The sequence below is a fragment of the Macaca thibetana genome, chromosome 17 (assembly GCF_024542745.1).
Source record: "Macaca thibetana thibetana isolate TM-01 chromosome 17, ASM2454274v1, whole genome shotgun sequence".
Lineage (NCBI taxonomy): Eukaryota > Metazoa > Chordata > Mammalia > Primates > Cercopithecidae > Macaca > Macaca thibetana.
The window spans coordinates 60,937,659-61,081,837 of record NC_065594.1 but is presented as its reverse complement, the minus strand read 5'-3'; the positions used below and the strand labels follow the sequence as shown (position 1 = coordinate 61,081,837).

The 144,179-nt window shown below is 35.1% G+C and overlaps 2 long non-coding RNA genes and 1 pseudogene across 3 annotated transcripts; 1 reads left to right on the top strand and 2 right to left on the bottom strand.

Moving 5' to 3' along the window:
* The first annotated feature begins 54,052 nt into the window (after window positions 1-54,052).
* LOC126940272 (60S ribosomal protein L19-like) lies at window positions 54,053-54,733 on the top strand (annotated as a pseudogene). The gene has a single exon (XR_007720690.1). The product of XR_007720690.1 is annotated as a 60S ribosomal protein L19-like (transcript).
* A 1,260-nt stretch (window positions 54,734-55,993) lies between these two features.
* Window positions 55,994-110,413, bottom strand: LOC126940622 (uncharacterized). Its single transcript, XR_007720839.1, has 5 exons — window positions 110,296-110,413; window positions 108,310-108,510; window positions 67,611-67,769; window positions 58,120-58,419; window positions 55,994-56,330 (listed from the first exon to the last, which is right to left on the bottom strand). It is a non-coding gene; the product is annotated as an uncharacterized LOC126940622 (long non-coding RNA).
* Window positions 110,414-119,579: 9,166 nt separating this feature from the next.
* On the bottom strand, window positions 119,580-140,066 carry LOC126940624 (uncharacterized). Its single transcript, XR_007720840.1, has 4 exons — window positions 139,718-140,066; window positions 136,675-136,849; window positions 122,249-122,287; window positions 119,580-121,755 (listed from the first exon to the last, which is right to left on the bottom strand). It is a non-coding gene; the product is annotated as an uncharacterized LOC126940624 (long non-coding RNA).
* Window positions 140,067-144,179: the final 4,113 nt, after the last annotated feature.

Genomic DNA, 144,179 nt, shown 5'->3' with positions numbered 1-144,179 from the left:
TGGAGAAAGACTGGAGGAAGATCTATAATTTATATTTTTGAAGGGACTCTGACAAGTGCTTCAATAAATAAGGTTTCTGTCCACCAAATCCAGAGTTTGTGTTACAAAAATCAAGTAATACTTTAACTGACTGCCATTCTACTCAAACTTAGGATTCTGTTATTAATTAGCATCTGTCAAAGATCCATGGGAGTCACAGAACTCCTGTTATGTCTTTGTTTCTGCTGTTTATTATAGAACGTATTCCCCTTCTTTCTGCTTTAACATATAAATATTTTGTTGGGATCCTTCATCATCATTGTAAAAAGAAAGCCCATCTCAGTGAATGATTCATTTCCATCATCTTCCCCAGCCTACAGAGGACTGCTGCCACAGTGCATTTTAATGATGTGTCTCTCTCCATTCTGGTCATGTATTATCACTGCCTTAGGGAAGGGGATATCCTTTCAGGCCTCTTATACTGTATAATGGGGAAGCAGATGGCACATGATACATCTATTCCAACACTCCTATTTTCCTAAGCTTTTGGATTTTTTCCCTCTACATTATGTTAGAGAATGTCTGATATTTCAGCCTCACTGAATGTTGGCAACCATTAAGCCCAGATTTCAGTCAGCAAAGCTAGCAAATTATTAGAGCAGATTTAACATATTAAATGCAGAGTCTCTGAGAAGTGCAGCTATATCAACACATTTGGCCCTGTCCAATGGTACATTCTGTACTCTTTCAAAAGACATCCTTAGAATTGATTCCCACACATATTCTGCAGGCTGGAATAATATAAATCAAAAAAATCTGAGCCTTTTTGTTCTAGTAACACCATCTCTTTCTTTTATTCTAGTGACATCATCTATTCCTTTATTGTTTCCTCAGCTATACAAATGGTAGCTGCTTCCTACAGTTATTAATCTTTGAATAATTTCATCACCCCTTTCTTGCTATTTCAGATTTTTCAATCTCATCTGTGTAACTCACGTATGTATTAAATTCCCTCTCTTTGACATAGTTGCTATTTATGTTTACTGTCAAGACAGACTAATTGAGTTACAGAAGAATAGATTCAGATAGAAAACACTGAAATGAAAATATTTTGGAATATGCTAAAATAGTTTTAATCTTAGTGATATTGTTTTTAATTTTTACCTCTGGAATTCTCTGTTTTGATAAGCAAATTAACTCAGCAATAGTTACCTATAGAAATGAAAACTGGTATCAACTAATTCAACTTTCCATCGTTTAGAAAGTTTCATAAAATTCTAATTGAAAAAGTTTATTCTCCATTGTTAAAATATTTTTTAAAACATTAGAAGCTTTAAAAATTCTCAAATTCTGCTTATTTATATTAATTTGAAATTTCTAATCATCACTTCTTAACCTATCCTTTGGATTTGAATAAATGATAATTAAATGACAGATATTTCTTTAAATGCTTGAACACAGCTATAGTCTAAGACCTTAATTCATTTCCATTCATAGCTCTCAATATTTTAGTGTCCCTTAATGAAAACTTTTAAAGAATTCAATCCATTGAATTGAAAATAAGTGTGTTATATAATGCTAGAAGTTTCTGATGACCAGCCCTCCCACTTGTCCACCTGTTGAGAAATATTTATTCCACTATCATCTCTCTTTCGGGTGATGAAAACGTTCTAGAACTAGACAATGTGATGGTTGCACAATATTGTGAATGTACCAATGTCAGGAGCTCAGCTGGGGGTGAGACAGAGTAGAGACAAGACTCATCCCCACCATCTTGCACCCCACTGAGGGTATCTACTGCAATTGGTGGGGAGCAGGGCCCCGTGACCATCTGACGCTCACAACTTAAATCTTGCCTAAGGTGACATACGCACTGATTGCTAGACTTTGAGGAAGCTAAAATAAACAGCTCCCAACATAAAATTTACTTAAGAAAGTTATCCCTATCTTCCCCATAGGCACAAGACCAGAAAGATCAACCTTTACCTTAGCTTCATTATAATACCAAGATCACCCCCAGGGTGGAGATTTCACATGCTAATGAGACATGCAATGCCTGAAGAAGCCTGTCACTAAACTGGGCAGGTACCAGTCACTCCCTGCCTCTATATGCTTAAACGTCACTCCTTTCTTGCTTTAACCTCTTCAAAATTACTCTCCATACTATCTTTGGGGAGTCAGCCAGAGAATTCTCTCTGTCTTGTGCTGCCTCCATTATGCCCAGACATCAACTCCAGTAAAGCCTTGTTGGGCAAAACTCTTTTTGCCTCACATTTATTTCTAACACATTGAGGGTCTGAGAACCTGTGGTCAGTACCTGAGAGATCTGACATGTCATGAGTCAAAGTTGTCCTTTTAGATAAGTCAAAATGAAATTAACAGCCGGGTCTGTTAATCCTTTCCTGAAATAGTGCACGGAAGAGGCTAACCCAGGGAAAGTTCCAGTTCTTACACAGTTCCATTTTTCCACATGTAACGGTGTCATAAAAGGGTTAGGTGGATCAGCACAGGCTTGGGGGTCATTTCACTGCCAAGGGAATGTAAACAAAAGGCCCCAGCTGCTTTATGGACTAGAGGCCAGAGGAAGTGGGAGGGGGAAGGGCTAAGAACGATAAATTGCTGAGTCCCCAGGCAGAGTGGGGAACACTGTCTTCAAATCTCCTGCACCCATAGTGAGATCTTAGTAGAGAAAGGCTTTTGTCCAATAAAGACCATAAAGAAAGGCTTTTTGTCCAATAAAGACCACCATCTGAATGGTGGCACCTGGGCTAGAATTGCAGCTATGCCTGAGTACGTGGCTGGCCTGAGGAGCCTGAGTCCTCGAGGAGTACGGCTTTCTTCAGAGACGGCAGTGTGTTGTGCATGCACCAAGTCTGGCGTGGAGAGGGCAGCCTTTCTCCTTGAGGCCTGCCAGGTAAACCCTTCGTACTTGCCTATACTTGTGCCTAAAAAAAATCACAGGTAAGGATTTAGCCTGGAGTAAGGTTTTTAGCTAACTGCCACTGAATTGTGCACTTTAAATAGTATATTTTCAGATATGTGCATTTTACCACAATCGAAAAAGCTTTAAAACATGGATTGCATTGATAATTTTTTAAAAAAAATATGGAGTTAGGTATAGAAAGAAAGAATTTCCCTTGGTAATTCTATTCTATAATAATAGAGAATTATAATACAATTGTATCATAATATATTTTTTCTGCATTATAATACAGAATCATCTAGATTTTCTGAAATCTAAGGTATTATATCTTATTTTGCGTTATTTATTTATTTTTATTTACTTTTTTCTTTTTTGAGATGGAATTTTGCTCTCATTGCCCAGGCTGGAGTGCAATGGCGCTATCTTGGCTCACCGCAACCTCTGCCTCCTGGGTTCAGGCTATTCTCCTGCCTCAGCCTCCCGAGTAGCTGGCGTTACAGGCATGTGCCACCAGGCCCGCCTAATTTTGTATTTTTAGTAGAGACGGGGTTTCTCCATGTTGGTCCGGCTGGTCTCAATCTCCTGACTTCAAGTAATCCACCCGCCTCGGCCTACCCTAGTGCTGGGATTACAGGCGTGAGCCATATAAGATACATTTCACTTGATTAATCATGACGTTGTCAGTGATCCAAACTGAGTACAAAGTTAGCAGTTCTGTTTGCTCATTTTACTTGTTATCAACAAAGCCACTATTGGCATTTTGGTTGCATGATTCATCTATGCTGTGAAGAAATTTTCTGGGTCATGGAAAACAGTTTGCTTTGTTGACCTCCGTGGTTGAAATTTTGTTCCCTCTTTGCAGTCATTATTATAAACTCCAAAATTCACACATTTCCAAACAATTCCTTTCACCCCTCATCCCCAGAGGAGGGGGCGGGGGTATTGCCTTCTTTCACCTGAGTAGCATTTATCTGCTAAAAGAAATCAGGAAGTAAATCCAATGTTTTGATGTGATTTTATAAAAGTATAGCCATTCGACAGAATATTTTTATTATAGCTATTTATTTTCTTGACATAATTTTTTAATAGTGTAAGGAAAATCATATCACCTGTCTGACTAGTTGGCTTACTAAGAATGCTCATGTTACTAACATGTAGACTTTTGTCGAGTCATTTGCACTTTTGACAAATAGCATTACTACATTTACATTTGTTTAAAAATAATTCGAAATTAAAATAAAGTTAATCATAGCTTTTTAAAATATGAAAAAATTTTACACTTATCTAGCTGATTTTAAAGATGACTGGTTTTAAATGGGGATTTATCTAATATTAAATTACATCTATTAAATCCAACCTATGCATTTCAAATCAATCATTTGAATATTGCAAGTACTCTCCATGATTATATATCAGTCTTGTTTGTGTATATCCCCAAAGTATTTTTAACTAATACCTATACTTCCTTGTGAGAAGCACCCTGTATCTACATCATTTTTATTTTTCTATATTAAAACCATGTTTTATACTCCATTTATTTTACAGACCTGTTTCATCTCAGCATTTTTGTTCTTTCTCCTCATATTTCACCTTAAGTTCTTTTTTAACAGTAGAGTTGATATTGCCAATCAATAACTTAAGGTTTTCATAAAAGACACTCTCTTAATACCCAGCGGCTCATTGCTCTGATATCACAAAAACAACATTACACACACACACACACACACACACACACACGCACACAAATCCACTCACCGAGGCAGTGTAACTAGTCATTTCCTATATTATCCTTTATTTTTCAAAGTCATCACCATAAGTTTCTGACAGTATTTTAAAACTGTTTTAAAAGTTCAGTTAGAAGAAAAAATTTACAAAGCATAATATTAATATATATAATTTATATATTATATAGATTATTTATATATATTTTAATTGTATATAATTTAATAGATATAATTTAATAAATATATTATATATAAAAATTATATATAATATAATAAGTATATTATATATATAAATTATATTATATATTATATATAAACATATAAATTATATATACTATATAATATAAAATTTATATATTAATATATTATATATAATTTACATATAATACATATAAATAGACTTTGAACATTTGTAAATGTTTTGGATATAAAAAATACTGAAGATCTAGTCATTTTGGGCAGCTGCATTCCATATTTAGGGAAAGTTATACACCGTTACATGTGGAAAAATGGAACAATGTAGGAGTTGGAACTTTCCCTGGGTTAGCCTCTTTCATGCACTATTTCAACTTTGTAAATTTTTTCTTTTAACTGAACTTTTAAAACAGTTTTAAAATACTGTCAAGAAACTTATGGTGATGACTTTGAAAAATAAAGGATAATATAGGAAATGACTAGTTACACTGCCTTGGTGAGTGGATTTGTGTGTGTGTGTGTGTGTGTGTGTGTAATGTTGTTTTTGTGATATCAGAGCAATGAGCCGCTGGGTATTAAGAGAGTGTCTTTTATGAAAACCTTAAGTTATCAATAGGCAATATCAACTCCACTGTTTAAAAAGAACTTAAGGTAAAATATGAGGAGAAAGAAAAAAAAATGCTGAGATGAAACAGGTCCGTAAAATACAATGGAGTATAAAACATAGTTTTCATATAGAAAAATAAAAATGATGTAGATACAGGGTGCTTCTCAGAAGGAAGTACAGGAACTAGTTAAAAATACTTTGGGGATATACACAAAGAAGACTCATATATAAACATTTATATATATTTATAGATAATATATATAAATAGACTTTGAACATTTTTTTGTTTTACTGCTTTTAGAAAATAATCACATTATATAAATACATCATTACATATCTATTATATCATAAAGTTTTGTAAAAATGCATTTATTAGTGTGGGATATACTAGGAACATGCATAACATATCTCATTTTCTTTCAATATTTTAATAATATTTAACTTTTTTTGAAAAAAAATAGGGTATAACTTTCCCTAAATATGGAACGCAGCTGCCCAAAATGACTAGATCTTCAGTCTTTTTTATATCCAAAGGAGAAAATTCATCCAGTATCTATCTGGCTCTTGTTTAAAAGTTTATGGCTACATAATTGTCAAGATTTTCTTTATCTGATGTCGTCTTTGTCTTATAAGAGTAATATAGGAAATGTATGATACATGAAACATGTTTAAGATTCAGGTTAGTTTCCCTCTTCTTAGAAACATAAAAACATAAGAAGATTTCTTATATTTAGGAAAGAAATAGCTAATTGTATACCGTATGTAAATTTAATCAATATTTAATATTATATAATAAAGTGCATTGGCAAAACTTAGACAAATAATAATAATTTATACTTACAATATTGATGCCACTTTTTTTCCCCAAGAGATGGGGAACTCCCTCTGTTTACCAGGCTGTAGTGTAGTGGCAGGATCATAGCTCACTGCAGCCTGGAACTACTGGACTCAAGGCATGCTACCATCTAGGCAGCCCAAATAGCTAGGATTATAGGTATAAGTCACAGTGCCTGGCTATGGCTCTTTTTAAATTAATGATTTTTCTACAAGTTATACGTCCCATGGAATACAATTTACCATTTTCTTAGTTGAAATGTAAGCATGTAATATTGAGAAGAGCCTGAATAACATTTATTTGTTATACGTAACAAAAAATATAACAAATTACATACAGTAGATGTCAGCAATGCTATAGATATTTTACTTTTTCTCTCTTGTTTTGGTAATATTGTAATTATTATGCAAAAAGACCACAAAGCTAATGCAAGATGGTAACATTTTTTTCTTCTGAGCAAAGACATGTCCAGATTAGCTTCATTTCTTCTGACTGCTGATAAAAGTTTCCTGAGACAACCACTTATTGAACTGATTCCAAGCGGTTAGATGGCTTTAATGAAGAACTTTTTCCTTAGCTGAAGCAAGCTAATAATCCTAATTTAGGTGTGCTCTTGCTGGTCTTTGACTGGTGGCCTTCCACAGAAAGTTCAGTGATACAGAACTTGAATACTGGCCTCTGACTTCGTGTCTTTGAATACTGCACTCATTCACACTGAACCATGAGAAACAGAATTCCTTCTCCTTTTAAGACACTACATTATAGTTTTCTATTAGTAAAGGTGGATTAATCTAACTTAGTTGTATGCGTGTGTATTTCAAATATAAACATATATTTTAAAAACCCAATGTGAGAGCAACATGTTACTCCACAGAATTTCTAAAAAGAAAAAAAAGTAAAATAAATTACTTCAAAGTCTTTCTAATTCCTGATAACCTAACATTTCACTGTCAAAACAAAATGACATAAAAACAGCAAAGTAAAGTTGAAAAAATGTTAGAAAGGAAAATGTTCTTATTTTGGAAAATGTGTGTGATATAGAAAAATATAAAGAAAAGGATCACCTAAAGACTCACCTAAAGACAAATAATTTTAAATATTATTATTTATTAACATTCACTTTTTTCTCAGTGTATTTTACATGAACAAGATTATATTATTATACAACTTTTAATTTTGTTTTCTTATAAGTATCATTTACTTTGAGTCATTTATTATATTTTGGTAGATATTACATAAGCATCTTTTTTGGTATTTCATAATATAATTTACACAGATTTGGCATAATCTACTTTGTATTTCCTTCACTGTAATCTTTTGATTATTTCTAACTCATCATTATAAGTATACAAAAATTTTGCAAATAAGGTTTAATATAAAGTTTCTCAAGATAGAGGCTCAAGTGGTGAAATTGTTTAATACACACGTTATAGCTATTGTTGTATCCTACCAAACTACTTTTCAAAATTGTTGCATCAATGTATATATGAAGTTGTATATGATAGCACCTATTTTACCATTCTTTAGATTTTTATTATTTTTCAGTGTTTAAAAATACAATCAAAGACTTAAAGACACTTACTTTATGTTTTTTATTCACTTCCATATACTCTCATCCCCCATATAATAACAAATACTTGAGTGAATACAATATTATTCTTATTTTATTTTTATTTACTTCATTATTAGTAAGTGTGTAGCTTAGCTAAATTTGTATGTGATTGGTATTTAACGTTTTCTTGAAACATATGCTGGTTTTTGCTCATTCAGATTGCAATACAAAGATGAAAGCACTTTCCTCTCTCCAGATAAGGGAACATGTAACAGTGAAGAAATTCACTCACCAGATTGCTAGGAAAAAAGTTAAAGGGCTTGTATATGCTAAAAAGAAAGGAAGTGACTCATTAAGAACAAAAAGAAAATATTATTCTAACTATGTGAGAATGAGTCCATAGGTCTGTGTCCACCTGGTTAAAGCAAGTACCATTGTTGATTGGTCAAGATTGTGTCTACAGTTAGGTCCAGAAAGAGTTTGGCACACTGAGGTCACAAAAATTCATGGTTCTTTATCAGTTATGTCTGCTAAGAACCAGTTGTGGTAAAATAAATGCTCTGGTTTGGAATCTTTTAAGCTAGTGCTAATGTAATTGGAAGATTTCTTCTATACAAAATAGAGACTTAATTTTTTTTTTTGAAATTGACTTGAGATAGGTATACATAACTAAAGATCTTAATCTCCTATTTATTCATTAAACTTTATTGAAAGACTTGGTTTTTTGTTTCTATTGATATAGAAAAAATTTGTCTGTGTGTTTGTGTGTGTGTTTCATTTTATGAGAAGGCAAAGCTGTTTGTATTCTCCTATAATTTAAGTCTACTTCTTAAAGACTGTCAATGAAGTTCTTTCCCACTCACAAATTAAAAGAGACTAAAATCTCAGAGTTCAACCCATGTATTAAACCATTTTCATGCTGCTGATAAAGACATACCTGAGACTAGGCAATTTACAAAAGAAAGAGGTGCAATGGACTTGTAGTTGCATGTGGCTGGGGAGGCTTCACAATCATGGTGGAAGGTGAAAGGCACGTCTCACATGGCTGCAGACAAGAGAAGAGAGCTTGTGCATGGAAACTCCAGTTTATAAAACCATCAGAACTCATGAGAATCATTCACTATCATGATAACAGCACAGGAAAGACCCAGCACCACGATTCAATTATCTCCCACTGCATGCCTCCCACAACACTGGGGAATTATGGGAGTACAATTCAAGATGAGATTTGGGTGGGGACACAGCCAAATCATATCATTCCACTCATGGCTCCTGACAAATCTCATGTCCTCAGATTTCAAAGCCAATCATGCCTTCTCAATAGTCCCCCAAAGTCTTAACTCATTTCAGCATTAACTCAAAAGTCCACAGTCCAAAGTCTCATCTGAGACAAGGTAAGTCCCTTCCAACTATGAGCCTGTAAAATCAAAAGAAAGTCAGTTACTTTCTAGATACAATAGGGGTAGAGGCAGTGGATAAACACACACATTCTAAATGGGAGAAATTGGCTGTAACAAAGAGGCTACACAGGCCCCATGCAAGTCCAAAATCTAGTGCAGCAGTTAAATCTTAAAGCTCCAAAATGATCTCCTTTGACTCCATGTTTCACTACCAGGTCAAGTTGATGCAAGAGGTAGGTTCCCATGGTCTTTGTCAGCTCTGCCCCTGTGGCTTTGAAGGGTACTGCCTCCCTCCCATCTATTTTCACAGGCTGGCATTGAGTGTCTGCAGCTTTTCCAGATGTGTGGTTCAAGCTGTCAGTACATCTGTCATTCTAGGGTCTGGAGGAGGGTGGCCCTCTTCTCACAATTCCACTAGGTGGTACCCCAGAAGGGACTGTGTGTGGGGGCACCGACCCCACATTTTCTTTCTGCACTGCCCTAGCAGAGTTTCTACATGAGGGCCCCACTCCTGCAGCAAACTTCTGCCTGGGCATTCAGTTGGTTCCATACATCTTCTGAAATCTAGGCAGAAGTTCCCAAACTCCAATTCCTGACTTCTATGCACTCTCAGGCTCAAAATCATGTGGAAGCTGCAATGACTTGGGGCTTGCACTCTCTGAAGCCACACACAAAGCTCTACATTTGCCCCGCTTAGCCACATCTGGAGTGACTGGGAGGCAGGGAACCAAACCTCTAGGCTGCATACTGCATGGGGACCCTGGGCCTGGCCCACAAAACCATTATTTCCTCCTATGCCTCTGGGCCTGTGATGAGTCAGGCTGACGTGAAGGCCTCTGATATATCTTCCCTGGAGATATTTTCTGATTGTCTAGGGGATTCCCATTCAGCTCCTCATTACTTATGTAAATTTCTGCAGCTAGTTTGAATTTCTCCCCAGAAAATGGGATTTTCTTTTCTATCAAATTGTCAGGCTGCAAATTTTCTGAATTTTTGTGCTCTGCTTCCCATATAAAACTGAATGCCTTTAGCAGCAACCAAGTCACCCCTCGAATACTTTGCCTCTTAGAAATTTCTTCTGCCAGATACCCTAAATCATCTCTCAAGTTCAAAGTTCCACAAATCTCTAGGGCAGGTGCAAAATGCCACCAGTCTTTTTGCTAAAACACAACAAGAGTCACCTTTGGTCCTTTTCCCAACAAGTTCCTCATCTCCATCTGAGACCACCTCAGCCTGCATTTCATTGTCCATATCATTATCAGCATTTTAACCAAACTCATTCAACAGGTCTCTAGGGAGTTCCAAACTTTTCCACATCTTTCTGTGTTCTTCTGAGTCCTCCAGACTGTTCCAACCCCTGCCTACTACCCAGTTCCAAAGTCACACATTTTCGGGTATCTTTACAGTAGCACCTCACTCTACTGGTACCAATTTACTGTTTTAGCCCATGTTCACACTGCTGATAACGACACACATGAGACTGGGCAATTTACAAAATAAAGAAGTTAAATGGACTGACAGTTCCACATGGCTGGGGAGGCCTCACAATCACGGTGGAAGATGAAAGGCACATTTCACGTGGCAGTAGACAAGAGAAGAGAGCTTGTGCCAGTAAACTCCCCGTTATAAAACCATCAGATCTCATAAGACTCATTCATTATCATGAGAAGAGCATGTTTCTCTGACCCCCATAATTCAATTATCTCCCACTTGTGTCCTCCTACAACATATGAGAATTATTGTAGTATAATTCAAGATGAGATTTGGGTGCAGACACAGAGCCAAACCATATCAAATTCTAAAAAAACCTGTTGCTTATTAGGATTGAGGTGGACACACATGCATACACACATATACATAATTGTTTGAATTGGGCAAGATTGAAATGAGGGTGGCAAAGACCAATCTGGTTACTGGAAGAATAACTTTTTCCAATAACGGGGAGAGTGCTGGATTGGAGTTGTTTGTGTATCTAACTCCCATGACTATGAGCTATGAGTAGACAATTGGGATGAGGTTTTGATGAAAGTCAGGCCTTCCTTCAAGTAACAGGCCTACTGGTTTATTCACCAATAATATGAAGTTATTTCATGAAAAAATCAAATGAAACTAATAAATAAAGTATATAAAAATCGTATGCAAGTTCTCAGAATAGTGCCTGTATGTAATTGCTCACTTTAGTGTTGTACTTTTATCATTATTCTAGTTCAAAATTGATGCTTGACTAGATCTTGATTTTGTTTGCATTCAATTCCTCTGAGTGTTTCAGTTAGTTGAAATTTCTCAGTCTCTGATATACAGGTCATTTACTTCATTGATCTATATTGTCAGAAATTTTTGTATTGTTTAGTGAATTCCTAAAGCTTTATTTGCAAGTTTGGTTAGAGTACACAAGAGTTCATAAACTCCTGTCATTTTACCAGGAAGTTAAATTTTCTCAATTTAGTTTCTTATTAAAAAGTTATACATGGAAATGTGAGAATTCTGAGACAGTGAAGAAATTGAAAATTAAATAAATAATTCACACCTTTACCACTAGAAAGTAATCCTAAGAACAATTCAATTCACTTTTTAAAATTCTCTATTACAGATATAATTTATATAATGAAGTAATATGTAATATTTTGTAAAATACTTTTTCCACTCAACTTTATCTGAACATTTATTTTTGTTATGAGGAAAAGTTCAGGTTTCTATTAAATGTTAAGATGCCTTAATTTCTCAGAATGTTGAGAACACAATAGATCTTTTGGATACATCAATGACAAAATAAGAAACTTCATTCTTCTTTCTGCTCTTGCCTGTCCATCTTCCACATCTTCTTTACCTTGTTTAATTTTTCCTTCATCTTGATCAACTGCTAACACATGATATAATATACATACTCTGTTTGCTGTTTATGGTTTATCTCTCTCTTTTAAAACATAAGCTTACATTAGAATATTTTATTTTTTCATTGATATATCTTGACTGACAGACACAAGGCTGACACTGAATAGACATTCAATAAATTTTGTTCAATAGTTGAATGAATGGGTGATTTCAAATAATAGTAACCATATTGTATTTTAGTTACTTAAGCAAGAAACTGGAAATCTATTGAGATGATGGAATAGATGGGATACTAGCTAACCAAGTGTGGGAAAAGACAGAAAGCAAGGAAGTTTCTGCAGGCAAGAGGGAGAATGCAGAAAATACAGTATCTCAAAGTGAAGATGGTCTGCTTTGGACTCTGCAGCCACTAACCTTGTTGCCCCAAAGTTGTAACGGTTTGTTTTCAAAGTAGCTCTTGCATTGTTGGCTAAAGAGTCAGAATTCTATTAAAGATTGTTAGGATGGTGTCTTAGTTTGTTTAGTGTTGCTGTATAAAAGTTATGTTGATAATTTTTCTTTGAATCCTGGTAATTTACAACTTATGATATAATATATGTACTGTATGTATTTACTAAGAAAAAAGGTTTATTTAGCTCGCTGTTCTCCTGCCTAGAAGTTTCAAGATTTGGCATAGGTGTGGGCCTCAGGCTGCTTCCGCTTATGGTGGAAGGCAAAGTGATTCATCATGTGAAGAGATTACATGGTGAAAGAGAGACTGGAAAGATGTGCTAAGTGATCTTTCAAAAACAGCTCTCATGGAAACTAAGAGTAATAACTCACTCACACTCCCTGTCCCCCATCCCAGGGCTGGAATCAATCTGTTTATGAGAAATCCACTCACATGACTCAAACACCTTCCATTAGGCCCTACCACCAACACTGGGGATCAAATTTCAACATGATGTTTTGGGGGCAAACATCCAATTACTCAAATTGGATACACTCAGTTTCATTGCCTAAAATCTGATTATGTAAGTGGAAAGGAGAGGTGAAAACTTGATTTCCTTGGCTTCCAATGTGAGAGGCAGTCACCACAAATTGGCCTTAAGAATAAAAATCTGCAGGAGTATGTTCATTCCACTAAAAAAAAGTAACATTAAGAATGGACCAAATCTGGGAAAAGCAAAATAATATAAAATCCAAAATAATACCTACATGTTCATTATAACTATTCACCATTGAAATACAAGATTTAAAAGCTATTTTTGAATATATGCTTTAAGAGAATTAATATTTTCAACAGTAATTTCATTTATTCCTTTCCAATTTCAATGCTTTTTTGCCTAATTGCTCTGGCAAGGACATGCAGTACTTTGCTGAGTAAATGTGGCAAGAGTCGGCAACCTTGTCATCTTTCTGATCTTAAATGAAGAGTGTTTATTTTTTCACTGTTGTGTATGATGTTACGGGTGGACTTGTCATACATGACATTTATTATCTGGAGGTTAATTCTTTCTATACCTTGTTTGTTGAGAGTTTTTATTATGAAATAGTGCTAAATTTTGTCAATTGCTTTTTGGACATCAATTGAGATGATTACATGATTTTTATGCTTCATTCTGTTAATGTGGTGTATCATATTAATTGGCTTGCGTATGCTGAATGATCCTTACTTCCCAGGAATAACTCCCGCTTAGTTATGTCGTAGATGGTCCCTTTAATTTGATGTTAAATTTGTTTAGATAGTGTTTTGTTGAGGGTTTTTGCATCTGTGTTTATCAGGGATATTAGTCTGTAGTTTTCTTTTCTTGCAGTGTCTTTGGCTTTGGTATCAGGGTAATGCTGGCCACATAAAATAACTTTGGAAATATTCCCTTCTCCTCAATTTTGTGGAAGCGTTAATTGACATTAATTCTTTCTTAAACATTTGGTAGAATTTACCAGTGATACCATCTGATTCTGGACTTTACATTGTTAGGACATTGTAATAAATGTAAATTAATCATATATTTATTGTTTCCAGTTAAATCTTTGTACTTATTATGTGTTTGTTCAAATTTTCTATTTCTTCGTGATTCTGTCATTGTAGATTATGTTTCAAGAAATGAATCTATGTCTTCTGGGTTTTTGAATTTGTTGGTGTATAATCATTCACAGTAGTTTCTATAATACTTTTCATTTATGTGTATAGTTTTAATGTCTACTCTTTTATTTCTAAGTATATTTATTTGAGCATTTTCTTCTTAGTATAATGTTCATTAATTTTGCTTATCATTTTAAAAAACCAACCTTAGTTTTGTCAATTTAAAAAATTGCTTTTCTACTCTCTATTTTTTTCTGTTCCAATCTTTATTATTTCCTTTCTTCTGCTAACTTTGTTTGGGTTGAACTGGTTTTTCTTTTAGTGGTTTCTTGAGGTATAAAAGTAGATTTTAAAATGACATGATATTATATGTAGAAATTCCTAATGACTCCACAAGAAAATTCTTAGAACTAGTAAGCCAATTCATTAAAGCTGTAGAATAAAATATCAACATATATCTGGCATTTGAATAAATACCCAGTAGGAATAAGGACTACCCAGTAGTATTACAGCTCATGTCTATGATCTCAGTGCTTTGGGAGGCCAGGGTAGAAGGATTGCTTGAAGCCAGGAGTTCAAAACCAACCAGAGCAACATCGTGGGACCCTGTGTCTACTAAAAATAAAAATAAATATAAATCAACTGGGTGCAGTGGCGCATGCCTATAATCCCAGCTTCCTGGGAGGCTGAGGCTGGAAGATTGCTTCAGCTCAGGAGTTCAAGGCTGGAGTGAGCTAGAATCATGCCACTCCACTCCAACCTGAATGTCTTGTCTCAAAAATCAAAAATTATCAACATAAATCACAACTTGAAATAATATTGTTAAAATTATCATACTTCTCAAAGTGATCAACAGTTTCAGTGTAATTCCTATCACTATAACAATGACATATTTACAGAAATAGAAAAAAAATTCCTAAAATTTTAATTGAACCACAAAAGACCCCAAATGGCAAAAGCAATCCTGAGCAAAAGGTGGAGGCATTGCATTACCTGACTTCAAATTGTACTATAAATCTATAGTAATCAAAATGGGACAGTACTGACATAAGAACAGACACATATAACAATGCAACAGAATAGAAAATCCCAAATAAATCCAGACATTTATAGTCAACTCATTTTTAATAAAGGTTCCAATAATATACATTGGGAAAATGATAGCTTCTTCAATAAATGATGCCGGAAAAACTAGATATTCGTAGGCAGAAAAATGATACCAGACCCCTTCTAGTACCATATACAAAAATGAAGTCACAATGGATAAAGACTTAAATCTAAGACCTAACACTGTGATACTACTAGAAGAAAACTTTGGGGAAACTCTCCAGGACATTTTGTCTGTGCAAAGATTTATTGAGTAAGATCACAAAAGAAAGCATAGGCAACCAAAGCAAAAATGGACAAGTGGGATCTCATCAAGCTAAAAAGCTTTTACACACCAAAGGAAACAACTGAAAAAGTGAAGAGATAACCTACGGCATGGGAGGAAATATTTGCAAACTATTTATTCAACAAGGGATTTTAATATCCTGACTAGACAAGGAACTTAACGGAAAAAAAAAATGTGATTAAAAAATGGGCAAAAGCTCTAAATAGACATTTCTCAAAAGAAGGTACAAAATGGCGAAATATATGAAAAAAATGCTCAGCACCACTAATCATCAGAGAAATGTAGATCAAAAGCACAGTGAGACATCATTTCAGTGCAGTTAGACTGACTTTCATCAAAAACAAAAGAAAATCAAACAAAAACAAGTGCCGGCGAGTATGCAGAGAAAAAGGGAATTCTCATTTATGGTCGGTATGAAGGTTAAATTGCTACTGCCATTATGGAAAACAGTTTAGAAGTTTAACAAAGAACTAAAATAGAGCTATGATATGATCCAGCAATCTCACTACTGGGTATTTATTCAAAGGAAAGAGAGTCAGTATATCAAAAGATACCTGCACTCCCATAATTATTGCAGCACTATTCACAATAGCCAGGATATTAACCTAAATATTGATCACTAGATGAATGGATTTTTAAAATGTGGCATATATATACAATGGCATACTATCCAGCTATAAAAATAATGCAATTTTGTCATTCACAGCAACATAGATGAACCTGGAGGACATTATGTTAACTGAAATAAGTCAAGCACAGAGACATAAACAGTAGAATGTCTCACCCATATGTGGGAGCTAAAAAAATTGAGCTCATAAAAGTAGAGAGTAGAATTGTAATTGTTAGAGTCTGGGAAGGGAAGCAGGGTGGGGGAATAGGGAGAGGTTGGTTAATGCATAGGAGAAATAAGTTTTAGTGTTCTAAAGGACTGTCAGGTGACTACAATTGACAATAATTTATGATATATTTGCAAATAGCTAGAAGAGATGGTTTTGAATGTTCCCAACAATAATAAATAATATAAATATTTGAGATGATGGATATGCTAATTACCCTGATTTGATCATTACACATTATATACATGTATGAAAATATAATTATGTCAATTAAAAATTAAAGTAAATTAAATTTTAAAAATCAACACACAAAAATCAGATCTGTTTGTGTACACTAACCATGAAATATCCAAAAAAGAAATAAATCAATTTTATCTTTCATAAAAGAGATTTAAATACTTAGGAACAAACTTCACCAAGGAAGTGAAGGACTTCATCACTGAAAACTGAAAAAAAATCAATGAAAGAAATTAAAGACACAAATTAATGGAAAGACATTTTGTGTTCATAGGTGGAGGACCTAATATTGATGACATGTACACACTACCTAAAATTATCTATAGATTAAATGCTATTCCCATCAACATCCCAAATGACTATTTTTTTTACAGAAAGAGAACAATTTTAAAATTTATAAGTGACCACAAAAAAAATCAAAGTAGCTAGAACAATCTTGATAAAGAAGAGCAGAGTTGGAGAAATCATAGTTCTTTATTCAAAATATATTACAAGGCTACAGGAATTAAAACAGTATGGTACTGGCATAAACCTAGACACATATAACAATGAAACAGAACAGAAAGCCTAGAAATAAACTCACACATATATGGTCAATTGATCTTTGACAAGAGTGTCAATAGTGTACATTTAGGAAAGGACTGTTTTTATTTAAATATTGGGAAACTGGATGTCTACATGCAAAAGAATGAAATTGGACTCTATCTTACAACAGACAAAAATCTTAGCTCAAAATGGATTAAAGTCTTAAAAAAGTAATACTTCAAATTAAGACTATTAGAAGAAAACATAAAAGTCTCTGGACATTTGGCAATAACGTATTGGATATGACACCGAAAACACAGGTAGCAAAAACAAAAATAGATGTCAGACCATATAAAACTAAAGGCTTCTGCATGACAAGGAAACATTCAACAGGATGAAAGTGCAACCCACATAATGAGAGGAAGTATCTGCAAATCTTATATTTGATCAGGGGTATTCAAAATATGTAAGGAGCTCCTACAACTCAATAGCAAAAAATAAAAATATGAACTTAAAATACTAATAACCCAATCTTAAAAATGGAGAAAGGACTTCAATAGACATTTCTCCAAAGAATATTTACAAATAGCTAACTGGTATGCAAAAAGAGTGCTTAATGTCACTAATCATTAGGGAAATGCAAATCAAAACCACAAAAGGATATCACCTTACTCCTGTTAGGAGGGCCTTTAAAAAAAAAACACACACACACACAAGATAACAAGTGTTGGTGAGGCTGTGAAAAAAAGTGTAACACTTGTACACTATTGTCAGGAATGTAAAATGGTGCAACTGCTATGGAAAACAACAGGGAGGTTCCCCAAAAAATTAGAAATAGAACTACCATATGAACCATCAACCCTACCTGTACATATATAATATAAGTGAAATCAGGATCTTGAAGAAATAGCTTCACTCCATGTTAATTGCAGATTTATTCACAATAACTAAAATATGGAAACAACTCAAATGCTTATCAATGGCTGAATAAAATAATTGTGACATAGTCATACAATGGAATATTATTCAGCCTTAAAATGTAACGTTTTATTTATTGTATTGATCATTGCTTTCCCTAACATGTTAATCCACTCTAAGAAGGAAGTTCACATTGCTATTATATGTAGTCAATTCAATGAAATCAAATATTTATGATGATATCTATTTGAAAATGAAGCATATAGCTTCATATTCATTACTTTTAGCTTTTAATGAAGGAGATCTTGGAGTCTAGGACACTGCATGTAGTAGACCAATTAAATTAGATTATATGTGTGTGTGTGTGTGTTTATTTTTAACGTGTGAGGTTCCTTTTTGTAAAAAATGCAGACTTTGTTCTTTGGCTTTTTTGACCACTTTTTTCAAATTGTTTTTGAAATATTGTCTAATCCTATTTTGGTACCATAAATTTACAATTCATATACATCTATGAATATATTACATAGATATATACAATCATATATATATTGTTTCCTTGGCCCATGTCAAAATATATATATTTCTCTCCCAAACATGTATATATACACATTTTAGAAATAAGTGTATTTATAACTGCAAATAATACATAATATATATGAAAAGTTTTATTTCAAAAAATATATTTATTTCTAAAGATCAGCAGGGTAGGTATAGCACCATTTTAATGTTATTCCCTTTGAAAAATTATTTAAAGAGCCCTGAAAATAATCCTTTCAGCTCTCCAAAAAACCCATTTCATTATCTTATTTTGTAACCAAAATGCATATTCGTAAAAATTTAATGCAGATAATGAAGCATAGCATTATACCCTGTCAATGAGGACACCAATCATGTGCAAAAATATAAAATGAAAAGACTGCAGTTTAATGGACTACACAAAAATAACAGTCTTATCATTTGCACTTAGCCTGGTTTCCCAGGGAAACAAGAACTATAAAACTAGTGCTCTCATACTTTTGATAGAAAATAAAAGTTAAATGATAATTATAACTATTAGGCTATCAGTCATACTGTCAGTCTCTATAATGTTAATAAATTTGGCCTTTGCAGCCAATTTCAGAAAAGTTTGCAATGATCTGAGTCTTGATGCTGGGTAAGAATATAAAACATTAAGAAAATAGAAGCAAATTTAATACTGAGATGTATAAAGAGCAAATGACAAGGAGATGTCAGGAACTTAGCATTTATTCTTATTTTAAGTATAGATGTAAAATTTTGTAACAAATTTTATGCATGCCCTTGTTTTGAAGTGTATGTGGGCCTTTATAAGATTCACAGGGAAAAGAACTTTAATAAAATACATTACTCTTCAACATATCACTTGTTTCCCTATTGAAATACGCCCAGCAGATTCATGGTAACTGCTTGAGTAATAAATGTTCTCTAATATCTCTACTGGAGATCCCTATGTCTTCTTGCCTTATCAGAAATTCTCCTGAAATTCTTGGCTATAGACACCATTCTTTCTCCTATTCATTTATTGTTCCCTTGGCCCACATCAAAACCACTTCCTGTCATGAATTTTCAACTAAGTACATGCCATCAAATAGTACCTTTTCATATCTTTATTGTGAAAAACCATATTTATTCCTGATTTTTAGCATAAGTAGATTAATTTTAAAACTGGCTTGGATTTTTCATCTTCAGAAACTTTTGGTAAGACTTCTCCTATCATCTTGTTAGTAGGCTAACAATTACAATGATGAAAATTCAAAACTATCAGCTTTAAAGTTTTTCATTCTCATCATTCTCTATGCTTTTATTATAATTATATGTATATCCGTAAGAGTGAACCTACAAATTGCATTTTCGTGACAGTATGAGAAAGACTTGTCCAAAAACCTTGAATTCAGCAAGTGTGGTCTTGCTTCACAGAAGCATACATATTCTTCTCTCTCGAAGAGTTTGTATCACAATTGCAGGATTCGTGTATACTGAGATTTTGCTTGTGAAAATTACCTGTGAAAAGTAATTATTTTAACTTTGGAAATTATTATTTCAATTATTATTAAAATAGCCAAATGACAATTTTTAAAATGAAACATATTCTGAGATATGTGTCTCCATTCTGCAATAAGGTAATATTTATCTTATCTCTATTTTGGAAATAATAGTTAATGTGCTTTTGCTTTTTGTATTTTTATTTTCTTAAGCAATTTAACGCAATATTCAAGAGTTGAGCCTGGAGAATGTGGCATTTGCGTGACATGGTTCTCTTTGTTATTTTGGGGCCTTTATATTTGCCCTAACCACTCCTATTGACTCTTCTCATGATATTTAGTTTTCATTTTTATTTCTCTGATTAAATTCCACCTCCCTAGAGAGCCTTCCTCTGAATGCCTCTGCTTAATTACTATCTATCACAGCATAGTTCATGTCATTCATCATGCTATTACAGTTTGCCTGCACTTTCATAAGTCTGCATTGCCCATTAGAATGTGCAGATACGTGAAAAAGATCTGGCCTCTTGGAACCTAGATCGATCCTGTCAAAGCACCATATCAATCTGTCGAGGGTCATTGGAGAACAATGACACCTTCCAGCACATGAAGGACATTCACTCACACATTTACTTAATAATATTTATACAGACTTCACTTTGCCCAAAAACCGACTGCACTATGGTCATGGCACGCAATGTAGACAGGGTGACACATGGTTTTTGAGGGGTAAAACTGAAAAGCCAAAAGGCAAATTTCACTAGAGTGTGACACGTGCTATGGAAGGGCAGGTATAACCCAAAGTGCAATGGGAGCACGTACGGAGGGCCAGGAAAAGCTTCCTGAAGGAAGAGACCTGCAAGCTGAGGTGAGAAATACGGTAGCATTTATCTAGGTAATAAGAAAGAAGAAAGCTTTCTAAGTAGAGAGAAGTACATTTCCATAAACCTAGATGAAATTAACATGAAGTTGTATTTAGGAAATTCACAGTCAAGTATAACTATGGCCTAGTCACAGTTATACTTGAACATGAGCTTGAGTTTGAGGTTGCATGACAAAAGGTGAATTGTAAAGGCACCCCAACATCCAATCATGAAAAGTCCCATTAATCAAGTGGCATATCACATAAGGAGTGGAGATATTGTGTCTTTTATTGTCACCTACAAAAATTGTATGGGAATAATAGAAAATGGATAAAGAAAATGTGGTACATGCACACTATGGAATACAATGCAGCCATAAAAAAGACAAGATTGTGTCCTTTGCAGGGACAATGGATGCAGCTGGTGGCCATTATCCTTAGCAAACTAACACAGGAACAAAAAACCAAATACCACCTGTTCTCACTTATAAAATGGAGCTAAATGATGAGAACACATGGACACACAGAGGGGGATAACACACACTGGGGCCTATTGGAGGGTTGGGGGTGGGAGGAGGGAGAGGATCAGGAAAAATAACTAATGGGTACTAGGCTTAATACCTGGGTGGTGAAATATCTATACAATGAACCCCTGTGACACAATTTTACCTATGTAACAAACCTGCACTTGTACCCCTGAACTTAAAATAAAAGTTAAAAAAAGAAAATGAAAGATGACTTGCGTGTTTTAGACCAAATCATTCAATTTAAAGACTATATCCTGAGAAAGAAAGCTGGATTTCTCATTCTGTTTCTCAGATATATACATTTTACTACTAGCTTTACAAAGAAAAGCTGAGAGCATCTCCAGATCTTAAGACCTAACATGTGAGAAGAGCAAGAAGGAGTTTTGGTATATTTCTTTAGCATTATGTAAAATGAGCTTTCTAAATTTTCTGTAACCTCCTATACATGATGAATAAAGGTCATTCCTACAAGATATTTCCTGATGTAGTTTAATGCAGGTTTACACACTGGCTGCCATATTTTTTCACAATCCTAGCCCATTCATTTCTATCCTTTCTCATGTGTAGTTCTGGGCACACATTAACATTTGACTAGCATCTAGGTGTAAGCCATTTTACAACTTATATAGAGTTTGAAAATGCTACTAGCTCCTGGAACCACCTTCTGATTTGTCAAATGAATATGCTGTTTGGTCGGCATCCACGCCTAGTACAGGCATTGAGCTAGCATCAGAAGCCAGACTTCCTGACGCTCAGTACAGTGTTCCTTTCTTCTGCTCTAATCTCTTTCTCAGCAGCTGGATAATGTATGGGGGATGAGATAATAACCATTACACTTATTTTTCTTTATGTAAAAAGGAGATCGAGAAATTAAAGTAAGTTTTATAAGCGTTAGTGCAATTATCATTTTGGTTGTGATGATAGTAAATTGAGATTAAAATATTGTTTCATCTATCCTGGGATATATACAATTGTCTTTGAAAAATATAACAATTCCTGGATTTGGTTAGCATACTTTTGTGATATTCAAACAGTTACATGATAAAACTACATCTGAAATGAAACAATTTAATGTAGAAATAAGATCAACCTGTTTATTTTCAATAAACATTCTTGCTATCTAAAATTGTCCACACGGTAAAAGCAGAGGAGATTTGTTCAGAATATAGCTTCTAATGAACTGATATAAAAACCATTAGTTTAGTTTGACATGTTTAGCATTGGTATTAGAGCAAAAAAAAAAAAAAAAAAAAAAAAAAAAAGGCTTTCTTTCTTTCTTTGCTTTAGTGTGATTTATTTTCAACTCCTCTTTATTTCGATTTTATATAACAGTAACAGTGTTCACACTTTTTGCTATATTTTATTTCAGAAACAATGGTTTTGCTAATTTAATGTTTAAAATAAAAGGACTAATAGGTATGTATTTATCTACTATATAAATTATAAAAGAATACTTTAAATCACAAATACGCCGGTACAGAGAATACAAGCTAATCTTTTTAGTCTGTGCATAAATCAAATAGGAAAATAGCCCACAGAAGCACATTGGGATTTTTTGAGGAAAATGCAGCCATCACATAAATGATATTAGAGAAGCTGGGATCATGATTGGGTGTTCTTAATTGGTTAATATGAAACTTTGAATTATCTCCAGGTCTTGTTACCTTTCTTTGGTGTTGCCTTTTATTAATGATGTAGGAATCCCTAGGGAATTAAATTTCTCTTTCATGTGCTGTTAGACCGTTTACAACAAAACATTTTTAAATAAATTATTAACTTAATTCTCAATGTTTTTAAAAAACTAAAAAATAATAGCCTTAATGTATAAACAATATTGCATAACTTTTTTAAGACAAGGTCTCATTTTGTCACCCAGGCTGGAGTGCAGTGGCACAATCATAGCTCACTGTAACCTAAACTTCTAGGCTCAAGGGATGCTCCCACCCCAGCGTCCCAAGTAGCCAGGAGTACAAGCACATACCAATGTGTCTGGCTACCTTTTTCTTTTAGTTTTTGTAAAGATAAGGTCTTGCCTTGTTACCCAGATCTTAAACTCCTGTGCTCAAGAAATCCTCCTGACTCAGCCTCCAAAGTGCTGGGATTATAGGCATGATCCACCGTACCCAGCCCAAGGTTTTAACTTAATATATAACATCATTGATTTTTTTTTAAAATTTATTTATTATTATTATACTTTAAGTTGTAGGGTACATGTGCATAACGTGCAGGTTTGTTACATATGTATACTTGTGCCATGTTGGTGTGCTGCACCCATCAACTCGTCATTTACATCAGGTATAACTCCCAATGCAATCTCTCCCCCCTCTCCCCTCCCCATGATAGGCCCCGGTGTGTGATGTTCCCCTTCCTGACTCCAAGTGATCTCATTGTTCAGTTCCCACCTATGAGTGAGAACATGCGGTGTTTGGTTTTCTGTTCTTGTGATAGTTTGCTAAGAATGATGGTTTCCAGCTGCATCTATGTCCCTACAAAGGACACAAACTCATCCTTTTTGATGGCTGCATAGTATTCCATGGTGTATATGTGCCACATTTTCTTAATCCAATCTGTCACTGATGGACATTTGGGTTGATTCCAAGTCTTTGCTATTGTGAATAGTGCTGCAATAAACATACGTGTGCATACGTGTCTTTATAGCAGCATAATTTATAATCCTTTGGGTATATACCCAGTAATGGGATGGCTGGGTCATATGGTACATCTAGTTCTAGATCCTTGAGGAATCGCCATACTGTTTTCCATAATGGTTGAACTAGTTTACAATCCCACCAACAGTGTAAAAGTGTTCCTATTTCTCCACATCCTCTCCAGCATCTGTTGTTTCCTGACTTTTTAATGATCGCCATTCTAACTGGTGTGAGATGGTATCTCATTGTGGTTTTGATTTGCCTAGGAATCCAACTTACAAGGGATGTAAAGGACCTCTTCAAGGAGAACTACAAACCACTGCTCAGTGAAATCAAAGAGGACACAAACAAATGGAAGAACATACCATGCTCATGGATAGGAAGAATCAATATCGTGAAAATGGCCATACTGCCCAAGGTAATTTATAGATTCAATGCCATCCCCATCAAGCTACCAATGAGTTTCTTCACAGAATTGGAAAAAACTGCTTTAAAGTTCATATGGAACCAAAAAAGAGCTCGCATCTCCAAGACAATCCTAAGTCAAAAGAACAAAGCTGGAGGCATCACGCTACCTGACTTCAAACTATACTACAAGGCTACAGTCACCAAAACAGCATGGTACTGGTACCAAAACAGAGATATAGACCAATGGAACAGAACAGAGTCCTCAGAAATAATACCACACATCTACAGCCATCTGATCTTTGACAAACCTGAGAGAAACAAGAAATGGGGAAAGGATTCCCTATTTAATAAATGGTGCTGGGAAAATTGGCTAGCCATAAGTAGAAAGCTGAAACTGGATCCTTTCCTTACTCCTTATACGAAAATTAATTCAAGATGGATTAGAGACTTAAATGTTAGACCTAATACCATAAAAATCCTAGAGGAAAACCTAGGTAGTACCATTCAGGACATAGGCATGGGCAAAGACTTCATGTCTAAAACACCAAAAGCAACGGCAGCAAAAGCCAAAATTGACAAATGGGATCTCATTAAACTAAAGAGCTTCTGCACAGCAAAAGAAACTACCATCAGAGTGAACAGGCAACCTACAGAATGGGAGAAAATTTTTGCAATCTACTCATCTGACAAAGGGCTAATATCCAGAACCTACAAAGAACTCAAACAAATTTACAAGAAAAAAACAAACAACCCCATCAAAAAGTGGGCAAAGGATATGAACAGACATTTCTCAAAAGAAGACATTCATACAGCCAACAGACCCATGAAAAAATGCTCATCATCACTGGCCATCAGAGAAATGCAAAACATCATTGATTTTTAAGGCACAACATGATTTTATATATCACAAGAAATAGTATAATTGTAAGACCTACTGATTGTTACATGCATCTCACTTTTATATATGTTAAAATGTGAAAAAGGTGTTTTTAGGATTGATGACATAGGATATCTGTTTGGTTAATTCAAATAAATAACAAAAGAGACATTTCTTCAGACCGTTTTGCAGTGATAATTTTGCAATGTTGAAGAGTCTCCAGTAAGTATATAAGATTGTAGCCAAGAGGCATGTCACCATTTGTTTGGTGGGATAGAAGGAGCAAAACATAAGCAATGGGCTGCATTTTATACTCTTTAGAGTACTAAACTTTTAACGGCTGAAATAATGTTCGTTTGATAGTCACATCAGCCTTGTACTGTCTCACAAAGCCTTTTGTTATTGCGCACTAAGGAAGAATGAATTTATAATCATTTGTAAATATGGCAAAAGGAATTGCATTATAGCAGTCAGCAATACAGGCATACTTTAGAAATAAAGAATCTGAACTCTACAATATCTGTATTAGTCAGATTAGACGAGTTTTTTTTTTTTTTTTTCTTTCACTGTGATAACATCCCACCAAAGCTCAATGGCTTACCACATCAAAACTTAGTTCCTTGATTATCTAAAGTCCGATGAAACTTCTGGGGATCTACAAGGTAGTTCTTATCAACAAAAAAATAGTTTTCTTCAGGTTTTGTGCTGTGGCCTCTGGAGTTATAGAAATGACACAGAGCTGATAAGCCACATTGGGGCATCAATCCTCTCCACCTACTGTAGCCAGACTATTCATGCGACTCTTGACTAACTACAAGGGCAACTGGTAAATGTTGTGTAGCTCATGGATATTTAGTAATCACTAAATTTTCAGAATATTTCTCTAAAACTCTTTCCTCTAGCATATGCCTATTAGGAACGTCTTAACAAAACATTTCTTTAATTCTAACAATACTGAAATTGAAAGTAAGATGTTCTCTGTCATCATGAAAAAAAATATTTCCTTGGGTCTCTGGTAAAGTGAACTATTTGCTCCCACCATCTTGCTCAATTTAAAACCAGGTCACACTTCTATTATAAGTGTTAGGCAGAATAACATATATTGATTTACATTTTGGTTTTCTCCTGTCAAGACTATGTTCAATTTGAGACCAGGCTAGCTAGCTATAGTGTTGCCACAGCATTTGTGTTGCCTACAGGAACAGTGTGTACTACAATGGACTCAGTATCATATGATAATGTATTTAATATGTGTCTATTCATAACTCTGGTCACATGTCCAGCATTCTTTTTTTGTTTTACTTTTTTAGAAAAATTAAATTTCAGTTCTCTTGATTCTTTGAATTTATATAAATGTATCCCAAATTGAAATAATTGTATTAAAGGGGTTAGACATTAAAAATTATTATTTATATGTACCTGAACAAAATATGAGAAAATAATTGATTGACCAAATTCATCATAAAAGCAAGTAGCTATAATTAAGAAAGTTGCAATTGTGTGGCAATGCAGAGATTCGAGAGTTCAGTATTGATAAAGTTGTGTCAACTTGAAAGCCTGGCATACACATTTTCTGGTTCTCAGTTTTTAATCACTTTTCAGTTCAAATATCACAAGATTTTTCAGGTCTTCTGTTATAGATAATATAGGTGTTTTGTCTGTCAGTGAGACCCATTGGTATTTAATATGATTAATATCAATAAATAGATTGAGCACAGTTTTAATATATACTCAAATGAAATAAATGTGATCCTAATCTTCCATAGAACAAAAGAAATTCACTGTTATTTTGTATCATTAATTATAGCTTTGTACTGTCTATTGTGGACACATCAAAAATTCTGTTTAAAAATAATAAAGATAGACATCTCAATGTTTTACAAATATATTTTACAGAAATATCTCAAATACCTTATATACACGTGTTTTAATGTTGTATGATTTATCACAAATTTGATACCTAAGAACATTAAGCAGTTTGCCTTTGAATTGTTGACTGAATCAGAGTTTCTATTACTGAATCAGTACAGTAGCTGTAGCCAAATCTAAGAAATGGCATGTCCTTTGAATTCAAAACAAAAGCAATACCCTCAAAATTTTAAGCTGCATTTTTAAAGTTTTGCTTTCTCTAATTGTACATACAGTATAACATTATTCATGAATAATAATCAAAACAAACATTTCTAAAGCACTCATATGAGTCAGGCACCATCCGTTTATCTACCAATATTAGCTCAATCTTCACAGCAACTCTGTGGTATAGCTAGGTTTTATTATGGCTGTTTCACAGTGGAGGAAACTAAGGCTGGGAAAACATTGAGAATATTGCCCAACATCTGGGTCTTCATAATGTGAGCTTTTAAAAATTGTATGCATAAGATCTTTAGAGTGAAAATAAGTTGGTGTTTGGGTTTTCAGCCTCTTTCTGAACTATAGAGTTCTCTCCAGGCTACCTTGTAGAAATTTGGGAGTTCAGCATCACTTTCCAATGAGACCCAAAGATTCAGGAGCTTAGAGTTGTGACTAGACCACTGATGGAGACATCAGAAATGTTTAACCCAACCTTGATCCTAGAGTCTTCACAAATGCTCACTGAAAAAAAATTCCCAGGACAATGTAGACCTCTCATAACTTCTGCTTTGAAATGTTAATAAAGAACCTTCCCAACCTGACTCTCAACTCTGGTACCAAATCCCCTACCCCTCTACCAGAAAGTTTACCCAAACAACAGGGGAGAAGAGAAAAGATATTTCAAAACACCAGAGATCACTTGCTTTGCAGAAGGACAGGAGTAATGACATTGTTATTGTTATCTGTAGGGAAACAAAGGATGGTACTTGAGATATCCATTACTCAAGAGATTTTCTTGGTTTGAAAGAAAACTAACACACACTGAGCTTAAGGGTGTTAAGAATGAATGAAGAAGTAGACCATTTAAATGTGGCTGAAGTTCCTGTCTTTATCATGATGAGATTCTTTTGAAAATTCTAGAATAGGGAATTACGCCAAGTCCATTGAAGCATAAACCCTATTCTTGTATGTTTCTTTCTTGCTGGTGATTTTATTCAGCAGGTTGAGAAAGCAGCTCTATGATAGGAGAGGCTGTATACTCATAATTTTAATAACCTATGATGAATGATGTCTTTTTCTTATAGCATCTTTTCCTTCTTATCTTAATAACGGTAATTTATATGGGATCTGTCTAGTTTGAATGTATTTCAGTAACTTCAATACACTTTAGCTCAACTTTTTGATATGACCCAAAGGAGTACCAATAGGTCTCATGTACTCCCATGTGCTTTAGAAGGCGGGCCCAACACCAAGAATTTGAAGCAGGCTGGGCACAGTGGATCAGGCCTTTAATTGCAGCACTTTGGGAGGCCAAGGTGGGATAATTTCTTGAGCTCGGGAGTTCAAGACCAGCCTGGGCAAATAGTGAGACCTTGTCTCTACTAAAAAGAATTACAAAAAGTATCAGCTGGGCATGGTGGCATGTTCCTGTAGTCCCAGCTACTTGGGATGCTGCGGCAGGATCGTTTGGGTCCGGGAGGTTGAGGTTGCAGTGAGCTGTGATCATACCACTTCAGTCCAGCCTGGGTGAGAGATTGAGACCCAGTCTCAACAAGACAACAGACCAGGCGTGGTGGCTCACGCCTATAATCGCAGCACTTCGGGAGGCTGAGGTGGGTGGATCACCTGAGGCCAGGCCAACATGGTGAAACCCTGTCTCTACTAAAAAAATTAGCCAGGCATGGTGGTGTGTGCTATAGTCCCAGCTACTCAGGAAACTGAGGTGAGGTGTTAAAATAGCTTAAACTAAGGAGGCAGAGGTTGCAGTGAGCGGAAATATCACCACTGCACTCTAGCCTGGGTGACAGAGCGAGACTCCTCAAAAACACAAACAGAAACAAAAACAAAACAAAATAAAAATGAAGGAAAGCAACCTGTGGGGAAATAATATAAATAAAACACTGGGTAGTTTAACAAGAGCATAATAATCAATTAGATTTTCTGATTTTCAAAAATTTGAATTGCAATAAAAGAAAATTCTGATGTGTTATGTTTTAACTTTTCAGTCACAAACAAATGTGCAAAATAATAAAGTTGACATCTTTATTTACCTTTACAAACAATGAAGACAAAAGAGTTCTGGTAAAACATTCAGGTAATAAAACCTGCTTATAATTTTGACCACATAACTCAATAGTAATCAGTTTAATATATAACACATAATAGTGGAAGGAAATAAGAAATATAGGCAAAAAAGAGAAGACAGGAAGAAAAACAGTATCAGAATGAAAAGGAGAAACAAGCCACATGAATATGAGGGACCATCATAGATATTCTGCAGAGTAAATTGTGCATACTTATTTACTTTTTTATAATTTTAATATTAAAATTATACATCAATTATTGATAGCAATTATATTAGAAAACACAATGCGACTATATGTTCAATGATAGAAGTTACCCTTTCATTAGGAAATAGGTTAAAAATAGGAAATAGACATAGTTTAAAATAAGGATGGAATACAACATATCATAAAACACTAATCAAAATAAGCTGGAAGACATTATCCATGTTAGGAACACGACAGTTCAGACAAGAAATATTTCCATGGAAAAACAGAACATTACATAACCATAGAGGTAGATACACCATAAAGACATACTAATCCTTAATATGTATGCACCTTACAACCGAGATTCAACATATGTAAAGCAAAAGTAACTGAAAGAAGATTTGTACAAATGTATAACAATGCTGGAAAAACTTAACATTTCTCTTATAGTAATCAAAACACAAATAGACAGGATATCATTAGGTTGTGAAGACCAGAACTTCACTATCAAATGTCAGTTTGTCGGAATTGACGTTTATAGAACACTTCACCAAATGAGATAAAAATATTCATTTTTTAAGTCACATAAAATATTAATAACCAAAACTTATTTTCTAGTACATAAAACAAACCTCAGATGTTGAAAGTATTGAAAACATACAACTTATAGTTCTACTCACATGTTATTACCCCTGAAATCAGTCATAAAAAGTATTTGAAAAATCTACAAATATTTGGAAACTAAACAACATACTTTACTAAGATATTTCTACAAAAATTTATGCATCTATGAGGAGGAAAAATTTTAAAGTACTTTTAATTGAGTGAAATGAAAACAGAATTGTATCACTCAATGTCCAGAGAGCTATGGCAGCATATTAAAATGTGTAGGATGCAGTTAAAACAGTGTGTTTGAAGAGAAACACACAGCATCATATGCTTGCATTAGAGAAGATGAAAGCTTTTATATCAATGATCTAAAATTTGACTTAAAGTGGAAATGCAAAAGCAAAGTAAATCCAAACTAAATAAAAAAATAAATAAAAACAGAGACAATTAAAAAAATTTGAAACTGAAAGACAACAGAAAATTTTTAAAAGACATGTGTTTTTGATACAACCAATAATATTGATAAATTTATAGCCAGAGTGATAACAAAGTGAGAAACAGAAGACACAAATTATCAAGTTAAAAATTATATCAGTATGCCACCACATAGCTGAGATAAGTAAAAGGGTAACAAGTATACATTATAAACAACTTTATGCCAAAAAATTGTAACTGAGATGAAATTGACATATTCCTTGAAAGATACAAATTATCAATATTTACTCAAAAAGAAAGAGGCAATCAGAATAGTACTATACCTATTAGAGAAATTAAACTCATTGTTAAAAAAATTAAACGGTGAAAACTACAAGCCAAGATATGTTAACCAACTATTAAAAATTTAAGAAAAACATACCAATTTTACCATAAAAACAATTTCAGAAAGGAGGAAAGGAGTGAATGCTTTCCAACCCATATTGTGATACTTGGAATATCCTGAAATCAAAACTAGTAAAGACTTACAGGGAAAGAAAACAGTAAACTAACATCCCTGACGAGCACAGATGCAAAATTTCTCAAAATATATGGGGAATTAAATATAATAGTATACAAGAAAGATGATAAAGTGAGATGTACCCAATGCAATCAAGATTGCATCAACATTTGAACTATGAAAATCAATCAAGGTAACTAACAATATCAAAAACAAAAACATAATTTGATTATCTTCAGAAATACGGAAAAAGCAATTGAGAAAACTCAATTTCCATTTATTATAAAAACTCGGAATAAAACATATCTTCCATAACCTGATTAATAGTATTTACAAAATATGTATAGCTAACACCGTAACATAATCGTGAAAGACAATACTTTCACTAGGACCAGAAACGTGGCAAAGATGTTCACTTTCACCACTCCTGTTAAGCATTATATTGGAGATCAATGAAGAAAAAATCATCTTTTCGTGAAACATTGAAGGTGAATCAGCACAGCGGTAGGGGATCATCCCATTGCTGAGGGAGCTCTCAACAAAAGGCTCCTGCAGTTTTTTGGCCCAAAGATCCTGGACTAGGAGAAGGGGAAGTTCTAGGAATTGAAAAGTACTGAGAACTGAGTAGAGTGGAGAAAAGTGTCTTCAAGCTACCTCCCTTTCTTATGATAAGTCCAGAGGTACCTGAGAGAGGGCCTCAATGGAACCCCAATTCCCCATAAAGATACTTCCAGATAGAAGCACCTAAGCTGGGAATGCAGCGGTGCCTGAATCCTTGACTGCCCCTTCCTGAAGAGTCTGAAATCGGTGGGCTATGCCCCAAGTCTGGTGTGGGGAGGGCAACTTTCCCCATGAGGCCTTCGTGGTGAAGACTTTGTAATTGCCTGTGGTTGGGCCTGGAAAATAACCCTAGGTTTTTAGCCACAAGTCGGAATACTTACATTTCATTTAAAAAGTGTTATTTTTCCTATTTCTATTGGAACTTATTGTATTTATAAAGGAAATGAACATCTTCTCATTATTTCATAGACGTGATTCCAGTAATCTGTATAAGCATTATCTGTTTTGAAGAAACCCATCAGAAAAATTGTCAGACATGTGACATCACTGAAGGATCAGTCTTAGATAACTGTTCAACTGACCCCTTGGTTATAATCTATTCAAGTTTTAATGGTCTTCTTAAAAAAATTTAGAAGTTGATATTTTATTAGGGTTTAATGAAGAAAAAAGGAGTCACTTTATATACCTCAAATGTCAGATGCTTTAATGCAGAGAATTAGAGACATGTGAAATATTTGAAAGAAAAGGCTAAGGGAATGAGGTACCTGGATCTGGCACTGACAACCTCAGCTTCTATACCACCAGCACAGATTTCCAAAGCTCACCTAGAAGCAACTGAGAACCACCTGTCTGCCATCCTTGCATGCATCTGACTGTAACTGTCTTCAACAAACATGACTTTAACTGCTTTTCCATTTTCTGTATTTCATACAAGGGCCTCTTCTAGGACATAGATTGGCATAAGGGCAAAGGGCATATGAAAATGTACAACAGACACTGTGAGGTACACAGAAAAGGATCATCCAATGATAAAAGGAAACATGAAAGAAAGGTATGAGGCTTCATCAGAGAACTGGATAGTGGAGACAGTATAATGGGACTGCCCATAATTTTATGATTTTACATTCTTTACCCTTGGGTAGATTCTATGCCTGTGGGACTAATAAGCTTTGATTTAGGCATGACCTAAATGGTAAGAGGTCCAGGAAAAGCTGAAGCAGGAAAGGGAATGAATACACTCAGTTAACTACTACAATAAGAAAAAAAAAAAAATCCAACACTCAAAGCAACATTTTAACAGATGGTTAATCAACAATGTCATCTTCCTACCTGGAGAATAGTATCAGGGTTAATACATTCATAAATACATGAAAAATCAGTGGAGAAATTCAACCAATACCACTGTTACTTAAAAAAAAATGAGCTACTTTAGATACTATTTTGAAGATTAATATGGTACTTTGCCTAAAATTTTCATGCAGAATATAATTTTCAAAGGCATTTTTGTATTAAAAATCACATTGCTGAGTAGAAGAAATAAAGGAATGCGAAACAGTATATTTAATTTACTATAAATATTTAGATGATTCACATTACAGAATGGATTTATTTTTCTTCTCTTGTATTAAAGCATCTATGCAGAGTTTTGGTCATTGTTTTATATGTTTAGTAGATTTTTGCCTTTCATGTAATTCCTCTAAAAATCTATGCCATGACATAGCTCTTTGTTTGTCAGGTCTATCGGGGTAATGCAAGTCAATTAAATTTCAGCAGAACATGTAATTACTGTTGGGAGTCCCTCTGCAAGATTTTCAGTTTCTCTTTAGGGATTTAGAACTGAACAATGAATAATTTTGGTTTAATTAAAATTCAAGTGCCAAATCCCTCAAGGCTCATTTTACAGAGAGATCTGCCAATCAGTCAATTGACAGACTCATAAAACTCTTGCTCACTCTGTGACTATCTTTTCCCTCATGTTATAACCCCCCAGTGAAGGTCTTTTGTTTGCTGATATTTCATCCCACATATCTTGTAATTTGGCAATCTCATAATGAAAGAAGTGACATCCTATTCCAAAGTAATGACTTATGTACAGCAAGTTATACAGTCCCAATCTGCACTAGTCTCTCTTGCATGATGTAAGACGACAATGTGGCGATTTTCTTTCTTCTCTTAGTGTTACTATTACACCATTTACGCAATACTTGAAAACTAAGTGACCTTCTCACTGAAACCAATGGTACACGTTGGAGAGCTTATTTATTCACTTTATCATTTGTTAAATATTTATTGATAAGCTACTATGTCACAGTCAACCTCTATCTGTTAAAAGTACAAAAGAGAGCAATATAAACATGTTTTCTGTTGTAGCAGGCCGAATAGGCAAGTGGGGAAAGCAAAAGATTTAATAAGAAAATACTACAATGTGAGACAGATATATTGACTAGGTAAGTAAAAGGTATGACTGGACAAAACTCAACCAAAAACATCAAAGAAAGTTTAAGTGATTCTGATCTGACACTTGCGTGAGTAGGAGGTAGCAAGGTAAGGAGTCTGTAGATGTGGGAGGATACGCCTTAGGCATGTGTAATCAGGGGCTGGGTCAAATGTGGGAAGAAAATTGTGGATACATTGTGGGGTGTAAAAATTATGAGTATGGAGGTTGGGAAAATTATCCAGGTGAAATAAATAGTGTGTGAGGTAGTGATTAGAGGAGGCACAACACTTTATAGAATTTAGATAAACTTCTTAGAGATTATCCACTACAAGGGGACTAGATTATTACAAATCAATAACTAAAACATTTTGTAAAGTAGAGTTTGTTTTAAGGAAAGGAAAAGGAATTCATAGTTTTTATAGAGAAAAGTGATAAAAATTAATCTGGAAGTCTTAATGATAATTTTTTCATACTCATAGAAAGTGTATTAAATTTTACTTGTGGAGTGACTAGCCAAATTCAGAACTTGAATATTGGCTGGATTGCTTCATCTGTAATTTTTACACTTGGAAAATAGCTTCACAATTTTCCTCCCACATTTGACCCAGCTCATGATTACACACACTACAAATTTAGACACATTAACAAATATTACTGTATCCCAGATGAGGAGTATAGTCCACTTAAGTACCAATCGACATAAACACAAATAAATTCATAGTTATAAAATCCATTGAATATTCAAGTTGGTAAATAATTTACAATATTTCATTTTTAGAGGAATAATCTAGGCTTCAAGTTGGGGGACCCACTTGAGTGCTGCCATCCAAATGGGTAAGTGAGGGGCTCGTTCAAGAGAGTAAAGAATTGTCTATAGAGATTATAAAAAATGACAAAAAAGTGACACGAATGTCATCTGTGGTCAAGTTGTAAAGAGCATGAATATTACACTTGATGAGTCAGAATGGTCTTCAATATCAGCTAAAATTAATAACTACAGTATGTTGTCTTTTATATATAAGGAATAACTCCAATCTTTCTATATAAGTGTTTAGTTTAAGTATTAAAATAATATCCAACAACATCAAAAGAAAAGCTGTAGAGATAAGATTTGGCATAATCATGAGTAGTATCATCAAAGTAAAAACATATACACTCTTACAATAATGCCATATATACGAACAGAACCAGAAAAGAGCATTGTAGCTTCTAATGTGTCCAAGATATATGGCTTCAATAGAATAACAGCAGAAGAGCATAATGATTACAATAACTGAGAGGCACAAAGGCATTCTTCGAAGTGTGTTCTTTATGTGGCTAAAAGCTATTTGTTGATTTCTTTGATATCCGTAGTGCTGTGGGGAAGATTTTACATGGATTATTTAATTTATCTTCACAGCAACCTGAAGAAAGTATATTATAACCCATATTAGATAAATGAGTTTTCTGAGGTATAAAGTGGCTAAAAATCTTTCCCAAATTCTTACCAGTGTTGGAGGCAGGATTCTGAGCATGGTTTGAGCTAACCCACTCCCAGTATTTTATATATAAAACATTCTAAATATTTTACTTTTTAGTAAAATGAGAACGCCAGCTTATACTGGTTACTGAGAATACGTTATTAAATTTCCAAGAATTTTCTAAGTGAATGGCATCATGTTGACAGTTTGAAATAATCCATGGTGGGGATATTTAAATGACAGAAATCTGAAAATATTATAAATCAGGGTCATTTTAAAAAGTTGGTTGTCAAACATTTACCAGTGCACCTATAGATACATTAAGCCAATCAGAAGAGAAGCAAACTGTGGTAAGGTCACAGACTGTGTTAAGATATATGTGTGAGGCAGTGCTCCTTTCACGGGGGCCCTAGCGGCGGGGGGTCTGTTCCTGCAGACCCTTGATTTGGCAATGGATGAATAAAGTACACTAACACAAAGATATTCTGCTTTGCCAGTCCAGTTGAGGGTCCCAGCTGCTTACAGGCTCCCTGCTAGCAGAGTCCTGTAAACAGTTGCGACTGGGCCCTGATGAGCTATTGAGTCTCATATGTATTCAGTAAGACGAATTAACAAAAGTTGTGAGTAAACACCACTAGAGGGTAGAGATTAAAGGCCAGGTTCTGAGGCCTAAAGCAAACACTATTTGCTGGTAATAAACTTCTGCCAACCCCTGAGTAGGAGGCGGTAATGTACCCACAGTAGGACAAAGGTCAGTCTTAAGCCCATGTAAGTAAACAGGTTGGTAATATAAATTTCCCACATTCTTTTGTACTTGGACCCTAATCTTTCTGGCTGCTGCAAATAGACCCTGGCTCTCTTCAGCCAAGCAATCTGAAGCTATGCAAACTTTTAGGCCTTGCAAGAGAGTTTTTGGCTATTACTATAACGATCTTTAATATTTTTCCACCAGTTTGAACCACAACATATGTGTATATTCTGCAGTATGTTGAGAGATTATGTTTTGCTGTAATAAATAAAGCTTGAAAGATGAATTATGTAAACCACATAGAAAGGAAATAATTTAAGATGCAGATGTCTCAATAAGTACATGGTCTGTGTGTGTGTGTGTGTGTGTGTGCACGCACGCACATGCATGTGAGCCCACATATGGTGGGGAAGCAAAGTTAGTTAACTGGAGGCAGAAAAATTTGGTTTGGTAATAAAAACCGTAAAGCAAATACATGCATCAGAGTTTATCAGAGTAAGGTTGTGATTGTGTTACTGGAGTGTCCTGAATATCACCAGAATATTTTTCCCTGCAAAATGTGCACAGAAGTAAAAAGAAAGGATCAAGAACCAAGGAAGGTGCTAAAAACAAAGGTATTGCACTCTTTGAGGCCATAGCGGACCAGAAGGAAAGCTCTGGTCTGAGGAGCAGTTCAAGTATAGGCTTCCAGAAATTCAGCAAAAACTTCTGGCACAAAATCTGAATAGTGCTGGTCCTGAAGTCTGTTTACTGCTCCTTTTATTTTTTCTAACTTTTGGATTGTAGAAATTAAGAGTAAACATTCCATACAAAGTCTCCCTCGTTTCCACTAGCCCTGTAGCATGTTACTCATTTTACCTGTGAAAGAAGGCACCACAAAGTTGTAAGAGAATGAAGAATATTTACTATTATAAGAATCATCTATTTAAAGTAAAGTTTATAAAGCTAAAAGTTTAAAATAATCACTAGAGTTACTTGTTATCCAGATATATTTAGATTCAAAATTTACATGATGATTGTTAGAAAACTTTCAGTCATTTGATTAGAGATAATTAGTTTTAATCTATTAGACTGTCCCATGAAGAGTTGAACATAATTTGATTGTTCATACAGAAGAGTAATTTCTTCTTGCAGTAATTATTGACTCTTGATAATGATCAGTTATTAAAATAATTATTCCTCTTAAAAGACCCTACTGATCCAACCACTGATTACTATGGCATCCCTTTTCAGAGGAGGAGTTATTTAACAAATTACTATTTCTCAATGACTCTGCATCTAGCTATACAACAAAAAAGTATAATAAGTTTTTATTTCAAATTCATGGAGAATATACATAGCATTAAGAACAGGAATGGCTGTCAAAATAGGTAATATTTATTTTCCTTTTCTTCTAAGAGTTAGAACACTTTTTTTAAAATCTGGCACTATATTTGAATAGAATTTTAGAACCTATTAGAAGCTTCCACATTCAGCAACTTGCTTAGTAATCATATCTATCCTATGAGATAGTAATGTAGATATCATAATAGTATATTTACAAATGAAGAAATTAAAAATTAAAAATATTAAGAAACTATTCCCCCAAAATCATTGCTATGGGACTATCAGTAAATATACCCACTTTTATGTAGTCATATGTTCCCTATTGTGTACCTTGAAGACTGGTGGCTTATGTCTGTACTTCCACGTCATGCACTATTTTTTAACATTTAGATATTATAGTTACAAAGAGAAAAAGGAGAACAGAAGGAAATGAGAAAAGAAAGGAAGACAATTAACAAATTAAAAAAAGGAAATAATTAAAATTGGTTTATATAATAGATATTTCTATAACACAATATGCTGTTTGTCAATAGTTAAACGTCTTGTTGGAAAACTTTCTATATACGTTTTTTGGAACAGTTTCTGCATGAGTTTAATCATAATGACTTTTTAAAAAGTTGTCGCAAGGCTAACATTTTGTGAAACAAAATTTGCTGAGTAGCACTTCTGTTTTTTCTGAGAGCATTTCCCCAAGAACTGAGTAAATGAGAATTTACTCTACAACAATAGATAGATACACTTTGATCCAGAGGGAGTAGAAGATATACTGCATTACCCCCATATGCTCTTTGGAAATGATATTATTCATTTCAGTGTTCAAACAAACGGTAATTTGTAAAGGTTGCAGGCTCTGCATAGTCGTTTTGTCAAATTGTCAAAGCTTTCTGATTTCTTTAGGGACTGTTTCAACTGTCACACCATTCAGGACACATCCAGAGGCCAGCTCATTTGACAGTGGTTTGGGGAAACATATTTGTCTGAATATCAATTTCCTGTCACTTTACATGCCATCTTTATAAATTATTGAAGCAATTATAAGAATAGAGAACACAGTGATTTTCAATGTGCCGTATTTGACTATAATAAGAGAGAGACTTTACAAAAGCAGTGATGCATTAAAGCTTGTATTATTTGGTCACTACTTCTTGAGCCATTTTCTTATAAATGTCCATCAGTCTGATTGACTTTTCCTCTACAAGTGAAACATAATATCTGACATATTTTTGGTGGTTTAATGCTTTATAAAAATAAAAAAGGATGATTATTTTGCAGTAGTTTGATGTTACAGAGTAGAAAAATAAACCACCAAGAAGTTAAATGACTCTCCAAAATCCCCTAGAAAATTAGTGGCAAAGACACAGCCATAAGTGGAATTCCTGATTCTTAACGTAAGGCTGCTTTTCGTCAGAACCTGGTAAATCCATTTTCAACTCAATGTTATTCAAAACACTTTAATTCTGATATGTAGTGGTTGAGACTAAGGGCTCTGAAGTGCATTTGCCTGGCGCCACTACTTGGAAGCTCAGACCTGGAGCAGGTGACAGAACTCATCTGCACCTCAGTTTCCTCATTTTCAAAACTGAGTTTTGAATGGAGCCTAACTCAGATCATTAAATAAATTAACATGAATTCTAATTTTAAGTGCATAGAACAATGTCTTGCACATGATATTCAAAGTGTTAGCCATTATTATAATGTTTTGACTAGTGATTATTTATGGAACATAACAAACCACTCCAGAATTTAGTGGTTTAAAGTAATAATTTTTGTTCATGAATCTGCAATTTAAAGAGGTATTGGGGGTTTTTACTTGTCACTGCCTCTCATTGTGTCATCTGAGGAGCCTTGGATAGTGTAATTGTTATGGATTGTATTGCATTGTGCTCAGAGAACTTAGATTCTAATTTATTGATACTTTGTACTTCTTGATATTCCTTTTGTGGTTTAACACATGGTCAACGATTTTTGTTTGACTGTTTTTATGTCTCAAGTGTGGTTTTAAAAAATGTGTTCTCTATTTTTTGCAGAATTCTATGGATGTCTATTACATTAAGTGTTTATTGTATTAGATCTCTGTATCTTAACTACTGTTTGATCTAGAAATTTTGAGAGAGTAAATTTAGAATACTGCACTTTTATACTTTTTTGACATGTTTTTCAGTTTAGATATTTTCACGTACAAAAAGATTCAGATTATATTTTTTTCCTAAATGTATAATTTTCCTACATTTTATCATTAAGGAAAAAATAATTTTATTTGTACATCTTATAATTAACATCATTCTTTGTTAGTGTTTTCCTGATATATATTCTATATTTTTACTTTATTTTTCTGTTTAATTACATGCTTTCTATATATATACTTAAAATTTATGTAACAGCTTTTATAACCATCATAATCTCTGCTTTGAACAGGCAATTTTAATGTTTCAGTTTATTTTAGTTATAAATACAATGGAAAATATTTCTCTCATTTTATTTTGTGTTTTCTACTTGGTATGCTTTCCTTTTATTTTCCTCCTCATTCATTCTTCCATAAAATTTACCAGATTCTGTTGGTTACCTAATTTTCTTCTACAATTTTGAAATGTATTCATTTTTATATTACTTTTGCAGCAAACCCTTTGAAATTTTAACAGATTCGTCACAGTGCAATGTTGTTATCTCTTTTCTACCAAAGAACAAATGCACAAAATAACATTATTCTGGTTTTTTCCATCCTCCATATTTCTTTGTTATTTTAGTTTTAGTTGTTTTTGGTAATCCAGCAACAAATAATTTCTGTAAATTTATAATCAAAGTTTGCAGAATTTTACTTTGACAGATATTTATGAACATCTGCAATCACATACCAAAGTGAAAGAATAGTAAACTGAACCCATGCTCAGCAATCATCAGATTTTTATCAGTATTTTTGGTCCATTCTTCATCCCACCTTTTTCGCTGCAGTATTTTAAAGCGATTTCTACCAATCACATCATTTTACCGCAGACACTCAATTTTGCATAGCAAAGAGATGAAAATATTAGTATCACTCCTTTAAAGTTAATATTCAGAGTTTCTTTAAACAAAAAATTTCATTTAATTTCCTCCTATAATATCTGATTACACATGGTAAATCTGCTTTTACGTTGTGCTACTTCCTAATTTTTTGATGTATGCAATATACCCTTAATAGTCTACTTCTAGGTGGACCAAATGTATATATGATACATATTTGCTCCTTGACCTTGATTGATTTTTTTTTTTTTTTTGGTCTGTGGTTCTCAGGTCTTCCTTTAATAACCGAAAATGTACAGTCATTATCATCACAAATATTATCTTATTCTATCACTCTGTTCAGGATATCTTATCAGACTCTTTAAATCTGTTACCCAACTTTCTTAAACTGCTTCATTACTTTTATCTCTATCTTCATTAATTTTATCTCATAAAATAAAATTTATCACATAAAATTCTCAGCTGTATTCTGTGTTATTCTTTTGGCTCTTTTTTTCATTTCTGTAAAAATCTCCTGAAGTTTATAAATTCATCGGTTCTTTATAAACCTTCACTTATTTTTTTCAGTGCATATTGCATCTTATGACAACATACATTCATAACAAGAAGTTTTCATTATTTTTCATCCAAATTTGTTTTTTTATTCATACTCTTTTTGCTGTTTTATGGTTTCTATTCTTTATCTTTTTATTCATTTAAATACATTTGTGTACCTTCCAAATTGTTGTGTTATCTCCTCACTCATAGGCGTTATTCTTTCATATGCTAAATCTTTCGCCTGCTAAATCTTTCTCGTGGTGGTTTGTTTCAGTGCATGTTTTATAAGTTTTGATACTGAGCTCACCATCTGTAAGCGTTTACTTTCCTGTGGAGTCCAATGTGTGCTCTATAATTGGGGATTCAATAAATTTTTGACTTTTCCAAGGCTCCAGAGTTTTCACTATTGTGGGATCAGCTTTCATGATCAGTCTTCATAATTTAGAATGTAATTAAGACATGAGCATTTTAAAATTTCTGACAGAATAGACAACATTTTAAGCAACGATTTCTTTTCTCAGTCACAAATTTCTTGCCATATCACTGGCCAAAAGAGGATGTTGATCTAATCCCATTTTCATGACTAGCCATCTCATTGATGTTTGGACTTTATGCTAAAGGCTCAGGAGAAGTCTTTCCTGTATTAAAACCTGAATCTAACCCATAGGACCAATATACTGTCTGCTAGTCTTATTAGCTCCCAAATTGTTAGCTCTCACTTTGTGCACCAGTTTCAAGTTACTTCTTTTTCTCTGATGCCCAGCGACTCTGCTGTGTTTCATTCATGTCTGAACATGTATTTTAAACATCATAATGTTAATTTCAGTGTATTACTGTGTATATGTAGCAAGGGTAGGAAATATGTGGCCCAATATTTCGTCTAAAATATCTATAATTGTATAATTTATTAACAGTTCTCTTTTCAGACCAGGCGAGGTGGCTCACGCCTGTAATCTCAGCACTTTTGGGAGGCTGAGGCGGGCAGATCACAAGGTCAGGAGATTGAGACCATCCTGGCTAACACGGTGAAACCCCGTCTCCACTAAAAAATACAAAAAATTAGCGGGACGTGGTGGCGGGAGCCTGTAGTCCCAGCTACTTGGGAAGCTGAGGCAGGAGAATAGTGTGAACCCGGGAGGCAGAGCTTTCAATGGGCCAAGATCGCGCCACTGCACTCCAGCCTGGGCGACAGAGCAAGACTCTGTCTCCAAAAACAAAAACAAACAAACAAAAATCAGTCCTCTTTTCAAAATTAAATGATTCAACAAACTGTCATCTAAGGTGTTTTAAAAATAAAACATATTTATGCAGTTACCTTACTAATCCAAAACAACTCTGTCAGCATTACACATTTTACCTGGAAGTTATTTTTGTTGGATGGTAGAAAAAATATATATTATTAAGTGACTAATGTTATTAACTGGAATGCAATTTTTTATTATTAAAAGAAACATTCAAGGACATGTTCTCTTAATGAAATAAAAGTGAACAAGAATCTAAATTACAAAATACAACAACTACTAGGCTTAGAATCAGGCAAGATCTGAGTTTGAATACCACCTCTGCAAGCAACGGTCTGATTCAGGATGCATAATTTTACTTCTGAAAATCTGCTATCTCGGACGGGCGCAGTGGCTCAAGCCTGTAATCCCAGCACTTTGGGAGGCCGAGACGGGTGGATCACGAGGTCAGGAGATCGAGACCATCCTGGTGAACACAGTGAAACCCCGTCTCTACTAAAACTACAAAAAACTAGCCAGGCGAGGTGGCGGGCGCCTGTAGTCCCAGCTACTCGGGAGGCTGAGGCAGGAGAATGGCGTGAACCCGGGAGGCGGAGCTTGCAGTGAGCTGAGATCAGGCCACTGCACTCCAGCCTGGGGGACAGAGCGAGACTCCGTCTCAAAAAAAAAAAAAAAAAAAAAAAAAAAAAAAGAAAATCTGCTATCTCATAGGGTTTTATGATAGGGTCATTATTAAAAGTATTCTAAAGTCTGTGAAGATCTATAAATATGTTAATCATTTTAACTACTAGATAGTATTTTATTTCACTGTGAATTTGTGGTAAAATAATTATGGCCAGAAATACATATATCAAGAAGTTATGAATGGCTCATTAAGAAAAGAGAAAAAAGGAAAAGTGGAGAGAACAAAACACAATATTATAAAAAGTGGCTAAAATACATTTTATGAATGTATTTTAACTTTCTAGTTTTATTTTAAACACATGATAAGGGAATCTCATTTTGTATTAACATTGCTTGCATAGCACTTTATAAAGTACCTTTACGTGGTTTACTAGTTTCCTACAGCTTCTGTAATAAAGTCCCACAAACTTTTCGGGTTAAAACAACAGAAATTTGTTTCTCTCACAGTTCTGAGTCTAGAAGTCTGAAAACAAGATGCCAGCACCCTCTCTGTGATGGCTCTAGGAGAATTTCTTTCAGGCATTTCCCTTAGCTTCCAGGATTACTGTAAATCTTTGGTGTTCCTTGGCTTGTAAATATATCACTGTAAAATCTATATCTCCATCATCATATGGTGTGTTCCCGTGGATTTCTGTCTCTGTAGCTCTTCTTCTTCTTTTTTTTTTTTTGCAAGGATAGCAGTCGTTTGGAATTGGGGGATCAGCCTATTCCAGTATGACTTCATCTTGACTTTATCACATTTGCAAAGACACTATTTCCAAATAAAGTCACATTCACACGTACAAGAATTTAGGGTTTCAACATATCTTTATCAGGGATACAATTTCACTGACAATACCTAGACATTAGAAAGAAAATAAGCATAAAATATGAACAACTCTATGCCCACAAATTTGGAAAGTTAGGAGTAAGGGAACAATTTATCGAAAGACACAAAATACCAAAACTCACTCAAGAAGAAAGAAATGATTTGAATAGCCTTACATCAGGCGAAGAAATTAAGTTAATACATATCTGAGTGCTGAGACAAGTGCTGACAAGAAGGATTCTTTGATTAATTTTACCAAATATTTAAGGATGAAATGGTTATTCTACATCAACTTTTTTCAAAAAACAGGAGCAACGGAGATTACTTTCCAACTCATCTTATGAGACCGGCTTTGTATTAACAGCAAAAACAGATAAATGTATTATGAGAAAGGAAACTATAGATCAATACTTCTCATGATCACAGACATAAAACAAGGGTAAAAAATGCTAGCAATCTGAATCTGAAAATATGTAAAAGGATAATACACCATACTAAATGGGGTTTAATTAATGAATGCAAGACTGGTTCAACATTTCAGTCAAGAAATGCAATTTATCATATTAACAGACTGGATAAGAAGAAAAAATGAATGACCATATTATTAGACAGAGAAAAGTCATTCAAAAAATACAACACATTCAAAAAACTATAAAGAGGGAATTTCCTTAATCTAATAAAAGACATGTAGGAAAAACTTCCAGCTAATATCATAATTAATGGAGACAGACTGAAGACTTACTCCCCTAAGATCAGAAAGGAAGGATGGCCTCTCCCAAAACTTCTATCCACTATTGTACTGAAAGTCCTTACTAGTGTAGTTGATCATACAAAAATCAAAAATATACAGAGTAGAGAGGAGACCAAGAAATAAAACTCTTTATTCACAGATGACAATATTGTCTATGTGGAGAAACCCCAAAGAATTAACGAAAAAAATGCTGGAACTAAAACGCAAGCATGACAAGATTGCATGATACAAAGATACAATGTGAATATATAAAAGTGAATTGCTATTTTATGAGAAATTGGAATTTGAAGTTAAAAAATCTATTTACAATAGCAATGGAAACCAAAATGCTTAAATTAAAATCTAATAAATATGTACAGTATCTGAATTTGGAAAGCTACAAAATACTGATGAAAAAACTCAGAGAGATATTTCTGTTTATAGATTGAAAGACTCAATATTAAGATGTCAGTTCTTCTCAGCTTAAAATACAGGTTGAAGGCATTGTCAATGACAATTCCAACAATTTGTTTTATAGATACTGAAAAACTGATTCTAAAATATGTATTAAAAGCCAAAGATCTCTAACAACCATAAAAACACTGAAGATAAACTAATTTAGATTAATCATACCACCTGATTTTCAGCCTTACCAAACGGCTACAGTAAGGAGGACAATGTGATATTGTCAAAGGAATAGGAACATGGATCAATGAAACAGAATGGAGTATGCAGAAATAGAATTAAACAAGCACAGTCAACTGAGTGTTTTTTATAAAGTGCAGGGCAATTTAATGGTTAAATTATAGTCTTTCAACACATAGTTCTTCAGTGCTTGGGTGTCCATATTTTAAGGAAAGAATCTAGATACATAACTTACCACTTATAAATACATTAACTTGAATAAATCATAAATGTAAACAAAATCTAAAGGACTGAGTTTGAAAATGAGTGATCAGATATAACCCAAAAGCATACCCATGATTTTTTTTTTTTAAGAAATGATGTTTGACTTTTTTAAAATTAGAAAACATTTTTTCTTTTCCTTTCTTTTTTTTTTTTTTTGAGACGGAGTTTCTCTCTTGTCACCCGGGCTGGAGTGCAATGGCGTGATCTCGGCTCACCCCAACCTATGCCTCCTGGGTTCAAGGATTCTCTTGCCTCAACCTACAGAGTAGCTGGGATTGTAGGCATGCGCCATCACGCCTGGCTAATTTTGTATTTTTAGTAGAGACGGGGTTTCTCTGTGTTGGTCAGGCTGGTCTGGAACTCCTGACCTCAGGTGATTCACCCTCCTCGGCCTCTCAAAGTGCTGGGATTACAGGCATGAGCCACTGCGCAGAAGACACTGTTAAGAGAATCATTCATTAAATCACAGACGGGGAGAAAATATTTGCAAAGTACATAGCAGTTAAAGACTTTTATCCAAATTTACGAAGAACTCTTAAAAGTCAAAACAAAAAACATAACAAAACAAAACAAAAACAATGAATAAAGGACAAAAGATTAAAAGACATCTCACTAAAGAAGATACACAGTTGGCAAATAAGCATATAAAAAGATTTTATTTATTTATTTGTTTATTTAGAGACGGAGTCTCGCTCTGTCGCTCAGGCTGGAGTGCAGTGGCGCGATCTCGGCTTGCTACAAGCTCCGACTCTTGGGTTCACACCATTCTCCTGCCTCAACCTTCGGAGTCGCTGGGACTACAGGCGCCCGCTAACTTTCTATATTTTTAGTAGAGATGAGATTTCACCGTGTTAGCCAGGATGGTCTCGATTTCTTGACCTCGTGATCTGCCCGCCTTGGCCTCCCAAAGTGTTGGGATTACAGGCGTGAGCCACCACACCCAGCTGCATATAAAAAGATTTTTAAAAAATTTTGTCATTAAGAAAATGCAAATTAAAACAAAAATAATGTATTACTCTACATCTATGACGATGGTTAAAATCCAAGAAACTAAAATTATTATCAATTTCTAACAGGAATACAGAAGAACTAGAACCCTTGTTCATTGCTACCAAGCATGCCAAATGACACAGTCACTTCGGAAGATAGTTGGCAATTTCTTGCAAAGGTAAAAATTATCTTACAACATAATCCAGCAATTGCATTTCTAGAAATTTACCCAATCAGAAAATTTATGTTCACACAAAAGTCTGCATTCTAAAGCTTCTATCAAATTTATTCATAAGCTCCAAACCTGGAAGCAACCAACATATTCTTTGATAGGTAACTGGCTAAACAAACTTTAGAATATTATTTAATGATCTAAAAGAATCAGCTATTAAACCACACATTGAAACCTCACACAATTTTATGACATTATGCAGAAACAAAAACAATTGATATAATAAACAAATAAGTGTTTAACAGAGGTTTTTGTATAGGCCAGTTGAGTAGATGACGTACAGTGTATTTTTTAGGGTAGTAAATGTATTGTGTATGAAACTGTAACGGTCAAAATTCACAGAATTTCACAGGACAAAGAGGAAGCGTTCATAGAGTGAAATTAAAAAAAAAATCATTCAAGGGGTTGGAAGGTTCAAGGATGGAATACAGACAATAGTAGAGAATCTAACACTGTAAGAAACACATGAAATAACCTCTTTTAAGGAGGTTGGGGAAGAAGGTTCTGACCAAACTATCTTTGGAAATAAGCGAACATTCAAAGACTAAAAGCAAAAAGATCCATACATAAGTTTTGGTAAAGTTGTCCCAGTGATGATTTCGGTTAACAATCCTGAAACATACATATATAACAGAATTGACGTAAATGCATGATGGATAGTAGGAGCAAGTTTCTCACTTCTGGAATAGGAGATTACAGACAAGAAAGAGAGAAAAGCTGGAATAAACCATGTAATACTGGATCAATTCATCCATAGAAACTATTATTGTAATGTAGATACAGATGATATCCACAGAAATTTTTATGAGTATATGTATATACATGAGTTTTATAAATTTCCTTGCTGTCATTTGGAAAGTCCTAGAATCAATAACACCTCAGTAGCAATTAACACATCCGGAGCCCAGATGCTGGTTTCTAATAACATTTGCTGAGAAAAGGAAGCTGAGCTCCTTAAAGAAGTGGTTCAATCTAGGGCTTCAGCAGGGATACACAAGATGAGCTTAGAGTATCTTGTAGTATCAGAAAGTAGGGAAGTACTCAAAAATTAAAAAATGTAATTACTGGGGTACTTCAAAGAAACAGAGGAGCCAACAGAAACAGTCGCAATGGCTAAATCCAGCCCAGTGAATGAGAGGGAGATACACACACACACACACACACACACACACACACACACACAAAGAGAGAGGGAGAGAGAGAGATTCTACCTTCACAATGAGACACAGCATATCTTTCCATTCCTTAATAGTGGACTGTGTATAACGACTATGCTCCAACATGTACAGCATGGAAGGACAGAGTGAAAGAGAATCTGAATAATTAAGAAAACTAACAAATATACTATCTCAGCTAGGTGATGAAATTTAACTTCAAAAGTGACAAATTAAACTGATGGCATGTATCCTTAATGTGATGTGATGAGATTGACACTTTATTTCAGTGGTTTTCTTCCCTCAAACTCATAATTTCAACCTAATCATCAGGAAACCACCAAACAAATCCCAACTGAGAAACATCAAAATATTCACCAATACTCCTCAAAACTTTCCAGGTCATCAAAAATAAGGAAAGTCTGAGAAAATAGTCATAGTCAGAAAAAGCCAAAGGAGAATGACAAGTGAAGGTAATGTGTATTTTGGATGGGATCCTAGAACAGAAAAGTGATATTTGGAGACATTGAGGTAATCTAAAAAAAGTATGGACTTTTGTTAATAAAATGTATCCATATTTGTTTATTAATAGCGACAATTATACCTTATACTAAGCTTTGGATATATGTCTCTGCTATCTTTGTAACTTATTTCTGAACCTAGAACCATTTTAAATAAAATATAATTGTTTATTAAAATATATGTGTATGTGTATATACACAACCCTACATACACACACACACACGAAGAAAGAGTTCTTTGTATTTATAAAGTGACTAAATGACACTACATTGTGGTTCTTACTCTAAATAATTTTAACCCATGAATACTGATAAAACAATAAAAATTATTGTTCCATATTAATATTTATTGTCTAATATGACAAAACAAGTATGACAGCATCACTTTTCACAGTCTCTTCCATTCCTGTACTGATTAAGGAGAATTATTTTTTGCTTTCTCTATTTGAAATCTTTGATGTGCAAAATCAAGATAATGTTTGAGGAGATAAGTTGAAGATTTCTAAGTCTCACTTAATGGATTCTTTAAGTAGGGCATATTTACTGGCAGGAAAACAAATGAAGAGATCCAGAAGTGATAGTTAAATAGATTGAAATACACACACACAAATACACACACACACACGGAGAAGAGAGAATTCTTTATATTTATGAAGGGACTAGATGACCTATATTGTGGTTCTTGCTCTAGATGATTTTAACCCATTATTATTGGTAAAACAATAAAAATCATTATTCTATATTAATATTTGTTGTTTCTAATATGACAAAACAATATTATTGCAAGACTTCTCAGTATCGTCTATTCCTGTACTGATTAAGGATAATTATTTTTCGCTTTCTCTGTAAACCTTTGATGTGCAAAATCAAGATAATGTTTGAAGAGATGAATTGAAGATTTCTAAGGCTCACTTGGTGAATTTATTTAAGTAGGGAATATTACTGAACAGAAAACAAATGAACAGATCTAGAAGTGTTAGTTGAATAGACTAAAAATTTAAAATTCAGTCCAGGCTGATATAGATGGAAAATTTAGAGGAGATTGAAAAGGAAAGAGAAATTTGGGGACCCTCTAGTATATGTAGTATATATAATATGAAGAAGAATTAAGAAGTTTCTCTGTGTTAAAAGCACATTTTTGGCATTTTGAATTTCTTCAATAGAGATGTAAAACCTTTTTCAATTACTTTTTGGTCTATTGTACTTGCTTTAAGTATATCTATAATGAGAATAGATTCTAAATGTCTTGACATTATATAAGTTATAGCTACTTTCAAACTTGTCTCGGCAAAGACTACTATCATGGGAGCAGAAATTTAGTAAAATTAGCTCATTGTTTCTAGGCTATAAAATTTTCTTAAAGGTCAGTTGTAAAACTGAATATTTTTCCTCTTTACAAGTCTCAGCAGTAATACAGTTATTTCAGTTTTGTGACAATGGCACGTGTCCATTTGTCTACATAGCAAGTAGTATGCACAGATTATCTTCTCAAATTCTGTATGTATTTTGTGATATATTTAATAAACATAATCTTACTGTCTTAATTCTACATGACTTTAATTTATAAGCTTTTAGGTTTAACATTATCTTATGTATTTGAACTGCTCGCTATCCCTAGAAATTAAGCTACAGGCCAATACACTTTACATAAATAATGGTAATTGACAGGATTAAAATAGGAAACTGGCAGGCCACAGTGGCTCACACTGGGAAGTCCAGTGCTTTGAGAAGCAAAGGTAGGAGGATTGCTTGAGCGCAGGAGTTCAAGACCAACTTGAGCAACATAACGAGGTCTTGCTTTTAAAATAAATAAATAAATAAATAAATAGCTGGGTGTGGTGATGTGCATCTGTAGTCCCAGCTACTCATAAGGCTCAGGTGGGAAGATGGCTGAAGCCTGAGATTGAGGCAACAGGGAGCCATTCACACCACTACATTGCAGCCTGAGTGACAGAGTGAGCCCCCATCTCAACAACAACAACAACAAAAGGCAACTATATTGAAGTAACTGAATTAAAGTAAGTGAATTACTGTGTTAGTTTACTGTATCTTCTCTCATAGTAGGAAATAATGCATTCAGAATGATGGTTCAGCAAATGTACCATACAATAACCTTGCAATAATTAAGATAAGTAAAACAAATATTTAAAAACAACTGGAAAGTTGTATAAAGTTTTTATTTTAGTCATTCATTAATTCTCCCATTATAAGACTGTTTGTATTATATTTCTTGGTGAAAAAAAGGAGTAGAACCAGAAACTGTTAATTTATATTAAAATATATTTTTATGAAAGGGTATTAAGTAATTCACAGAACTGGGTTTGATCTAGAACCAAGGGAAAAAGGTAGAGTCAAGATCCTATAACCAGAAAAATGTTCCCAGGGAATAGCTGCTGGCACTTTGGCCACTGGATAACTGGCTCTGAATCTCCACCAAAGTCACCTCAAATAAATCTTAAATGGCCCTGTACCTTTGACTATAACACAAGTGACCAATATTTATTGGTAGAAGTCTAATGATTAGACTCTGAGGATAAGTTGGACTTATGTGGCTGAGTAGAACAAGGTTATTTCAGCTCAATTACATCTATACTGAAAGTTGTACAGAGGTTCATATTTTCATTTGCATCGGTATAGACAAAGACATCATGTGTGTGAATTGTCCCAAAAGACAGACTGACTCCTAGAATATATTTGAGAAACTCATAAACGTCTTTAAGAAGAAAAGACTTAGCTTTGCAACCCACAAATGGATAAACAAGCCCAGTTTATAACTGTACCAACTTAGCACAACTTAGCAAGGCCTTTGCAGCACCTTACAATGCTTCCTTATCTCTTACATAATGAAATATAGCAATATTGGGAAAACACTGGAATTGAAATTGGTGAGTGTAGGTGTATTTATCAGTTTCTCTCTCATTAACTGAGTGACCTTGGTAAAATTATCAGTGAGTTTCAATTTATATATACATATGTATGTGTATATATATGTGTATGTGTGTGTGTGTACATATTGTGTGTGTGTCTGTGTGTGTGTGTGTGTGTGTGTGAAGAGAGAGCATATATTCTTATAAGAATACCCTTCCTAGAGCGTATAAAACTGAACTGTACTCTGACTACCCTGGACACATGCTGTCAGGACTCCTGAGGCTGTGGCATGGGCATATGTCCTTAACCTTGGCAAAATAAACTTTCTAAATATATACTCTCTCTCTCCTCTCTCTTTCTTTTCTGGCAGTGTTTTTCAAAGGATCAAATTAAATGAAATAATGTATCTGAAATGTTTTATGAACCCTAAAGCAATGTAAGTTATGTTTGTTAATTAATCATCACTCAGATCACTCAAAGATCCTTGTGAGATTTTCAAAGCACTGCAATTGATGAACAATAAATGATAATCATGATAAATAAATATAATAAAGAGCACTAAATTTATTACACTGTTCAGATTTCCTACAATGCCTACTTAGAATTATAACATTAAGCAAAAAAATATAGAGCTTCATTATTCTCTGTATATAAAGTATCAAACTTATACTGAAGTAATAACCAGCAAGTAAAACAAATTTACTTCTTACAGAAATATAATTGGGCATTGATGGAGAATTTTTCCTCAAACCCAGGCATTTGTATCAGAGATATTTCTGTAAATTGGAGAAAAACGATTCTCTAAATTTAGCATATGTTAAAGCCTATAAACAGTAAATAAAGAAAAGCTATCTTAGTAGTATGATAAACAACAGAGCATCACCATAACTTTGATGCATGGAACAAAAAGAAAGTAATGGCATGGTGGTTTTAGAGCTATGTGGTCATTGTTCATGCAGGTAAGGTAACCCATTAACAATGCTTTGCATAAGGTAGTTTGCTAGGATCAGACTATTCTAGGACTACAGAGATCTACAGCTGTTAGCTGTAGACAAGAAAAGACAGAATGGAAACAATGCAACTCAAGTCCACACTGACCTGAGCTAGCTTCATTGCTGGGAAAAATGCAGCCAAGAATCAAGGATAAAGACAGACCAGAAAACCGAAATAACAACCAAAACAAAGAGGATAAAAAATAGGATCATAGCAGACGGGAGTGGTGAATTGGGAAATTTATTTCAGAGCTAAAGTTTTGCTTAAGTTTTCTTTTTATATAGTTCCTAATATGTGATAGATAAGATTATTAGTTTGGAATTTTAAATATCCTGTAGAGAATCAGATTCTTGGCTTGAAGTTGGAAAAGCTGTTCACATCAGAATGTGCACTTCATATTCCAATAAGAATATATATATTTTTTATACTTTATGTTCTAGGGTACATGTGCACAACGTGCAGGTTTGTTACATATGTATACATGTGCCATGTTGGTGTGCTGCACCCATTAACTCGTCATTTACATTAGGTATATCTCTAATGTTATCCCTCCCCCCTCCCCCTACCCCACAATAGGCCCCCATGTGTGATGTTCCCCTTCCTGTGTCAAAGTGTTCTCATTGTTCAATTCCCACCTATGAGTGAGAAAATGCAGTGTTTGGTTTTCTGTTCTTGCGATAGTTTGCTGAGAATGATGGTTTCCAGCTGCATCCATGTCCCTACAAAGGACACAAACTCATCCTTTTTTATGGCTGCATAGTATTCCATGGTGTATATGTGCCACATTTTCTTAATCCAGTCTGTCATTGATGGACATTTGGGTTGGTTCCAAGTCTTTGCTATTGTGAATAGTGCCGCAATAAACATACGTGTGCATGTGTCTTCATAGCAGTGTGATTTATAATCCTTTGGGTATATACCCAGTAGTGGGATCCTGGGTCAAATAGTATTTCTAGTTCTAGATCCTTGAGGAATCGCCACACAGTCTTCCACAGTGGTTGAACTAGTTTACAGTCCCACCAACAGTGTAAAAGTGTTCCTATTTCTCCAAATCCTCTCCAGCACCTGTTGTTTCCTGACTTTTTAATGATTGCCATTCTAACTGGTGTGAGATGGCATCTCATTGTGGTTTTGATTTGCATTTCTCTGATGGCCAGTGATGTGAGCATTTTTTCATGTGTCTGTTGGCTACATAAATGTGTTCTTTTGAGAAGTGTCTGTTCATATCCTTTGCCCGCTTTTTGATGGGGTTGTTTGTTTTTTTCTTGTAAATTTGTTTGAGTTCTTTGTAGGTTCTGGATATTAGCCCTTTGTCAGATGGGTAGATTGCAAAAATTTTCTCCCATTCTGTAGGTTGCGTGTTCACTCTGATGGTAGTTTCTTTTGCAGCGCAGAAGCTCTTTAGTTTAATTAGATCCCATTTGTCAGTTTTGGCTTTTGTTGCCATTGCTTTTGGTGATTTAGACATGAAGTCCTTGCCCATGCCTATGTCCTGAATGGTATTGCCTAGGTTTTCTACTAGGGTTTTTATGGTTTTAGGTCTAAGATTTAAGTCTCTAATCCATCCTGAATTAATTTTTGTATAAGGAGTAAGGAAGGGATCCAATTTCAGCTTCTATTTTAAGGCTTGTTTTATTTTAATGGCTGATCTATGTAATCACGGAGGCCAGTATGTACAGACAAAGGGGGAGCTTTTATTTATTGGTCTCTTCCTCCTTGGACAAAGTCTTGATGATCTCCTCCTTCTCGGCCTGGAGGCATTCTTCATGACGTTTGCCTGCTTCCTTGGTCTTAGACCTGCGGGCCTCAGCCTGGTCAGCCAGGAGCTTCTTGAGGGCCTTGTCTGCCTTCAGCTTGTGGATGTGTTCCATGAGAATATGTGGCCACAGCCGTGAGTATGCTCAGGCTTCAGAAGAGGCTCGCCTCTAGTGTCCTCCACTGTGGGAAGAAGAAGGTCTGGTTAGACACCAGTGAGACCAATGAAATAGCCAGTGCCAACTCCCGTCAGCAGATCCAGAAGCTGATCAAAGATGGGCTGATCAACTGCAAGCCTGTGACGGTCCATTCCTGGGCGTGATGCCAGAAAAACACCTTGGCCCGCCTGAAGGGCAGGCACATGGGCATAGGTAAGCGGAAGGGTACAGCCAATGCCCGAATGCCAAAGAAGGTCACGTGGATGAGGAGAATGAGAATTCTGCTCCGGTTGCTCAGAAGACACTGTGAGTCTAAGAAGATTGATCGCCACGTGTATCACAGCCTGTACCTGAAGGTGAAGGGGAATGTGCTCAAGAATAGCTTAAAATAGGAGGACAGAATCACTAATTTATTGGTTATAGCCACTTGGTCAGTTTTGAAAAAATTATCATTTAGACGTGAAATATAGGCCAAATAATGAAATAAAAATAGAATATATTTGTTAGAAGAAACATGGTCAAATGAAGTATGAGAAACATGTCAAAATTATAAACTATGTGAAAGGAAAATAAATCTTGGGGCCCCCAAATCATGAAGCTAAAGAGAAAAGTCAAGGTGGGAACTGCTTAGGGCCAACCTGCCTCCCATTCTATTCAAAGTCACCCCTCTGCCCGCTGACATAAATACATATCTGAGTGCCTCCTTTGGAGGCTAATCAGAAACTCCAAAGAATGCAACCGTTTGTCTCTTATCTACCTGTGACCTGGAAGTCGCCTCCCCATTTCAAGTTTTCCCACCTTTGCTTCAAGTTGCCAGTCTTTCTAGGTCAAGCTGATGTTCATCTTGCATATGTTGATTCCTGTCTTATGTCTCCCTAGAATGTATAAAACCAAACTGTGCTCTGACCACCCTGGGCACATGTTGTCAGAACTCCTGAGGCTATGTCATGGGCACGTGTCCTCAACCTTGGCAAAGTCAACTTTCTCAGTTAACTGAGACCTGTCTCAAATTTTCGAGATTCACAACTAGAAAGTAGTAAAGCAATAATTGGACCAGTCATTTCAGCAGCAAGAAAGAGAACTATCCTTTTCTCAGCAAAATGTAGATCAATAATGTGGTACAGAAGAAATTCACTGGTAGTAAAAATGTTGCAAAAACTATGTAGAGAATTAACTACCAATGATAAAAAAAATGATATATATCATAACACATTCTTTCTTGATATTTATACCTACCTTGAGAGCAAGTATTAATTTCTGCACTTGAAAGGTGAGGAAAATAAGGCTCAAAGAAAATATTTGCTTTCCCCAAAGCCAGATACATTAAAGTCACTCAGGGTTTAAAACTTACATCTCTCATTTTCTTAAATCTTATCTTCTTTTCTTTTTTTTGCCTTTATTTGATTTAACATATTTTTTAAAACATAAATTTTATTGTGTATATTTGGGCTTTATAGCATAATGTTATGGGATACATAGAGATAGTAAAATGGTTATTATTGTGAAGAAATTAACACAGCTGTCATCTTATAGTTACTTTTTTTGTGACAAGAGCAGCAAAATCTAGTTACTTAACAATAATCTCTAACATAATACAGTTGTATTAACCATAGTTACAATGTTGCACATTAGATCTCTAGACTTATCTATGCTACATATCTACTATTTTGACCTCCATCTCCTCATTTTCATGCCCTTCCTCCCAACCTCCACTACTGATAACCACTGTTTTATTGTCTATCTCTGTATATTTGAAATTCTTTGTTTCCCAGATTCCACATATATGTGAGATAATGCATTACCTTTGAGTTTCTGACTTATTTCACCTATAATGTCCTCCAGATTATCCACAGTGTGGCAAATGGCAGTATCTCCTTCATTTTTAAGGCTGAATAATATTTATTGATTATATATAGCACATTTTCTTTATCCGTTGGTCCATCTGTGATCATTTAAGTTGTTTCCATATCTTGGCTATCATGATTAATGCTGCAATGAACATGAAAGTACAGATATCTTTACCATAGTGATTTCATTTCCCTTGCATATATAAGCATAAGAAGGATTGCTGCGTCATATGGCAATTCTATTTTAAACCTCTTTAGGAATCTCCATGGTCTTTTTCATAAGGGCTGTACCAGTCTACCTTCCCAACAACAGCATATGAGGGTTCCCTTTTCTCCACAACCTTGCCAACATTTGTCTTTTCTTGTCTTTTTGATAATAGCCATCCTAATGGTGTGAGGTAATAGCTTATATTGGTTTTAATTTACATGTGCCTTATGATGCATGAGGTTAAATGCCTTCCATAAACCTGCTGGCCATTTTTATGTCTTCTTTGCAGAAATGTCAGTTCATATCCTTAGCCCATTTTTTAACTAGGTTATTTGTTTTCCTGCTATTGAGTTTTAAGAGTTCTTTATAAATTTGTGGTATTAGCCTCTTATTGTATATATGATTTACAAATATTTTTTCTAAATCCATAGGATGCTTTTCATTTTGTGGACGATTTCCTTTGCTGTGGAGAAGCTTTTTAGTTTTATGTAGTCCTATTAATTTAGTTTTGCTTTTGCAGTCTGAGTTTTTTGTGTGACATCCAAAAAATCATTACAAAGCCAATGTAAAGAACTTCCAAAAAGATTGTTCCAAACAGTAATATGTAATTACTAGTAGTATTTTAACCAACTTTTGGGAGAAATTGAGTGTGATGGCCTATCTACAGAAATAAGATTGGGAGAATATATCAGAGAGTAAATCCATTTCAAGATAGTTATTGCTTTATCAAATCCTAGAGATGAAAATAATACAGTCTATAATTATTTCAAGTCTCTGTATATGCCACATATATTATATTTATCTGCTTTTCTTAAGTATCCTGAAAAGTTAATATTCTATGACCCATTTACATGTGAAAAAAAGTGAGTTTCAGAAATTAGGTAATTTTTTTCCCTAAATCACAAGGCAGTGGTAATGGAGGATTCAAGATAGAAGAACCAGATAAAAATTAGCAAGAATGTAGAGGAAATCAATAACACCATCCGTCAACAGTATCTAATTGACATTTACAGAACACTCAGAACACATGTTATAATAACAAAATATATAATCTTTTAAAGCACTAATGAAACATATACTAAAACAGGTCATATTCTTGGCCATAAAACACACTTCAACAAATTTAAAAATTATAGTCCTACAGAGCATGTTCTAACCACCATAAAATCAAACCAGCAATTGAAAAAAAAAAAAAAAGAAACAAAAATCTCTAAACACTTGAAAATAAACAATATGCTTTTAAAAAATTATATGCATCAAATTAAGTAAAATAAACTAAAAATACAATATATCCAAACTGATGAAACACAATTTAAGCAGTGCTGAGAGGAAAATTAATAGTATTAAACGCTTACATTAGAAAATAGAAAATATCTCCAATAAATAATCTAAACTCCTATCTCACAAACCTAGAAAAAGAAGAGCAAAATAAGCCATGAGCAAGCAGAAGGAAGGAAACAATAAAAGAAAGAACAGACATAAATGAAATAAAAAACAGAAAAGTAATACATAAAATCAGTGAAACAAAAATCTGGATTTTTGAAAAGTTCAATAAAATTGGAAATATCTAGCACCGTTCATGAGAAATGAAATAAAAAGCTTACAAATTAGTAATATCAGAAGTAAGGGCTATAACTGCAGACAAGTGCTGACATCAAAAGACGGATAAGAGAAGGTAATGAACAACTATATTACAGTTCAAAGAACTGCAAGCCTCTCATACCTTATTTAAGAAAGAGTCTCGGCTGGGCGCAGCGGTTCACGTCTGTAATTCCAGCACTTTGGGAGGCCAAAGCGGGCAGATCACCTGAGGTCAGGAGTTCGAGACCAGCCTGACCAACATGGAGAAACCCCATCTCTACTAAAAATACAAAATTAGCCGGATGTGGCAGCACGCACCTGTAATCCCAGCTATACGGGAGGCTGAGGCAGGAAAATATCTTGAACCCGGGAGGCGGAGGGGTTGTGGTGAGTGGAGATCACGCCACTGCACTCCAGCCTGGGCAACAAGAGCAAACTCCGTCTGAAAAAAAAAAAAAAAAAAAAGGAATTGCTAAAAACCCAAAGACAACAGGGGAGACATAAACAAGAATGCTAGAGGGAATTTTAGCCTTGTATACTACAGGTACAGTAAATATAACACCTCACATTCACAGTAATTCAAAACATATTTAAAAAACCTTCCCTAATTAGAGAACAGCATTTTATTATTCTGTTTAGAATCACAGGAGATGAATGCGGAGGGGAAAAAGCTCACTAGCTAGGATAGAAGATGAGATGAGCTTCTACAAGAAGCTCTGCTTTCATTTCTCTCCTGGTATATTTTATTTATGAGGCATCATTAATACATATTAGGAGTCAGTTTTACACAAGATAATCTGAGGGGGAAAAAAACACTATTTCTTGAAGAAAAATGGCCTCATTTGTTATCCAGTGTTTTATTATTATTTTCTTGTCAGAGAACAAATTGAAAATTTTAGTCTATTTTCCCTTATACACAAAGATATCATCTTTACTTTATGCCATATTTTGAAATATCATGGAGTTACTTCCTTGATTCAAATTTCTCCTGAGCATGTCAGGTTGCTCAATTTTACTTTAATTATTTCAATAATTTAATATTTACTGGTTTGGGAAATAATACTTTAATTTCAAACCAAAGGAAATGCAATACTGCACAAATTTCTAGATGGTCAATACCAATCCAAAATGTTGCACTTAAATTATTTACTATAGAAATTGCTTTAACTCTTCCATGGCTTCTGGTACAGTCTTTAGGACTCTGTTGATTGCTCAACTATTCAGAGTTCTTTGTAAAGTTCATTCACTATCATGTAGTCTTGGTCTTAACGTAATGTCATCATTGACTAGGAATATACCTCTTCTCCTATATGATTTTATTCACTTATTTGAAACACTTCTAACATTGAAAAACTAGGCTCACATCCCAACATGTTCACACAGGAGACTCATATTTCTCTGAGAAGCGTCAGTAAACACGTATTCAATAACTTTAGTATTTATCACATTTAGGTGACATCTGTGTCTACTTGCACTTGATTTTGAGCTCCTTGAGGCTTGGTTCATATATTAGTCTCCACATTCTCAGTGCATAGCATAATACCTAACCTGTGCTGAGACTCAATGAACAACAAGCATGTTAAAAAATAACCGGTAAATAAATGAATCAATGTGGGATTAACATGACATCCATCTCATTTATTCAGCAAAAAAGAATCACACACTTTCCATATGGCAGGCAAAGGCTGATTATACAAGTGTTAAAAAAAAAAAAATACAGACATTTTTGTGTTGCATGTACTTTAATTGTATTTGCCTAAAAATGTTGTATCTATTATAATTTAAAGGTCAGCCAACATTTTAACTTTTTAAATGTAATTAAAAAGATGCTATTAATCATGTTCCTAGAGTCGATTTTCCACTCTTGGGATTGCAGCAGAAGACGCAAGGACATTTGGGTATATGGTCCTGAAACATTCGATAGCAGAGTGGTTAATCTGTGAGTCTGAGATCTGGACTCTGCTATGTATCACCTGTAGGGCCTGGGGCAAATCAGTTCACCTTTCTATGTTTTTCTATGTTTTGATTTCCTCTTTAAAAATGGGGAATAATAATAAGACCTATATAAATGGTTGCCATCAAGCTTCAATAAGTGAATTTATGTGAGTAACAATGGAACAACACCTGGCACATGGTAAGCTCTTGACAAATGTACTCATTATTATTTTTATAAGACTATTTGTCACTAAATGAAAGCATTCTAGTATGACTACTTAATTGAAGTTTAATTTTATGGAGAAAAATGTAGTTTCCTCTTTCTATAAAATGTCTACCCAATAAGTGTGACCATCATTTGTATACATATCTTGCTCCCTTAAATTCCTGTTTCTTGAAAAAATGACTACAAAGATATATCTGAAAAAAATATTGTTGCTTATTTTATTTTGGGCACAGAGGGTCACCGGATTTTATTTATGCATATGTTTTTGGATTTGGTCCTAAGACAATCTTCAAGGGTAAAGAAATACCAAGGTAGTGAGGCTTTTCATAAAAATGTGCAGATGGAATTATTTTGCCTCTCCAAAACCCTAATAAATAAATTTAAATAAACTTTTTGCAGAAGAAGAATAAGCCATATCATAAAGAAGGAAAAAGATTCCATGAGGTACTTAATGTAGTAATGTATATACTATCCTCCACACCTCTTCACCAAATAAGTGTGTCAGTACAATTATTTCTCCATCCAAAGGCTTGTCTGGCATTACCCTTTCAATTGAATCTTAACATGTGTGCACAGATACACTTGTGCACACACACAAACACACAAATTTAATCAACCTGCCTTCTGAATTACCTGTTTACCCTGCAGAAGTTTTATATTATTAAGTGTAAGAAAATGTATTACTGTAGTGCTGTTATTCTCTGTCAAATAGGTTGGTTTATGTGCCATGCATCTTAGCACAAAAAATTGTGCCCAATAATGCTTTGTTGAGCCAAACCTAATTCAAAGTAAATAGAAAAGCTCTTATTGTAGAGATAGAAGTTCAAAGGTCAAGGCTATCTATATAGAGTGCAAGAGTCTGAGTTGGGTATGGCCTAATTTATGTATGGCTTCAGACATTAAAATTTCTTCCTACCCACTCTTGAAACAGCTTTGGGTTTCACAAAATATTCACTTTAAACTTGATTGTTAAAATTAATAATAGCATAATTCTAGTTCAGTCCTTTTAAAGCATAAAATTCTCAGACATTCTATGACAATGCAAAATGGAAAGAAATGGGAATAGAGAATCACAGGAGTTTTATGAGTAATGCCATGTTTCTTTATATTATTTTTATTAAAAATAATAGTTGTAAACACCTGTGAGCTAACAATGATAATGTCTAGATGCCTACAAATGTATCCCCCGAGGTGTCAATAAAATTTAATCACCAGATTATATTGGGGATCTACTGCTGGTCAATTTACTAGGGGACATATTATCACCAGGTGAGTTTTCTTAATTCTCAGTGATTCTAAATCAAATGTCAGCCTCTGTGCCTCTTCCTTAAAACAATTTAATTGTTCTTGCATTTATAACTGTCATCTGAGGCATAGTAAAAAGAAATTTCAACAGAGAAGTGACAATTAGAATATAGCATGTCCTCAAGGATTTTATCCAGAGAGATTCCATTATGTAAATTGCTAACTTTCTTGCCTCTGAATTCAATTCCAAGGCACAAGGATATTCAAAATTAAATCAAGTTGGAGTTATAAAGTGAACTTCCAATACAACTGGCAACTTGAGATTTTTTCCTTCTCTTTCCAAATTCCAAATCTTAATTATTCTCTGTTGTCTTAAAACCTCTTGAGTTCAATATAATCATGTATAATATGTGAGAATTGGCATATACTGACTGCAGGCAGAAAAAAAATGACTTTTCTACTCACTTTACATAAGATAATCTAATTATTTCTTGAAAAGAGCACAATGTGATTGATGATACCTCTTAGGAAAATTTACTAATCTGGAGGAATGTATTTATGCTTTTATTCACAGCAAGGTTTTATATTAAAACATTAAAGAAAATGACAGGTTTTTAAACACTTTTTTCTAAAGATACTCTCAGATCTTTTCTCATCTGTTGTTTCAGGCTCTGCTTTTTAGAATCTCTTCTACAAACATAAATGTATTGTCTTTGGTACCATCTCTCACTCATTGTTTTTTACTTATGCCCCTTAGATTCTTGTATCTGTGTTGAAACCTATAGTTTGCAACAAAGAAATTTTTTACATGTGGAACATAGAGGGTTTGAGAATTTACTAAAACAAGAAGCAGGCAATTAATTCCCGAGAGGAATTTACATTGAACAAAATACATACTATTAAAAATAATCGCAAAAAACGCGATTATTCTTGCAGCAACCTAATATGAATAATAAATCCAGCTTACTTTAATATAAATTTGTGTACTTATATATCTGTTTATATTTCAGATGGCCTCTACATAGAAAAAGCGGGTGGTATCCTGAAGCCAGTTCATACAGCCTCACAGAAGCAAATTTTATGCTTCTCTTCCCAACGCCACATTCAGCAATGATACATTTGTTGCTTGAAATTGGTCATAGTTTGTATATTTATACCACAGAAAGCTGCAAACAGCTTCAAATCGGCTTCGGAGAACAGTTGTTGAACATTTACCAGCACACCATTAGTGAAACTATGGGTCAAAACTAACACCCCTATAAACATAATCTTGAAGTTTAATTCTACAGATACCCAGGCCTAACTTTTGAAGGAAAATAGAAGTTAATAAAGACGTGTAACCAATTGTTGTTAATTCTTACAATTTTCCTGCCTCAGCATCCATTTTGAGTACAAGTTTAACTTTCTCCTATGAGAGGCAGGGCTTGGTCACCATCGACAAAGTTTCCAGTTCTACACCACGCTCAAATGGCCCAAGCCTGCTAGCCAGAGATAAGAACTTAGAGGCATCTCTTCTGTCTAGTCCACTGGGCTCCTGCTTTCCTGCCAGCTCCTTTAAAGGAATCATTCAGACATTTGCACAAAGTGACCCACACCCTCCCTATTCCCATATATATTCAATGCTGCTATTTCTCTCTCTCTCTCCGTATGCTCCTGAAGGCTCTTCCTGACCCAGACAGATGAACGAATGCCCTCCTTACTGATCGTACTCTCTTTACTCAGGATGTGTAAGCACAAAGTCTTTGAGCTTGTTTTCTATTGTGGTGGTGTATTGAATGTGTGCCTTCTATCTGAAGAACTATGGGCTTCCCAAGGATGCTGAGGAGAACACAAAGGCAGGCTGCCAGAGACAGAGTAATGGTCAGGCAGGCATAAACAGCACATGAGTCTGGGTAAGAGTCCCGGACCAGTATACTGACTAACCTCCATAATTTCATAAGACAAGTCCCAGTATACCTCCCAGTATAAACAAGTTTCCCTTGTGAGGGAACCTCGTGATCACAGGTCCAACAAATAGGCATTAACCCATCCACCAGGTTAAAAATGTATCCCAAGGAAGTCCACTAAACACAAATGTTCCACTTCCATATTTTCATTAGGGCAGGGTTGCTAGCTAATCTGGTATTGGAACCCCAATTTAACTGGGCGTTCCGAAAATACTATTTTATTCAATCCATATTTTAAAGATGGAGGCTAGATGTTGTTTTCCTATTACTGGAATACAGAATATATCTACACTAAAATAGAATATTTAATTATTTATAGATATTTAAAGTCAATTGTTAATACCATTCCTTTAATGCATTTTAGTAACTGCACTGTTTATTGTGAATCATTGTGTTTAAATTCAATTATTAGAAATGTATCTGAAACAGTAATTTTTTAAAAAGATTGTTTTAAATATACGTATATTAGTGTGAAGATTTTGTTTTGTTCACTACTATATGTCTGTATCCTAGAATAAATAAAGTCAGATAATAGAAAATGAATAGTCTTAAATAATCTGAATTTAAAATAAAAATCATATCCTCCATTTGAATGTTCATGTGAAGTTTTTTTTATGTGTATCTCTATTGCTTATCTAAATGCTCTCAATATTCCTATGAATTATGCAATATCAGGTTCATTTTATAGATGCAAAAACAAATTACTTCTCTTGCTGCATCTTTGCACAGCTTCTTTTATCTTACTAATATTCATTCACTAACAACCTCTAACTAGAAGATGAGGTCTCTATCTTCACTGCAATTATCTTAGTCTGGATCAAATCAAAAAGTCCAGAATTTGTAATTTCTACATTAAAAACTGTAGAGCTTATAATAATTTTCTTTCACCACAAATCAGTCCTAGTATCTTGGACAGGATAGATACAGGCTTGTTCATCTTTAATCTAACCTCATTGTGAAAACTCTGACAATGCTCACTAAAATATGTTATGGAAATTTGAAATCCGAAAAAGGAAGATATACTGATCACATTTATCTAGAGAAACAGAACCAATAGAATGTGTATGTATGTATGTGTCTGTATGTGTGTGTATGAAGATTTATTATAAGGACTTGTCTCATGAAATTACGGAGGCTAGTGAGTCAAAAATCTGCAGTGTGCAGGATGGGCTGGCAGGCCCAAGATTTGAGTTTTTAAGTAAACTTTTTATACAACCCAATGAAAACTTGTAAACATAAAAACTTCAGCTTTTGATTCAAGTGTCCAATGATAACGCCAAGGCTGGAGTGCTTAGGAAGTAAACATTCATTTAAGAAGTATTTCATTTAAGAAGTATTCCTTTAAGAAATATTTCAGACTGGGCACGGTGGCTCCGCCTGTAATCACAGCACTTTGGGTGGCCAAGGTGGGCGGATCATGAAGTCAGGAGTTTGAGACCAGCCTGGCCAATATGGTGAAATGCTGTCTCTACTAAAAATACAAATACTAGCCAGGCATTGTGGCGGGCACCTGTAGTCCCAGCTATTCAGGATTCTGAGGCAGGAGACTCGCTTGAACCCAGGAGGCAAAGTTTGCAGTGAGCCAAGATCGCGCCACTGCACTCCAGCGTGGGTGACAGAGTGAGACTACATCTCACAAAAAAAAAAAAAAAAAAAAAAAAAAAAGAAGTATTTCACTTAAGAAGTATTCATTTAAGAAGTATTGAGTAAACATTCATTTAAGAAGTATTTCTTAGGTACTTCCTGAATACATCCTAGGCAAGGGGTTTGCGGTAAGCATGCTCTAGATTTTTCTCATTTCTCTCAATAAGTTAAATAGATTTCAGATTCAAAATTATTTAGGTTGATTGACTATTTCATGGGGGAATTCGATTTTATGAAGATCTAGAATGCTTTAAATTTTATGAGAAGTCCTCAGAAATGAATGCTTTATAATATGTATTCATTATTTTTATTATGGCTTATTAACCTTGATGTGTTTAGGGACATTACTGTGCTATTTTTAAGAGCAGGTGCTTTGGAGTAGCACCCTTAGGTTCGAAGCATTGTCCCAGGCACTTGACATGCAATGGTAAATATGACAAACACTGCCATGGGCCTCAAAACTATTTTCCAACCATTACAGGTGACAATAGTCCTGACCTTCTCTGTGTCCCGCAGAACTAAATCTCTCTATTATATATTTTAGCCCCGAAACATACTTCAGGGCTGTTTTCTCTTCTGTGAATGTGCCTAACCACAATGCTAAACACAGAGTCTATTCAATAAAAATTGACTAGTTGAATTGAATTAGGCATGAGGTGCATTTTCAGTGAAAGGCTTCCAATAAAGAGCAGCACTTACTATTTTCTGCCAGAAACAATATGTGGCACTGGTTGAAAGAAAAGACAAAGTGGTGTATTTTCAGCTCGGATCACATATTTTCAGCTCGGATCAGTTAGTGGCAGTAATATTCTGTATGTAGTTTTTCCATATTTATTTCTCAGAATCATAAAAATAGGGTATTTTAACGCTGGACATTTCTCAGAGTTTGGTTATAGTTTTCTAAAGATGTTTTTAGAGGAGTATATGCTTTCTTGCTGTAACTCCTGTTTTGTGTTGACCTCGCACTATTGCAACAATACTTGTGTCTTTTTTTCACATTAGTCAAATTTTAAAAATATTCACGGTTTTCATACACGCAGTGTGTGTTTGTGTGCGTGTGTCTGTCTCTGTGGATTATGACAATGTTGCATGCATGTCTTAGCATTTTATATTAGTATTCTATTTAACAACATATAAAATTTTCTATGTCAATATGAGTATTAATAAACATGACTTTTAAATGATTCTGTAATATTTCATCATACAAAGTCACTATATAAACAGGCTCCAAATGATTCAAATTTAAGTTACCAATTCTGTCATCATCATAAAAGTGACCACCTAGGTAATGAATATTTGTGCTTCATTTCATTTTTTCTCTTCTCACATATCTCTTTCTTTTTATCTCTTATGTATAACAGCAATAATAAAATACAAATTCATAACCCATGTTTGAGTAACGGATATGCTATTTGCAGGTGATGAGAAGCCACATTGTTCTTCACTCTATTCTTTCAATTTCTGGATCAAAGACCACAATTCACAGTGGAAGAAATTTTGGCATCCAGATGGGATGGCAACCAGGCCACAGGAAATGTTTTCTGACAACTTAGAGATTCACTTTTTGGAAATACGCCATGACCATTGCCTAGGGATCTGAAAACATGAGATGGTATTCTCAAGGTAAAAGCAACTCAACTCAAAATGTTGCTTTTCACATAAGAGAGAAAATGAAAATCAATTGCAGCTCTCTGTATAAAAAGAGAGCAAAGAATAACCATGCATGCTTCTGAAAGTTTTATCTTCTTGTAAGGATTAAAGTAAAAAAAAGCATTTTCAAGGGTAACAATTAGTCTATATTTTGAGGTTCTAAAATCAATTTTTAACAAAGACTAGAAATAAAGAATTATATTGCCCCTAAGTGTAGATAAATCATACTTTATAAATACAGTAAGAATATTGAAGTTATTGGTACACTAAGAAAGTAATAAAATTAAATGTAACTGTGAATATCAATGTGTGTGTTAGTATATGAATTAAATAGCATTTAAACTTTCACCAAAGAAAGATGATAGATGATACATAGATAGATACATAGATAGATATAGATAGATAGATAGATAAAGATAGAGAGATAGAAAGATAGATAGATAAATAGATCCTCAAAGGGAATTTTATGAATGCTTGTGTAGCTTAATTATAAGTAAGTAAAAATAATTGAATCTTAGAGTACATTGAATTTTAAAGCTGGAAAAGTTTTTAAGAATGAAATAATTTAGTTCCTTTGCTTCACCAGTATGAAAACTGAATTTAAAAAAATAAAAATCAATTTAGCTGATGCTTAAGCAATTTAAAAAGAGTAAAAACTTTCTTTGTTTAAATGAATCATAATTAAAATAACTTTTGAGACAATTTATTGATTGAAAGCTGAATGAAAATCATTGGCAATGTAGACATTACAAAAATCACAGGTCAGGAAGAGTACTGGCTTTTCTTTTAGGCCCATCCGGAGAATGTATCTAGCAAGTAAATGTATATAAGGCATAAGAGTTTACCTGCATTTCTAATATGATAAAGTTAAGTGAAATGTGAAGATTTCAGAGGGCAGCCATAAATGTCATCATAAGTAGAGTTAGAACACAGATTAGGAACAATTTAAACAGTTAGAAAAGCTAATGCAAAGGTCATGCTACTCACAAACCATGAGGACTTCAATTTTCATGACATTTTCTCTAAGGATGTGAAGTTCACAATCTCCAAAGGACCATTTAAGTTCTATCTCATAAAACTGGAAGGCTTTCTTTTTTCACAGTCAATGACCAACTAATAAGACAAGTGATTAGAGAGAAAGCAGTCCTAAGAAACAGAGCAAACATAATAAAATTACTTGGCATTCTTAATTTGGAAACTCTACTAATTTAATCAGATCCAGCAAGTTTGATGAATACAAATATTGGAGCCTGAAGGAGATATACTGAATATCAGAATATTAGATTAATTAAATATAATGAATAATAGAAAACAAACTAAAACATCAGGCTGAAGCTACAGGAGGCAAATTCCAGTTATTTATTTATTGTCTTGATCAGGTTATTTAATTTTTCTGAGTTAAAATTTTCATATTTTGTAAACTAAAATAAATATATATTTATTTCAAGATTCTTGGGCATTAAAGTAACAGCATATATAAAAGTTCTTATATAGTTAATACATACTTATACATTTTAAAAATCATAGCCTAAAATATAGGTTATAAAATATTGCATGTGATTTGGATAAACAATTGAAAATTAAATACATAATGGAAACAAAATAAATATATCACTTTCATGCTTACATATGTGCAGAGACAAGCTTGGCTGGGAAGACCCTAACTCAGCAGTGCTAGAGGAATTAAAGACACACACAGAAATATAAAGGTGCGGAGTGGGAAATCAGGGCTCTCACAGCCTTCAGAGCTGAGAGCCTCAAACAGAGATTTACTTACATATTTATTGACAGCAAGTCAGTGATACACATCATTTCTACAGATAATATATTAACTAAAAGTATTCCTTATGTGAAATAAAGGAATGGACTGAAATAAAGATGGGCTCTGGCTAGTTATCTGCAGTAGGAGCATGTCCTTAATGCACAGATCACTCATGCTATTGTTTGTGGTTTAAGAACACCTTTATGCGGTTTTCTGCCCTGGGTGGGCCAGGTGTCCCTTGCCCTCATTCCGGCAAATCCACAATCTTCCAGTGTGGGCGTTATGGCCACCACGAACAAGTCACAGTGCTGCAGAGATTTTGTTTATGGCCAGTTTTTGGGCCCATTTATGGCCAGATTTTGGGGGCCTATTCCCAACGCATATGTGAAATGAAGATGAGAATAGAGAATTGATATGGTTTGGCTGCATCTCTACCCAAATCTCATCTTTAATTGTTGCTCGCATAATCCTCATGTGTTGTGGGAGGGACCCAGCGGGAAGTAATTGAATCATGGGGGCAGGTGTTTCCCATTCTGTTCCCATGAGAGTGAATAATTCTCCTGGGATCTGATGGTTTTATAAAGGGCAGTTCCCCTGCCCATGTTCTCTTATCTGCTGCCATGTAAGATGTGCCTTTGCTCCTCCTTTGTCATCTGCCATGATTGTGAGGCCTAAAATATAGGTTGTACAATATTGCATGTGATTTGGATAAATAATTGAAAATTAAATACATAAGGGAGACAAAATAAATATATCCTTCCCAGCCATGTGGAACTGTGAGTTCATTAAACCTCTTCCCTTTATAATTACCCAGTCTCCAGTATGTCATTATTAGTAGCATGAGAACAGACTAATACAAGAATTTTTCTTAATGTAATCAGAATCAAATGCTAAATCTTAGCTATCTGAATATTTAAAGTAAAAGCCTTGTTATCTTATTTGTTGAAATGATGTCTTTACCATATAATTTTATTTTTATAATTTGACTAGATATATTAGCACATTGTATAGTATTTTTGCAAAATATGGCTTCATTTTCCATTTAATAAGTCCCAGTCTTTCTTAAGCAATAAGAACATTGGAATGAAGATAAGAATAAAGTAGAATTGCAATGCTACCTTTATACTTCCACAAAAGATGAAGAATAGTTCACATTTACATAAAATTATATTTTCATTGAATTAAGAAGAGTTGAATAATATCTTCCTTCTGACATATGGGAGTACAACATTCCAGACCGAAAGCATTGCATTTTAAGTAGTTGTCTCTGGAACGCCTGCTTTCCAATAATTGCCTTGATTCTAGTGAGAAATACTTGCTTATCTCCCTCCCAATTAATAATTATTGCCCTTGTTTTATTTGCATGTCCCAGGTACTGAAAAACTGAAATGATATATTTGACTCAGGAGGAAAATATTAAAAATAATTCCCTTGTTATAAGTTTTGGTGATGTTATTCTTTATATATCTCACACATTTATCATACTAGGACAGCTTTGACATTATTTCTTATTATTAAGTTTAATACCACTGTCTTATTTACTAAATCTTTTGTTTATCTGTCATACTTTGTGCTTCTATATTTTGGGCTCTATATAGGAAACCAGGGAAGATATAGATGTTCCATATAAAAATCAAATTCACATATGATGCCATCAGCGAAATACCAAAAATGGCTGGTTGGAAGCTGCAAATGCCATACAAATATTCTTATGGCAATGAGGCTAGAAATGGGGAAAAAGTGAGAGGCTTCCTCAGTTTCTAAGTGTCTTAACTGAGAATCGCAGCCACCCTGTGTGTTTGCAGAGGAAATAGAGACTTTGTAAGCTTCTTCAATCTATTGCTTAAGAACATGTGGAGAAAGGGAATACTGGACATTTGGAAGAGCTCACAATAGTGTTGCTGAAACTCCATTTTAGACTGAGAACTGCTCTTAGACATATTTGTCCTGAAAGTTTGATGGGAACTTCTCTTGTCGAAAGTTGCGCTAAACTACCACAAGGGGTTTTTCTTAGAGTTCTTTCATCAGGGACCCTGTGACAAGTAATAAAAGCTGCAAAACAGAATGCCAAGCAATACTCTTAGGGTAAGGTATGGTATGTTAAAGCCTGTTGGACTGTTTATAGGTTATTTGGTGAATGTAAATATATCAAACATTACTACACTTTTCTGTATGTGATCACTTAATTTTAAAAATATTATACTTACTTGCTCCTTATCTCATTATATATGCCAATTTCAAAATATACCACATGAATGTATCCTGTTTTAACTGTAGAAAAGGGGAAAAATATTTTTCAACCAGACTGGCAAATACAACATAAATGTTTAAAATGTTTATCACAAAGGACATCTTTTACATTTAGAATACTACTCTGCCATCTAGGGGAAAACTAAGAATTTAACACCCAGTGGGAGAAAAATTCAACTAGAATGAATTCTTCATACTTAGAATGCAAAATTATGCCAAGTAAATAGTGTAAAGGGCCGGATCCGGTGGTTTACGCCTGTAATCCCAGCACTTTGGGAGGCCGAGGCAGGCAGATCATGAGGTCAGGAGTTCGAGACCAGCCTGGTCAGCATAGTGAAACTCACTCTCTACTAAAAATACGAAAAATTAGCCTGGCATGGTGGCACGCGCCTGCAGTCCCAGCTACTCAGGAGGCTGATGCAGGAGAATTGCTTGAACCCAGCAGGTGGAGGTTGCAGTGAGCCGAGATCGTGCCATTGCACTCCAGCCTGGCAACAGAGTAAGACTCCGTCTCAAAAAAAATTAAAAAAAAAAAAATATATATATATACACACACACACATATATATACACACACACACGCATATATACACATATATAGTGTAAAGTCACCATCAACAGTAAGATTTTTTACTAACCTTGTTAATGTAGATCATAGAGGTAATAACACCAAAAAGACAATATTTACAAAAATAAATCGACACGTGTTTAGCAGCAAAACGAGTAAAATGTGACTATATTGATCTTTGCTTCTTTTCGTTATACAGATGATATCTAATCTTCAAATAAATTGCATCTGAAAATTATTTGCTCTCTTTGTGTCTCATTTATAAAATTCTTTGGCCGCAAATGTAGTGTTGGAATGCAGTTTCTAACTGCTGATGCCTTTTTCTTTTTAGATGATTGACCTTTATGTTCAATGTCGTAAATATATTAAAGCCACTCTCCACACCTCCTTGCATATATAACAAGAGCAAAAGCACTGACTGTGCATTCACAGGTCACTTTCATAGAAGGTTTAAATTTTTAAAAATATTTCTAATCCAGTATTGCTTTTTCTTAAGGAAGTGAAAGAGGTATTGCTTAAATAATTTTTCTGGGAATAGCAGTTTGCTGATTATATATGTATGTAATATGTCATCAAGAAATAGAGAGAATGTTACATATTATGTAATATATAATATAGCATATTATATAATATATAATCAAGAAATAGAAATCTCTCCCTCTCTCTCTCTCTCTATATATATATACAATCTATATATTGTTATGTAGTCCCCCTCTATATATATATGGGAAGGGACTACGTAACGATATATAGATTGTAATGCATCACTAACTTTTGTTGTTGTTGCCATTGCTGTTTCTTGCCTATGTTCAGCTTAGCACATTCCCTTTGTGTACAATCTGTGATTTCAGGCACAAAAATAAAGGAAGGTGCATGAAAAAGTCACTTTTCATTATTATGGAGCGAGTTTCTGTTAGGCAACAAGAAAACTCTCAGTAGCTTGTACTGAACTCCTGCTGTCTTTTAAAAGGTCTTTATGCAAATTGGCATTTTTATGTAGGTTACCTTGTGAAGCGAAGCTAATTCGGCGAAGGTCAATTTATCTCAAAGCAAGTGTGAAATGTGTAGTTTGTTGAATTGATCTATTATTTCATTTAATGTTAAAATAAACCACAATTCAGTTCAGGTGAAAGCCAAACTCTTAAAATGACCACAACTCATGAATAAAATAAAATATGTACTTTTCAAAATAGTTAGATAATGAGATCTATCCCGTCATCAAATAAATGACTTTCTGGAAACTATTAACAAGAAAGAGTATATTATTGTTCTAAGAAAAATGTGGGCCAGGAGCGATGGCTCACGCCAGTAATTGCAGCACTTTGGGAGGCTGATGGGGGAGGATCAACTGAAGTCAGTAGTTCGAGACCAGCCTGGCCAGCATGGTGAAACCCCATCTCTATAAATATACAAAAATTAACCAGGCATGGTGGCACCTGCCTGTAATCCCAGCTACTCAGGAGGTTGAGGTAGGAGAATTGCTTGAACCCAGGATGGGGAGGTTGCAGTGATCCGAGATCATGCCGCTGAACTCCACCCAGGTTGACAGAGTGAGACTTGGTCTCAAAAAAAAAAAGATACAAAAATGTGTTTGCTTGTTTTTTCTATTAGTATCTCAGTACAGTTTCATTGTGCCCTTCTGAATTATTAAGGCTTAATATCTAAAATGATCTTTTCTGTCTTTCTAAAAAGACTCTTTAAATGTAAAATAGAATACAGATGCAAGAAAACTATAAATAGCAGTCACATGGCTTAGTAAATTATTATAAATTTTAATAATGTAAAAACTACAAAATCCAAGAAATATAACAAAGTCACAAACATAGAGACTCCTCATGGGCTCAGATTCAGTCTCAAAACCACCCTTTCCCTCAAGATCAGCCGGCATCCTGACTCGTATATTAGTCCTTTCCTTTCATCTTATCCACATTTTATCCTCCAGGTGTGCTTTGCAAATTACAATTTAGTCTTGCCAACTTTATTTTAATTTTATGTTCCAGTCTTTTTTAATCTACAGATTCCCTTCTGTCCTTTTTGTTTCCTTGTAACTTATCTGTTGAAAATCATGTGGTGTTTGACCTTTAGATTTTTTTGCAGTCTGGATTTTGCTGATTGCATACTCATTTCAGGATGTTCCTCTGTCATTTACACCTTTTGCAAGTTGTCAGTTGGCCACAGAGTTTTCATCAGATTCGTTTTCAATTCCTTTGGCAAGACTATAGGTATTGTCTTGTCTTATCAAGAGGCATGTCTTGTGGTATAAACAGTGGTTGACCTTCCGTGACTAAATCAATTGCTGCCTAGTGAGTAGCAAATGGCAATAGTCAAATTAAAGGTAAAAATACGGTTCAACTACTGCCTGAGTCCACTTGGGCCACTATAACAAATAATCACAAACTAGAAATTTATTTCTCATAGTTCTGGAAGCTGGAATGTCCACGGCCAAGGCAGACTCAGTGTCTAATCAGAGCCCAGTTCCTGGCTTATAGACAGTGCCTTGTTTCTGTGTCCTTACATGGTGGAAGGGATGAGGAATGTCTCTCAGACCTCTTATAAGGGCATGAATCTTATTCACAAGGGGCCCAACCTATTACTTAATCATTGCCCAAAGGCCCCACCATCTGAAACCATCCAACTTGGGAGTGAGGATTTCAAAACAGAGATTTTGGGGAGACAAGTATTCAGACCATAGCAACTACTATTTGGTTTCATAGTAATATAACTCCTTTGGAAGGACAGGATAAATCTTTTCCTTTTGTATCTTATTTTAAGGATAATGATTTGCTTCCCTATTATTTTCCTAAAATTGGCTAACTATTATTACTAAGAAATTATAACTTTAAACATATTTGATGAATCTAAGTTAGTCTTATATATCATCACTTTTGGAGCTCAAATTGTAAAATGTTTGACAGTGGCAGCCTCTTCAATATGACACCTGAGTCTTTTTGACATAACCCTTAGCTATCTAAAAAAGAAAAGGCATGTCTATTACTGGACACAAAGATTATTTATCTCAATTTTTATTGTTTATATACATAACATGTCTGTAATCCAATAAAGAAATACACATATACACTATGAATATAAATCATCCACATTAAATAGATATCAAAAGAAGAAGATACATAAAGGGCCCAAATGTTGGAATTACTAGGAAAAAAAATACTTATAAATAACTTTTGCATTGTAAAGAATCTAGTGGAAAAGGTATCAAATATGCATGACCAGATATAGAATATTATAATATACAGAAATGGAAACTCTAAAAATGAGATTAATGAAAACACATGCACGTATACACACACAAATAAACACACATGCATACATACGTGTAAGAAATGAAACTGTCTTCAGTGGGTTATCAGCAAATTGAACACAGCAGAGAAAAGAATCATTGAATTTGAAGACAATTAGTTAAAAGTTATTCCAACTGAAATTTTTTAAAAAGTTGGAAAAAGAAACAGAACAAATACAAACTGATCTCAGAGAAATGAAAACTTATTTCCACACAAAATTCTGCTCATGAGGCCAGGCGCGGTGGCTCATGCCTGTAATCCCAGCACTTTGGGAGGCCCAGGTGGGCAGATCACCTGCAGTTAGGAGTTCAAGACCAATCTGACCAAATGGTGAAACTCCATCTCTACTAAAAATACAAAATTAGCTGGGCGTGGTGGCACATACCTTTAATCCCAGCTACTCAGGAGGCGGAGGCAGAGGTTGCAGTGAGCTGAGATTGTGACACTGCATTTCAGCCTGGCGACACAGCAAGACTCTGTCCCAAAATAAAAAAAAAAAAATAATACCCAAAGATACGTAGTAGCACACGATTAATACATGCAACAACTTGGATGGATCTCAAGAACATTATGCTGGGTGAACAAAAGTTAATCTTAAAAAGTTGTGTGGCTTCATTTGTATAACATTTTCAAAATAACAAAATCAGAGATATGGAGAACGTACTAGTGATTGATATGGATTAAGAAAGGGGTGAGAAGCAACTTTAAAAGAATAGCACAAAGTATTGCCTTGTCAATTTCCAACTTTTTAAATTTATTTTTGATAGCAATTTATATATATATATTACTTTTTATTATTACTCCATTTTTATGCCTTCGTATTTCTTTATTTCTTCAATACATTTTAATATACTGTGCTGTACTTGTCATAGATTTTCTAGACTGAAATTTAATTCTCTTGTTTTTCTTCTTTATTTGGGAAGTGAAGTTTATGGATTTTCTTCTGTGGATTTTTCTAGATTGAATACACAGATTCTAGTATGTTGGACTATCTTTATTGCTATTTTCAATGTTTTGTAATTATGTATACTTGTGTCTCTCTTAGGCAGAAACATATATAAAGGCATGTTTTCTTTTTGCCATGTTGATGGGAGCTTTTTTTCCAGTTGTGTTTAATTTCTGATTTTATTGCATTTTGCTCCAATATTTTTATATGATTTTCATTTTTATAATTTATAGAATTATTTTAGTACAGCCTAAGATACAGTCAATAACAATATTATTTTTAATTTAGTTAAAAAGTCTATTCCCTAATAATAGAGGAGTTCAATATATGAGACTGTGTATATATGTGTGAATATATATATATATAGTGTATATGTGTATATATATACACACTTTCTACATAAAAAGAGTATAAAATATTTTGTGATCCTCAAAACTATTAGGAGAGTGATATCAGCACTCTCCTACTAAAATAGGAGAGTGATCCATTAGTAATGAATGTTACATAGCATTTCATTCCATAAATGTATGAAATATTATATATCCATTATGCTGATAATTTATGAGTTTTCAATTTGGGACTGTGATGAATAGAGCTGGTAACAGCAGCTAACTAAAGGCCATTAAATGAACATATTTATGTGCCTCTGCTGGGTTTAAACCTAAAAATGGAATTTCTGTATCAGAGGGTATTCAGATGTTCATCTTTAACAGATACTGGCAAAGACTTTTTTAAGGTGTTTGTCCGATATTCTCTTTTCACCAATATTCTGTGACTTTTCTGATTGCTAAATGTTTTTGCCAGTATTTTGTATTTAATGAAAAATATTTTAACAACAATAGGTAATATATTGTCTCCTGTGAAATGCTTGTTCTTTTGTCTATTTCTGCTAGAATAATCTTTTTGAAATTGATTTATAATAAATCTTTATTTATATATTTACTAATATTTATAGTAATTTTTATATGCTATAGATAATAATACTTTGTTAAATATCTTTATTGTGAATATGTTTTCTCATATTTTGGGATATACGATTTCTTAAATGCAATGAAGTCTAATTTACTAGTTTCCAGGTTTTTATTTGAGTGCTCTCAGTGTCCTAAAGATTTGTGCCTTTCTCTAAGGACATACAAATATCCTCCTGTGTATTCTTCTCACAACTTTATTGGTTACCTGTGTACATTTAGATCTACAATTAATATGGATTGATTATGTTTATCCTTGCAATTAAAGATCAAGAGAAAATTATTTTCTATACAGTTTTCCAATTCATTTGGCATTATATAGTAACAAAATCAGTCGTTCATCACTGTATATATGAGGATCTACTTCTGGACATAATATACTTTTTAAAACATTGATAGACTTTATTGTTTAGAGCTGTTTCAGGTTTGTAGACAAAAATTATTGGAAACTACAGTAAGCTCCTCTGTGCTTCCCTCACCTAACACTCCTTCCACACAGCTTCCCTTATTATCAATATTTTGAAATACTATGGTATATTTCTTACAATCGATGAGAAAATATGATACATTACTATTAACGAAATTCCATAGTTTCCATTAGGGTTCACTCTTTGTATTGTACAAGCTATGGGCTTTGACAAAACCATAATGAGAAGTAACCACCATTAGAGTATCATAACCACCTATTTATCCCTCCCTCCCTTCCCACCAACCACTGGAAACCACAGCTCTTACTGTTTTTATTATCTTTTCCAGAAAGACATATAGTTAGAATCAGTCTAGTATGTAGCCTTTTCAGATTAGCTACTTTTATTTAATACTTGACAATATTTATATGAGTATCCTCCATGTCTTTTTGTTACTCGATACTTCATTTTTTTATAACTGAATAATATTCCATTGCAAGGATTACCAGTCCATTTATCCATTCACCTACAAGATTACATCTTGGTTGCTTCCAAATTGTGGCAATTAAGAAAAAAATGCTATAACCATTAATGTGCAGGTTTTTGTGAGGACATATGTTTTAAGTAAATACTCATACCAAGAGTATGATTACTAGATCTTACCATAAGACGAGGTTTAGTTTTGTAAGAAACTGCAAATTGTCTACCAAAGTGGCTGTACAATTTTAGTTTTCCACCAATAATAAATGAGTTTCTTTTGCTCTACGTTCTTTTGTTTAGTTGTATTAGGATTTTAAATATCCTTAATTATAAGATTGGGAATTAATCAAACTATATGTTTTCTGGAAAAATAAACCTAGTAATATATGTTGATGACGAAAATAATAGTCTGGGGTACAGTAAATGACATTTTGTATGGCAAAAGTTAGCGCTGGCCTTCAGTCCTGCTCTGATACAAAGCCAAATAATATAGCAATTCTAGTGTTAAAACTCTATGAATTATCTCCTTTCAGATTGTTCTGTGAAAACCGAGCTAGATATTCCTTTTCACAGATGGTGTCACCGGCCTGTACCCTATATGGCGATACGTGAAACAACTCCTTTCACTACGCTTGCAGATGATCAAGGACATCTGGCCTTACATCTAAATAGGAGGACCTAGAGTAGTTTACATTGAGGTCATGAAACAGCTGGGGAAGTCTCTTATGTGTACCTCTCCTGAGCATTTAATTAACTGTCTGCGATATCTGTAACCTCTTCAAAACAGTCTGCATAGTCATTTGGATAAACATTTAAAATATTCTACATTTATTAGTATTCTAATAAATAATTACAGCTACCACTGAATCTACAACATACATTTACTGGCACATAAAACAAATTGCAAAGTGTGATTGCTTATATATTCTTCTGAATAATATGAAAGAACCACTTAGAAACTATAGCACTTCACACCTATATGGTCAACTGTGTATACCTTAAAGGGTTTTCACATGGGATTTAGATTAAACATACCTGCACATGTGCATTAAATATAATAAATATAATAGGTATTATGTATAAGTATTTCATATGAATATTTTTGGATATTCATGTTTATAAACTGTTACATTTGAAGTAAAATTCACTCCATACAGCTATGAAAAAATGCGTATTAAAAATAAAGTATCTCAACTAGTTTCCTTTTTTAAAGCAGAATTCAAAGAAAATAATGTCCAATTCTGCCTATACTGATAGATGACATTAATGAGATAGTGCGTTTATTGTGTTATTCTCAGTGTCTGCAACTTCACTATAACATAAGGAGAAATTACCCAATCTTTTTTCATAAGGATGACAACTTGCACTTTGGCAAATAATGACTAAAATGACTTTGTACAAATATTTTTCATCCATAAGCCTTTTTCTCAAAGTTATTGGGATTTAAATTAATCATTATTATGTTTTTATAATGTCACCTTTTAAGGAACTCAAGATTGATAGGTATAATTTGAAGGGCAGTGCGCCCCAAACATCTAAATACCCACTGCACATATCATGCTGACTGATATCTCACTATTAAAGATTTATTCCACTGGGATAGAGTTTTAAGAAATTTACATATTCAAAATATCCAAAGAAGAGGTAAATTTAAAAATTTGAAAGCTCACAGTAAGTCTCTATTTTTACCAGTGGCTACCTGATCAGGCAGGAACTAGACAAAAGCTAGGTGAAAACAAGTTAGAGAGAAAGGGATAAGAGACAGCAGAAGCACTCACTTTCTATAGGGTCAGGAGAGGGTGCCAGAGCTCCACTGCTTATACTTTACATATGTAGGGACAGCCAGTCTTGTATACATACTCACGAATCTGAGAGTATAACAACATTTTGCCCACCTAACTCTTAACATTGATAAAGCATGGCTTCCTCTTCAAATTTAAGTGTCTTGGTTTTATTTTGGAGCATCCTCTGCCAAAAGCAGATATTAATTCTATGACACTTAATATGTAAAAAAGCTTAATGCACAACGGTCAAGGGCATTGGAAATACACAGATGTAGATTTCATTTCTAGCTCCATCAAATGCAATGTGTGACACCATATTGACTTCAATTTCCTGGTTTCCAAATATAGAGAACAAAGACAATAACACCAGGTTGAATTGCTTGCAACTAATGTTTACAGTTTATGCATATAACATACTATTTCTCACACTGAAACATTTGATAACATTTTAAATATTCATAATTGTTTTATCCAATGTAAAATATTTATAATAGTTTCTCTCCTTACCTCAAGTTCATTGTAAAGATTTAATTAAATAAGCTATGAATTATGATGTCTGGTAAAATGTAAGATGCATATAAATGGGGTAAGTGTGTGTGCTAAACTAATACTACTGTCCTTTTATTAACTTAGGAGCACTGGACAATTAGACAATTTTATTAGACTTTGTTTATTTTATAGAGTATTGTAGGACAGTGCTTCTCTGAAGAACAGACATAATCTCTGCATTAATGAGAAATCTATAGTAGGAAGCAGTCATAAGCTTTTGGTTTTATTTTGGTTTTGTTTTGGTTTTTTGCTTTTATTACCTTTAGGACATGCTTCCTCAGTGCTCGAACTCCAAACTGAGTTAGTGTTAATGCATGGATTTGAGTCTTCCTTTCTATATTCGGGTAAATGTGGCTCTCACTGCCTCTATATTACAACATGTCAGATAAGTTTATGTGTAATGTGTTTTGAAATTATTCACAAAAATTGATTATCCCATCCTTTATATTCTATAAGTTTTAATATGGTATTTCCTTTTGCAATAATTGGCCCATGAGTCTTTTAAATAAACTTTTGCATAATTACAGCAACAGAAATACTATGAATTTTATAGAACATGCCATGCCATGGTCTTTTTATATTTATTTATTTATTTTTTATAAACAAGGTCGTATTTTGCCACACAGGCTGAAGTGCAGTGGCACGATCAAAACTCACTACAACTTCCTAGATCTCCTGGGCTCAAGTGATTCTCTCATTTCCACTTTCTAGGTAACTGGGACTAGAGGCATGTGCTACCAGTCCCAGCAAGTTTTTATTTTTATTTTTAAATTTTTTGTAGAGACAATAATTTCACCATGTTGCCCAAACTGATCTCAAGCCTCTGGGCTTAAAAAATCTGCCTGCCTCCACCTCCCAAACTGCTGGAATTATAGGTGTGAACCACTCATTGCACCCAGCCCGTGCCATGATCTTTAAATATCAATTGGCTGCATTCTCTGCACTAGAGTAAAAATATATATACAATTTTAAAAGGCTTAAGCTGCTATAACCCAAGAAGACCACGGTGCTTTTAAAGATACTTAATCAAAGGTCAAGAATAAGAAATGTTGAATGAAAGAAAAATTTATAATCACTTTTTTAATGTAAAATAATTTTTATGTTATTTATTTAATCATTAAAGAAGAATTGTGGTTTTGATAGTTTAAAGGTTACAATCTTGTGGTTATAATTATCATAATTACCTAACCTTATGTATGTTAGGCAAACTTTAATGAAATTCATTTTGTCACAAATTCTTTACTGAATAAACTAATTTATTAAAAAAAATAAGGAACTTAGAAATTCCCAAGTAATCTTAGTTAATACAACTAAAAGATGGCCATATGGCATGGCTGCAATAGTCATAACCGTTTTCAAAAACTCAGTTATATTCTAGATGGAACTGTGGCCTTAGATACAATTTCAGATCTATATTTAGCTAAAATGTTGCAAAATTGGATAAGGACATATTCCTACACTTCTAAAGCAGGCTTTTGGCCATTTGCCTACTTTATTAGACTGTATTTATTGAGTCAGAGAACATACTAGAATTAACGGCTAGAATTCAGAGTTTTGGAAGTCAAATATATGTTGTAGCAGGGAGAAATATTTCTGCCTTTGATCTGTGACCAATAAATCACAAGCCAGCGCCCATCTTCAGATGAAATAGAATATTTGGCCACAGTCACTTTGATATCACTCTTACTAAAGTGTCATCACACCAGCCCTGTCAAGTACTTAATTACAGAATTGCTTTTACCGGGAAATACACACAGTTGATATTTTTCACCATATTCATCTCAAGCCTTACCACCTTTTAAGGAAACTCTTAATGTCTACATTTTTATTAATTTGTGTAATTTAATTTCGAAGTTTTTTAATTTGGAAAAAACATTCATCGTATTTTAGGACTGTGAGAACTTAATTTTGAGTATAAATCAGAGCAATCTGTTTTGGAGAGCAATTTGGTAATATTTTGAATTTTGCTATCAGACAACATAAAATTTCACATGCACACACATACACTAATATATGAACAAATATTTTTCCAGTCCCTTTGCCTGATCAACAATTAATCATTTTGTTATGAAGATGCATATCCTCTTTTATGTAGAAGAAAGCTTCTTCTATTATTTAATTGATTATTCTTCTCCTTTTTATCTTCAATTTTTTCTGTATTTCCTAATTCATGTATATCAGACCTACTTCCATTCTCCAGCTTGCTCCTCTTGTAACTGATCTTTTTGCAAAATCATATTTTTTCTAAATTTAATAAAATATGGCTGGGCACGGTGGCTCATGCCTGTAATCCCAGCACTTTGGGAGACTGAGGCGGGCGGATCACCTGAGGTCGGGAGTTCGAGACATGGAGAAACCCCGTCTCTACTAAAAGTACAAAATTAGCTGGGGTGGTGGCCCACACCTGTAATCCTAGCTACTCAGGAGGCTGAGGTAGGAGAATCGCTTGAACCGGGGAGGTGGAATTTGCGGTGAGCTGAGACTGGGGCATTCCACTCCAGCCTGGGCAACGAGAACAAAAATCCATCGCAAAAAAAAAGAAAAAAAAAAAAAAGAAAAAGAAAATATCTTGATCTCGATTTCTCTACTGTTTAATCTTACAATCATTGCCCCCTTGATAGTATTTTATTTTAATATGCTATTTTTGTTTGTCACTTGAAAGCATATTCTCCAAACTCAATTTGTTTTCTTCATATTGATGACATTTGTTTTCAAATATTGTAGGCACTATGTACAACATACTGTAAGGAGACAGGATGCCTTTTACAAATTACCATATTCTTTTCAAAATTCTAAAATAATCCTTTTTTTTTTTTCCAACCATGGAGTCATTTAATGTGCCTAATGATATTTCTGTATTCTCTCTTTTAATACATTCTTTTTGGAAGTTTAAATGTGTTCTGTCAGATATATTGCAGACCCTTCTTCAAATACCTGTATGACAGATGAAGGGAGAAGGAAGAAATTTGTGTTGACTCTGATTTTTTTTTTTTTTTTTTGTATTCTGCTGATCCAGTTTGCCATAATGCGTGCAGGCTTAGTTAATCATGTGGGCAGCTGTAAACTAGGCCGGGGGCCTGAACTTTGTTGAGTTGTTCCAGGCAGGAACTCTGGTAACTGTAGATTCTGAGTCATGCTTAGGGGCACCTGCTCCCCTGTAACCACCACACTTACTAGCTTGACAGCATCCTCAGTTTTTGCCAGATTGGGAGCTTAACAAGGATCAATGCCAAGTCAGAATTCTACTGGAATGAACTGCCAGGCAGGGCAAGTAGAGTAGGGCACAAGACACCGTTGCTCAAGGTTTTGTTTGCTTTGCTCTGTGTTTCGGTAATAGCTCAAAGATAGTTGGTGCACAGTTCCTCTTTTCTAAAAGATACAATTGCCCTTTTACAAACCCCACTACAATGCCTACATTTTACTCGGGCCACATTTCATGCCAAGTGTTGGTTAGAGATGAGTTTTGTGCCCAGGACATCACGGAGGTAGCCCTGTCACCATTTTCTGAACAGCTCAGCTTGTTCCTACCAACAATCCCATTGCTTCAGCTTGATCTAAGCTTCTGCTAATCAAACTCTGGGAGTTTTCTAGTGCTTTTGGATAATTTCATTTACTGTTTAAAAGCAAAATGAAACATAACACATATAAAAAATATTTTCTTTGTATTGGTAGCTCATATCTATTCAGATCCTGTATAGATATCTCTAGTGCATTGTTGGCACTCTTCTGATTTAGGATTTTTATCCTTTTTATTCTTTTGAAAAATTGCCCTTTATTATTACAGACATGATTTTGAAACAATGGAAATCTAAGAAGAAATTGCTCATTAATGTCTTCCAAAATAAAATTTCTGTTTTAATTTGGTCATAAGATCTTCCAGACCATGTCTTTGAATAATCAATTTTGACATATTTATATACCTACATATATAAAATACTTAGGTATAATATTATGTGTTATCTCTCAAATATGCATAGCTATCTATACATACAGCCCTTTGTTTTTCTTCCCTCACATCATCCCTCATCCCCTGTCCTACCCACTACAGGGAGGCAAGATTAGCACTTTGGAGGTGGGGCCTTGTGGGAGGTGATTAAATCATGGGGACAGAATTCTCCCGTTTTTAAGTTCTTTGAAAATTCTCCAAAGAATTTTCAAATTCTTTGAAATTAATTGAAATGATGAGATGAAGGAAGAGAAGAAGGGGGAGGGAGAACAGAGGTGAAAATTAAATCAGGTCAAAGTCTAAAACGGCACGGCGGTTTTGGAAAAAACTCAGGCATTGTCTGGCTTATTCAGTTTCTGTTCTTTGTATTGCTTTTTCAGTGGATAAAATGTTATCACCAGCTCACCTCAGCATCTTCCAAACATACCATCATTTTTTTTCTTCCTTTTCTAGTTTTCTTCTTAAAAACAAATATTATTAGGGTTTTTATTTTATAGAAATGCCTACTTTATTTAAGAAATATCTGTGAATACATTATAACATATGAGTCACTAGCTTTACATCTATTTAGGTTCATAAATATTTTCAACTTATGTTTGTGTTTTCTAATGCTTATAGTTCGTACAGTTACTTTTGGATTTCCAGAATGCTTTTGGTAATTTATTTGAAAAGCAGTGTCTTATAGAAATAAGGAAACACCCCCAGATGGATTGAAGAAGCGAATGTTAAAATGAACATTTGTCACACGGAACTGACTTCTTTAGTAGGCAAAGGCTGTGATGGTTGTACAATATTCCCCTTACTCTCTACTTCTATTTCCAAGTACTTAAATATCCTTAAAAAATATAAAACTTTACTGGAAGGTGTGAAAATGTAATATGATTTGGATCTGTGTCCCCATCCAAATCTCATGTTGAGTTGTAATCCTCAGTGTCGGAGGTGGGGCCTGGTGGGAGGTGATTTTATCACAGGGATGGAGTCCCCAAGAATGGTTTAGCACCATTCCCCTAGTGCTATTCTCCTGACAGAGTTCTCACAAGATCTGGTTGTTTAAAAGTGTGTAGCACCTCCCTACTTCTCTCTCTTCTTCCTGCTCTGGTCATGTAAGACATGCCTGCTCTTCCTTCGCCTTCTTCCATGACTTTAAGTTTCCTGAGGCCTTCCCAGAAACCAAGCAGATGCCAGAATCACACTTCCTGTACAGCCTGTGGAACCATGAGCCAATTAAACTTCTTTTCTTTATAAATTACTCAGTCTCAGGTATTTATAGCAACGTGAGAATGGACTAATATATAATTCTATCAGAAATATCCTGCCTTACCTGTGCCTAATTTTGACCTTGATGGCTTTTGATCCACTTGAACAGAGTTCGTTATTGTGCTACTTCAGCACATAAGAGATGCTATTGTTCCTTCCTGTTAGAGACCTATGATAAAGATTTCTCTGAAGCAAATGCACTTTTCCAGGAGTAATATTTAGCATAGTGTCCTCTCCTCCCCACCTGTAGAATATTCTTTATACAAGAATATCAAAAAAGTAGTATATCAGAAAAGATTATCAAGTATCATAGCTTTATGTTCAAAGTTATGTTTTAAGTCCAATAGATTAAGAAAGATATATTATCACTTCTTCTCTGAGCAAATCAAAGGAAGAAATATTTTATAGTTATTAAAATCACTATTTCTCTCTCTGTGTTGCTCTCTTTCTATTTCAGCCTTTCCCTCACTTTTATTCCTCTTTTAAGCCTGTTTTAATAATATTTAAGTAACTGCTTTGTCCTAGATAATGAAACTTGTCTAATATAGAAATTTTTGGAATGACTCATTTACTGTATTGGTTCACCTTGTGTGACAAGTATACTGAAGAGTTCACAAAGAATGACAACATGGTGAATTGCTCTAATTGAATCAATGATCTAAATAGCCTTTTATATCTTAAATAACTGTTTAGCTCAAGCCATTAAAGTGACAATAATTTTAAGGGATATGCTATTGAAAATTGCTGTTCTCTTCAATATATTAAATCTTAACTTCAGGCCTAGAACTCTATTAATGAAAATATAATTTCAGCCTTACCAACGCATTCATGAAAGTAAATTGATCTTTATACAGTGTATTGAAAAAAATAATGGCATTTTTTTCTTACAAATGAAAGCTGTAGGGATGTTTGGAATTGAATTGTTTATTTCTTTTTTTGCTACTGCATTATGAAAAAAATGGTCCACAAATGCTAAAAAAACAAAAATCTAGTTTGGTGTACCTTGTTTCAGTAGTCTAAAAAAATTTATCAAACTTAATTGGAGATAACATTGGGATTAAAAACTAGCATGGCTTAACTTTATTTTTAGTTAAGTATCTGGTATTTGTTCTTGGGGCATTACCTAACTACCTTTATATAAGTTAGGTATGCAGTACATAAGACATTTGTTAAAATTATAGATTCATGGAGCACATGTGCAGGTTCATTACATAGATGTGTTGCATAATGCTGGGATTTGGGCCTCTACTGAACCTGCTGCCCAAATAGTGAACATTGGATCCAGTAGGTAGTTTTTCAACCCTTGCCCCACTCCCTCTCTCTTCCCTTTTGAAGTCCCCAGTATCTGTTGTTTCTGCCTTTATGTCTATGAGCAACACAAAAAACTTAGGACCCTTTTTTGCAAATGACTGAAAATTTTATCAAAAGTGCCTTAAATAAGATGGAAATTTATTACCACGAAATTGAAATATTCAGCTCGTATTAATTTCAAGCACAGATAAACAGGAATATTACAATTAGTAATTATTTTGTCTTTTTTATTCATCAGTTTAAAGTCTACATTTCATCTTTTTTTTCAGTATATTCAGTTACACAACCATCATCACTACCTAATTTTAGTATAATTTCATCACTACAGAAGGAAACCCCATAATCATTATGAATTACTCCTCAGTCCCCACTTCTCCAGTCATAGGCAGCCAGTAGTGTACTTTCTGTCTCAATGGATTAGTCTAGTCTAGATTTTACTATAAATGGTATCATATAGTACGTGGTCTTTTGTGATTGGTTTCTTTTACTTAGCATAATGTTCTTCAGGTATAACCATGTTGTCATATGTATCAGTATTTGATTCCTTTTTATATCCAAATAACATTTGTGGTATACTACAGTGTATATGGATATGCAACATATGTTAATCCTTTCTTCAGTTGACACATATTTAAGTTGCTTCTATTTTGGGATTCTAAGGGGGCAGTCTTTTCACTTTCCAGATGGTGTTCTTAAAATGCAAAATTTTGTTATGTATTTGTCATGTACAACATGACAGTTTAAAGTACGTATATATTATATAATAGTTTAATCTAGCTAATTAATAATGTTTGGCCTTAGCTGGTTATAGTTTTGGGATAATAATGCTTAACATCTACTGTCTATGCATTTTTCAAGAACACAAGATATCATCATTAACTTTAGTCACCATACAACCACCTTGTGCAAATCATCTCTTGAACTTATTTCTTCTAACTGTAATTACGTATCCGTGGATCTACATCATCTAGTCACTCAATCCCTGCCAACAACCTCAACCTCTGGTGACCACAGTTTTACTCTCTACTTCTATGACATCAACATTTTTAGATTCCACATTTCAATGAGCTCATGTGGAATCTGTCAATCTGTGCCTAGCTGAGTTCAATTAGCATAATGTCTTCCATGTTTTTCCATGTTGTTGCAAATGATTATGATGAAATCTAAAGTATTTATATATTTTCTTTGGTTACTTGTACTTTGGATGTCATATATAGAAAATCATTGTATAACCCAAGCTCACAGATTTGCTCCTATGTTTTCTTTTGATTTGTATAGTTTTACCTCTCACATTTAGGTCAATGGTCAGTTTTAAGTTCATTTTCATACATAGTGTGAGGTAGGAGTCCAACTTTTTTTTTTTTTTTTTTTTTGCATGGATAACCAATTATTTCAGCCACATGGTTAAAAGACTATTACTCTCCCACTTGAGTTGCCTTGGTACCCTTGTCAAAAATACTTTTATTATGAACATAATGGTTTATTTTTTGATGCCATTTCTTTTCCATTGACGTAAATATCTCTTCCGCTCTAGTACCATACAGTCCTTATTACTGAAAATGTTTTACTAAGTTATGACATTAGGAGAAATATCTTCTACTTTTGTTCTAATTTTAAAGATTGTTTAAAATATTCTGCATCCTTTACATTTCTGTAAAAAATTTAGTATTAGCTTCTAACATTCCACAGACATAAAAAATGAGAATTTCTTGAGATTGTTTGAATCCACAATATGATTAGTTTGTGGAGTATTTCAATTTTAATGATATTAAGTTGACCAATCACTGAACATGGAATTGCTTTATGTTTGTTTAGATATTGTCTCACCTTCAACAATATTTTGTAATTTTCAGTGCACAAGCCTTGAATTTCTTTTGCTAAATCTATTTCTCTGTTTTATTTATTTTTTGATACTATAGGAAATGGAATTGTTTTCTTCACATAATTTTTATATTCTTCACTATTAGTATAGGGAATTACTATTGTTTTTGTATGCTAATTATGTATTCTGTTGTCTTACTGAATTTATTAGTCATATTAGACATAATCAGCTGTGGGCGTGTTTGCTTATGCTTGTGTGTGTATTTCTTAGGATTTTATATATAGAAGGTCATCTTATTTATAAGTAGAGATAAATCATGACCTCTTCCTTTCCAAAATGAATTTCATTTTTTAAAAATTTTTATTATCTATTTTATTATTTTTAATTTTATGTGTACATAATAAGCATATATACTAATGGGGTAAATAAGATATTTTGATACAGACATGCAATGCATAATAATCACATCTGGATGAATGGAATATCCATTACCTCAAGCATTTATCCTTTGTGTTATAAATAATCCAATTATACTCTTTCAGTTATTTTAAAATATACAATAAAATTATTATTGACCACAGTAACAATGTTGTGCTAGTAAATACAAAGTCTTAGTCATTCTTTCTAACTATTTTCTTATACCCATTAACCATCCTCACCCCCTTGTCCCTCTCTTCCCAGCCTCTGGTAACCATCCTTCTACTCTCTATCTTGATGAGCTCAATTGTTTTAATTTTTAGCTCCCACAAATCAATGAGAATGTGTGGAGATTGTCTTTCTGTGCCTGGCTTCTTTCACTTAACACAATGACCTCCAGTTCCATTCATGTTGTTGCAAATGACAGATCTTATTCTTTTTTTTTTTTTTAATGACTGAATAGTGCTTCGTTGTGTATATGTACCACATTTTATTTATCCATTAATCTGTTGATAGACATTTAGGTTGCTTCCAAATCTTAGCTATTGTGAACAATGCTGCAACAAACAAGAGAGTGCAGATGTCTCTTCAATCAACTGACTTTCTTTCTTTGGGTATATACTCAGCAGTGGGATTGCTGAATCATATGCTAGCTGTATTTTTAGTTTTTTCAGTAATACCCAAACTGTTCTCCATAGTGGTTGTACTAACTTACATTTCCACCAACAGTGTACAAAGATTCACTTTTCTTCACATCTTTGCCAGCATTTGCTATTGCCTGCCTTTTGGATATAAGTCATTTTAACTGGGGAGAAAATATATCTCATTGTAGTTTTGATTGGCTTTTCTTTGATGATCAATGTTTAATACCTCTTCATATGCCTGTTTGCAATTTGTATGTCTTCCTTTGAGAAATGTCCATTCAATTCTTTTGCCCCTAGTACCTTTTTCCTATGGAATTGTTTGAACTCCTTATATGTCTGGTTCTTAATTACTTGTCAGATGGGTGGTTTGCAGATATATCTCCCATTCTGTCTGTTGTCTCTTCACTTTGTTGATTGTCTCCTCTGCTATGCAAAAGCTTTTTAACTTGATGTAATTCCATTTGTCGATTTTTGCTTTGATTGCCTGTGCTTGTGGGGTATTACTCAAGAAATTTTGCCCAGATCGATGTCCTGGGGATCATCCCCAAAGTTTTCTTGTAGTAGTTTCATAGTTTGAGGTTTTAAATTTAAGTCTTTAATCCACTTTAATTTCACATTTCTATATGGCAAGAGATAAGGATCTAGTTTCATTCTTTTGCATATTGATATCCAGTTTTTCTAGCACCATTTAATGAAGATGCTGTGTTTTCTTCAGCATAGGTTCTTGGCTTTGTCAAACATGAGTTTACTGTGAGTGTGTGGATTTGTTTATGGGTTCTCCATTCTGTTTCATCAGCCTCTGTGTCTCTTTCTATGCCAGTACCATGCTGTTTTGATTAGTATAGCTCTGTAGTATAATTTGAAGTCAGGTAATGTGATTCCTCCAGTTTTTTTTCCCTCTCAAAATAGCTTTGGCTATCTAAATTTTAGGAATTTTTTTCTATTCCTTTGAAGAATGTCATTGGTATTTTGATAGGGATTGCATTGAATCTTTAGATTGCTTTGGGTAGTATGGACATTTTAATAATATTGATTATTCCAATCCATGAACATATAAAATTTATCAGTTTTGGGGAATCCTTTTCAATTTATTTCATCAGTGTTTTATAGTTTTCATTATAGAGAGTTTTTATGTGTTTGATTAAATTAATTCCTAGGTATTAAATTTATTTGCGGTTATTATAAATGGAATTACTTTCTTGTTTCTTTTTTCAAATTGCTCACTATTGGCATATAGAATTTCTGAATTATTGCATGCTAATTTTGCATTCTCCAACTTTATTGCATTTGTTTTTCAGTTCTAACAAATGTTGTATGGAGTCTTTAGGTTTTTTCAAATACAAGATTATATCATCTGCAAACAAGGATAATTTGATGTCTTCCATCCACTTTGGATGTCCTTTCTTTCTTTCTTTTGTCTGACTGCTCTAGCTAGAACTTCCAGTACTATGTGAAATAACAGTAGGGAAAGTGGGCATCCTTGTTGTTTTCCAGATCTTAGGTGAAAGGCTCTCGATTTTTCCTCATTCAGCACAATACTAGCTGTTGATCTGTAATACATGGCTTTTATTATTTTGACGTATGCTCCTCTTATACCCAATTTTTTAAGGATTTTTATCATACTCTGATCTTTTCTTCTACTAAGCAGAAAATGCTGAATTTTATTAGATGCTTTTGTGGCATCAACTGAAATGACTGCATGATATTTATCATTCATTCTGTTGATATGATGTAGAATATTAATTGATTTGTGTATGTTGAACCATGTTTGCATTCCAGGGAAAATCCCACTTGGTCATGATAAATGATCTTTGTAATGCATTATTGAATTTACTTTGTTAATATTTTGTTGAAGATTTTTACATCAATATTCATCAGAGATATTTTCCTGTCATTTTCTTTTTTATGATGTGTCTGTCTGCTTTTGCTAGCAGGGTAATACTGGCCTCATAGCATGAGTTTGTAAGTATTTCCTCCTCCTCTATCTTTCAGAATAACTTGAGTAGGATTGGTATTAGTTCTTTAAATGTTTGCTAGAATTCAGCAGTGAAGACATCAAATCCCAGGCTTTTCTTTACTACCAGAATTTTTATTACAGCTTCCATCTCATTACTTGTTACTGGTCTATTCAAGTTTTCAATTTCTTCCTGGTTCAATCTTTCTAGGTAGTATGTATCTAAGAATCTGTCCATTTCTTCTAGATTTTCCAATTTATTGACATATAGTTACTAATAGTAGCCACAATGATCCTTTGATTTCCTGTAGTATCAGTTGTAATGTCTCCTCTTTCATTTCTAATTTTATTTCTTTGTATTTTCTCTCTTTTTTTCTTAGTCTAGCTAAAGGTTTTTCAGTTTTGTTTATCTTTTCAAAAGAGCAACTTTTTATGTCATTGATCTTTTGCATTGTCTTCTTCATCTCAAATTCATTTATTTCTGCTCTGATCTTTATTATTTATTTTCTTCTACTAATTTTGGGCTAGTTTGTTGTTGCTTTTGTAGTCTTTAAGATGCATTATTAGATTGTTCATTTGATGCTTTTTTTCTTTTTTGATGTAGACATTTACAGCTATAAAGTTTCCTCTTAGTATTCCTTTTGCCGTATCACATTAGAACAGAAACTACAGAAATTCAAAGGTTTTAGTATGTTTTCATTATTATTTGTTGCAATAAATATTTTCAATCTTTTCTTGATTTCTTCATTGACCCACTGATTATTCAGAAGCATATTGTTTGATTTCCATGTATTTTTATGGTTTCCAAAATTCCTCTTGTAATTAATTTCTAGTTTTATTGGGGTCAGAGAAGATGCTTGATGCTATTTCCATTTTTCTGAATGTTTTAAGACTTGTTTCATGACCTAACATATTAACACCCATACTTAGGGATGATACATATGATGAGGAAAACATTGTATACTCTGCAGCTGTTGGATGAAATATTTTTTAAATACCTATTAGATCCATTTGGCCTATAATGCAGGTTAAGTCTAATGTTTCTTTGTTGATTTTCTGTCTGGAAGATCTTTCTATAGCTGAAAGTGGAGTGTTGAAGTCTCCAATAAATAGTGTATTGGGGCCTATCTCTCTCTTTAGCTATAATAATATTTGCTTTATATATCTGGATGCTTAACTGGAGCATGTTTTATAACTTAAATAATTAAATATTTTTTAAATGTGATATAATTTTACATGATTTTAATGGTGCTTATGTAATACAACTTGTGTAAGATATTTATGACTGGTTTTCAAAGCTTCTTGAATATTACAATATAGTATTCTTTACAAATGCTTGTTTGTAACTCTATCATACTGGGGTAGAATCCTAATAAAAGGATTGCAAAGTCAAAGGGCATGAACATTTTAAAGGCTTTTATACATATTTTCTGATCACCTTCTAGAAGATATTACCAGTTTGCTCTTCCTTCAGACAGTATGAGATTACTTTATTCCAAGTATGTGATAAAATTATTATTTAGACCATTGAACTAAATGCATGCTTAACTTCCAGTTCTTGCACATCCAGATGTGTGTTATTTTTGTCTAATAACAATCCTGAATTTAAAGTATAGTGTGATTTTCAATACACAAGTTTGGCAAAGACTCACTTTTAAAGATGTATATTTTTTCATGGATATAACTGAAAGGCAGCTGTAGATGAAAGAATTGAATGTGTTTGTTGGCAAAAGTGATTTTGCTATGTAACACTGGAAAACAATTGTGTTTTAAATGTGACTTACGCATGAAATTTAGTATCAGTCTCCAAAGGGAGCATCTAAGCCCTGCTTGGAAGAAGAGTGTATATAATATAAGTTTGCTAGAAATACTAGTTGTGTTACTGATAATTATCATTTTTTTTACATATTTGAGTTTATACCTATTAACTCATTTATGTGTTCTATTTTCCCATTTCTTCTTTTTTTTTTCATTTTTGTGAACTAATTTTATTTTATTTTAATATTTTTCTCCTCCTGGTTTGGAATAATGAACATTTCTAATTTGAATGGTTATCTCAAGAACTACAGTATAAATAATTAACTTAGTAAGGCCTAAAACTAATCAATATCTGTAAAATAGTAGAAGGACTTTTGTCTTTATATAATAATACAAGGAAATTGTCTTTCAACCCCTTCTGATATGCTATTGTTGCTTTATATTTTAGTTTTGCTTTTCAGTTTACATATGACAATCTAACTTTATTTTACCTTCAATATTTCTTTGGATTCTTGAACACATCTATATTTTTGTTCTTTCTATTCCTATTCTATCTAAAATCTTCCATTTTAAAATATTTCTCTGTGTTCTGAAATAGCATCTCTTAGAATTTCCTTTTTGAAGATACCATAATGCAAATACTCTAAGCTTGATCTAAAAGTATTTTCATTCTTAAAAGATCTTTTATATGTCTAAAATTAAAGCTGGGCATTTCATTCCTCTAAAAATATTGAAGATGGTATTTCATTCTCATTTAGCATTTTATGCCGCCATGAAATTGAATTGTCCTTTTAGTGGCTGTTGCTTCTATGGTAGTTAGCCTTATCTCTCAGGGTGTCTTTCTGATCTTTTCTTTTTTATCTGTGTTTTGCTTTTTTACTTTACTATTTCCAGATGTATATTTCTTTTCACTTATCTTGATCATGATTGATTGAGATTTTAAAATCTGTTGAGTAGTATATGTATCAGAAAACTTTTAATGGGTCACCTTAGATCTCTTGGCTTCTGTCCATGGATCCTCAGCAATTTTGTTTTCACTTCAGTAACTGATGTATATTTCAACTCTAGGTGATGTCCACCTATGTGTATAAACCCCACAGTTCTTTGCCTTGCACATGTCATATCTTCTGCCTCCTAAACTCTAAAATTCCCTGGTTCTGTTCAGCACCCTGAGGCACAGTTAGCGTTTCAAAGGAGTAAGTTTTGGACAATGGGTTTAGGAGAAAATACGTTTTTCTTTCTAAGAACACCAGTTAGGACAGTTGTTAATAAATTCATCGTAAGCAATAGTTACTTTCAATAGGACTTGGGAGCAGAATAATTTAATGGACTGATAGTAATATGGACACCATTGGCTTTTAGAGGTGAGATGGTGATAATCTCTGTCATAAAGTGGCAGTAAAACTACTGAGGCTTTAACACGTTTAATTGGGAGAGGGTGCAGGCAGAAGCTGAGGTGTTGGAAAGAGCAGTGGTTGTTGCAGTTGACTTGTATGATGGCAATGATAATTATACAGATTTTGGAGATGGTTGGCTTCTGTAAATGACATTGAAATTTTTGCAAAATGAAAAAGTCGCTGGGCAACTTATTTCATACTGTCAAGTCAGTAGTTTTGAATCGAAACATAATGACAATTGAAATGACATTGAAATTTTTGCAAAATGAAAAAGCCACTGGGCAACTCATTTCATACTGTGAAAAGTCAGTAGTTCTTATCCATGGATTTTAGGCAGACTGTAATATATTGTCTCTTACAGCCACAAAAAAGACTGCACTGAAATTTAGCCCTACATGTAGCCCTACAAAGCAGCCTAATTTTAATGGTTCCAAGAAGGATTGTACCACTAGAATAAATAGTAATTAAAAAAAAAATCACATTCTGGAAAAAGTTGAAGAAGTTAATGCAACTTAACTTATTAAAAGACTTAAAAAATAGGTTGTCTCGCCTCCCTTTTGAAAACCAGATGGATTGTGGCAGATGACAATGGGCTATGATAATCCTAAACCACCATGCTGGATGTTGTGTGTTTACTGGAGCAGATCAACATAGCCTTTATCATTTGTAATATTGTTATTGACCTAACACATGTATTCTCTTCAGTCTCCATCAATAAAAACAATAAAAACCTGTTTGTCTTTACAGGACAATATTTATTCTCCTGCTCTTTACCATAAATTAGTCTGTTGGGCGCATTATTATCTTGCATTCCACAGAATATTGTACTATTGAATTGGTGATATTTTACTAATTGTAATTATATTGGGCTGGAAGTAACAAGTATCCTAGAGGCTCTGTTTAGGCAAATGTTTCCCAGAGAGGAGATGAAAACCTGTGAAGAGTCAAGTTCTTTTACATCCACGAAGATGCTGTGGTCCAGTGGCCTGGAGTGTGCTTTCTGATATTAGGGGCAAGTTGTTGCACCTCACATTTATTATCTCTAAAAAACAGGTAGAGTACATGAGCACCCACGTGCTGATTTTTCTAGGGATGAAGGTAAGATTCAGGCAAAATACTCTTCTAAATATAATTCTGCTAACATTATAAATGGAGCAAAGAACTTTGATAAAAACCTGGCGTATACAATGAAGTAGTTTACCTTTTTGAAAGGACAGAAGAATGGTCCTTAGTAGCCCAAGAACTAGTTTTACATAGCTATCAAGGTTCACACATTATTGGTTCAATTTCATGAAACACTCTGACGTTTTGGATAAAGTAAAAACAACATTTTCACACCATGGTAACATAAAAATTCTAACTCTAATAAACCATACATTAAAATAAAAACAATTGTTTTTATGTAATTGTTTTATCTTGGAAAAGTGAGATATATCTCTGATATGTTTCCAAGGGATTTCTGCCAAAGTCATGCTATAACATTTTGTGCAATACATGGATAAGTATTTATTGAAAAGAAAATTTTCAACTGAATCATGATTTCTAGTGTTCAAACATTGTCATCACAAATCAAAAGAAAATAACATTATATGCTATACTTAATAAAATAGCTTAAGAGAATATGAATTTCCAAATATTTCCTTATGGTCTTTTGTGATAGGAATGCATCAACTTGATATTATTAAAATTAATTTTTGAGATTACCTATTATAGGACAAGTATTTTATTACTGACTTTTCTTGTTGAGATTCATTGGAATGGAAAAATTAAATAGGAAAATAATTCATGATTCAAGTCATTTTTTTTCTTTGAAGTTTCTCAAATTAATTGGGGGTAATTATGAAATAATTCTGATACTTTAGAAGATAATTATGTCTCTGAATGAAGAATAGATTAGGATGGTGGAAGTGGGAACAGTAAGATCTGTCAGAAGGCATTGAAGTAGTTTATGTAGCAGGTGAAGTACTTTGGAAATGATATAAACAAGGACAGTAGTATGAAATGAAGAGAAGTGCATGAATTTAGCATATTTTCTGGATTTTAAGCTGTTAGAAATTGCTAATGAATTCAATCTGTGAGAGAGCTGAAGGTGAAAAAATATCAGGGATAATTAATAAATTTTTTATCTAATATGTAGTAAAGTATTATGTAATTATTGGGGGGACAACATTGGGAAAATAACAGCGTTACAAGCGTAGAAACCAAAATTTTTCTTTGAATATGTAAAGTTTGAGATACAGAGTGGTTATTTAAGTGGTGGTATCAAGAGACTGCTAAAAATATGTTCCACTTAAATTCTGAGTCAGACCTGGCTGCTGAAATGTGTGAGTTGTCAATGTACAAATGTTATAAAAAACTAAGCTATTTTCCAAGAGTGAAGGAATGTGGATAGAGAGGCAGAGATTAAGACTGAAGTTAAGGATACCCCAACACTGTAATTCACAAAAAAGAACAAAACACATTAAAGAAGACTAAGAAGGGGCCAGCAGATCAGAAAGAAACCCAGATAATGTGGCTTCAGAAAACAAAGAGAACACATTTGAAAACTAAGAAGTGGAGGCAAGAGGCAGAGTAAGATGCTTGATATGGTTTGGCCCTGTGCCCCCATCCAAATCTCATCTCAAATTGTAATCCCCATGTGTTATAGGAAGGGCAGGGTGGGTGGTGATTAGATCACGAGGGCAGATTTCTCCATTGCCATTCTCATGATAGTGAGTTCTGACAAGATCTGATACTTTAAAAGTGTAGTACCTCCCCCTTCGCTCTCTCTTTCCTATGCCATGTAAGACTTGCCTTGCTTCCCCTTCACCTTCCACCACGATTATAAGCTTCCTAAGGCCTCCCCAGCTATGCAGAACTGTGAGTCAGTTAAACCTCTTTTCTTTATAAATTACCTAGTCTCAGGTATGTCTTTATAGCAGTGTGGGAACAGACTAATACAATGGCTGAATAGAAGCCTCCATCGACGTTCCTCCCCACAAGAACACCAAATTTAACATCTATCTACACAAAAAAATACTTTCATGAGAACCAAAAATCAGGTAAGCAATCACAGTACCTGGGTGTAACTTCATATTGCTTAAAGAGGTACTGAAAAGGGTAGGAAAGACAGTCTTGAATTGCTGACATCACCCTTTCCCCATCCCTTGGTAGTGACCACATGGTGCTGACAGAAATTCTGTGCACTTGTGGGACTTTGCATGGGAATACAGTGCTGCCAACACTGGGCAGAACTCAGCTGATGCCCATGGAGGGAATATTTAGAACAGCGCTATCCAGAGGGGAATTGCTCATCCCAGTAGTCAGAACTTAAATATCAGCAATGCTGGCCACCATGGGCTAAATTAGTCTGGGGCCCTAAATAAACCTGAAAGGGAGTCTAGGCCACACGGACTGCAACTCCTAGGCATGTCCTAGTGCTGTGTTGTGCTTGGAGCCAGCGGACTTGGGAGTCACATGACCTAGTGAGACACAGCAAGGGTGGCCAAGGGAGTGCTTGTGCCACCCTTTCCTCAATCCAAGGCACCACAGCTCACAGCTGCAAAGGAGACTCCTTCCTTCTGCTTGAGGAAAGGTGAGATAAAATTAAGGAGGATTTTGTCTTGCAACTTGAAGAGCAACTCAGCCACACTAGAACAGGGCACAAAGCAGAGCTGCGAAGTCCACACCCCAGGCCCTAGCTTCTGGAGAGTATTTCTAGATACACCATGGGCCAGAAGGGAGCCCACTGCCCTGAAGGGAGGAACCCAGTCCTAGTGGGATTTATCACTTCCCGACTACAAGCTGACTGAAGAGTCTTTGGGCCTTATGTGAATGTTAGCAGTACCCTGGCAGGCCTCCACAACGGCCTGTGGTGGTTGGACATGGAAAACCCTCCTCTGCCTGGGGAAAGGAGAGGGAAGAGTGGGAAGGACTTTGTCTTGTGGTTTTGGTGCCGGCTCAGATGCACTAGAATAGAATAGCAGGTAGATTTCTTAGGTTTCTGACTCCAGGCCCTTGCTCCCAGACAGCGTCTCTGAACCTGCCCATAATCCCTTCTCTTCAAGAGAAGGGAATAAGATTGGCTGATGATAGAGCCTGCTGATTATATAGCCCTAGGACCTTAAGCAAACATAGGCAGTGGCCAGGTAGTAGTTATAGTGGGCTTGGTGTGAGATTCAGTTCTGTGCGGGCTTCAGGTCTGACAGAGTGCAGTTCCAGTGGTGCTGACCACTGAGGTGGTTGTGTCAACCCTCCCCCATCTCCAGGAAGCTCAGCTCACAGAAACTCTGTTTGGGAGAAAGTAGGAAAGAGAACAAGAGTCTCTGTCTGGTAATCAAGGGAATTCTTCTGGATCTTATCCAAGACCTCCGAGACCACCAAGACAGTACCTCTACAATCTGCAAGAACACAGCATTACCTACTGTGGGGTATCCCCTAATGCAGGTAAGGCTGCAGTGACCAAAAACTGAGATCACAACCCCCAAGTTCCTTCAAATACCTGGGAAGCCTACAAGCCCAGACTGCAAAGACTACAATAAATACCTAGCTTTTCAATGCCCACATACCAACAAACATCCACAAGCATCAAGACTATCCAGGAAAACATGACCTCACCAAAAGAAATAAATAAGGTACCAGGGGCCAATCTTGGAGAAGCAGAAATGCGTGACCTTTCAGAGAGAGAATTCAAAATAGGTGTGCTGAGGAACTTTAAAGAAATTCAAGATAACACAGAGAAGTAATTCAGAATTCTATTAGAAAAATTTTATAAAGAGATTGAAATAATTAGAAAGAACCAAACAAAAATTCTGGAGTTGAAAATGCAGTTGACGGCCAGGTATAGTGTCTCATGCCTGTAATTCCAACAATTTGGGAGCCCAAGGCAGGTGAACTGCTTGAGCACAGAAGTTTGAGAACAACCTAAGTAACATGGTGAAGCTCTATCTCTACAAAAAAAAAAAAAAAAAAGAAAGAAAAAAAAAAAGAAAAAGAAAAAGAAAAAAAAGAAAAGAAAAAATTAGCCAGGCATGGTAGTACATGCCTGTAGTCCCAGCTACTTGGGAGGCTGAGCTGGGAGGATCACTTGAGCCTGAGAGGTAGAGGCTGCAATAAGCCATGATCATGCTACTGCACTCCAGCCTGAGTGAGACAGTAAGACCATTTCTCAAAGAAAAAAAAAACTTAAAAGAGAAAGAAAATGCAACTGACATGCTGAAGAATGCATCAGATTCTCTTAACAGGAGAATTGATCAAGCAGAAGAAATAAGTGAGCTTGAAGAAAAACCATACGAAAATACACAGTCCGAGAAGACAAAACAAAAAGTAATACAACGGAATAAAGCACACCTGGAAGATCTAGAAAATGGCCTCAAAGGGGCAAATTTAAGCGTTATTGGCCTTAAAGAGGAGGTAGACGGCAAGGGCTAAAACTTATATTCAAAGGGACATAACAGAGAACTTCTCAGACCTAGAGAAAAATAACAGTGTTCGAGTCCAAGAAGGTTAAAGAACACCTAGCAAATGTAACACAAGGAAAACTAACTGAAGGCATTTAATAATCAAATCCCCAAAGGCTGAAGGATGGATCCTCAAAGCAGCAAGGGAAAAGAAACAAATAACATAAAATGGGGCTTCAATACAATTTACAGCAGACTTTTCAGTGAAAACCTTACAGACCAGGAGAGAGAGAAATGACATAAAATTCTGAAGGAAAAAACTTTTACCCCAGAATTTGTGTATCTGGGAAAAATATCCTTAAAATGTGAAGGCGAAATAAACACTTTCCCAAACAAATAAAAGCTAAGAGATTTGATCAACACCAGATCTGTACTACAAAAAAATCGCTAAAGAGACTTCTTCAATCTGGAGAAAAAGATGTGAATGAGCAATAAGAAATCTTCTGAAGGTGCAAAACTATCTGTGAATAGTGAGTACACAGAAAACACAGAATATTATAAAAATGTAAATGTGGTATTTAAATTACTCCTATCTTAAGTAGAAAGATGAAAAGATGAATTGATTAAAAATAATAACTACAATTTCCAATGCATAGACAGCATAGTAAGATATAAATAAAAACAACAAAAATATAAAAAATGAGGAGACAAACTTAAAGTGTAGAGGTTTTATTAGTTTTCTTTTTGCTTACATGGTAATTTGTTTGTGCAATCACTATTAAGTTGGCATCATTTTAAGATAATGGGCTATAAGATAAGTGCAAGTTTCGAATCTAAAAACATGTAATAGATAAACAAAAAATAAAAAGTCAGAAGTTAAAACACACCAGCAGAGAAAAATGCCTTCACTAAAAGGAAGACAGGAAAGAAAAAATACAAACATAAAAGGAAGACAGGAAGGAAGGAAGGAAGGAAGGAAGGAAGGATGGAAGGAAGGAAGAGAAGATTACAAAACAACCAGAAAACAAATAACAAAATGGCAGGAGTAAGTCCCTACTTATCAATAATAAAGATTAGTAAAAATGGACTAAATTATCAAATCAAAACACATTGAGTGGCCGAATGAAAAAAAAAACCACACACACACACACACAGAACAAGACCAAGTGATCTGTTGCTTACAACGACCACACTTCAGCTATAAAGACAAGCATAGACTGAAAATAAAAAAAATTGAGAACCATTCCATGCCAATGGGAAAAAAAAGTATTAGGAGTAGCTATGCTTATTTTAGACAAATCTCAAGATAAAAAGTATAAGAAGAGACAAATAGGTCACTATAAAATGATAAAGGGGTCAATTCAGCAGGAGGATATAATTATGAATATATATCCACCAACACTGAAGCACAAGTATACCATTGTACCATTTTCTCCACATTCCCAACACTTGTTATCTTTTGTGTCTTTGATAACAGTCATGCTAAAACATATGAGGAGATATCTCAGAGTGGCTTTGAGTTGCATTTTCCTGATGATTGGTGATGTTTAGCATCTTTTAATATACCTTTTGGCTATTTGTATGTATTTTGGTTTGGTTGTTTTTTTAAGGTAAATGCATACTTAACATACAACCACCAGTTTCCCTCCTAGTTATCTACTCAGGAGAAATAAAAATATATGCCCACACAAAGACTGGTCTTTATTTCAGAGCAGTATTATTCATAATTGTCTAAAACCGGTGAGTAGATAAGTAAACTTTGATATAGCCATCCAAAGGAACACTACTAAACAGTTAAATGAAACAAACTACTAATACACACCACAACATAGATGAATCTCAAAAACACTATGCTAAGTAAAATAAGCCAAGCCCAAAAAGAATATATACTGTATATTCTCCTTAATATGAAATCCTAGAAAAGACCCAACTATAATCACGTTAAACAAAGTAGCATTTGAGATCAAAAGAGTCTACAGATATTGATGACAAAGGGGCATGAGGGAAGTTTTTAAGATGATGAAAATATTCTAAATCTTTATTGTGGTCATGATAACTTGACTGCACACATTTGTCAATCTCACTAAGCTATGTACTTAGGAAAGATAATTTATTCCATAGAAATTTAATTCAATGAAGTTGATATAGATAGATTATTAGCACAGCATTTTCCCTTTATACATTTTGCCATTTATTTTCTTCTGTACTTATTCATTTTCTTTTGTGTTAAACTGAGTGATATAGTTTGGCTGTATCTCCACAAAAATCTCATCTTGAATTGTGATTCCCACAATTCCCACATGTACTGGGAGGGACCCACTGGGAGGTAATTGAATCATCGGGGTGGGTCTTTCTTATGATAGTAAGTCTCATGAGATCTGCACAAGTTCTTTCTCTTTGCCTGCCACCATCCATGTAAGATGTGACTTGCTCCCCCTTGCCTTGCACCATATGAGGCCTCCCCAGCCATGTGGAACTGTATGTTCATTAAATCTCTTTTTCTTCCCAGTCTCAGGTATGTCATTATCAGATGCATGAAAATGGACTAATATGCTGTGGAACAAGCAAATTAAGGCTATCTGCCTTTTGGCAATTAAAAGTCTGGTGCTGATAATAAAGAGTACAGTTTCATGGGTCTGCACAAAATACTAAGGGCACAGATGACAAATTAAGAGGTAGGAATCCAGTAGTGGGAGTGCATTCATATATGAAGCCTGTAATATATTAAGTAATGTGAGGTCCTTAACTTTCTCTATTTTTTTTTTTAATCAAGTGAGTGGAGAAATAATTGTGGTGGGTAAAAGAATCTCTCACACCAGTTAGAATGGCGATCATTAAAAAGTCAGGAAACAACAGGTGCTGGAGAGGATGTGGAGAAATAGGAACACTTTTACACTGTTGGTGGGATTGTAAACTAGTTCAACCATTATGGAAAACAGTATGGTGATTCCTCAAGGATCTAGAACTAGATGTACCATATGACCCAGCCATCCCATTACTGGGTATATACCCAAAGGATTATAAACTATGCTGCTATAAAGACACATGCACACGTATGTTTATTGCAGCACTATTCACAATAGCAAAGACTTGGAATCAACCCAAATGTCCATCAGTGACAGACTGGATTAAGAAAATGTGGCACATATACACCATGGAATACTATGCAGCCATAAAAAAGGATGAGTTTGAGTCCTTTGTAGGGACTTGGATGCAGCTGGAATCCATCATTCTTAGCAAACTATCACAAGAACAGAAAACCAAACACCGCATGTTCTCACTCATAGGTGGGAACTGAACAATGAGATCACTCGGACTCAGGAAGGGGAACATCACACACAGGGGCCTATCATGGGGAGGGGGGAGGGGGGAGGGATTACATTGGGAGTTATACCTGATGTAAATGACGAGTTGATGGGTGCAGCACAGCAACATGGCACAAGTATACATATGTAACAAACCTGCACGTTATGCACATGTACCCTACAACTTAAAGTATAATAATAATAAATAAATTTAAAATAAAAAATAAAAAATAAATCCTGGATATTAAAAAAAAAAAAAAAAAGAATCTCAAGAAGATACACTCAGAGTGAGTTTTAAAATGTCACTAGCAGACAAAACAGGTGGAATTCCTCGGGATAATCATTCTAAATACACAAGTATATTGCATATAATGGCTTTTGGGGAAAGCAAGCAGGATTAATTTGTCTTATTTAAAGCTTAAAAAATGCATAAGGGGAAAGTAAAAAGAATGACAGTATTACTGGTAAATGACTCAGATTAAGAAGGGCAGTCATGCATCTATGTTCAGTACTAATTTGGAAATGACAATGGCATTGGAATTAGATAGTAATAGCTTCGAATTTTTAGATTGTTTTGAACAATATATTTATTTTAATAAGATTGATTCTTCCTATCCATGAGCATGGGATGTTTTTCCATTTGTCTGTGTCATTTACAATTTTTTAAATCAGTGTTTGTAGTTTTCCATGTAGAAGTTTTTCACTTCCTTGGTTAAATGAATTGCTTGGAATTTTTATTGTGGCTACTTTAAATGGGATTGTATTCTTGATTTGGTTCTCAGCTTGAGCATTTTTGGTGTATATAAATACAGCTGATTTCTGTGCATTAATTTTGTTTTCTGAAAGTTCACTGAAATTATTCATCAGGTCTGGGAGGCTTTTGGAAGAATCTGTAAAGTTTCCTAGGTAGATCTAGTCATCAGTAAACAGAGATAATTTGACTTCCTCGTTTCCAATTTGGATGCCTTTTATTTTTACCTCTTGCCTGATTGCTCTGGTTAATACTTCCAGTACTATGTTGAACAGGAGTGGTGAGACTGGACATCTTTGTCTTGTTCCAATTCTTAGAGAAAATGCTTTTGACATTTTCCCATTAAATGTGATACCAGCTGTGGGTTTGTCATGTATGGCTTTTATTATTTTGAGTTATGTTTATTCAATGCCTAGTTTATTGAAGGTTTTTATCATGAAAGGATGTTGGATTTTATTAAATGCTTTTTCTGTGTCTATTAAGATAATCATATGGTTTTGTTTTTAATTCTGTTTAGTGATGAATCAGATTTATTAATCTGTATTAAAACACCCCTGTGACCCCAGAATAAAACACTTGATTATTGAATTATGTTTTTAAAGTGCTGCTGGATTCAGTTTGCTAGTATTTTGTTGAAAATTTTTGGAGGTTGTTCATGTGGGATTTCTGTCTGAGGTTTCCTCTTTTTTTTTTCTTGGGTCCTTGCCAGATTTTTGGTATCAGGAAGTCTCTCTTTGTCAATTTTTTTGAACCCTTGCAGTAAGATGGGTACTAAACCTTTCTTGCAGAGCTGGTAGAAGTCAGGTATGAGTCCACTCAATACAGGGCTCTTTTAGTGAGTAGATTTGTTATTACTGACTCAACTTCATAGCTCATTATTGTTATATTCAGGATTTAAATTTCCTCCTGATTCAATCATGGGAGGTTGTATCTAGCAATTTATCCTTTTTCTCCCAGTTTTCTAGTTGTGAACATAGTGTTCAATGATAGTCTTACATATATGTCTGTGGTATCAGTTGTAACATCATGGGTGTCATTTCTGGTGGAGCTTATTAAAATATTCTCTTTTGTTCTTCATTAATCTAGGCAGTGGTCCATCAATTTTGTTTCTTCTTAGGCATGCTGGTTCCTGTTTCTTCCTTCATAGTCGCTCATGAATGCCCACCTCAAGACTTTTATTTGTTCTCCCTCTACCTGAGAGATTCTTCCCCAAGTCTTCTTGTTGGCTGACTACATCTCATCTTTCAGAACACCCAATTCCATCTACCTTTTCAAAAAACCAACTTTACATTTTGTTGATACATCGTATGATTTATTTGGTCCCATTTCATTAAGTTCTGCCCTGACCTTTGTTATTTATTTTCCTATGCTACCTTTCCTATGCTCTAGTTCCTTGAAGTGCAATGTTACTTTTTTGTGTTAATGTGAGATCTTTCCAGCTTCTTAATACAGACATTTAGCACTATGCACATTCCTCTTAACATTGCTTTTGCTGTATCCTGGAGGTTACTGTGTCTATGCTGTGTATATATTTTCATTTGTTTCAATTTTTTTTTTCTGATTTCTGCCCAATTTTGTTATTCACCCAAAAATCAGTCAGGAGCAACCTGTTTATTTTCCATGTCCTTGTGTAGTTTTGAGAGTTCCTCTTTGTATTGATTTCTACTTTTCCACACTGTTGTCTAAGAAAATACTCCATATGATTTTGATTCTTTTGAGTTTATTGAGACTTGCTTTGTGACCAAGTAGCTGGTCAATTTTGGAGAATGTTTCATGCATAGATGAGAAAAATGTATATTCTGCAGTTGGTGAGTAGAATGCTCTATAGCTATATATTAGGTCAATTTGGTCAAGAGTTTAATTTATGTCCAGAGTTTCTTTGTTAGTTTTCTACTTTAATGATCTGTTTAGTGTTGTCACTGGGGTGTTGAATTCCCACACTATAGTATATAGCTATCTATCTCTTTTTCTTAGGTCTAGCAGTGGTTCTTTAATACACCTGTGTGTTCCGGTGATGGTTGTGTATATATTTAAGATAGTTATATGTTCTTGCTGGTTAACCCTTCTATCATTATATAATATCCTTCTTTGATTTGTTGTGTTTTGTTTTACTGTTGTTGATTTAAAGTCTGTTTTATACAGTAAAAAATAAAAATGTCTGGTCTTTTTGGTTTTCTATTTGCATAACATATTTTTCTCTTACTTTGAGCTTGTGGGTGTCATTATTCATTAGGGGTCCTTTGAGGGCAGTAGATGGTTGGGTTTTTATTTTTATCCAATTTGCCAGTCTATATCTTTTAAGTGGAGCATTTAGGCCATTTACATTCAAAGTTAATATTGACACGTGAAGTTTTGTTCCTGTCATAGTGTTTTTAGGTAGTTGCTTTGTAGTCTCAATAGTGTATTTGCTTTATAGGATATATGTACTTTGCATTTATGAGTGCTTTTGTTGTAGCAAGTTCATCTTTTCATTTCCATATTTAGAACTACTCTGGGCATTTTTTATGGCGCCAGTCTAGTTGTGACAATTGCCCTTAGCATTTCCTTGTATGGGAATGACTTGATTACTCATTTATTTATTAAGCTTAGTTTGGCAGGATATAAAATTTTGGCTGGCATTATTTTTCTTTAAGGAGTCTAAAAGTAGGCTCACAATCTCTTTTGGCATGTAAGGTTTCTGCTGGGAAATCCACTGTTAGCTTGATGGGTGTACCTTTATAGGTGATTTGACCCTTTTATCTAGCTGCCTTTAAGATTTTTTCTTTAGTGTTGACTTTGAATAGTCAGATGATCATATGTCTTGGTGAAGTTTTTCTTGTACATTATCTTACAGGTGTTCTCTAAATTTCTTGTATCTGGGTGTCTACCTTTCTGGGAAGACTAGGGAAATTTTCCTGAATTATTCTCTCAAATATATTTTTTTTCAATTTGCTTACTTTTTCTTCTCTCTCAAGAATGTTTTATAAGTTTTGGTCATAGCTTTGGTCAACTTAGGTAATCCCATATTTCTCTAAAGCTTAGTTTAATTAAAAACAATTTTTTTTCTTTATTTTTGTCTAGGTTAATTCAAAAAACTGATCTTCAAGCTCTGAAAATTTTTCTTCTGGTTGGTCTAGTCTATTAGTAAAGCTTCCAACTATATTTTGAAATTAGTAAATTTTTCAATTCCAGAATTTCTACTTGTTTTTCCATTAAATATAGCAATCTCGTCTTTTATATCCTGAATCATTTTTCTGGATTCTTTGCTTTGATTTTCAATTTTTTCTTGAATCTCATTGTACTTCCTATTGGATTCTTTATCTGTCATTTTAGAATTTTCATTTTTGTTAGGATCCTTTGCTGAAGAATTGGTGTCTTCCTTCAGAGGTGTCAACACTCAGGTTTTTTGTTCTGCTAGTGTCTTCACACTGATTCCTTCTCATCTGAAGCAACAGTTCCTTTTATTTTTTTTATTTGCTATCATTTGAATGGAATTTTCTACATTTTATTCTTTTTTCCCTTGAGGATATGACTGTGGTGTGTATTGAGTATGAATATTTGGCTTCATTTTTGGGTGCTTTCAGGGGGCCATGTCTCTATATAGGTTTCTTGGTTGTGGATACCCTCTCTGTTGTGGTTTTCTCACATGCTGCTTGTTGTAGTGATGTATTGGACATATGAGTTGATGCACTATCTTCTACAGGGCTGAGACTGCACAGGTCTCATAAAGCTTATCTCATTCACTAGCACTGGGACCTTCTGACAGCAGTTTTTTATTGGTGGTACAGTTCAGTATTCCATGCAGTAGGTGTCACTTAAGAGTAAAAGCCACCCACTCTCCAGGACCCTGTGAATGAGGGGAGGAACCTACCCTAATAGGAGAAGGAGGGAATCAGCATATTGGGGTATGCTGAGATATTGGGGGCAGGGTTGAGGCACTGCACTAGCTGCTTATCCTGGGCAAGTAGGAACATGCTCTGCTTTCATATCAGGGCCCTGTTGCAGGGTTTGTGACCTTTAGTTCATATAATCATTGTCCTCTGCCTCCTATCTGTGATGAAGAACCAAAGAAATTCCCTTCTGGTGGCTACTACAAAATAGGTTTCAGGGCTAAGCCTCTTCCCCCAGTCCAGAGCAGACAGACAGCTCTGTGATTTGTCTGCCCTTTATGGCCAGGATAGTACTGCCTTATGTAATGAGCAGGAGATGGGCCCAACCCTTCACTCTGTTGTGTCTGCAACAGTGGATGGGGGCAACAGGAGATAACCTCTTTCTCATTTCTATTTCCAGCAGTCAATTCCACCCCCTTCATCAATTGACTCCATGTCCATGTTTCCTTTGTCCCAAAGGCAGATTGGAGGGCTGTGCTCCCCTCTTCCCTAAAGGCAGCCCACACTGAGGGCTAGATCTTTAAGGAACCCACAGCTCCTCAGGGATCTGCTGGCACCATATGGTTGTCAAAGTCAGAGCAGGTCATGGGCTATGTTTGTGAGGTATCTGGTGATGTGGCAACCTAAGGGCTGAAGTCCCCTGGGGAGAACAGTGGCCTATAGTACATGTACAACCAGTGTGGCACCTGCCAGTTCAATTTGTGTATGGGAATACCTGCACGAACTGACCACCCAATTTATTGTCCTTAGCAAGGTCCCATCACCACTAACATCCTTGTCTGGATTGTGAGGGCAGAGGGGCTCCCCAACACTTTGGAGATCAGATTGTCACACAGGTGAGGAGACAAGAGAAGCCATGACTCACCCTTTTCATGGTCCAGGTTTCTAGGGAGACAATCTTTGCCAGTCTCTTGCTACTTTCCTCTTTTGTGCCCCAGGTTGTTCCCATGGATGCTCCAACAGGTCCTTGCTCCACTCCCTCAGATTTCCATTTAAATCATGGCCATTCGCCTGTAACTTTGATCTTTCTGAGGAGAGCTAGCATCCAACATCCATAGTCAGCCAACTTGAGAAAAAAAAAAAGAGAAAAAAACTATGAAAACTTTTAAGGTAAAAGTAATTTCGTGATTAGCCTTCTTTGTGCTGGTTTTCATTTATTCTGAAATTAGTTTTAAAGCAACCCTTACACATACACACAAATAAAAAAGTATTTAACAGTGACAATCAGTGTAATATACTTTAGAAATATTTCCCTTCCAAAGACATAGCATGGATTTATTGAATGCCATTTGAGAAGATCCTTGAGAGTTTTATAATTTAAGTTTCAAGTAGGAATTATACTCTGTGTCTCTCAGCAATATTCATGACAGGTCTTACTGCAGAATGTCATTCAGTAAAATACTCTGTGCATGAGTTTGAATGTAATAATTTTACTCATAAAAAATCAGTGCAATAAATCTACTGATTCAGCATTAAAATTTACCTCAAAAAAAGAAATAATTTGTCTTGTCAAAATACCATTTCACCACTAACTAGACACTTTTTCAAAGTTTCACTTTTCTAAAGGATTAGATAGAGCTCTCATCCCATAGGATAATCAGAAAGCTTGATAAATCAGTGTTGTTTATATTCAAAGTATATTTGAGACTTCAGAGTTTATCAATTGCAAAGGAGAATTAAATGAATAATTTTTCAGTTAATGTTAACATAATTTGTGGAAATCATCCTATGCTCATATCATATGCAGTTTTTTAGGGGGTGGGGTTAGTATTAATTAAACTGTATATATAAAATTTGGGCTACATGCATTATCTCATTCAATCCCGACAACACCCGTATCAAATAAATATATTTTTCTTTTTCTCATGGATGTAGAAAGTGGAATTTATATATGCTAATGAGTTAACTGTCTTAGTTTATCAAATACTTAATTTGTGCCAGGAACATTCCTAAGCATTTTATACATGTTACCTAATGTTATGGCTACAACCAGTTAGGGAAATACACATACAGACAGAGTGATAAACACACAGGCAGAAAATACATTTTACATCAGAGAGTTACCTGACCAAGGACTACACTTCTTTTGCTTTTCTCTAAGACCAACCCAATGATAATTCCTTGACTTAACTATTTTTGTTTACTAATGTAAAGCAGAGATTAGGTGCTCAATAATTTTGTTTTGAAAATATGACAAATTAATAGGAGAATGAATAAATATTGAATACTTCTATTTTACTTCCCATACAGTTAATATAATGTATTTTAAAATACTGACTTAAGAAATTTAATTAGAGAGCTCAATTTATTTGAGATATCCCTATGTTTTACAATCAAAACTGAGTAAAGAATTTTATAAATTATGAACTATGTAATCAAAAAGTGATTTTTGAATGTTAATTTGTGTGTGAGTACATATCTTTATCTGTTTTGGTTTACTCGTGCCTGCTTCCCCTGACACCATGATTTATAGTTACAAGTGCAAGTGAGATGTGAGTTGTTACATGTGCACACTGAGATTGACTGTGAAAATTGCATGTAGCTACGGATTAATACAGTCAGAAGTATGGGATTTTCTGTTCTTTTTGTACTCTACTGACAGATGGACCCACTGTTTTGCTGGAAAGTGGAGCCAATTTGTCTGGCTTTGAAGAAAACAGGAGCAAAGAAGATATAGTAGGGACACTTTAATGGTGAAGAAAGAGCAAGCCATTGACCCAGCTAATAAAAGCTATTGCTTATAAGTACCGCGCACTAACTGATTGCGCCACCGGACGGGCAGGGGAACATCACACACCGGGGCCTATTGTGGGGAGGGGGGAGGGAGGAGGGATGGCATTGGGAGTTATACCTGATGTAAATGACGAGTTGATGGGTGCTGATGAGTTGATGGGTGCAGCACACCAACATGGCACATGTATACACACGTAACAAACCTGCACATTGTGCACATGTACCCTAGAACTTAAAGTACAATAAAAAAAAAGTTATTGCTAATATTAGTTTATCATGTATTAGATGCAAGTTTATACTGTTTATCACCATTTGATGTTTAAATTTTGTTTATTGGAGCTCAAAATTGAGGTGGAAGTAATGCTTTCTGAAAAAATGAATTTAAAACTTTTACATTGTGGAAAGAAAAAGAACTCTGCGGACCTATCAGTTTGCTGGGGCTGCCATTTGAAAGTAAACCAATTCAGGTTGCTTGAACAACAAAAATTTACTTCTTCATAGATCTGGAGGCCAGAAGTCCAAGAGCAAGGTGTCAGCAGGGTTGGTTTCTTCAGAGACTTCGCTTCTTGGCTTGTAAATGGCTGTCTTCTCCTTGTGCCTTTACATGGTCTTTCTTCTGTCTGTGTCATAATCTTTTTTTCTTCTAAGAATATCAGTCCTATTGGACTAGGCCCACATCAGTGACCTCATTTTACTTTAATCACCTTTTAAAAAATCTTATCTTTAAATGAGAAGCTGAATGTTAGAAACTCAATATATGAATTTGGGGAAAGGGACAATTCAACTCATAATAGGAGATGGTGTAAAGAATCACCTGGCTAAGTCATCTGATTTGTACTAATCATCTTTTGATGTAGACAGGTACCTCAGCCTTAGTACTGAGGAGGGCATGGGAGAGGTAATTTCATAGCATCCTGTCTCTGCAAATCCCTCTGGAGAAAACTGCAGAGAAATATATTCAATTTAGGGAGAAAATTGACAATACATTATATTATTATTGATTCGAATAAAATGGGACATAGAAATGCATGAAATATCTGGTGAAATATTTTAAATGCATAAAGAGTAATTTATATTGTGTTCTAATTTAATCTGGCTAAAATTATTACTAAAAATATTGAAAAAATCAGTTTGAAGGAAATGTATACAATCAAAATTTTGTGATAAAATTTTCATATCTACATATTTTTAGACAATGACATCTGTAATATTATTATAAATGTTAAGCAATTCCAAGCTTGAGGCAAACTCCACAGATAGATTAACTGTATTTCATTAGGTGATAGAAAAGGAGATGATCATCGATTGACAATATTTCATCCAACACTTTTCTACATTTAAACTCAAGAAGAATGCATCATAAATACAGTATGCTTTCTTAACACCTTATACTACTAGTAGCTTTCATTTTTTCTTTCTTTTTTTCTTAGTCTAATCTTTATTCTATAAACTATTATCAGTTGAGAATCTAATAAATATAAGTTGGAGAGATATGTTAGCAAATTGTTCACTTTTAACTAAAACACAAGAGGGCACCCTTTCCTTCTGTTAGAACATGTCCTCTGCTTCTAAATTATATGCCACGGAAATATCATAAAGGATTGCCATGTAAAAATAATATTAATTTTATTTTGCATATTTATGGGCTCGCTTTTGTATTTAACCAGTAATAATTTTGCTGATCCCAAAAGTCACAGCATATTATTTTAAATAATATGAACATGATTTTTAATGGAAATGAATTCTAAGCCAGAAATGTCAGTGTCACTGAGCTATTCAAGAGCCAGATGTCTCCCTAGTGTCATGATAGGGAACAAAAATAAGGCTGGGTTTGGCATGACTCGTGGTGTTTATTAAGTATAATTTATCGTAAATTTCTGTGTTTAGGATTAGGAATTATTTGTACTGAATACTGAATACACTGAATGTGTATTCCTATTTTCTATGTTCTCAAATGAATAGCACACTACTGCTAGGTTAACCCAGTTTTAAACAGAATGTAAGCAAGACTGGGCCTAGAGGAAAGAACAAAAGTCGAAAATTCAGTGAGGACCCAGCAAATAATAATTGCCAATATTTATTTAGTGTCTGTTTTTGTCGATCACTTGTGTAAGCATTTTTATTACAATATTTAATTGATACTACATTGAGTCATTATTTACTATTTTCATTCTCATTTAATATAGAATAAAATATAGTATTATAAGAACAAATAAACTAACATGAAATGTGTCTTTGAATTCTGCTCTCCCTCATCAGAAACCTAGGGCAAAAGGGAGCTGCTACAGCTGCAATTTTGGCTGGGCAACAAGACTTGCCACCAGGGTTAGTTTGTGCTGACCTGGTCTGCATGTGCTATTACTGGTTTACCAGCCTGCTTCCCTGAGATAGTGGTGCATCAAGACCCCCTCTGCTCTAACCCCAGGCTGAAATTCAGGCATTTGGAGCATCATTTGCCTAGACCATCAGCCTGAGGTGCCCCGCTCCTCCTGGACATAAATCAAGGTATAGTGGGGCCCTCTTTGCTCCATGCTTAGGCAGATCTCCAGGCATTTGAAGCAACCACTCAGCTGTATTAGCCCAACTCACCCCACCCTTCCTGGATGTAGATCGCAGTGAGTAGGGTTCTCTCTGTTCCATGTCCAGGTATACCTCCAGGCATCTAGAGCACTTGCTTGCCTGGATGACAGCCTCATCTTCTCCACCCTTCCTAGACATAGATCATAGATCATGGTTCAGGGAGGAGCTTTCTGCTTCATGCCCAGGCAGGCCTCCAAGTATTTGGAGTAATCTTTCATCTGGTTCATCAGTCTCATATGCCCCACTCTTCCTGAGCTTACATCATGGGGTAGTGAGGTTCTCACGGCATCGTGGTGCAGTGAGCCCAGGCAGAGATCCAGGCATTCAGAGCACCTACTCACTGGGATTGGCAGCCTCTCTCACCCTACTCTTCTTATGCAGAAATCTTCTTGCATAGAGGCCCTCTCTACTCCAACCCAGGCCCATCTCTAGGCATCTAGAGCACCTGTTTGCCTCAAATAGTGGCCTGAGCTACCCCACACTTCCCGTGCAGAAATCCTGGTGCATGGAGGGGACTCTATCCTTGATATACAGGCAGATCTCCAGGCATCTGGAGCACTCACTATTCTAAAATTAGGAGTTTAGACCAGCCACCATCCCAGTGGAGAGAACTTGGGGCCAGAAAGGCTTCCTAGATCCACATTTAGACACATTTGTGGGTGCTTGGTACCCACCCACTGAATTCTTCCTCAGTTTTGGTGCTTATGCTGGCAATTGGGGGACCTGTAGGTGAACCTGCCTAGGCCAGCCCTGCCTATCTTGGCCCCAGTCCCCCAAGACTAAGCAGAGAGCTAAGACCACTGTGTACTTCATGAATCAGCCCATTTCCTGAGGAAACAGAGAGGTTATCTAAATAACAAGATCAAGTATATCTCAGCCACATTGGCTGCAGCTGGCTGTTACCTATAAGTACCATCTATTGACTTGTAGGTCAGACTTCACAGCCCAATATAAAACCTGGTGACAGACATGCATAGGGCTATAGAAACAAAGCCAAAAGACCCTGCTCAGTATTCTCAAGAGTCACATCCTATAGGGAAGAGGGAAAGGAATAGAAAAAAAATATATAGGGAATAAAACCAAAATAAAATATTCTACCTGTATGAAAATAATTACAAAATTGCAAATGTTAATGTCCCAAGATGAGAAGGAAACAGCACAAGAATTTGGGCACCATGAAAAAGCTAAATGTAATGACACACCAAAGGATTGCAGGAGCTCTCCAGCAATGTAATCAAAATGGAAACTGAGAAATCATAGATAAATATTTGAAGCATGGATTGCAAGGAAGCTCAAAAAGATCCAAGACAACACAAACAAAATTAACATGAAGAAACTTCTAAAGCAATCTAGTAAATGATGAAGCAGATAAACATTCTAAAAAGAAATAAATCTGAGCATCTGGAACTGAAAAACTCACTTAAGGAATTTCAAAATACAATTGAGAGCTTTAGCAATAGACTGGACCAAGAAAAAGAAACAATTTAAGTGCCTGAAGACCAGTCTTTTTAACTAACACAGTCAGACCAAGAAAAATAAATAATTTAAGAGCTTGAAGACGAGTCTTTTTAACGAATACAATCAGACAAAAATTTTTAAACAATTTTTAAAAATATACAAAGTCTTTGAGAAATTTGCGGTAATACAACGTAAGCAAACCTAAAAATTATTTGGTATTGCTGAAAGAGAAGGAGAAAAACAAATACTGTGAACAAATAATCCAAAAAAATGTTCCAACTCTTCCTAGGGAGGTTGGTATCTAGGTGCAAGAAATCCAGAGAATACCTGCAAGATACTGTAGAAGACAAACATCACCAAGGAATACAGTCATCAGACTCTCCAAAGTCAATGTAAAAGAAAAATTCTTAAAGGCGGCTAGAGAAAAAGGTTAGATCATGTATAAAGGGAACCCCAACAAGCTAACGGTGGATTTATCAGTAGATATCTTACAATCCAGGAAGGATTGGGGGCCTATTTTCATCATTCTTTAAGAAAAATTTCATCCAAGAATTTTTATATCCTACCAAACTAAACTTCATAATCAAAAGAGAAATAGGACCTTTTCCCAACAATCAAGGGCTAAGGGAATAGTTACCAAGAAAAAAGCCTTACAATAGATCCTTAAGGGAGTTCTAAATGTGAAAATAAAAGAATGAAACCTGCTATCACAAAACCATACTAAAATACATAGCCCACAGACCCTATAAAGCAATGGCACAGTAGAAACTACAGAGGAACCAGTGACAACTTCATGATAGGATTAAAACCTCACATATCAATATTAACCTTGAATGTAAATACTCTAAATGCCTCCATTTAAAAGGCACACAGTGGCAAGATGGATAAAAATACAAGACCCATCCATCTTCTATTTTCAAAAGACCTGTCTCACATGGGTTGATGTAAACTGAGAAAAAAAGAAATCTACCACATAAAAAGAAAACAAGGCCGGGTGCAGTGGCTCACGTCTGTAAACCCAGCAGTTTGGGAGACCGAGGCGGGTGGATCCCCTGCGGTCAGGAGTTTGAGACCAGCCTGACTAACATGGTGACACCCCATCTCTACTAAAAATACAAAATTAGCTGGGTGTGGCAGCCACCTGTAATTCCAGCTACTTGGGAGTCTGAGGCAGGAAAATTACTTGAACCCAGGAGGCGCAGGTTGCATTGAGCTGAGACCATGCCATTGCACTCCTGCCTGGGCAAAAAGAGTGAAACTCTATCTCAAAAGAAAAAAGAAAAAGAAAACAAAAATGAGCAGGGGTCACTATGACTATATTATACAAAACAGACTTTAATCCAATAATAAAAAATGATAAAGAATAGCATTATGTAATAATAAAGTGTTCAATTAACAAGAAGGCTTATCTATTCTAAATATATACACATCCAACATTGGAGCACCCAGATTTATAAAGTAAGTACTTCTAAACCCACAACAAGACATACACAACCTCACAATAATATTAAGGGACTTCAGTGCCCCACTGACAGTGTTAAAGAGGTCTTCAAGGCAGAAACTAACAAAGAAATTTTGGACTTATATTCAACATTTGGCTAATTGAACCTAATAGACTTCTACAGAGTACTTCACCTGTCAGACTCATCTGCACACAAAAGAAATAAAAAGAAAGAAAGAAAGAAAGAAAGAAAAAAGAAAGAAAGAAAGGAAGAAAGGAAGAAAGGAAGAAAGAAAGACCATGCCAACCACACTCTTGTACCACAGTGGAAGAAACATACAAACGATTACCAAGAAGATCTCCCAATACCACACAATTGCATGGAAATTAAACAACTTTCTCCCGAATGACTTTTAGGTGAACAACAAAGTAAGGCACAAATTAAGAAGTTATTTGAAATAACTGAAAACAGAGAAATGGCATACCAACATCTATGGACTGTAGGAAAAGCAGTGTTAAGAGGAAAGATTAAAGTATAAATCACCAATCTTAAAATGTTAGAAAGACCTCAAATTAATGATCTAAAGTCACACCTACAGGAACTAGAAAAAAAACAGAAGTAATCCCAAAGGTAGCGGAAAAAAAATCACTAAAGTCAGAGCAGAACTGAATGAAATTGAGACCCAAAATTTAAGGTCAGTGAAACCAAAGGTTGGGTCTTTGAAAGAATAAACAAGATCAATAGACTAATAACTAGATCAATACAAAGGAGAAAAGTTTAAAATAAGCATAATCAGAAACAACAAAGGTGGCATTACAACCTATCTCACAGAAATACAAAAGATGCTGAGACTGTTATGAACACCTGTATGCACACAAACTAGAAAATATAGAGAAAATAAATTCTCAGAAACACACAACCTCCCAAGATTGAGCGGGAAAGAAATTGAAACCCAACAGACCAAAATCAAGTTCTGAAACTGCAGCAGTATTTTTAAAAAATCAATCAACAAAAGCCCTGTACCAGTTGGATTCATAGTCAAATACTATAGGACATGCAAAGAAGAGCTGGTACCAATTCTGCTAAAACTATTCCAAAAAACTTGAAGATGCACTATTTCCCAAGTTATCTAAAAAGCCAGCATCGCCCTGATACTAAAGCCTAGCAAAGACACAATAAAAAAAGAAAACAACTGTCCAATATCCTTGATGACCAAAGATGCAAAAATACTCAATAAAATAATAGCAAACTGAATCCAACAGCACTCTTATTCAGTATATCACTGGAATACTGGCCAGAGAAATTTGTCAGAGCCATGAGGCCCCCTTTCCAGGCCCTAGTTCCTGGAAAATATTTCTAGACACATCCTGGCCATAAGGGAGCCCATTGCCTGCAGGAAGGAATCTAGTCCTGGCAGGATCCATCACCTACTTACTAAAGAGCCTTTGGGGTCTGAATAACCAGCAATGATACTCATGTCATATGCTGTGGGCTTTGGGTGAGACTCCACGACATGTAGGCTTCATGTGAGACTCAGCACAATCCCAGCTGTGTTGGCTACTAGGAGAGACGCCTTCTGCTGGAGAAAAGAAGAGGGAAAAATAAAGGGGACTTTGTCTTGCACCCTACGTACCAGCTTGACCACAATAGGTCAGAACACCAAGCAGACTCTTGGGGTCCTGAATTCAAGGCCTTGGCTCTTGGGTGGCATTTCTGGACCTGCCCTGGGACAGAGAGGAGTCCACTGCACTGAAGGGTGAGTCCTAGGCCTGACAGCATTCATCACAAGACGACTGAAGAGCACTTGGGGCTCAAGGGAACAGCTCTCATTGCCTTGCAGTACTCCCCATAAGCCTGTGGTGTTGGTTACCATAAGGTGAAGTGCCTCTCCCTGTGGAAAAAGGAGGAAAGAGTGAGAAGAATTCTTTCCCATAGTTGAGTACCAGCTCAGCAGCACTGTAATACAACACCAGGTAGACTTCTAAGCTGTATGACTTCAGTCCCTGGCTCCTAGAAGGTAATACTGGACTCTCCCAGGGCCTAAGGGAACTTATCACCCTGAAGGAAAGGATAGAGGCCTGGCTTGCTTCACTACCTGCTGCTTGTAGAGACCCAGGGACATAAGTGAACACAGGCAGTAGCCAGTAGTTGTTACAGTGGGTTTTGGCTGTGCTGCCGCCAGGTCAGACCTAACACAGTCCCAGAGGCTGTGGTTACAGAGGTGCCCATTTCATCCCACCCCAAACTCTAGATGGCTCAAAACAGAGAGACAATCCATTTGTTCGGGAAAAAGTAAAGAAGGACAAGAAGAGTTTCTGCCTGGTGATGCAGAGAATTTTTTTTCAATTTTATCCAAGACCATCAAGCCGTTACCTCTATGATCCTGCAAGTACTACAGCATTACTGGGCTTGGAGTTTCCCCTAATGCAGATACAGCTTAGAGCTCAACACCAAAGTCCTTTTAAATATCTGGAAAGCCTTCCCAAAAAGGACGGGTACAAACTAGCTGAGTCCGCTAAGTCTACAACACATACCTAACTCTTCGATGCTCAGACACTAAAAAAGTTAGCATGCATCAAAAACTTCCAGAAAAACGTGACTTCGACCAATAAATTATATAAGGCACCAGGGACCAATCCATTCAGACAGAGAATTCAAAATTACTGTCTTGAGGAAACTCAAAGAAATTTAAGATAACACAGAGAAGGAATTGAGAACCCCACCAATTACATTTAGCAAATAAATTGAAATAATGAAAAAGAATCAAGCAGAAATTATTGAGTTGATAAATACAATTCACATGCTATAGCATGTATCAGATTCTCTTAATAGCAGAATTGTTCGAGCAGAAGAAAGAATTAGTGAGCTTGAAGACAGGCTATTTAAAAATACATAGAGAACCTCCCCACAAAAAAACACACAATGAAGCCCACCTACAAGATGTAGAAAATAGACTCAAAAAGGCAAATCTAAGAGTTATTGGCCTTAAAGAGGAGGTAGAGAGAGAGGGCTAGAAAGTTTATTCAAAGAGACAATAACAGAGAAATCTCCAAACGTGGAGAAAGATACCGATATTGAAATACAAAAGGATTATTGACCACCAAGCAGATTTAACCCCAAGAAGACTACCTGAAGGCATTTAATAATCAAATCTCCAAAGATCAAGAATAAAGAAAGGGTCCTAAAACTAGCAAGATAAAATAAACAAATAACATATTACAAAGTTCCAATACAACTTAAGAAGACTTTTCAGTAGAAAAGTCTGAAAAGCCTTACAGGCCAGGAAAGAGTGCCGGGATATGTTTAAAATTCTGAAGGAAATCCACTTTTATCCTAGAACAGTACATGTGGTGAAACTTGCCTTCAAACATGAAGAAGAAATAACTTCCCCAGATAAACGAAAGCTGAGGAAATTCCTCAATACCAGGTGCATCATATAAGGAATGCTAAAGGGAGTACTTCATCAGAAAGAAAAGAACATTAATGAGCAATAAGAAATTATCTGAAGGTACAAATCTCACTGGTAATAGTAAGTACACAGACAAATACAGAATAATATAATACTTAATTCTAGTATGTAAAGTACTCTTTTTAACTATACTTTCAGTTCTAGGGTACATGTGCACAACTTGCAGGTTTGTTACATATGTATACATGTGCCATGTTGGTGTGCTGCACCCATTAACTTGTCATTTACATTAGGTATATCTCCTAGTGCTATCCCTCCCCGCTCCCCCCTCCCCACAATAGGACCCAGTGTGTGATGCTCCCCTTCCTGTGAACAATGAGATCACTTGGACACAGGAAGAGGAATCAAGTACTCTTAAGTAGAAAGAATAAACATTGAACCAATCAAAAGTAATAACTACAATAACTTTTCAAGGCACAAATACTACAATAAGATATAAGTAAAAGAGGGCCAGGCGCAGTGACTCACACCTGTAATCCCAGCACTTTGGGAGGCTGAGACACGTGGATCATGAGGTCAGGAGATCAACATCATCTTGGCTAACACAGTGAAACCCCATCTCCACTAAAAATACAAAAAATTAGCCAAGCATGGTGGCAGATGCCTGTAGTCCCAGCTACTCGGGAGGCTGAGGCAGGAAAATGGTGTGAACCTGGGAGGTGGAGCTTGCAGTGAGCCGAGATCACACCACTGCACTGCAGCCTGGGTGACAGAGCGAGACTCCATCTCAAAAAAAAAAAAAAAAAAGATATAAGTAAAAGCAACAAAAAGCTAAAATGTGGGGGATATAGGATGTAGAATTTGTATTAGTTTTCTATTTGTTTATGCAAACAGTGTTAAGTTGTTATCAGCATACATTATGGGTTATATGATGGTATTTACAAGCCTCATGGTAACAACAAATGTGAAAACATGCAAAGGATACAAAAAAATAAAAAATAAAAAGCAAGACATCAAATTCTAACACCAGAGAAAAATCACCTTCACTAAATGGAACACAGGAAGGAAAGAAAAAAGGAAGAAAAGACCAGAAAACAAATAGCAAAATGGCAGGAGTAATTCCTTACTTATTATCGATTACACTGAATGTAAATGGACTAAATTATCTGTATTAGTCCGTTTTCACATTGCTATAAAGACACTACCCAAGACTGAGTAATTTAATAAACAAAGGAGGTTTAATTGACTCACTGCTCCCGATGGCTGGGAAGGTCTCAGAGAACTTATAATCATGGCAGAAGGGGAAGCAGGCACCTTCTTCATAAGGTGGCAGGAGAGACAGAGAGAGTGTGTGTAGGAGGAAATGTCAAACTTATAAAACCATCATATCTCATGAGCACTCATGCATTATCATGAGAACACCATGGGGCAAACTCCCCCAGTGATCCAATCACCTCCCACCAGGTTTATCCCTCAACACCTGGGGATTACAATTCAAGATGAGATTTGGGTGGGGACACAAAGCTTAACCATATCATTCTGCCCCTAGCCCTTTCCAAATCTCATGCCTTTTCATATTTTAAAACCAATCATGCCTTCCCAACAGTCGCCCAAAGTCTTAACTCATTTCAGCATTTACTCAAAAGTTCACAGTCCAAAGTCTCATCTGAGACAAGGCAAGTCTCTTCTGCCTATGAGCCTGTAAAATCAAAAGCAAGTTAGTTACATCCTAGATACAATGGGGGTACAGGCACTGGGTAAATGCTCCCATGTCAAATAAGAGAAATCAGCCAAAACAAAGGCTACAGGCCCCACGTGAGTTCAAAACCTAGTGGGGCAGTCATTAAATCTTAAAGCTTCAAAATAATCTCTTCTGATTCCATGACTCACATCCAGATCAAGATGATGCAAGAGATCGGCCCTCATGGCCCTGGGTAGCTCTGCCACTATGGCTTTACAGGGTACAGCCTCCATAGCTGCTTTCACAGCTGATTTCATGGCTGGCATTGAGCATCTGTGGCTTTTCCAGGTGCATGGTGCAAACTTTCAGTTCATCTACCATTCTGGGATCTGGAAGACAGTGGCCCTCTTCTCACGGCCCCACTAGGCAATGCCCTAGTGGGAACTCTGTGTGGGGGCTCCAACCCCATATTTCCCTTCTGCACTGCCCTAGCAGAGGTTCCTCATGAAGGGTCCACCCCTGCAGCAGACTTCTGCCTGAACATCCAGGCATTTTTATACATCCTCTGAAATCTAGGCAGAGGTTCCCAAACCTTAATTCTTTACTTCTGTGTACCTGCAGGCGCAATGCCATGTGGAAGCCACTAAGGCTTGGGAATTGTGCCCTCTGAAGCAATGGTCAAAGCTGTACATTGGCCCCTTTTAGCCACGATTGGAGTTTAAGCAGCTGGGACACAGGGCACCATGTCCTGAGGTGGCATAGAGCAGCAGGGGCCCTGGGCTTGGCCCACAAAATCATTTTTCTCCCTAGTCCTCTGGGCCTGTGATAGGAAGGGCTGACGCCAAGATTTCTGACATGTCTGGAGACATTTTCCCCATTGTCTTGGCTATTAACATTTGGCTCCCCATTACCTATGCAAATTTCTTCAGCTGGTGTGAATTTCTCCCCAGAAAATGAGTTTTTCTCTCTCTTGCATCATCAGGCTGCAAACTTTTATACTCTTCTTCGCTTTTAAGCATAAGTTTAAGTTTCAGATTATTTATCTCAAGTTCAAAGTTCCATAGATCTCTAAGGCAGGGGCAAAATGCCGCTAGTCACTACACTAAAACATAGCATGAGTGACCTTTACTCCAGTTCCCAATAGGTTCCTAATCTTCATCTGAGACAACCTCAGCCTGGACTTCATCGACCATAACAGCATTTTGGTCAAAACCATTCAACAAGTGTCTAGGAATTTCCAAAATTTCCCACATCTTCCTGTCTTCCTCTGAGTCCTCCAAACTGTTCCAACTTCTGCCTGATACCCAGTTCCAAAGTCACTTTCACATTTTTGGGTACCCACTTTTCATAGCAGTACCCCACTTTCTGAGCTACCAATTTACCGTATTAGTTCATTTTCACACTGCAATAAAAATACTATCCACAATTGGGTAATTTATAAACAAAGGAGTTTTCACTGACTCACAGGTCCACCTGGCTGGAGAAGCCTCAGGAAACTTACGATCATGGCAGAAGGGGAAGCTGGCACCTTCTTCACTATCTGATGGAAGAAACAGAGAGAGTGTGTATAGGAGGAAATGTCAAACACTTGTAAAATCATCAAATCTTATGAGAACTCACACATTATGACAAGAAAAGCATGGGAAAAACTACTTCTGTGACCCAGTTACCTCCCAGCAGGTCTCTCCCTCAACTCCTGGGAATTACGATCCAAGAAGAGATTTGGGTGGGAACACAGAACCTAACCATGTCACTCTCCTATCAAACAACATAGAGTGTTTACATTGATTTTTTTTTAAAAAAAGATACCCAGTGATCTGCTGCCTACATTTTACCTATGCATGCACACACGGACTGTAGAAAGGGATGGAAAAAGATATTCCATGCCAATGGAAACAAGATAAAGCAGGAGTAGCTACACTTATATCAGACGAAATAGATTTCAAAACAAAAAGTCCAGGAAACAACAAGGTCACTATATAATGATAAAGGAGTCAATTTATTGAGAAAATAATAACAATTGTAACTATATATAGACCCAGTGCTAGAGCACCCAAATACATACAGCAAATATTATTAGAGCAAAAGAGAGAAATAGACCCCAATATGATAATAGCCAGAGACATCAACACCCCACTTTCAGCATTATACAGATCTTCCAGACAGAAAATCAACAAAGAAACATCAGACTTAATCTGCACTGTAGTCCGAATTGGCCAAAAAGTTATTTACATAACATGCCATCCAATGATGGCAGTATAGACACTGCTTCCTTAGCACATACATTATTCACAAGAATAGACCATATTTTAGCTCACAAAAATAAGTCTTAAAACATTTTTAAAAATGAAATAATATCAAGCACTTTCTTTGACCACAATAGAGTAAAACTAAAAATCAATAATGAAAGGAATTTTGGAAACTATACAAACATATGCAAATTAAAAAATATGCTCCTGAATGACCAGTGATTATTTGTATTACAGTCTTTATTTCAAATTTATTTCCATTCTTATCTTTAGTATTTATTTTGTTCTACTCATTTTGAATTTGGTTTGCTCTTGCTTTTCTAGCTCTTTAAGATGCATCTTTAAGTTGTTTATTTGATGTTTTTCTTCCTTTTGATGAAGGATGTTAAAACTACAATCTTCCATCTTAGTATTACTTTTTATTGTGTTCCATAAATTTTGGTATTTGTATTTTTATTATCATTTGTTTCAAGAAATTTTTAAATTTTCTTCTCAACATAATAAAAGCCATACATAAGCCCCACAGCTAGTATTATACTGAATGGCGGAAAACCTGAAAGCCTTTCCAGTAAGATCTGGAACATGACAAGGATGTTCGCTGTCATCACTGTTCTTCAACATGGTCCTGGAAGTCCTGCTTAGAGCAATCAGGCAATAGAAAGATATAAAGGGCAACTGAATTGGAGAAGAAGAAGTCAAATTATCCTTGTTTGCAGATGATATAATCTTATATTTGGAAAAACCTAAAGAATCCACTAAAGAACTATTAGAACTAATAAATAAATTCAGTACAGTTGCAGAATACAAAACAACATACAAAAATCAGTAGCATTTCTATATGCCAAAAGCAAATAATCATAAAAAGAAATCAAGAAAATAATACCATATGATAGCTACAAGATAAAATACCTAGGAATTTATTTAAGCAAAGGAGTAAAAGATCTCCACAATGAAAACTATAAAATATTGATTTGATAAATTGAAGAAGTCACAAAGAAATGGAAATATATTCCCTGTTAATGGACTGTAAGACTTAATATTGTTAATAAAATGTCCATACTATCCAAAGCAACCTCAATAAAAATTTAATGCAATCTCAATAAAAATACCAATGACATTATTCTCAGAAATAGATAAAACAATTATAAAATGTATATGGAACCACAAATAGCTAAAGATATCCTAAGGGAAATATAATAAAACTGGAGGAATCACATTATCTGACTAAAAATTACAGTACAGATCTATAGTAACTAAAACATCATGTTTGTGGCATAATACACACATGGATCAGAAGAGAACAGAGAACCCAGAGATGAATCCATACGTCTACTGTGAACTCATTTTTGACAAGGATGCTTTGTCAAAAGCATCTTTGTACTTTTTTGACAAAAAGTACATATATTGGAAAAAGTACATTCTCATCAATAACGTGCTAGGAAAACTAGAAATCCATATGCAATTAGATTCCAATCTCTCACCATTTGATCTTTGATACAAATATCAAGTCAAAATGGGTTAACGACTTAAATCTAAGATCTCAAACTATGAAACAACTAAAAGAAAGCTTTGGAGAAACTCATGAGGGCATTGGAGTGGGCAAAAATTTCTTAAGTAATACCCGCAATCACAAACAAAGTAAAAATGAACAAATGGCACTACATCATGTTGAAAAGCTTCTGTACAGCAAAGAAAGCCATTCACAAAGTGAAGAGACCACCCACAGAATGGGTAAATATTTGTAAACTGCCTATCTGAGAAGGGATTCTTAACCAGAACATATAAGGAGCTCAAACAACTCTATAGGAAAAAAGTCTAATAATCTGATTTAAAAACGGGCAAAAGATCTGAGTTGACATTTCTCAAAAGTAGACATATAAATGGTGAACAGGTATATAATAAGGTGATCAATATCATTGACTATAAGATAAATGCAAATCAAAACTACCATTAGATATTATCTCACCCTTGTTAAAATGACTTTTATCCAAAAGTCAGATGATAACAAATGCTGGCAAGAATGTGGAGAAAAGAGAAACCTCATACACCATTAATAAGAATGTAAAATATCACAACCCCTATGGAGGACAGTTTGGAGGTTCCTCAAAAAACAAAAAATTAGAGCTGCCATACAATGAAGTAATACCACTTTTAGGTACATAACCAGAAGAAAGAAATCAGGATATCAAAGAGATATCTGCACTCTGATATTTATTGCAACACTCTTTACAATATCCAAGATTTGGAAGCAAACTAAGTGTCCATCGACAGATGAATGGATGATGAAAATGTGGTACATATACACAATGGAGTACTATTTAGCTATAAAAAGTGAGATCCTGTCATTTGCAACAACATGGATGGAGCTGGAGGTCATTATGTTAAGTAAAATAAAGAAGCCAGGCACAGAAATACAAAGTTTGCATGTTTCATTGATTGGTGGGAGCTAAAAATTAAAACAATTGAATTATGGAGATAAAGAGTGGAGAAGTGGTTATCAGAAGCTAGGAAACCTAGTGGGCGTGGGGGATGGGGTGAGGGGAAGTAGGGTTGGTTAATGAGTACAAAAAATAGAGAAAATAAACACGATCTAGTATTTGATAGCAAAAGAGGATGACTATTGTCAATAATAATTTAATTGTACATTTAAAGGTAACTAAAACAGTATAATTGGATTGTTTGTAACACAAAAAATAAATGCTGGAGGTTATGGATACCCTATTTACCCTGGTATGTTAATTATAAATTACATGCCTGTATTAAAATATCTCACATAATCCATAAATATATACACCTATTATGCACCCACAACAATAAAAAACAAACCACAAAGACATACTATCTCACACCATCATAATGGCTATTATTTAAAAGGCAAAAAGCAACTCATGCTAGTGAGGCTGTGGAGAAGAGGGAATGCTCATTCACTGTTGTTGGGAATGTAAATTAGTCCAGTCACTGTGAAAAGCAATCTGGAGATTTCTTTAAAAACCGTAAACATAACGATCTTTTGACTCGCAATCCCATTAATCATTATATACCTCCTAAAAACCAAACTTTTCTCCCAAAAAGACACACATTCGCTTGTCATCACCATACTATTCACAATAGCAAAGACATGGGATCAACGTAGGTGGCCATCAGTGGTGAATTGGATAAAGAAAATGTACTAAATATGCACTGTGGAATACTATGCAGCCATGAAAAGAACAAAATCATGTTCTTTGTAGCAAAATGGATGCAGCTGGAGGCCGTTATTCTAAGCAAATAATGCAAGGACAGAAAATCAAATACTGCATGTTCTCAGTTATAACTGAGAGCTAAACATTGGGTAGTCATGGACGTAAAAATTGTAACAATGGATACATGGAACTATTAGATGAGGGAGAAGGACAAGGATTAGAAAACTAACTATTGGGCACTATGCTAAGCCTTTGGGTGATAAAATCATTGATAATCCAAACCTCAGCATCATACCATCATGCAATATACTCAGGTAACAAACCTGTGAATGTTCTCCTATAACTAAAATAAATCTGAGAAGAAAAAAGTGTGTCTTAGTCCATTGGTGTTGCTAAAACAAAATACCACACAGGCTGGGTAATTTATAAATAATATAATTTATTTCTCAAATTTCTGGATACTAGAAGTCCAAGATCAAGGCACTGGCAAGATTCATCTTGTGAAGGTTCAGACTCTGCTTCCAATATGGAGACTTGAACTATATTCTCACATGGCTTAAGGTCTAAGGGGAAAAAAATGCCTTGCCAGTTCCTTCCAATTTCTTTATTAGGTTTGAAAATACTACTAATTCCCTTCATGAGCACTCCATTATTTAATCACCTTCTAAAGGTTTTGCTTTTTAGTACTATCACATTGACAATTCAGTTTTAACATATGAACTTTAAGGGATGCATTAAAGCCTAGCAAAAGGTATTTGCACATTTTGGGAAACTACAAAGTTTTGATTTCATTTAGTTGTGATAATAAAAAGTCAGAATGTTTCTGTTTTTTTTTTTCTTTTCTTTTTAAGACACAGGTTCCCACCCTGTCACCAAGGGTGGCATGTATATGTGTGATCATGCCTCACTGTAACCTCAGACTCATGGGCTCAAGTGATCCTCTTGCCTTTGCCTTCTGAGTAAGTAGGACCACAGGCAAGTGCCACCTCACTCAGCTAATTATTTTTAATTTGTATGTTTGTTTGTGCATGTGTGTGTACCTGGAGTCTCACTTTGTTGACCAGGCTGGTCTCAAACTCCTGGTCTCAGACAGTCCTCCAGCCTTGGTCTCTCAAAGTACCGGAATTACAAGCGTGAGTAACCATGCCCAGCAAGAATGGTTTCTTGCAGTTTTATCTGTAGGAACAGTGGTTATGTTGGTGTGTGGCATTGCAAACTATGAGGGCACAGTGATATATTTATTTTGAGTGGTTGGTAAACTTGAGAATATTCATTGATTACTAAGTCATTGATATAGTTTGGATATTTTGCCCTACCCAAATGTCATGTTGAATGATAACTCCCATGCTGGAGGTAAGGCTTGGTAGGAGGTGTTTGGGTCATGGGAGACGATCCGTCATGGCTTGATTCTGTCTTCATGATTGTGAGTTCTCATGAGATCTGGTCATTTAAAAGTGTGGCACCTCCTCTACTCTCTCCTTGTTGCTCCTACTTTTGTCATGTGAAGTTTCTGTTCCCATTTCACCTTCTGCCATGAGTGAAAGCTCTCCTGAAGCAGATGCTATCATGCAAAATGACAACATTCTAAGAGAATTGAGTTGTATCATGTATGTGGCAGTATATGCTTTACATCAGCAACCAATATATGGAGATGTCTCTCCCATAAGCCAGAATGCACAGGAGTACATTGTTCTGAAAATCAAGATGTGGAAGTGGGTGAGTCTCAACTTTGAGTTGCACTGAATGCACATCTTAGTTTTCAATGGAAGAAGGCTTCTATCTGACGCCATCAACAACTGCCTCTCCCTCCTAAAATCGCAGACCCATGAGTTCCCTCTGTTATCTCAAAAACTCTAACTTCATCAGAGAATACACACTCCTCAGAGATCTGAGTTTCAGCTCTATAGTACCCCTTCTCTAAATTTTTGAGTTTTTAAACTTCCAAGCTCTTTTCCTTGTTTCCTGAGTCCTAGCTCAGCTGCAGTTACTTCCTCTCTACTAAACTAGTGTTCGCTGCTTCTTCAATAGCCTAGTTAACAGCAACAGTATTCTTAGTTAGTAATTCTTCATATAAAAACCTATTTAGTTGTTTCTGTCTCCTGACAGGGGTGGACCTGTGTTGATATATTGAATGCAACTCATTAAGCTATTTGGGAAATATAAAGTACTTGAAGAGTATTTCACAGAAATAGGTATAATTTTAAACAGACCTTGCCTCTCAGGTGGGTAACATTTGAATATATATGTCTCATTTACTTTGTGTTGCTATAACATAATACCTAAGGCTGGGTAATATGTAAAGAAAATAGGTTTGTTTGGCTCACAATTTTTGTGGCTGGAAAGTCCAAGAGCATGGTGCCAGCATCAGTTCAGATTCTAGTGAGGGCTTTTGTGCTGTGTCATAACATGGTAGAAGGTCAAAGGGAAAGTGGACACATATGAAGGGGAAAACCATGAGGGGCATCCTTTCTTTATAACTACCTGCTCTTGCAGGAACTAATCCACTCCCACAGATTAGTGCAGTCACAAAATGAGTCCCTTAAGAGTGAGAGAAAGAGCAAAAAACTCATTCAGTACTTTAAGAGTGATGTCAAGCCATACATGAAAGTGGAACCCCGTGACCCAAATGCCTCCCATTAGGCAGGTCACACCTCTAAAAGTTTTACCTCGCAACATTGGTGCAATGGGTAATAAGGTTCCAACATGAGTTTGGTGGGGACACTCAAACCGTAGCTTATGATTACCTAAATATCCCGCCAATATCCAAATATTTCCTCCTGGTATACAGGAAATAAGAATTTCTCTCTTTGGAATTTATAAAAATTAGTTAGAATTGTAGTAAGAAATTGTTAAGAGCTAAGTACTCTGGCAATTAACAGGTTAGCCTTACTAGGGCATAGATGTATTTCAAAGTTAAAAAACTCACAGTTTACAATATTAAAATTTTGCACAGCATTAGAAACTAAAATGTCTTTCAGGACTTTAGTAAATGAATACAACTTTTATTACTGGACCAGTGCATTTTAAAATATATTCATTCTTGTATGCTTCATATGCTGCCAATAATGCAATGGTATGAAACAAAAATTATGAAACCAGCATCTAAATTTCAAGAATTAGCATTGTCACTTTTCAGTTTGATGTGGAGAAGATTAATCTATTCATAATAGTTTTTATCTCATAGGTTACAGTGGTTAATTAATGAGTTAAAATACACAAAAGAGGAAGAAGGGTTTAACAAAATGGCCAAATAGATCGCTCCAGTTATCATTCCTCTCCAAGAACATCAAATTGAACAAATATTGACACAAGAAAGCATCTTCATAAGCACCAAAAAGTCAAAGGGAAAAAAAAGTATTAGACATTTTTCCTGGTAAGCCAGAACATTTTCCCATCTTTCCCAAGTCCATGAAGGTTGTTTATCGAGGAGACGGCAAGATGCAGTGTTCCTGGGTTTATAGCACCCCATAGTGCAAAAATGGCTTCAGTGACTACAGGTTTAGGTTACAACACTCAATGCCCTTTGAAAACAGGTTTGTTTGGCTCACAATTATGGTGGCTGGAAAGCCCAATAGCATGGTTACAGCATCTATTCAGCTTTGAAATAGAAGCTGAAAAGCTTCTATTCTTCCATTCTTGGAAATCCCTCCCAAAAAGGACAGGTATAAACAAGTTCAGGCTATAATGATTAGAATAAATACCTAACCCATTGATACTCAGACATTGACAAATGTCCACAAGAATTAAGCACATCAGGAAAACATGACCTCACCAAATAGACTAAATAAGGAACCAGAGTCCAATCCCAGAGTGACATATATGTGAGCTCTCAGTCAGGGAATTCAAAATAGTTTTCCTAAGGAAGCTCAATGAAATTCAAGATAACACAGAGAAGGAATTAAGAATCCTATGGCAGATATTTAACAAATAAATTGAAATAATTTTTAAAAACCAGCAGAAATGCTGGAGCTGAACAATTCCATTGATAAACTGAAAACTGCATCAGAGTCTCCCAATAGCAGAATTGATCAAGCAGAAGAATTAGTGAGCTCAAAATCAGGTTATATGAAAATACAGAGTCAGAGGAGAAAAGGAAATTTGAAAAAGAAGGAAGAACACCAACAAGATATAGAAAATAGCCTCCAAAGGGCAAATCTAAGAGTTTTTTTTTTTTAACCTTAAAGTAGAGGTAGAGAGAGAGATTGGGGTAGAAGAGAGATTCTTGTGAAAGGAAGTCAAAGAACACAGAGAAGATCCAACCCAAATAAGACTATCTCAAGGTATATAACAATCAAACTTACAAAGGTCAAGAATAAAGAAAGGATCTCAAAAACAACAACCAAAAAGAAGCAAATAACACAAAGAAGACTTGATACATCTGGCAGCAGAATATTCAGTGAAAACATTACAGGTGAGGAGAAAGGGGGATGGTATATTCTAAGAACTGAAGGAAAAATTCTTCCAATATTATGGAGTTACAATATTTAATATTATATATATAATCCAGAATATTATATCCAGCAAAACTATCCTTCAAACATGGAGAAATACTTTCCCAAACACACACACACACACAAAACCCATAAAAGCTTTAGAAGAGCAATTCCTAGTAGAAAATGTTATGTGAATGTCACCAACAGAATGTATGTTGTTAAATGAATAAATGTATAAATGAAAATCAAACTGCAGAGATTTTAAGAGTTGAACGTTAATCATGGAAATTAAAATTTCAGCAAGAAAGTGGGCCTCCTATAATGATGTTACCTACTTTCTCTGAATAGCACAATTTGATATCAACATAAAGATTTATTTTAGTAGAAAAATTTTAACATATCATAAAATTATTTGTCCTGCATTAGAATTATAAAATTTTGCTGCCTTTAAGTCAGATGTTTCCTCTAGTGTCTAAGAAGCACAATGAATTAATATTTCAAAGATTAGCCAGGTGTTCACATTCACAATAATCAACATAATATTTATCTTGATATAACATTATATGAAATTAGGGTAGCCATAATTGCTGGCTGCAAGGAGGATTTGCAAGAATTTTATTAAAACTTCTAATCAATTGTACAAGAAAAGCTTAGGCAACCACTCTAGGTATAACTCAACGAATTATATGACTGTATATTGCGCACTTATATGTTTTATATCTTAAAACATAATGACCTCTTATATGAAAATACATGTTGCCACTTTGTGACATGATCTTTCCCATTCTTCCCAAGGCTGACTCATTTTGAGGGTTTTGTATATCACCGTCTTGATAATTGTGTAAGTCCTACCTTGATCTAACTACAAAAGAATTGTGATATAGTTATTGCCAGGTATAACTAAATGCATAGTCATTGTGTATACCAATTAGTTTTAGTTCACAAGAACTACTATATACTTTTGCAAAGTGTTAAATTCTCATCTATTTCTGTTACTGCATAGTTTTGGAATTTGAGCGTGTTCTAAATATAGTATTAATAGTGACTGAAGGAAATACCTTTTTTTTGAAGAAGTAAATAAGGAAGGCCTTAGAATTATCTACTATACCATAGGAATGAAAAAATAGCTAATGAATAATTGGGAAAATTACTTTTAAAAAACTATCTGTAGAAATCAGTGAGTTTTAAGGACTTTCTAGATAAATACACTTAAGTGCATATAAATGCACCATCTGATTTAAGTATAGGTTTTTTGATATTTGACATCTCATGTGTCAACACTAAAGTTAAGGAAAAAAGAATTGAGAAAGTTAAGCACAAAGGTAAAAAATATTAGTAGCAAAATGTCCACTTATAAATTACAGCATAATAAAGACTCATGCTCAATTTAAAGTATCTTGTATTTTTAAAGATTAAAAAATGTAATTATATACCCAAATTTTGCTGCATAATTCTTCATGGGCCCCATATTCCTTGCAAGACCATTGCTTTTTTTCTGCAGATGATAGCAATAAATGTATCTTTAAAATATTTTACTTCATTATGGCCTTAGGGAGAACACTACACTGGATTTTCTGAAAGTATTATGCCCATGATTTCCAGGGCTTGCCATGTGCCTGGGAAATTTCTCCCTTTGGACTTTCCCTTTACGTTCATTAACTCATTTCTACCACACCCCAGATCCCCAGCAGAGACACTGGGTCACAGAAACACAAATGCACCACTTCTTACTTTACTGTCTAGAACAGAATTTGAACCCGAGCAAGCCTTAAATATTTTATTTTTAAAGTAGAAAAGTGTCTCCGATTAGATTTACTTTTAATAAAATAATTTTTACTACTTCATTTTCTTTAAAATAAAATGTAAGGGGCAATACCAAAGAAAATACAACAAAGCAAAGATTTATAAATAATCTATGATTTTAAGACTGATAAATCTCTAAGGCATTCAATGCATATAATTATAACAACGCACCAAGAAGGGGAAACCTACAAAGTTACTTCGCGAAGGCTAATACGTTGATTGAGTTTGCAGCTGCAGTACTTGCTTAGGGTAGAAAACAGAGCAAATACTAAGCAAGGTGAAAGTTCCAAAATTTTTTAATGTCTATTTTATCAAATTGCACCATGATGTATTCTTTTTCCGTATAGCCTTTATATTCAGTAACTATTTGTACTTTTTATCCTAAAATAAAAATTACCCATTGTAGTAACAATGATGGTGGTGTATTTTATTTCACAAATAAAATAAAGATAGGCAAATTGTTTTTGTAAAAGATCAGGTTGTGTATTTAAGTCTGTGCGACCATAGGACCATAAGGCCTCTCTCACAGCTAGTCAAGTCTGCCATAATAGAGCAAAAGTAGGTATAAGCAATTCATAAACAAATGGATGTAGTAGTGTTCCAATAAAACTTTGTTTACAAAGATGACCAATGGACTGGATTTTGAACACAGCCATAGATGGCAGTCTCTGTGACTGATACTTAAGTGTCATATATTTGCAATTCTGCTAACATTTCATGAATGATTTAAAACTGCAAAATGGATCAAAATATTTTGTTTGCTGCAAGTTATTAGAATCCTTCAATCAAAAATATTTTATAGTAGGATATGCTTATCTTCCTAATACATTACTGTTTTTTATATTCTAGGAACCAGTTATTTATAATATACATAAGCTGCATTAATATTAATTTTGCTACCAGTATAACAATGGAAATAATTCGTAAGCAAAAAAAGACACAAAAGATAATGCGATGTAGAGAATGTTTGAGCTAAAATAGGAAGAAATCATTGTAATTTATACCTCTCAAATTACAGTTAAAAATAAGTCTGCTGGGCGCCGTGGCTCACGCCTGTAATCCCAGCACTTTGGGAAGCCGAGGTGGGCGGATCACGAGGTCAGGAGATCGAGACCATCGTGGATAACACGGTGAAACACCGTCTCTACTAAAAATACAAAAAAATTAGCGGGGCGAGGTGGCGGGTGCCTGTAGTCCCAGCTACTTGGAAGGCTGAGGCAGGAGAACGGCGTGAACCCGGGAGGTGGAGCTTGCAGTGAGTCGAGATCGCGCCACTGCACTCCTAGTTTGGAAATATGTTGATGCCACTCAGAGTTGTGACAAAACCAAGATTTTTAAGTTCAGGGGTACATGTGCAGGTTTGTTATATAGATAAACTTGTGTCACAGGGGGGTTTTGTACAGGTTACTTCATCACTCAGCTATTAAGCCTAGTACCCACTAATTAATTTTCCTGTTCCTCTCTCTCTTCCCACTTTCTATCCTCTGATAGACCACACTGTGTTTCCCTCAAAGTGTCCATGTGTTCTCATCATTTAGCTCCCACTTATAAGTGAGAACATGCAGTATTTGATTTTCTATTCCTGCATTAGTTTGCTAAAGATTATGGCCTCCAGTTCCATCCATGTTTCTGCAAAGGACAAAATGTCATTCTTTTTGTGGCTGCATAGTATTCCATAGTGCATATGTATCACATTTTTTAAATTTAGTCTATCATTGATGGACATTTTGGTTGATTCCATGTCTTTGCTATTGAGAGTAGTGCTGCAATGAACATACATGTGCATGTGTCTATAATAGAACAATTTATATTCCTCTGGGCATGTACCTAGTAGTGGGATTGCTGAATTGAAGGGTTTTTCTGTTTTTAGTTCTTAGATGAATTGCCACAATCTTCCACAATTATTGAACTAATTTACACATCCACCAACAGTGTATAAGCATTCTTTTTACTCTGAAACCTTGCTAGCATCTGTTAGTTTCTGATTTTTTAATAATAGCCATTCTGACTGGCAGGAGATAGTATCTCATTGTGGTTTTGATTTGCATTTTTCTAATAATCAGTGATATTGGGCTTTTTTTTTTTAATGATTGTTGGTCACATGTATGTCTTCTTTTGAAAAGTGTCTGTTCATGTTCTTTGCCCACTTTGTAATGGGGTGGTTTGATTTTTCTCTTGTAGATTTAAGTTCCTTATAGATGTTGGATATTAGATCTTTGTTAAATGCACATTTTGCAAGAATTTTCTCCCATTTTATCAGCTGTGTGTTTCACTTTTGACAGTGTCCTTTGCTGTGCAGAAGCTTTTTAGTTTAATTAGATCCCATTTGTCAAGTTTGCTTTTGTTGCAAAATTGCTTTTGTCTTCATCATGAAATCTTCACCCGTTCCTATGTCCTGAATGGTACTGCATAGGTTGTCTTCCAAGGCGATATGGTTTGGCTGTGTCCCCACCCAAATCTCATCTTGAATTTCTATAATTCCCATGTGTTGTGGAAGGGACCCAGTGGGAGACAGTTGAATCATGAAGGTGTGTCTTTTCTGTGGTATTCTTATGATAGTGAGTAAGTCTCACAAGATCTAATGGTTTTATAAAGGGAGTTTCCCTGCACAAGTTCTCTTCTCTTGTCTGCCACCACGTGAGACATGACTTTCACCTTCTGCCATGATGGTGAGGCCTCTCCAGCCACATGGAACTGTGAGTCCATTAAACCTCTTTCTTTTGTAAATTGCCCAGTCTCGGGTATGTTTTTATCAACAGCATGAAAACAGACTAATACAGTAAATTGATACTGGGAATGGGGCACTGCTGAAAAGATACCCAAAAATATGTAATTGGGTTTGGAATTGGGTAACGGGCAGAGGTTGAAACAGTTTGGAGGGTTCAAAAGAAGACAGAAAAAGGTGGAAAAGTATGGAATACCCTCAAGACTTGTTGAATGGCTTTGACCAAAATACTGATAATAATATGGACAATGAAATCCAGGCTGAGGTGGACTCAGATGGAAATGAGGAACTTGTTGGGAACTGGAGCAAAGGTGACTCTTGTTATCTTTTAGCGAAGAGACTGGCAGCGTTTTGTCCCTGCCCTAGAGATATGTGGAACTTTGAACTTGAGGGAGATGATTTAAGATTAACTGGTGGAAGAAATTTTGTTTGTTTGTTTGTTTTAAAGAACATCTTTATTTACGCCTTAATTTCGTTATTTACCCAGTAGTCATTCAGGAGCAGGTTGTTAGAAGAAATTTCTAAGCAAATATGCTTTGCTCCTAGTTAACACCCATGAGACAGCTAACTCAGATTTTCATAATCCTTATTCTTCTGCATTTAGGAAGATAGTGAAATGGATGGAGCATTAGGGATGGAGCTCTTAGGGATCTGTGAGGCCTCCAAGCATAGAAATAAAGGAAAATCTGAAGTTTCTTAAAGAGAAATTCCAGGCACTTAGCTAGCCTTGAGACCTAAAACAGCAACTTGATAAGCAGGAAGGTAATAGTAGCTTAATACAGAGTTAGAATCACATGAATGTTGTGTTCCTTATAGAAACTAAAGAAAGCAGCCAGACGTGGTGGGCTTATGCCTGTAATCCCAGAACTGTGGGAGGCTGAGGTGGGTGAATCACTGGAGGTCAGGAGTTCAAGACCAGCCTGGCCAACATGGTGAAACCCCATCTCTACTAAAAATACAAAAATTAGCCGCACATGTTGGCGCACACCTGTAATCCCAGTTACTCCAGAGGCTGAGGCAGGAGAATTGTTTGAACACAGAAGGCAGAGGTTAAAGTGAGCGGAGATTGCACCACTGGACTCCAGCCTGGGCAACAGAGCAAGACTCTGTCTCAAAGAAAGAAAGAAAGAAAGAAACGAAAGACAGCATCTTAACATAGATGTCCATGTGTTGTCTTCAGAAACTCAGACCGACACCAAATGGATCTATTGGCACATAGACCTCAGATGGGGGAAGCTGAAGACCAAACTCTGACCACAGTTCTTTGTTCTGAATTTCTTCCTGAGAGTCATGGATGAGGTCATACCCATGAGCCGAAGCTAACATTCTTTTATGCTTATCTCAAATTTTTAGACAAATCTTGACTTCCTTAACCAATTAAAATTGGAAAATCTTTGAATCCACTTATGATCTGTGGGCCTCCACTTCTAGATGTCCTTCCTTTTTAGGTCAAGCCAATGTAACCTTCATGTGTCAATTTATTACTTTGCCTGTAACCTCTGCCTCCCCTCTCCCCCACATTTAAAAAGCCTTACCTGTAAGCCATCTGGGAGCTCAAGTCTTAAGCATGAGCTGCCCAGTTTTCCCAGCTTGACGCCTTGCAATTAAACACCTTCCTTTTCCCACTGCAAACCTTGGTATGAATATCTGCTCTTCCTGGGCTGGGCTTGCAGACTCCAGTTTGGTTTGATAACAATAGTGAATGTGAAGCTATAAAGAAAGCACATGGGACATTGTCAGCTTCAATGTGATCACTCAGAGGTGCTCTGCCATTGCTCAAGAGCTATCAGTGGACAATTCCTTCCTTAATGACTCCTCTCATTTGAGAATGAGGATTTGTGTGTCGCATTCAACTGTTGTAAGAAAAAATAGCCCTTTCAACTTAGAGTTGGTAATATCCATGAATTAGAAAATAGTGAAATCTAATAATAAATAATACGTTAAATCTTTCAATAGATTTCCGTTTCAACAGTTCTCATCCCTATATGTCTTTTCTGTCCTCGTTTTCTTTGATTTATGGAATCTGTTTGTATCAACTTTTTTTCCCTTCTCTCTAAATAGCTTTTTCTTCTCCTAGTCTGACGATTATACTTTATTGTCATAATATACAATTCTTGTTACGAGCGAAACCTCATTTTATTTTTCCACTTACTCTGCAGCGATCTCGCATAGTTGGTTTTAGTATAAAGCTCCCGGCTAGTCACCCAGCCACTCCCCCACACAGCCAGCTATTCACAATTAGTACAAATCCCTCAATTCAATTTTATTCAATGCAGTTCAATTCAAAGCGGCTCAATTCAAGTCAGTTGAACTCATTCTCCCACATGTTGGTGCCAATTCTAATTCTATCCTCTTCTCTCTCTTTTTGTTTTCTTTTCTTTCTTTTTTTCTGTGGATGATCAAAGCATACATGAGAAATAGACCTGGTAATTTGATCAATCATTCAGCTATCCTTTCTTTGCAGGGTGGATGTTTACAATTGTGTGCCACTCTTGACTATTTCCAGTTTTCCATACACATCTTATTTAATGCATCGATACTCCTTTCTTCAGTGCTTTAAGATTTATTTATTACTTCCAGAACTCTTCCCTTTTTAGAACTACTCAGTTAACTTCCCATTTTGACTCACACTGATTGTTTTTGTTTTACAAGAGCAGGAACTTCCATAATCATAAGATTTGTGATGGCATTACAAATTTACTAAATTTGTAAATTTGTAAATAAAGGACACTCACTTTTATAATATATCGTGACAGAGAATCTGTGATATATTTTTTAAAATTTCACAGCTTTAAAGCTCCTGAATTATATCTACTCTTGTGTTTGTTATAATTTTTTCTAACATGTCTATTCTTCTTCCTCAAGTCTTTGTACATACATCTGATCATTTTACCTTTTTTTTTTTTTTACTCTTTATAAATTGAGAGATTCTGTCCAATATCATTAACATTGTTATTTTGTGCTTTAGGCCAACTTTCTCCATTTTTAAAAACTAAGAATTACCCCTCCTCTATTTTTCTGTCATCAGTAAACTATTTTCTAATTGATACAGTCATTAAAGTTTATTTTGAGTCTTTAAATGATATTTTATTTTCAGGTAATTTTGAATCTGGATGTGTCTCACAAATGTTATCAATATTAGCAAAATGTGAATTTGCTGTTTACTCTGTTACTGCTTTATACTCTATATGATGGACACATCTAATATATATTTGTATTTTGTATACACCAGTGATGTGTTAGTAAGGAATATCAACAAATATTTACAAGGAAGCAACTGAATTCAGGGTAGTGATATTAAAGTGGATCGATAAGGTACAATCCATGCTTTACACAGTAAATGTCTTCTCCTGTTACTCTTCTCCAGGTAAGCAAATGGCATCACCATCAACTGAGTAGCTCTGGCTCAACCTCGGGGTTGATATTTGATTCCTCTCAAGTTCTTATACTCAACTTCTTGTTCATTAGTTGCAAAATATACCCCAAATCTAGCAGTCTCTCACTAGTAACTTCCTCCAATCTTTCCCTGGACTGCATGTGAACCTTGTAGCTGGTCTCTTTGTTTCTACTCTTAGCTAAAATAGTTCATTTGCAGTCAGAATAATGTCTCCAAATTGACATCAAAGTATATCATTTTCTTCCAATGGCTTGCAGAGTAATTAGGTTAAAAACAAAATTGCTTATAATATCTTGCAAGGTCCTACAGGATTTGGTCTCATCCATTAGGACTTTATCTCTTTTAATTCTTCTTATTTGCTTGGCTTCATCCACAAAGACATTCTTTTTATTCCTCAAACACCCAATGCTCACTCCCTTTCTTGAGCTTTTGCTGTGACTTAATGATCCTAGGCCTAGAAAACCACCCTCTTAGGTGTTATTTGGGGTGTCTCTTTCTCTTCATTTAGAACTTTGTTTAAAAGTCATCTCTTTGAAGAGGTAAGCCTAACCACCCTCATCAATGTTGACGACTTTTCTGCAAATTACTTTCTATACATTTTTCTAGAGCATTTAATCATTTATTTATTTATTTATTTATTTATTTGCTGTGTCAAGCATTAGGGAGTCCATAAAACTCAATATTTTTCTCAACAGGATCTTTTAGTTTAGATATCTACCATAACTTAGAGGTAGCAAAAGCCTAAGGCTTCAGAACTATGATTTTCTAGACCATAGTGAGGAATCTGAGATTAAGAGGATTTACCTCAAATGAGAAGCATATATTAATACAGTTTCAACAGTTCTCATTTTTTTTTTTTTTTTGAGACAGAGTCTTGCTCTGTCACCCAGGCTGGAGTGCAGTGGCCGGATCTCAGCTCACTGCAAGCTCCGCCTCCCGGGTTTACGCCATTCTCCTGCCTCAGCCTCCCGAGTAGCTGGGACTACAGGCGCCCGCCACCGCGCCCGGCTAGTTTTTTGTATTTTTAGTAGAGACGGGGTTTCACCGTGTTAGCCAGGATGGTCTCGATCTCCTGACCTCGTGATCTGCCCGCCTCGGCCTCCCAAAGTGCTGGGATTACAGGCTTGAGCCACCACGCCCAGCAGATCTCACATTTTTATTTGATGAGACTCAACTCTTACATTTTGAGCTAGCAGAGATGTTCTCCTGCAAGAATGCCCTCTGAATCATGCCTCTAAGAAACAAGAACAAAAATCACAATGTCAGCACACTGATTTAATCATCTGTTCACCTTTTGCTGCCTTTATTTAACAGAGCCTTCTTGCCTTACTAAAATAACAATTCAGTTTGTTATGTGAATGTTGTACAGTTTTCCTGAACCATAGCTATCATGGGAAAAAATGCTTTAAATATAATATTAACCATTAAGGGGAGGGATGAATGTGTAAAGAGTTTTATAAGATTACACAACAAAATAACAAGAAGATTTTTAACGAGTAAGAACAATGAAATTCTATGCCTCTGAGCCAAAAGGGAAAGTATATGAAGGGTAACATTTAATAAGTACTTGAACCCATTATACTTGTTACTTTTAAGACACTTAAACTTTCTGAACCTTGGTTTTCTCATGAATAAAGTGGGGATAAAATTTGACAGTTGTGAGGCCTCACAACAATACAGACAGTGACAGTTTGAGTATTCTTAACATTATTTCATGGGCCACAGAATAAGGTAATGTTGACCATAAACCTTTTCATGAATTAACTTTTCTTTTCTCTTACTTTCTTTCTTTCTGTTTTCTTTATTTCTTCTTTCTTTCTTTTCTCTCTTTCTTTTTCTTTCTTCCTTCCTTCCTTTTTTTTTTTTTTTTTTTTTTTTTGAGACAGAGTCTCACTGTGCTGCCCAGGCTGGAGTACAGTGGTGTGATCTCCTCGGCTCATTGCAACCTCCGCCTCCCAGATTCAAATGATTCTCCTGCCTCAGCCTCCCAAGTAGCTGGGATAACAGACGTGTGCCACCACACCTGGTTAATTTTTGTATTTTTAGTAGAGATGGGGTTTCACCATGTTGGCCAGTCTAGTCTTGAACTCCTGACCTCAAGTGATTCACTTGCCTCGGCCTCCCAAAGTGCTGGGATTACAGGCATGAACCAACACCCAGCCAATATTTCTAACTAATGTAGAATGACTGACTTGAACTAAAAACTATGATTTGGAAACTTAGTGAACATTTTTCCATCAGGTTCCAGTCTTACCATGATCTGTTTTGGAATCTTTAGCTTTAAAACTCAAAGTTTTACTTCTTGGTGGCTAAAAATTTAAACAAAGGGCAGACATAAATAACTACATAGTACATCTTACTATTTGATAAAAGGTTATTTACAAGAAAAATGCCATTTTAGATAGAAACAAGTTTTCTATTGGTGTTCTAATGGTGGTGTTTTAACATAGTTCATATGAATTTATAGAGCTGACAACTTTCTATAAAAACGCAATCAGCAACATAGTGTCTGGTGATCACTTTAAAGGCCTTCGATTCCTTGGTCCTCTGCATTATCCCTTCTGACAATATTTTTGAGTCAGTGTAACACATTTTATATGTGTGTATGTATGTGTAAGTGAATTATATAAAGCATTATATATAAAGTCTGTGGGATAACATGTAGTGCCTCTTAAGCACTCATGAATGATATCTATCATTATTATTCTGATTCTAAGTCCTGTGATCATTCCATTATGGTTATTATTCTACTATTGATATCACAGATATAAAAATTTACCTAGATATCCCTATTTGCATAAATGCTCCAAATGAAATTTTTTTTTCAAGTGGAGCCTTTTTTATTTATACAACAAAATTTTTCTCGTACTTTTTTCTTTCAAACAAATTCAATTGCTTTAACATTAAGTCAAGTGTTAAAGCAATTTTAGTTATAAATATTTTTCTTATTTTCTTGTGGTTAGGACTTGACAGTGAATACACCCGTTGTATGACTTAGAAAGCACATCACCAGAGCACGTGTTTTGAGTGCCCTCTAGTGGTCTTTCAATCAGTAACAGCCAACGTCACCACTACAGATTTTCCGCAGAAGCTCCTGTTTTTCCAATCAAGGAAATAATCTTCAAAGGGGACAAATAAACTGCCTTCTGTTACAATTCTTGGAAAAACTCAAATAAAGGAGAAATTTATCAAAGCATTTTTTCAATTATAGAAAGTTTTATTGCGATATTTTATTTTTTTTTTAACTGAATACTGTTATGTAGAAATCGTAAACAGTGGTATAATAAATACGCTTTGTAGAAACTATAAATATTGTTATAGGATGGGCACGGTGGCTCACGCCTGTAATCCCAGCACTTTGGGAGGCCGAGGCGGGCGGATCACGAGGTCAGGAAATCGAGACCATCCTGGCCAACATGGTGAAACCCCGTCTCTACTAAAAATGCAAAAATTAGCTGGGCAGCTGGGCGTGGTGGTGCGTGCCTGTAATCCCAGCTAGTTGGGAGGCTGAGGCAGGAGAATCGCTTGAACCAGGGAGTCAGAGGTTGCAGTGAGCCGAGATGGTGCCACTGCACTCCAGCCTGGGTGACAGAGAGGGACTCCATCTCAAAATAAAAAATAAAAATAATAATAATTTTAAAAAACGTTGTTATAAAGGTATTATTCTGTGGTCAAGCGTGGCGGCTTACACCTGTAATTCCAGAACTTTGGGAGGCATAGGAGGGAGAATCACTTGAGCCCACCCAGGAGTTCGAGTCCAGCCTAGGAAAAAAGAGAGACCCCGTCTCTACAAAAAAAAAAAAAAAAAAAGAGAAAAAAAAAAAGAAATTTAATTTGCCAAGCATGGTGGCACATGCCTGCAGTGTCAGCTACTTGGGAAGCTGAGGTGGGAGGATCATCGCTTGAGCCTAGGATGAGGCTGCAGTGAGCCGTGATTGCACCACTCTACTCCAGCCTGGGTGACAGAGCTAGACCCTGTCTCAAAAACTAATAAATAAATAAATTAATTAATTAAATACAAAGTTGTTATAAAGTTACCTTGTTAATAAAAGAAGTTCTATTTTCTTTGCCATTCCTCCATCATGGCTTTTGTTTTTCCCTTACTGCCTTTCTTTTAAAACTTCCTTATTAACCTTGTTTTACTATTTTTTACATTGAGTTATCTATTTAAGTGTATTTAAGCATTTAAAAGTGCCTGACACATTAATATCTTAATAAATGTTAAATAAATAAAATCCTAACTGAACGATAAATTATCTAGTTAAATGAGAGAATGTTTAAACTCAGTCATGACTGTAAATAAATACCACCCATAGAACATTTTTATTAGCCATGGAATCTTCTATTTCATCCTGAATTATGTATTGTATTATACTTTCAAAGTAAATACAAGAATTTTTGTTTGATAACTGAAGGGAACTAATAGGTGACCGTGTCTTCATACGTGTTGTTCTCTGAACACATTTTGTAGATGAGATTTAGTTCTTTTTTCTCATTTTAGAATTATATTTCAAATTGTGATTTAAATTCTTCTTTGAATCATATTATAATCAGGAAATGGTTTTCTGTGTTCAGCATGGTATTATATCATATATCGATATAGCATATTATATCGATAGACTCTATCGATATAATAAAATAAAGTCATAGAACTAGAGCTCCCAGGGGGCAAAATGGTTTTCAGGGAACTGTTGGGATGTCCTACACAGGCTCACTGCCCAGTGCCACCTTTACACTTTACTCCTGGCATTCCAGTGCAGTGCTCCTCAGCAGTCCCAGCTGTGGCTCAAGCAGGGTCAGGTGTGGTTTGGTTTGCCACTCCAGAGGGCACAAGCTGTAAACCTTTGCAGTGTCCACATGGTGCTAATTCTGCAGGTTCACAGAGCTTGCAAGCTGTGGGAAAATGGCTGCCTCCACCTAGATTTTAAAAGACGTGTCAGACAGCCTGAGGGCCCAGGAAGAAACCTGCCACAGAGATGGAGTCATCACAGAGTTCCCACTAGGGCAATGCCTAGTGTAGTCACAATGGTGGGGTTACCTCTAAGACCCCAGAACCGCAGAGCTACCGGCATCCAACTCCAGCTTGGGAGAGCTGCTGCATGAGAGCATCCTGCAAAGCTTTGGGGGCTGGGCTTCATGAGCCATTGGGGGTTCAATGTGTCTTGGTGGTGGGACATGGAGTCAAGGAAGATTATTCTGGAACCTTAAGATTTAATGCTGTTTGTCCTGTTAATATTTGCACTTACTTGAGACCAGTTATCTTTTTTTGTTGTTGCTTATTTATTTATTTGTTTATTTATTTGGAATGGGAATGTCTATCTTATGCCTGCTCCACCATTGCAATTTGGAAATATAAGACTTACTTGATTTTACAGGCTCACAGCTGGAGGTAATTTTGCCTCAGGATAAATAGTGCTGTAACCACCCAAAAACAATTTCTTCTCACCTGCTTCCCACATACAGCCGATTTATTAAGACAGGGAAATTGCTATAGAGAAAGAATTTAATGCATGTAGAGTCAGCTAAATGGGAGATAGGAGTTTTCTTATTAGTCAAATCAGCCTTTCTGAAAATTTGAAGGCTAGGGTTTTTAAAAGATAGTTTGGTGGACAGGGGCCTAGCAAAGCGGAATGCTGACTTGTT